Raw genomic sequence first — 144,179 nt, 5'->3', positions numbered from 1 at the left:
ATGGGAAGCTGTGTCCATGCTCTTCACTCTTCTTACTAGAATTCGAAAACCGCTATTTCGCTAACTAGCTCAGCTGTATCGATATTTCTGCAATATTTGTCACCAAGATCTGCTGTACATTTTTCAAAATGAGATATGGAGCGCTCGCCAGAAATAAAATGGTGTGGTATATGTGAGATCTGTTTCCCATCCACATACTATTCCGTCAAATACTCTGAAGCAGTCTGAACCAGTTTCACTCCAGTCCTCAGATGGCAGAAAGGGGCAAGAACCGAAAGCCTTCAGTTAAATAGCGTACTTACTTCACACCCTCTGGCCAGTGTTTGAGATCCTACAATATCATAGCGAAGTAGCAGCAAAAACTCCACTGTGAAGATGTGTAGGCGGCATCTGTGTGAAATAAGCGCACCGCTGACGCCTAAATCAAGTGACACGTGTCGTTATGCTACTTGGACGAAATGACGCTGTGACAGCAGCATGCGTTTACAGTCTCGTGCGTCTTCTCGCTGGCAGAAGATAGGAAGAGGTGAGGCAGGAGAACTCACGTAACCTCTCCCAATTAATTCAGGAACCGTCTTACATACTTGTTTTTTGTCCAGTCAGATTTTGTGCCCCCTCTGTGCCTGCGCCATTGGTGGGGGCCTATCTCAGCATAGCCCATGCGGTGAATCCCAGTCTGGTGATAACTGCCCAATGAAGAGTAAAATGAAAATTCCTGAGGAGTAAAAAGGAAAACCGGTTCGATAACGATTTAGTGACCACTCAATTAAAAAAAAAACACTGTTGTCACTATTATAGTAGACTCTATAATATAACAGACCATCGTAATCAGCCAATTGACATATACTGCTGCATAAATACGTCCTCTAGATATTTCCATCCATTGCTATCTTGTGCGATGCAAATCCCTGTCGCTCCTGGATGTTTTCTAATGTCTTTTGCCTACCTTCCATAGTTTGTCTTATCAGTCCTCCATTATTTCTTGCCATTCAAAAAAAAAAAAGGGTAAAATGGCTCTGAACACTATGGGCCGTAACATCTGAGGTCATCAGTCCCCTAGAACTTATAACAAACTTATCTAAGGACATCACACACATCCATGCCCGAGGCAGTATTCGAACCTGCGATCGTAGCGGTCGCGCAGTTCCGGACTGCAGCGCCTAGAACCGCTCGGCCACTGCGGCGGCACTTGCCATTCATTCTAAAACTTCCTTAGGCTCTCTACTATCGATGTTCTTGGCTACTGTCCAGCTTACCTCCACTTTTTTTCGTCACTGTCGTTTTAAGTCTTCCAGTCTAGTCTGCTGCCTAATCCATTTATCTGGTTTCCTGTCCCTTCCGCTAACTTGCAACATGCATATCTCTATTGGGCGCTGAGCCACCCTCAAATTCTGAATGGCAATCGTGTTAAAAGACCACGTCACACGGTTATAAGTAACAGCTTATCAGGGGGACCGTTTACAAGCGTTCAGTTACAAATACAATAAAGCTTCATTTTGTTAATTTATTTAGTTTATGAAGAGAACTCAAGCTCGCTTTTTCTTTTGTATTTATTTCTTTTGCTGTCCATCACTCATCATCAAATAATAAAGTGTAACAGCAACTATTTTCCTGAGTTCGGAAGCTGACAAGTATCTGGATTACAAGATTAGTTCTTGTGGATGAAGAAATATTTTGAAACAGTGTAATCGGAGTGAGAGAACAATTACTTGAATCTCGTGAGGCAATACACGATAGACAGATTTTCATGAAACAGATGCTGTGTTATTTCATCAAAAGACCGGTGGTTAGTAGGTATCACTGTTGGAATACTCATAAGAATACCAATCCCATTCGGCACAACTTACAGGTGTGAAAGTAGACCTTCGGGTATGATAGCAATGAAAACAAAAATGATGAACTGAATGAACTCAGTATTTGACTTAGACGTGCAGTGACAGACACCAAACCACACATGAGAAAGAATTGTTAGAAATAATTAGATCCAAAAACCCCATTACTGTATTTTTTTTGGTGGAGTGAAAAACATAGAAAAATTATGAGTTTCAGCTGTTTGAACGTTAACTGCTATGAATCATTGGCTACTTCAAAAACAGGAGTGTTAATTTTTTCCAGCCTAGGTACCAAGCTTTCTTCAGGATACAGAATGACGTCTGACCACTTTCAGCGGTCAAAGATCTAGCGCCGCTCGAGGCTTACCGTGAAGTCACGTAAAGTCACGTGTCTTTTATAAAAGCACGAAACTCGACAGCAGCCAACAAATGAAAAACTTTAGACACGCCATATTGGCTTTCGTCATATTTCCTTATTTTTTGTATTATAACTTGCATTGTGTGACACTATGGCATTTCAAATTAACGCCGCGTTTAAGATTTACCTCAAACACGTCGTTATTCGTACGATATAATTATTAAATGTCAGTTAATAATACACTGATGGTAAAAGCCTTCAGGACATCCTAAAATAAAAGACACTGTTGTTGGAAGTTGTATGTGGTCCCCGTTGCGTAGTGGTAAGAGACGACCTGTAGGGGATAGGCAAACCAATGTGAACACCTGTACATACTCGGGAATGGTTTATTAATAAGGAGTTGGACCCCCGTTTGCCCATGATACAGCTGCGGTTCTTCTTGGGGTATAATGATTGTATAATCTCCAGTAGAATGTTATGCCACTCTTCGATCAGAACCTCTTCTTACTCCTGTAGTGGCGAGGGAGGCGGAAATTTGCTCCGGAGTCTCCGCTCCAATACCACCCACAAGGGATCGATCAAGTCAGGGGACTGTGCTGGCCAGGGAAGACGCTGTCGTTCAATTTCATGCTCCTCATACCACGACTGTACCGTCCTGGTTGTCTGAATGAGTGCATCATCGTCCTGAAATATGGGATCATTCTTGGGGAACAACATTTGAGTCATGGGGTGCACCAGATTACCTAAAATATTCACATAATCTTTGGTTGTAACACGGCCTCTGAGAGTAACGATGGTACAAGCGGAATACCATGATATGGCTGCTCACGCCATCACACTTCCACCTCCATGCTTAACCGTTTGAATCAAGCAATCAGGATTGTAGTCTTCTTTTGGCGCTCTCCAGACGTAAACCCGGCCCGATGTTGGAAATAATGAGAACGTCGATTCGTCGGACCGGATGACGTGTTTCACTGATCAGTCGTCCAGGATTTATGCACCTGACACCATGTTCTACGCTTCTTTGCGTTGGTTGTCGTCGCTAATAGTTTCGGTATAGCAGCTCGTCCATAAATATTCGCTTTATGGAGTTCTCAGTGGACAGTGTCGATAGATGTGGGATCTCGAAGATGGCTTTTGTGCTCTGCAGTCACTTTTGCCACCGTAGTTTTGTGCTGTTTCGACGCAATTCGTGTTAGTGTAGGACAATCTCTGTCATTTAGTTTTGATTTGCGCCCACACGATGATATCTTTCCGTGTCTCGTATCCGCTATCATGACTGCTGAAACAGTTGCTGCCGGCCGTTGTGGCCGAGCGGTTCTAGGCGCTTCAGTATGGAACCGCGCGACCGCTACGGTCGCAGGTTCGAATCCTGCCTCGGGCATGGATGTGTGTGATGTCCTTAGGTTAGTTAGGTTTAAGCAGTTCTAAGTTCTAGGGGACTGATGACCTCAGATGGTAGGTCCCATAGTGCTCAGAGCCATTTGAAACAGTTGCTCTTGAAACATTCAATAGGTTGGCTGTCTTTGTTACTAATGCTCCAGTTAATCGGGTCCCCACAATCTGCCCTCTTTGGAACTCTGTTAGGTATTTCATTGCACGTTATGCAAATACGAACTGTGCACTACCCGCAAACAACCTGCACTGATGCCTAGTCCGTACTGAGCACGGCCAGTCCAGCGTGACGCGTGCCTTACCTGCCTTGTTGACCCTCTAACACAACCATCCCACTAATACCACTGTTCACTCCATTAATTAAAACTTCCGGGCTGAATTGGCGTGGTCCATATATAAAACTTCTTCTCCTTCCTGACGTTTCGTTGCCGGCTGCGGGCAACATCTTCCGAGGTGAGAAGCTATAGAGATCTATAAGCACGGAAATAATTTTAATAGAAAAGAAGAAGGATTAAAACTAGACAAGATATGGCGTTCGACTTTGTACCAACGACGTGACAATCGATTACCTGTAATCGAGAGAGATGGCACTAGAGATGGCACTAGCCAGAGATAGTTTTAAAGTCGAAAGCACGTGACGAGTGGTGGCGCCATCTAAGCGCTCTATATTAGTGGGACCACCAGCGCCTAGCAGCCAGTCGCCAACTCACCTCAGAAGATGTTGCCCGCAGCCGGCAACAAAACGTCAGGAAGGAGAAGAAGTTCTATATATGGACCACGGCAATTCAGCCCGGAAGTTTTAATTAATGAAGACGCCGGTCGTGAAAGCTTACATGCTATGACCACTGTTCACATTTTTTGCCTATCCCCTGTATCAAGTCAAAAGAAGTAGGTTCGCGTCGTGTTCTGTTCAAATACTTCTTGTACATCATTGAGTTTGAAGAAGATTTGGGACTTCCTTATTATTAATAATCTTAATTAATAATTTCGTGTGACTCAATGGAGTGATGCAAGTCTATCTATTGGAAGCCACGTAGGCGATTTGCGTGTCCCTGGCCTACCCCAGTTATTCAACGGGGGAAAGGGGACCTGCAGTTTAACGTGGAGTCCGAACCACGTGTCGTTCCTGAGGGCTCCCCGCGTCGTTGAGAGATGAGGGCTAGTTTAAAGCGAAGACTGACGAAGCCGTCGTCCGACCGAGATTCGATAGCGTGACCTCTCGGTTTCCAGGCACACACTTTAATGGTAGACCACCCTATGAATTTAAAAGATGCATGTTCTGCAAAATTTGATGTTATTTACATATAAGAGTGATCTCTCTCTCAGGAGTGAGTTTCGTCTATATTGTGACCTCAGTCCGATTAAAAAACGAAATATTAGATCGCTGCGAGTGAAATGAGCAGCAATGACATTGTATTCGTGCTTAAGACAAATATTTAACTGTTTTTCTCCGAATATATCGAGATTTCCGAGGGTCCATTGACACACGTTACTTCCGTAAAAATCGATGCGGCCAAGACAATCGATAGCAGTTGACAACTGTGCTGGATTAGCACTTCCCATTAAGATTCGAGTGAAACTAGCTTTACCCCTGGCTATTGTGGTGAGTCTGCCATCCCCATCTTAATGTATGCGCAGAATACACAAAGCGCACTAACAAACTGCAGGATACAGGGAAGACTTTTGTCAGTTTACGATGTCCATGAACCATGGACCTTGCCGTTGGTGGGGAGGCTTGCGTGCCTCAGCGATACAGATGGCCGTACCGTAGGTGCAACCACAACGGAGGGGTATCTGTTGAGAGGCCAGACAAACATGTGGTTCCTGAAGAGGGGCAGCAGCCTTTTCAGTAGTTGCAGGGGCAACAGTCTGGTTGATTGACTGATCTGGCCTTGTAACATTAACCAAAACGGCCTTGCTGTGCTGGTACTGCGAACGGCTGAAAGCAAGGGGAAACTACAGCCGTAATTTTTCCCGAGGACATGCAGCTCTACTGTATGATTAAATGATGATGGCGTCCTCTTGGGTAAAATATTCCGGAGGTAAAATAGTCCCCCATTCGGATCTCCGGGCGGGGACTACTCAGGAGGACGTCGTTATCAGGAGAAAGAAAACTGGCGTTCTACGGATCGGAGCGTGGAATGTCAGATCCCTTAATCGGGCAGGTAGGTTAGAAAATTTAAAAAGTGAAATGGATAGGTTAAAGTTAGATATAGTGGGAATTAGTGAAGTTCGGTGGCAGGAGGAACAAGACTTTTGGTCTGGTGACTACAGGGTTATAAATACAAAATCAAATAGGGGTAATGCAAGAGTAGGTTTAATAATGAATAAAAAAATAGGAGTGCGGGTTAGCTACTACAAACAGCATAGTGAACGCATTATTGTGGCCAAGATAGACACAAAGCCCATGCCTACTACAGTAGTACAAGTTTATATGCCAACTAGCTCTGCAGATGATGAAGAAATAGATGAAATGTATGACGAGATAAAAGAAATTATTCAGGTAGTGAAGGGAGACGAAAATTTAATAGTCATGGGTGACTGGAATTCGTCAGTAGGAAAAGGGAGAGAAGGAAACATAGTAGGTGAATATGGATTGGGGGGAAGGAATGAAAGAGGAAGCCGCCTTGTAGAATTTTGCACAGAGCATAACTTAATCATAGCTAACACTTGGTTCAAGAATCATGAAAGGAGGCTGTATACATGGAAGAAGCCTGGAGATACTGACAGGTTTCAGATAGATTATATAATGGTAAGACAGAGATTTAGGAACCAGGTTTTAAATTGTAAGACATTTCCTGGGGCAGATGTGGATTCTGACCACAATCTATTGGTTATGAACTGCAGATTGAAACTGAAGAAACTGCAAAAAGGTGGGAATTTAAGGAGATGGGACCTGGATAAACTGAAAGAACCAGAGGTTGTAGAGAGTTTCAGGAAGAGCATAAGGGAACAATTGACAGGAATGGGGGAAAGAAATACAGTAGAAGAAGAATGGGTAGCTCTGAGGGATGAAGTGGTGAAGGCAGCAGACGATCAAGTAGGTAAAAAGACTAGGGTTAATAGAAATCCTTGGGTAACAGAAGAAATATTGAATTTAATTGATGAAAGGAGAAAATATAAGAATGCAGTAAATGAAGCAGGCAAAAAGGAGTACAAACGTCTCAAAAATGAGATCGACAGGAAGTGCAAAATGGCTAAGCAGGGATGGCTAGAGGACAAATGTAAGGATGTAGAGGCTTATCTCACTAGGGGTAAGATAGATACTGCCTACAGGAAAATTAAAGAGACCTTTGGGGAGAAGAGAACCACTTGTATGAATATCAAGAGCTCAGATGGCAACCCAGTTCTAAGCAAAGAAGGGAAAGCAGAAAGGTGGAAGGAGTATATAGAGGGTTTATACAAGGGCGATGTACTTGAGGACAATATTATGGAAATGGAAGAGGATGTAGATGAAGACGAAATGGGAGATAAGATACTGCGTGAAGAGTTTGACAGAGCACTGAAAGACCTGAGTCAAAACAAGGCCCCGGGAGTAGACAACATTCCATTAGAACTACTGATGGCCTCGGGAGAGCCAGTCATGACAAAACTCTACCATCTGGTGAGCACGATGTATGAGACAGGCGAAATACCCTCAGACTTCCAGAAGAATATAATAATTCCAATCCCAAAGAAAGCAGGTGTTGACAGATGTGAAAATTACCGAACTATCAGTTTAATAAGTCACAGCTGCAAAATACTAACGCGAATTCTTTACAGACGAATGGAAAAACTGGTAGAAGCCGACCTCGGGGAAGATCAGTTTGGATTCCGTAGAAATGTTGGAACACGTGAGGCAATACTAACCTTACGACTTATCTTAGAAGAAAGATTAAGAAAAGGCAAACTTACGTTTCTAGCATTTGTAGACTTAGAGAAAGCTTTTGACAATGTTAACTGGAATACTCTCTTTCAAATTCTAAAGGTGGCAGGGGTAAAATACAGGGAGCGAAAGGCTATTTACAATTTGTACAGAAACCAGATGGCAGTTATAAGAGTCGAGGGGCATGAAAGGGAAGCAGTGGTTGGGAAAGGAGTAAGACAGGGCTGTAGCCTGTCCCCGATGTTATTCAATCTGTATATTGAGCAACCAGTAAAGGAAACAAAAGAAAAATTCGGAGTAGGTATTAAAATTCATGGAGAAGAAGTAAAAACTTTGAGGTTCGCCGATGACATTGTAATTCTGTCAGAGACAGCAAAGGACTTGGAAGAGCAGTTGAACGGAATGGACAGTGTCTTGAAAGGAGGATATAAGATGAACATCAACAAAAGCAAAACGAGGATAATGGAATGTAGTCAAATTAAGTCGGGTGATGCTGAGGGAATTAGATTAGGAAATGAGACACTTAAAGTAGTAAAGGAGTTTTGCTATTTAGGGAGTAAAATAACCGATGATGGTCGAAGTAGAGAGGATGTAAAATGTAGACTGGCAATGGCAAGGAAAGCGTTTCTCAAGAAGAGAAATTTGTTAACATCGAATATAGATTTAGGTGTCAGGAAGTCGTTTCTGAAAGTATTTGTATGGAGTGTAGCCATGTATGGAAGTGAGACATGGACGATAACTAGTTTGGACAAGAAGAGAATAGAAGCTTTTGAAATGTGGTGCTACAGAAGAATGCTGAAGATAAGGTGGGTAGATCACGTAACTAATGAGGAGGTATTGAACAGGGTTGGGGAGAAGAGAAGTTTGTGGCACAACTTGACTAGAAGAAGGGATCGGTTGGTAGGACATGTTTTGAGGCATCAAGGGATCACAAATTTAGCATTGGAGGGCAGCGTGGAGGGTAAAAATCGTAGAGGGAGACCAAGAGATGAATACACTAAGCAGATTCAGAAGGATGTAGGTTGCAGTAGGTACTGGGAGATGAAGAAGCTTGTACAGGATAGAGTAGCATGGAGAGCTGCATCAAACCAGTCTCAGGACTGAAGACCACAACAACAACAACAACAACGATGTCTCACCAGAGAATGACTGTCAGGTGTTTGGTCGAAATATCGTGCAGTGAAGTGAACGACAAGCGCGAAGCTTCTGTGAACAACGTGCAACAGCTTCACAGGCCTCGGCAACATTTGTGCACCGCTATGGCGAGGACCGAACAAATATCCGGATGCAGTAGACGTCGACGAAAGACGTGGTGCAGTGGCGAGGCGCCAGAATCAGAGGGCGGTTCGAATCCCAGTGCGGCCATCCAGATTTAAATTTGCCGTGGTTTTCTTAAATCTCTTTAGGACAATGCTGGGGCGGTTCCACCGACTCACGCGGCCTCCGCGACTTTTACCTGCGCAACACACGGAGCAATGTTAAGTTAAAGAGTCGTACCGTATTTTTGCTACAAAATTTTAAAAAGATAAATTATCTTCTTAAATACCTTAACTGGCGCAAGGATGACGAACAAGTGTTTGAAGGAAAGCAATTGTAAAATAATGAGCTTCAGCTGAAAGAATATTTGCTTAGAAGATAACGTCAAGCTAACGATAACATTTAAGTCTCATGCCAAACACAGTGCATAAAGTGCAATCTTTTCCTTTCACCATTCACTCATTGCACAATTTTGTTCTCAATAAACTTTGTCTTTCACTATCTTTTCTTATCAGTTTTTGGTGTAGAACCAGGGCCGACATCATTTAGCAGAACGTAACAGCCTTCTTTTACTGTTCTCCAGCTATTCCTGCGGATCGCTCCGGAGACATGTGGCTCAGTTCACGCAGTTGCCGTAAATTGCGTGTCGGTGGATTGTCGGCGCGGAGCTAGCGCCCGATGAAGACGCAGGTGCTTTACATCAGATTCAGATCAGCACATTTGGTGCCCAAGACTTCTACGTCAGTTCACTATTGAAACGTTGCCATGTGAGTCGTTCCATTTAACTTCAGCACGACTGTGCCTGCAGAGAGAGTTGGACGAGAGAGTGCGTGATATTACAGCGGCATTTCTCAAAAATGGTTCAAATGACTCTGAGCACTATGGGACTTAACATCTGAGGTCATCAGTCCCCTAGACTTAGAACTACTTAAACCTAAGGACATCACCTATCCATGCCCGAGGCAGGATTCGAACCTGCGACCGTAGCAGAAGTGCAGTTCCGGACTAAAGCGCCTAGAACCGCTCAGACACAGCGGCCGGCGCGGCATTTCTCACTGGCATTTCAACGCCAAAGCAGAATGTCTTTCTCCATTTCAAATTTATAACTATGCTCTGTTATGTATCTGTTTAATCCATTAGCATGCATTTATGTCATGTCTTTCCTGTCCTCACAGTCGTCCGCTAGTATGAAAGTGTGGTTGGTCTGTAGCTGACACTTCGGGTGTTCTTAGTTGCCAGGAGGTCTCCATGAAAGTTAGGGGCAGTTTAGCCAACCTTTGCGTACAGCTTTGAACTCGGCTACGTTGGCTCAGAGAGGCATTAGTGGCCACTGGTCAGCATTCATTGTTAGGTTGGTACAGGTAGAAACCGCTTACGCTCTATCGGCCCTTCCGGGGTGCTGTGTAGACCCCGACGACAGGGCAGGTTAGTTTTACTCTTCCCTAGGACACCGGTGAATGAGCATGCTCTGAATGGTATCTCCAGTTATTAAGTTAAAATGCGTAAGAGTTAGCTTCATTTGAGTTTCCAATAGTCTGTTGTGCGGCACTAACTAATTCAGTCAGGAAACGATAATAATTTCATTAGTATTCAGTTTATTCGATGGTGTCTTTTGTGCAACTGCAACTTGCTTGGACGAGCGGTAGCGCCACGTCATGTACAGTTTTAGTTTCGTTTATTGTGTATGAATGTGTTGTGTGCTTTGTAGAATGCTTGTGTTAAATTTTATTCAGCTTACCGTCCAATTTGTGCTTCTGTCCCACGGACTTAGTAGCTCATACTCTGCTGCACTACGTGCTTTTCTTTGCAAACTATGAGCCTCCAGTTCGACGTAAACACCTCTCGCGTTCGAATTGAATCCTCTGTTTTAGTGCGGAGTAGATTTGCTCACGTTTGGTAAATTTATTTACAAAATTACCGAGTTGTACGCAAATTCGGAAGTGGGCTTTTTTCCCAGAATTGACTGGCTCTGCGTGCGCAGTAACATTGCGAGGTCCCTAAAGGACACATACGTAGACGATTGTAGAATACTCCTAATAATAGCTCCAAAAACGTTGTAATTTGGCTTTTACTGGATAGTTGAAGTCAGTTTCAAGCGTCTGTGAGATCAGTTTTTTGAGCACTTCTGTGAAAAATTTTTGACCATTCGGCTGCCCTTCTTTGTATGCTTCAGTATTTCCCCATACACCTGAAGAATATCCCACGACTTGCCGTAAGAACGTCTTGTGAGTAATCTCAACGAAGACAGAGTAGGCACCAAATAAAGAAGAAGATCTGGAATACGAAGCAGAAACACCTGCAGTTTGTTGGCGATGGAGTACGTAATGGTGTTTATCTCTCCTGCTGCCTTAGTCGGTAGCACACGCGCGGACCTTTACACAGATTCACGGTTACGTCGGCGTGTTACGACACACGCAGGCTTTCGCGCCTGATAAAACGCCTTATCTCAACGCAGTCTGCGGGCACGGTCCGATTTCCGAGCCACAAAACGCAGATTTCAGCCACTTGACTGCGGGCGTGTAAACATAAGACCGGCCTCTGCGACACTGGCCGCACCTGCCGATTTCACCGCAGTCCGGTTTTGCAGTAGCTCCCAGACAGAGAGGCGATACCGCTCCATAGCAAACACGTTGTGGGTTTGTTGTTTCTGGATCGCCTGATCTTCTAATTACGTGAACGGTGTTGTTGTTCCTGAGATACAGCTGGTTCTTTTCGTCAAGCCGTGAACTACTCAAGGAAAATGTGACAAATTCTGTGAATGAAAGAGCGTGTACGCTGTCAGTTCAGAATGTTCTGATACAGGTTTTATTCCTGGCGTATAAGCGACAACAGATCAGTACCTGTAGTGGCAGCTTGAACAAATCATTGTAAACGACACATGTGGATTCTAATGTGATTGTGGGCAGGTGGTCTTAAATAGTGGACGTGCGACTCTAGTGTCTCTAAATCAAGCATTGAAGACATTCTCCAGAATGTCTTGAGAAACAGAAAAGTGTGTGCAAAGTCTGTTCCGCACACACTGACTCCTGAAGGAAAAGAACGACCTGTGGACGCCGGAGGCATGCTTGAAATGCAAAACGTGGATAATTCTTTTCTAGAAAAAATGCTCAAGGTCACGAGACTTGGTGTTGTCTGTGAGCCGTGCGTGGCTCGTGTTCCCGCCATCATGTACGAGGGCAGTTCAATAAGTAATGCAACACATTTTTTTTCTCGGCCAATTTTGGTTCAAAAAACCGGAAATTTCTTGTGGAATATTTTCAAACATTCCCGCTTCGTCTCGTATAGTTTCATTGACTTCCGACAGGTGGCAGCGCTGTACGGAGCTGTTAAAATGGCGTCTGTAACGGATGTGCGTTGCAAACAAGGGGCAGTGATCGAGTTTCTTTTGGCGGAAAACCAGGGCATCTCAGATATTCATAGGCGCTTGCAGAATGTCTACGGTGATCTGGCAGTGGACAAAAGCACGGTGAGTCGTTGGGCAAAGCGTGTGTCATCATCGCCGCAAGGTCAACCAAGACTGTCTGATCTCCCGCGTGCGGGCCGGCCGTGCACAGCTGTGACTCCTGCAATGGCGGAGCGTGGGAACACACTCGTTCGAGATGATCGACGGATCACCATCAAACAACTCAGTGCTCAACTTGACATCTCTGTTGGTAGTGCTGTCACAATTGTTCACCAGTTGGGATATTCAAAGGTTTGTTCCCGCTGGGTCCCTCGTTGTCTAACCGAACACCATAAAGAGCAAAGGAGAACCATCTGTGCGGAATTGCTTGCTCGTCATGTGGCTGAGGGTGACAATTTCTTGTCAAAGATTGTTACAGGCGATGAAACATGGGTTCATCACTTCGAACCTGAAACAAAACGGCAATCAATGGAGTGGCGCCACACCCACTCCCCTACCAAGAAAAAGTTTAAAGCCATACCCTCAGCCGGTAAAGTCATGGTTACAGTCTTCTGGGACGCTGAAGGGGTTATTCTGTTCGATGTCCTTCCCCATGGTCAAACGATCAACTCTGAAGTGTATTGTGCTAATCTTCAGAAATTGAAGAAACGACTTCAGCGTGTTCGTAGGCACAAAAATCAGAACGAACTTCTCCTTCTTCATGACAACGCAAGACCTCACACAAGTCTTCGCACCCGAGAGGAGCTCACAAAACTTCAGTGGACTGTTCTTCCTCATGCACCCTACAGCCCCGATCTCGCACCGTCGGATTTCCATATGTTTGGCCCAATGAAGGACGCAATACGTGGGACACACTACGCGGATGATGAAGAAGTTATTGATGCAGTAAGACGTTGGCTCCGACATCGACCAGTGGAATGGTACCGTGCAGGCATAAAGGCCCTCATTTCAAGGTGGCGTAAGGCCGTAGCATTGAATGGAGATTACGTTGAAAAATAGTGTTGTGTAACTAAAAGATTGGGGAATAACCTGGTGTATTTCAATGCTGAATAAAACAACCCCTGTTTCAGAAAAAAAATGTGTTGCATTACTTATTGAACTGCCCTCGTACTTTACAGCCTGTTTTTAACGTACTTCCACCTCACTACGTTAATTTAAATTACTACTGTCACTGAGTTGCTGCTTTGCCCGACCGTTAGCGGCGTTAGCAGCGCGTATCGATAGATCCCCTCTCGTAGTATCTTTGCTCGACTGCTATTACTGCCCGGTCGTTGTCTGTCGTAAGCGAGTTGGAGTTGCGAGTTCGGGTCGGCCAGTCAGTTGGAACGTGTCTGGAGCGCAGTCCGGACCTGCCAGTCGGGGAGCTGCAGTGCGGCACTAGTGCAGTCGGGTTGGAGCAGAAGTGAGGCCTGCGTCGACATGGCTCGCCCGACCATTGCCGCCACGCGTCACTTGAGCCGGGCCACGGTCTTGGTGGATCGTCGGTCGGTCGGTCGTCCTACCGGACGACGTGTTTTGGCTCGTCGATCGTTCATGAGTCGGCTGTGTGTGCGCGCGCATCGACTCCCGATTTGTCTTCGTGAGTGTTTAGTTACTGTTGCGTATTGTTCAGGTATTCGTGCAAGTGTTTGTCAAGTTGTGTGTGTATTTGGTGTAATTTCCACTGACAACTTGTTTTAAATGTTGTCGGCGTACTGGCAGTGAGTCTGTTGGTTGCTGCGGACGAGGGAAGTTATCTCCGCGCAGTGCAGTCGGCTGGGTCCGCTGGCAGCCCCTGCGCAGTGTCGGAGCGTGTGTGGAGCTGTCCGATCGCTACGAGCTTCGTGGTTCACCGACCCAGGACGTCAAAGTTGAATAGTGGTTTCAACTAGCCAAGCCACGTCCATGTATGTTGTGTGGTTCGTTTCGGTTGTTCGCCGTTGGGCAAGATTTCCTGTGAGCAATACCGAGTGTTTGTATTCCTGAAATTTAGCCGCCATGCGGTGGAATTGGTTGACTACAAATCAAGTGCACCAGCGGAATTTTCTGCCTTATGGCCGTTAGTGTTCTGGTTACCTACCCTGGCCACTAACATAATTTCAGGCAGCGTCCTTTCCTCACCTTTTGTCGCTGTCCAACATGGTGTGTAGTTTTGGCAGCTAATACATACTCCATTGTGGATTATCACGTTCGTAACTTTTTGTGTTTTGAGTTCTCATGTACTGACTGGTGGCAAGCAAGTCGTTCTGTCGGTCGGTCCATGGCTGTCCCCTTGTTGGGTTCCGGTGGATGAAGTGTAGTTGGCTCACCACCTGTCTCACCTAAGTGAACGAGGGCAGACCAACCTCCCTGGAGGCTTCTGAGTGCTGTTTTCTTTATTGTCCTTCTCACCCGTGTTTAACTGTCTGTTTATAATCTGTCATAGCCAATGATTTAAAGATTCTTGTTTTTACTGGACTTTATGTATTTTTGAATTTTGGAAAATCAATTGTTGGCCTTAAGCTGCTTATAACCTTTTTCTTGAAATTACCCTTCAAGCAAAAACATTGCTTCCTTCTGCCTTAAAAGATTATGGTAATATATTTTAAAATTTTAAAATTTAATTTGGCTCTCAGCCACTTGTATTGCACCTTGCATATGTGTTCTATCTACTTTTGCCCTGAGGCTTTCCAACCTATCTGTGATACCATGTATATTTTAATTATATTATTTGCTATTTAAACTGCATTTTTGTTTTGTTGACTTTTAAGCTTTCTTGTTTGGAGACCCTCAGCCGTGAAATAATTGCCTTTTTGAAACTCGTAGTTCTAAAGGTTCGGCTATGTGCCGTTTTGGTTTAAAGATGTTTTTATATTGCAATAAATTACAATTTTGAGTGAACCTGACCGGCACCTTATTTGGCCCTTTCCACAATCCTAATCACCTGTGCTACCCAGCGGGTTTAGCGGGCGTCTGTCAGTAAGAACCTACAACACGAAGGGTCAACCCTTTGACGACATAAGCGACATTCGAGCCAATGTGATGTGCGAATTGAACAACATCCCAAACAAGGACTTTTCTGACAGTTTCACATCGTTGTACGGACTTTCTGTATGTTGTAGTCAAGTAAAGGAAGACTATGCAGAACACTTCAAGCATTAAAACCATCTTAAGGTTTCTCTACTTTCACTAATATAGACTCGAAACTTTTGGACTGATGGTTGTACTTGAAGCATCTGCATTGGTTCTTTTGAGAAGACAAGTAAAGTTTTTTAGGAACAAGTTCCAAGCTCCAGCATTCCTACAGAAAAGTATGGTTCAGAAGTTGATAAAAAATGGCGATTCAATGGCGATGCCTCTAATTCCGTAAGCGTAAGCCTTCTATTCGAATTCAGGATGCGGTTGCAAATATTTTTCAGATAGCTACCGCTAGCCGGAAAAAAAATCCGTCAGGTGGCTTTCTCAATAGACATGTATGTACAGTTTGTCATTCTGTACTTAAGTCTTTACTCCTCATTTCATGTGTTCAGGCATTACTCGCAGCTGATAAACAGAAAAGCTTTAAGCATTGCGAGTAGTTGCTCAAAAATTGTGGATGGCTAACTGGACTAGACACTGTATTTTATGAGTGCAGAATCTCGGTTTCACCTTTCTCGCCATCTGAATAGTCACACTGATCGCTACGAGTCCGCTGAAAAGCCTCAGACTGTGTATCAAATTCCGCTTTGCAATAAAAAAAATCGCGTTTTTTGTGCGCGGTTTCTGGTAGTTCGTTATGTTGTTTCAAACAACTGACGATACGTTTATCTTCAAATTTTCGAGAACTTCTAGTTTCAATTAAACGAACAAGAAAGGGAAAGTCACATGACTATTGTAAATTGTAAGTTGAAACTGTGTTTAACTCAATTTCTCGCTAACAATCTGAAAACTAATGTCTAAATTTCGATTCCAGATTCAGACCTAGAATCGACGTAGCTATCCTAATTTTGAACATGAACTTATTTATCCAAATTATTTTTGTGAATGTGATTTTAATGAATCTAAAATGCATCTGACTCTCTGTAAATTAAACTGAATAAAGGAAGGTTCACAACAATATTCAGAATGACTGTTATGTAATTTAAATGCGTCCTATTACAAAAACGCATCTGAAATTTCACCAACAGAAAAATTTTCCTAAAATTCTGCCAGAACGTTCATTTAGGGGCTACAGCAAGGTCTTACAGTGTGACGGATAATTTGCCCTGACTGCACTGCAAATGAGGATCTAAAATAAGTCACTGCGCGGCAGTTTCCCTTCTTACTATTATTTTTTAAGTTGCTGTTTTAGCAAATTAGTTTTTTTTTCACAGATATTAATTATTGTTCACGTGAAAGTGTAAGCCATGACAATGAAAACATTTCCAAACCTGTTTCTTTGAATAGCTGAACATGATTTGTCAAATATTTATAAATCACAAGAGGAAGTGTTTTGACATTGAGTCCTTTTAATGACACAAAAGGAACTCAACTAATATAAACAACCAGCACTAACTCTCCCCGCAGTGTTATACTCGATAATTTCGGCCTCTACCAAATATTTCTATTATAAAATTTGTTTTCTTGAGTTTCTAAGTTATAATTATCTTATAATATAAGTGGGGGAGGACCAGTTTGAACAATGAACACACGACTAATAGTTCTTCCTGGTTACCGACATCTAGATATTATTGGACACAATGAAATCTTTGCACACCAGTAATTATGGAACTCGCATTTTCAGATAACAATCTCAAAATAATTTACGTTCTTCTGGAGTACTGTCTCTTAATACAGCATCTTAGAAATTGTCCTTCATCTTCAGGCTACACATCATGGACCGCCCCCGTGGCACCTTCGCTATCTAAGCTGCTCATTCCGCCATCAGCCAACACCCTCTCTTCATGACGTCACGCCTTCTACTCATTAATTCTTTTCTCATTAGTGCAACCTCTGGAAAACAGAGACTGTGAATCGCTCATGCGTTCAGCGTTCAAAGATATTTAAATTAATATTTCGAATAAACAGATAATTTTCATTATATTCGCATTCAAAAATGCACAAAGTGGTAATACACAAAACTCTGATTTATTACTATTTCATTTAGTGTATAAACAGTTCAAAGATGATACTTATTTTTCCAGCAAGACAGAGCCGCGTACCCCACCTTTCGACAATTGTCTCGTATTCATGAACCCGCCACAGCGGAACGCACAACAAGCGAACGTTTGTGGCCATCTCATTCACCGGACTTGTCTGATTGTGATTTTTATCTGTGGATGTACTTAAAAGGAAAACTTTTACCTAAGTAACCCTTACACGATAGAGAATATAAACGAAAAATTTGCGATGGAGTATTGACACAAGTGATGTTACGATTCTGCATTAAATTAAGTCTCACTGTGATTCCACGGGCACAAAGAAGTAAGTAAGTGCAAGGCGATTAGTTTCAACAAATGTAATTTTTTAATTATAGTAATATTTAAGTGTTTTTTTTTCATTTGAAATAAAATGGTATTTCACCTTGATTTGATGTACTTAACATTGACGCTGACGAGAAAGCAGGAGCAAATAAATGCTATCTGAAGTTTTCCCGGCGTATTTCGAATTCGAACAGTTCTCGGGTATCCGACCGGGTAGCGTTGTAATTTCTCCAGAATATTTCGGCAGACGTACACGCTGCCATCTTCAGGTGGTTCCTGACGAATGCTGTGGTGTTCCTCTCGGCGCCCAGTATATACTAGCCGTTACCCCCTCCACCGTTCCCCTCCTGATGTCTTCGGTGCGGCCGGCGCAGCGGCTACTGGAGGTGGTGGGGGAAGCGGCGCCTGGGTCTGAACTGGGGTCTGCACTCTCCCTGCTGCCGCCGTCGGGGGCGGTCCTCAATCTCTGGAGCCGCATCTTTCTCTCCAGGTTGAGTGCAGGCTTCCAAGCCTGACTAAGTTGAAGGTCTCTGTCTTTATTAATTAGATCGTCCTGTAGTCGGATTTCGATGGCCTCTTTAGTAACGCAGTCCCAGAAGCAGGCAGATTGACAGAGTATTTTTGTTTTTTCATAATCCATTGTATAAAGACTGGCCATACTATGGATTATGAAATAACAAAAATACTCTGTCAGTCCTCCTACTTCTGGGGCTGCGTTACTAAAGAGGCCATCGAAATCCGACTACAGGACGATCTAATTAATAAAGACAGACCTTCAACTTAGGCTTGGAACCCTGCACTCAGCCTGGAGAGAAAGATGCGGTCCCAGAGATCGAGGACCGCCCCCGACGATGGCAGCAAGGAGAGTGCAGACCCCAGTTCAGACCCAGGCGCCGCTTCCCCCACCACCTCCAGTAGCCACCGCGCCGGCCGCACCGAAGACACCAGGAGAGGAACGGTGGAGGGGTTACGGCTAGTGTATATAGGGCGCCGAGAGGAACAGCACAGCATTCGTCAGGAACCACCTGAAGATGGCAGCGTGTACGTCTGCCGAAATATTGTGGAGAAATTACGACGCTACACGATCGGATACCCGAGAACTGTTCAAAATAGCAAATAAATGTTTTGAGACATCACCTATGAAAACGTGCTATGAATGCGTGCCTATGAATGCGTGCTGTCTCTTCTCTCGGACATGGCCGAAAAGACAGACTCCGCGCGGGATAAACAGCTGTGACACACATTATGTAAATTGAAGGTAGACGGGAGAGAAGGAAAAGGAAAGTGAGGAACTAATGACATCTGCTGCATCAGGGGTATACGCAGAATCAGCGGCGACGAGCGAAAATGTGTCTTGACCGCGACTCGAACCTCGGGTCTCCTGCTTACTGGGCAGTTGCGTTAACCACTGTGTACGCGGGGACAACGTTCGTCGCATACGTGCAGAACATCTCGCCACACTGGCGAGTGTGCTGACCCACATTCCCACCTGGCACCACCGATAGCCAGTCTCGTCCATGTCCTCCACGCTCGCTGATTCTACATTCCTGCTGGAGGTGGAACGTAAATGTGCGTCCGCACTCAAGGTTGTGGGTTCATTGTCCACCGAGGCGATTCAGTTACGTAATTGTGTGGTGTCTGTTGTTTTGGATCCACCACGCCAGGCGCAAGTAGGATAGTAAGGAGAGTTCGGATAGTCGACGCTGCTGATAAGATAAGGACATCCGATGTCAGGTTACACACTTCGGCGACTTATATTCGAGGCTACCCGGACTGCCTCTCATCAAGATCACCTAATGGAATTATACATGGTGATTCAAAAAGAATACCACAACTTTAAAAATGTGTATTTAATGAAAGAAACATAATATAACCTTCTGTTATACATCATTACAAAGAGTATTTAAAAAGGTTTTTTTCACTCAAAAACAAGTTCAGAGATGTTCAATATGGCCCCCTCCAGACACACGAGCAATATCAACCCGATACTCCAACTCGTTCCACACTCTCTGTAGCATATCAGGCGTAACAGTTTGGATAGCTGCTGTTATTTCTCGTTTCAAATCATCAATGGTGGCTGGGAGAGGTGGCCGAAACACCATATCCTTAACATACCCCCATAAGAAAAAATCGCAGGGGGTAAGATCAGGGCTTCTTGGAGGCCAGTGATGAAGTGCTCTGTCACGGGCTGCCTGGCGGCCGATCCATCGCCTCGGGTAGTTGACGTTCAGGTTTCATAACGAACCTTTTTCGTAGGACTCTCCATACAGTTGATTGTGGAATTTGCAGCTCTCTGCTAGCTCTGCGAGTCGATTTTCCTGGGCTGCGAACAAATGCTTGCTGGATGCTTGCTACATTTTCATCACTCGTTCTCGGCCGTCCAGAACTTTTCCCTTTGCACAAACACCCATTCTCTGTAAACTGTTTATACCAACGTTTAATACACCACCTATCAGGAGGTTTAACACCATACTTCGTTCGAAATGCACGCTGAACAACTGTCGTCGATTCACTTCTGCCGTACTCAATAACACAAAAAGCTTTCTGTTGAGCGGTCGCCATCTTAGCATCAACTGACGCTGACGCCTAGTCAACAGCGCCTCAAGCGAACAAAACTAAATGAAACTTTATAGCTCCCTTAATTCGCCGACAGATAGTGCTTAGCTCTGCCTTTTGTCGTTGCAGAGTTTTAAATTCCTAAAGTTATGGTATTCTTTTTGAATCACCCTGTATATTCTAGGTCATGACGTAACTAGATAGTGATCATTCCTAGCCACACTTCTTGTGAAAGTCGTCTCGGTACTGATGACGTGATATAAAACTGGTGGTATCACCCTCTCCTCCCCTTGCACCAATGAGGGTCAAGCATCCCCTCGTCGCCCTCCCCATCATCATCTTTTATAGCTGGACCACTTGGGCGAGTGCAGTTCACTCAGGGGCCCGAGAAAGCCGCGGTCTGAACCTCTCCCTCCAATCAGGTGGCTAACAACTGCTGCTGTATCAGTTCTGCCCGAGGGATCTCCCGCCCGTGGTAACAATGGCAAACAGACCTCAAGACGTCGGTGTAAATACGAGTATCAAAGACTTCTACAAATGCACACCCAGATGACGAGGAGCTGAGACCAGCATTCGCAGATTGAGCAATCCAAGTAAGATGCCGGCAATACAAACCACACCATTTCCTCAGGTATAGTAGAGAGATTCGCACAATGTACGTGTAATCATGCCCAATCTCGTGGCTGGCGCAAAAGACACTGACTCATTCAGGGAGGTGGCCCACCACCTGGGCAAACCACCCGTAACTCCCAGATGCCTACAAACTCACTAGACCAAATCAGTGGACGCCTTTGTAGATAAACGTTGCTGTTAAAGCGACAAGCACTTCCATCCCCTCTACCCTTTCTCTCTGGACGAACCGGGAACATGCTGTTCCGCCTCCCTCAACCATCATGCTTTTAAAGCTAGCATGGCCAACCGGATTTTCAACCGCACTACACTCCCAGGTAGAATGAAGACATATAATTCCAATCACGATAGCAAAAACAAATAAACCCTCCGATGAGATTTGTATATGAAACATTACTTTAAGTCTTTTACGTTAACTACAGCAAAATCCGAGTACTCGTCATAGCTATTAATCTAATTTCGCCTGAATCATAGAATTCCAAAGACACAGGCTGGTCAGCTCGCACACTTCTATGTGGCGATGTGTAAGACTCGTAAACACAATCCTGCATGAACACTGAGTGTGGACGACATCCGCCACGGATTCCAGGCAGGATATGAAGACCCGTAACACTCGCAATATTAGTGTGCGGCGTCACTAGAAGACTAGTAAATAGATGAGGAAACAATTAGAAGTCCTTGCCACACACAAACGAGACTGAGTAAAGGCTACAGTATAACAAAAACTCTACCTACATACCAAGTCATAGACTCACACAGGTCGCGACATCTACCCCGCTATACGATGAAAGATGCGACCTCGGAGATCGAGCACCGTCACAAGAATATTCTCCAAAGACCGACTGACCTACCATGAACGTGATTCAGATTGCGAACAACTCACGCACAATGAATGGTGAAAAAAAAGGACTGCACACATGTGATAACAGTACAGTATCCAGCATATTCACGACGAGATGCTGTCCGTCTCTACCATTTAGAGGGTGGCGACTGGCGACTCTTAACACAGTCAGCTCGTCACCTCGTCCGCTAAACTCGGGCGAGGGGGGGGGGGGGGGGAGGGGGGGGGGGGAAGAGCCGTGTCATTGGCTCGAAGTAGCCGCACGAAAAATCATCCTGTGCAAACAGATAAATGGGGGAGTTGCCGACCTGGGTGTCCATCCAGTTAAGGTGAGAAAACTCCTCACCCTATCCACCCGCTACCAGTGCGTCCGGAAGACTGTGACTGCAATGCCGCCGTTATGAAACGATATCTGCTGAGCAGCGCCCCACACACTAGCAGTGACGCCTGTAATCACCAGAATCTGTTGATAAGGCTATCGTTGTGTCACCTGAAAAACGCGACGCAGCCAGACGAAACAGTATGAATAAAAATCTTCTCGCATTATTTTATAACACGTCTGTGAGCAGTTGGATTCGCCCACACAGTCTTATTATTAACAGAAGTGTATTGCTTAGTAGCAAAAACACGCCCTGCTTGTACTCGTTACAATAATATTTTCAGGTGTAAACTGCTCAATGATGTTATTTCACCACGAATCCACCTATCGTCCGCTTCCCATGCTAGAGGTCCGAAACGTCCCGTCTACGACACTGTCATTGATGTAGAAGCATAAATCAGGTAATTTCAGAGTCAACTACAGAGCCGGATGCTGCCAAGAGAGGAGAAGTCTGTTGGGAGGGTATTACTAAACTTTTTTTCTCGTTCTTTACAAGGTGATAAATGCGACAAATCATTTGGAAAATCCCTTTAATTACTGCATGTGATGTTTTCCCGTTTTAGCACTCTACTGCGTAATTTGTTCAGGGACCATACGTTTAAGATAGGTTATGCGATAGTGATATCCCGCATCTATTAATCCAACCTGGTATGGGTGAGATCGATGAACAAATCCTGTAATGTGGTTTTGTAAGTTGATTAGCACACTTCGTAGCACTGAATCTTCTCTCGCTGTAACACACACTTTGTAGCACTGAATCTTCTGTCGCTGTAACACACCCCTTACTAAGCAGAAGACTTCTCTCAAAATCAATAACCTAGTGCTACACTTGTTACAACATATTCAATCAAATGGCTCTGAGCACTATGGGACTTAACATTTATGGTCATCAGTCCCCTATAACTTAGAACTACTTAAACCTAACTAACCTAAGGACATCACACAACACCCAGTCATCACGAGGCAGAGAAAATCCCTGACCCCGCCGGGAATCGAACCCGGGAACCCGGGCGCGGTATATTCAATCAAGAAGCTTGAAAACACTATTGTGAACTGACATTCGCAGCCAACATAAGATAAGAGAAATTAGAAATATTTCCTCCCTCACTCTCTCGGAGTTATACTAGTAAGCATTTAACTGTGAGTAAAATAGGCTTCTATGTAAGGTGGTTCGCCGGCCGGTGTGGCCGTGCGGTTAAAGGCGCTTCAGTCTGGAACCGCGTGACCGCTACGGTCGCAGGTTCGAATCCTGCCTCGGGCATGGATGTGTGTGATGTCCTTAGGTTAGTTAGGTTTAATTAGTTCTAAGTTCTAGGCGACTGATGACCTCAGAAGTTAAGTCGCATAGTGCTCAGAGCCATTTTGTAAGGTGGTTCTTGCGACAATCATAGCCCACTTCCATTAAACCAATCTGGTAAGACTGTCGATCAAATCTCGTTTTTGTTGTAACACACCACGAAAATTCTAAACATCTTACGTCTGTGATAAAAAATTATTGATTCGAAGACCAATCGTAGGTGTTTATTTACGACACCATACTGACACTAGCACTCCGTAGTGTAGCCATGACACAACCGGTAAGGGAATGATTCCGCCACCTATGGCTGCCAGTGGATAACACACAACCTTGGTTCTGTAGGGGGTAACATGGACAGATGAGGAGATATCAATCTTCAGTCGAAGCAACTCTGAATTGTACCACCAGATTTGACTGGAAAACAGGTGCCAGTGTCGCTGTTTTTCATGTAATCGATTTCCACGTTAAATCTACAGGCATACAGCGAATGGTTTTATAAAACCATTACATGTCCTGTCTTTTTTTTTTTTTTTTTTGCTAAGTATAGTGTCGAGGTATTACATCCTGCCATCACCGAATAAGCAATTAAAAGTACAGTCTACCACAAAATGTACAAATATAACACTCATGTATTGCAATTGTAGGTCTCATGACAGAAATAAGACGTCATGATGAACATCACTTAATATACACTACTGGCCATTAAAATTGCTACACCACGAAGATAACGTGCTACAGACGCGAAATTTAACCGACAGGAAGAAGATGATGTGATATGCAAAAGAGTAGCTTTTCAGAGTACTCACACAAGGTTGGCGCCGGTGGCGGCACCTACAACATGCTGACATGAGGAAAGTTTCCAACCGATTTCTCATACACAAACAGCAGTTGACCGCCGTTGCCTGGTGAAACGTTGTGATGCCTCGTGTGAGGAGGAGAAATGCGTACCATCACCTTTCCGACTTTGATAAAGGTCCGATTGTAGCCTATCGCGATTGCGGTTTATCGTATCGCGACATTGTTGCTCGCGTCGGTCGAGATCCAATGACTGCTAGTAGAATATGGAATCGATGGATTCAGGAGGATAATACGGAACGCCGTGCTGGATCCCAACGGCCTCGTATCACTAGCAGTCGAGATGACAGGCATCTTATCAGCATGGCTGTAACGGATCGTGCAGCCACGTCTCGATCCCTGAATCAACAGATGGGGACGTTTGCAAGACAACAACCATCTGCACGAACAGTTCGACGACGTTTGCAGCAGCATGGACTATCAGCTCGGAGACCATGGCTGCGGTTATCCTTGACGCTGCATCACAGACAGGAGCGCCTGCGACGGTGTACTCAACGACGAACCTGGGTGCACGAATGGCAAAACGTCATTTTTTCGGATGAATCCAGGTTCTGTTTACAGCATCATGATGGTCGCATCCGTCTTTAGCGACAACGCTGTGAACGCACATTGGAAGCGTGTATTCGTCATCGCCATACTGGTGTATCACCCGGCGTGATGGTATGGGGTGCCATCGGTTACACGTCTCGGTCACCTCTTGTTGGCATTGACGGCACTTTGAACAGTGGACGTTACATTTCAGATGTGTTACGACCCGTGGCTCTACCCTTCATTCGATCCCTGCGAAACCCTACATTTCAGCAAGATAATGCACGACCGCATGTTGCAGGTCCTGTACGGGCCTTTCTGGATACAGAAAATGTTCGACTGCTGCCCTGGGCCGGCCGTTGTGGCCGTGCGGTTCTAGTCGCTACAGTCTTGAGCCGAGCGACCGCTACGGTCGCAGGTTCGAATCCTCCCTCGGGTATGAATGTGTGTGATGTCCTTAGGATAGTTAGGTTTAATTAGTTCTAAGTTCTAGGCGACTGATGACGTCAGAAGTCAAGTCGGATAGTGCTCAGAGCCATTTGAACCATTTTGCTGCCCTGGCCAGCACATTCTCCAGATCTCTCACCAACTGAAAACGTCTGGTCAATGGTGGCCGAGCAACTGGCTCGTCACAATACGCCACTCACTACTCTTGATGAACTATGGTATCGTGATGAAGCTGCATGGACAGCTGTACCTGTACACGCCATCCAAGCTCTGTTTGACTCAATGCGCAGGCGTATCAAGGCCGTTATTACGGCCAGAGGTGGTTGTTCTGGGTACTGATTTCTCAGGATCTATGCACCCAAATTGCGAGAAAATGTGATCACATGTCAGTTCTAGTATAATATATTTGTCCAATGAATACCCGTTTATTATCTGCATTTCTTCTTGGTGTAACAATTTTAATGGCCAGTAGTGTAGTATCACTGCACCGGTAGGCCCGTTGCAGAACGATCTAAGGAGTACATTTACGAAAACCTTAAAAGGTAATGATCTAGGCCTGTATAACAAACAATTCCTCCTTTACGTATAAGGAAGGCATAATTTTCTCTGTATGAGCAAGACAGCCAGGACTCAGCTTTGCATTATCAAAATTACTGTCACTAGATTTTTTTATACATCCTTAACACTCTAACAAAAACGTCTGGAGAAGGTTTGACAACCATAGTAACAGCAAATAACGAAGTTGTTTCCGACACCACTAACTCGGCTGAGGGAAGGATCAGATGAATAGACAACCACATCTCTCTGCCATAAGCAAATCATTATAGGTCGCGACTGTCTTTTATTTAAGGAGAGCACTGAGGTAAGGAATCCTGTCATTACTGTATTCTACTAAAATGCAGTCTTCCACAACATGTATACATCCATGTAAAAAACATAACGCTTACGAATTTTAATTTTAGGAGCCATAACCAGAAAATATGTCATGATCAACACCATCTGAACTAGTATTACTTCGCCAGTAGACAAATTGCACAACGATCTTAGGATTACATACACCGATGAGCCAAAACATTACGACCACTGCCCACCACGAGGTTGAACGCCTCCTGGTTGCGTTGCGGGCACGGGACGCAGGAAGGAAAGGATGTAAGCGGAAGGGAGACGAATGGGCAGTCATGCGGAAAGCCATTTATATAAGAGGATTTGACATAGCGCACATTGTTGTGACGCTCCGGCTGGAAACGAGAATATCTGAACAGGCGAAGCTGGTCACCTGTTAGCGTACTACTGTCATGAGCACCTATGTAAAGTGGTTGAAGGTTGGTGAAATAAGGTGTAGGCCGTATGCTATTGGACGACCACATTTCATCACAAAACGTAGAGGTGGAAGGATCCCCCACCAGGACAGGCGGCGATCTGTGGCTGATCTGACGTCAGAGTATAATTCTGGTGCAGGCACAAGTGTTTCAGAAAAAAATGGTTCAAATGGCTCTGAGCACTATGGGCCTTAACATCTGAGGTCATCAGTCCCCTAGAACTTAGAACTACTTAAACCTAACTAACCTAAGGACATCACACACATCCATGCCCGAGGTAGGATTCGAACCTGCGACCGTAGCAGTCGCGCGGTTCCGGACTGAGCGCCTAGAACCGCGAGACCACCGCGGCCGGCCCAAGTGTTTCAGAGCACGCCGTCCACGGTGAATGAGGAGCTCCCCGTCACGCGACCCCTACGTCAGTCACGATTGCAGTGGGCACAGCATCACTGAGTTTTCACTGTGGATCAATAGAAACGTGTACCCTGTTTAATGGATGGCATTTCTTGTCACACCAGGTAGATGGCTGGCTACTGACAAGCCGTCATCCAAGAGAATGGCTGATCGAAACGTGCACCGCGCCACGGATGCTGATCGTCGAGAGCAGAATTATGCTATGGGGTAGAAGAGGCGGGCTTCCAGGGATCTATGGTGGTAATCGAAGGCCATGACTGCAGTGAAGTACGTGAATACTATTGCGGACCGCCTGCATCCCTTCATGGCTGAAGTCTTCTCTGATGGCGATGACATCTAGCAGTAGGTCAGTTCTCCGCGACACGAGGCCAGAATCGTGCTACAGTGCTTTGAGCAACATGACAGTGAACACGAACGATGTCTTGACCAGCGAATGTGCCTGATCTGTGCCCACTGCAACGCATATCGACAGGCCGCGGTGGCCGAGCGGTTCTACGCGCTTCAGTCCGGAACCGCGCTACTGCTACGGTCGCACGTTCGAATCCTGCCCTGATGACCTCAGATGTTAAGTCCCATAGTGCTCAGAGCCATTTGAACCATCTTTGAGCACACATCGGGCGCCAGCTGCGTGGCCATAAACCACCGTCCCGTAATTTGCGCGAATTTCGTGAGCTGCGAGTAGACATGTGGTGCCATATACTTCTGGAAACCTACCAGGGACTTGAAGAATCCATGCCAAGCAAAACTGCTGCTGTACTGTGCTTGAAAAGTGGACCGACACGCGTTAAACAGGTGGTAACAATGTTTTGGCTCATTGGTGTATACGATAATACACTCCTGGAAATTGAAATAAGAACACCGTGAATTCATTGTCCCAGGAAGGGGAAACTTTATTGACACATTCCTGGGGTCAGATACATCACATGATCACACTGACAGAACCACAGGCACATAGACACAGGCAACAGAGCATGCACAATGTCGGCACTAGTACAGTGTATATCCACCTTTCGCAGCAATGCAGGCTGCTATTCTCCCATGGAGACGATCGTAGAGATGCTGGATGTAGTCCTGTGGAACGGCTTGCCATGCCATTTCCACCTGGCGCCTCAGTTGGACCACCGTTCGTGCTGGACGTGCAGACCGCGTGAGACGACGCTTCATCCAGTCCCAAACATGCTCAATGGGGGACAGATCCGGAGATCTTACACCTTCTAGAGCACGTTGGGTGGCACGGGATACATGCGGACGTGCATTGTCCTGTTGGAACAGCAAGTTCCCTTGCCGGTCTAGGAATGATAGAACGATGGGTTCGATGACGGTTTGGATGTACTGTGCACTATTCAGTGTCCCCTCGACGATCACCAGTGGTGTACGGCCAGTGTAGGAGATCGCTCCCCACACCATGATGCCGGGTGTTGGCCCTGTGTGCCTCGGTCGTATGCAGTCCTGATTGTGGCGCTCACCTGCACGGCGCCAAACACGCATACGACCATCATTGGCACCAAGGCAGAAGCGACTCTCATCGCTGAAGACGACACGTCTCCATTCGTCCCTCCATTCACGCCTGTCGCGACACCACTGGAGGCGGGCTGCACGATGTTGGGGCGTGAGCGGAAGACGGCCTAACGGTGTGCGGGACCGTAGCCCAGCTTCATGGAGACGGTTGCGAATGATCCTCGCCGATACCCCAGAAGCAACAGTGTCCCTAATTTGCTGGGAAGTGGCGGTGCGGTCCCCTACGGCACTGCATAGGATCCTACGGTCTTGGCGTGCATCCGTGCGTCGCTGCGGTCCGGTCCCAGGTCGACGGGCACGTGCACCTTCCGCCGACCACTGGCGACAACATCGATGTACTGTGGAGACCTCACGCCCCACGTGTTGAGCAATTCGGCGGTACGTCCACCCGGCCTCCCGCATGCCCACTATACGCCCTCGTTCAAAGTCCGTCAACTGCACATACGGTTCACGTCCACGCTGTCGCGGCATGCTACCAGTGTTAAAGACTGCGATGGAGCTCCGTATGCCACGGCAAACTGGCTGACACTGACGGCGGCGGTGCACAAATGCTGCGCAGCTAGCGCCATTCGACGGCCAACACCGCGGTTCCTGGTGTGTCCGCTGTGCCGTGCGTGTGATCATTGCTTGTACAGCCCTCTCGCAGTGTCCGGAGCAAGTATGGTGGGTCTGACACACCGGTGTCAATGTGTTCTTTTTTCCATTTCCAGGAGTGTATTAGTAGATCTGTTCAAAGCACACTGCCTCCTTTACGTATCAGGAAAGCATAATTTGTTCTATATTTCTGCCAGCAACACAATCAGACCTCTACATCTACATCTACATACATACTCCGCAATCCACCATACGGTGCGTGGCGGAGGGTACCTCCTACCACAACTAGCATCTTCTCTCCCTGTTCCACTCCCAAACAGAACAAGGGAAAAATGACTGCCTATATGCCTCTGTACGACCCCTAATCTCTCTTATTTTATCTTTGTGGTCTCTCCGCGAAATGTAAGTTGGCGGCAGTAAAATTGTACTGCAGTCAGCCTCAAATGCTGGTTGTCTAAATTTCCTCAGCAGCGATTCACGAAAAGAACGCCTCCTTTCCTCCAGAGACTCCCGCCCGAGTTTCTGAAGCATTTCCGTAACACTCGGGTGATGATCAAACCTACCACTAACAAATCTAGCAGCCCGCCTCTGAATTGCTTCTATGTCCTCCCTCAATCCGACCTGATAGGGATCCCAAACGCTCGAGCAGTACTCAAGAATAGGTCCTATTAGTGTTTTATAAGCGGTCTCCTTTACAGATGAACCACATCTTCCCAAAATTCTACCAATGAACCGAAGACGACTATCCGCCTTCCCCACAACTGCCATTACTTGCTTGTTCCACTTCATATCGTTCTGCAATGTTACGCCCAAATATTTAATCGACGTGACTGTGTCAAGCGCTACACTACTAATGGCGTATTCAAACACTACAGTATTCTTTTTCCTATTCATCTGCATTAATTTACATTTATCTATATTTAGAGTTAGCTGCCATTCTTTACGCCTATCACAAATCCTGTCCAAGTCATCTTGTATCCTCCTACAGTCACTCAACGACGACACCTTCCCGTACACCACAGCATCATCAGCAAACAGCCGCACATTGCTATCCACTCTATCCAAAAGATCATTTATGTTGATAGAAAACAACAGTGGACCTACCACACTTCCCTGGGGCACTCCAGATGTTACCCTCACCTCCGACTAACACTCACCATCGAGGACAACGTACTGGGTTCTATTACTTAAGAAGTCTTCGAGCCACTCACATATTTGGGAACCAATCCCATATGCTCGTACCTTAGTTAGGAGTCTGCAGTGGCGCACCGAGTCAAACGCTTTCCGGAAGTCAAGGAATATGGCATCCGTCTGATACCCTTCATCCAGACCCTCTAGGGAGGTATAGTTGCTCTGTGCATTCTATGCACACTCACTAGAATCTTCCCATACTGTTAACACTATAAAAAAATAAATAAATAAAAGGACTGGGAAGGTATTTTATCACATACTGGTTTGCTTATGACCAACAGACAGGCGTCCAACCTAGCATCGCTGATTTGTGGCTCAGTAGCGCCACTATGAGGATCCAGATCCGGCTTGCTTTAAAAACACACTGTAACGGTCATCGGCGTTGCATACCTTTGAGACTGGACGTGGTGAGCTGATGCTATTCAAGAATGCCTTTAAGGCAACAAAGGCGCCATTATCAAAACCTCCCTAAACTTGCACGACAGCCTGTAATAGGGCTACAAGATGCTGGAAGTTCCTTTCGCGATACAGCAGAAACACCTGGCAGGTATGTAGGCACTGTACCTCATTGCTGGCCTCCAGACGGCCACGTGGCACTACCGAGAGTGAAGATATTATATTTGACGTACGGCTCTGGCGCACCGTACTGCCTCTGCAGCAACAACCTGAGCAGCAGTTGCGGCCACAGTGACACGACGAACTGTTACGAATCGGTTACTTCACAGACAGCTGCGAGCCAGACGCCCTGTAGTGTGCATTTCACTGACCCCAAACAACAGCCATTTGCGACTTCAGTGGCGCCAACCGAGACCTCATTGGTAGGCACAGCTCGGCTGTGTTTCCTGATGGAAGCTGGTTCTGCCTCTGTGCCTATGATGGGCGTCTGTTGGTTAGAAGGAGGCCATTTGAGGGCCTGCAACGAGCCTGTCTGCATGCTGGACACACCGGACGTACACCTGGAGTTATGGTCTCACGCACCCAAACTTCAAATTTGTACGTCTGGTGATTCGCTGTGTTGTGCAATGATTCACGAACAGCATTCCAGGAGGTGTTTTTCAACAGATAACGCTCTCACACACACCGCCGTTGAACCCGACACGCTCTACAGAGTGTCGACATGTTGCCTCGACCTGCTTGATCACCAGATCTGTCTCCAGTCGGGCACATACGAGCGATCATCTGACTCACAACTCCAGCGTCATCCACAAAGAGCAGGAACTCTTCTTGTATTGACCGATCAAGCGCAAAAGGCATGGAGCTTCACATCACAAACTGACATCCGACATCTGTACAACACAGTGAATGCACGTTTGCAATGCTTACATTCAACATTCTGGCACCGATTATTAATGTACTGGCATTGCGCAGCTTTCTTGGTCGTTAGTGGTTTGGGGGGACAGTGTTCTGGCTATACCCTATACTTTGAGGGATCGTCTATCCTGCAGGCGACATGCTTTTCGAAGAGGTTCTAGCAGATACTGTTCATCTCCTTAGAGGCGTATTTTGTAGCACTGTGCTACACATAGAGTATCTTTGGTTGGTAGCATGACAATTTTACTGTGACATCATACAATATAGTAATGTAGTGGTTGTTTGGCAGGGGTTTGTCTATCGTGATGTGATGTTTCTGATACATACAATATCTTTGGTTAGAAACCGGTAGTGCTAATAGAATTTGCTGTAACATCATTTACACGATATAAACGTCGTTATTTCTACCGATGTGTTCATTTATAACACGTACACTATGATGCCACAAGTATATTAGTAATGGAGTGGTGGCTTAGCAATTATAAATATATCAGGCCCATGCTCCATTGTGATTGGCTGAGAGCATTATGATGCTGGTGCGACGTCGTTAACAGTGGGGTGAATCTTTCATAACTGGATAATATTCGAGAAATGTGGGAAAATGAGGGTGTTTACATATCTGTCTGGGTGTGGTGTCTGTTGCTGCCTCAAATGACGAAATATTAAATTCTTATTAACAATTAGGCTTTGAGTAACGTGATTTGTTATTGACACATACAGCCTGCAACATTTCCCTAGGGTGCCCACTCAGGTGACGCAATTATAAAAGATGGAGTTGGCAAGGTGCGCTTCATTAGCAGTGATAACTAATTCGGGCACATACTGTATTGTGATTGCCAGTCAGCATCCTGACGTCGACGCAATGTCGTGAACAGTGTGGTGAATCGTGCATAATTCGGTAAAAAACGAAAAATCGTGGAAACCCCGGTAAAAATACAAAAATGGGTAAAAATACGTAAAACTGGGGGAAATACGAAACATATAGAGAAGAGTGTAAAATATGGAATAATGAGAGTACTTACATGTATGCCAGGATGTGGTCTCCGCTGGTGCCTCGAATGTCGAAATATTAAACTTTCATTAACAAACCGACCTCGAGAGACGTGACTTAACCTAATTTGCTATTACCAAATAGACAGTCTGCTCTTTTACCTATGCTGTCCTGCTTCTGACTGATCTAGACCCACCCAAGTATCTCAGTTATAAAAGATAATGAAGCTGAGGGAGAAGTAGGCGGTGCATGATCCTCATTGGTCCAGGGGAAGGAGAGGGGGTATACCCAATTTTGTTTTCATTTTACACACCTAGTTCCGCAGGACCAAATTAAGGAGCAAATCTCCAAGGTCATGGAACGTGTCAATACATGAAATTACAACACGGAGTAACAACCGGTAAAATAAAATGTTTATGACTCCAAAAAAGAGAATCCATAAGTTTATGTAAACGCAATCAATAATATAACATAGGAATCAGGTTAATTTTGTAAAGAACTCCTCGACAGAATAGAAGAAGTGACTCAAGAGGAAACTCTTCAGTTACGATTTGAAAGCGCGTGGATTACTGCTAAGATCTTTGAATTCTTATGGTAGTTTATTGAAAATGGTGCAGCATTATAGTGCACACCTTTCTGCACAAGCGTCAAGGAAGTGAGATACAAAAGCAGCTTGGGTTTCTTTCTAGTATTAACTGAGTGAAAGCTGCTAATTCTTGGGAATAAGCTAATACTATTAACAAGAAACAACAGTAAACAATATACACTCATGCTCATAAATTAAGGATAATTGCAGAATGTGGTGCCATACAACGTGGCACTACACAAAACTGACGCTAATAGCATAGGCACATAGGGAACACACACGACACAGATCTGTAAGTCCACGGTATTGGTGATAAGTTGACAAAACCGTCCCGAAACACATGTGCTACAAAACACTACTGTTTCCTGCGCATCTACCACTACATCAATATGGGATATGATCACCATGCACACGTACACAGGCCGCATACTCTGGATCAGGAGGTCGAGAAGCTGCTGGGGTATAGCCTCCCATTCTTGCACCAGTGCCTGTCGGAGCTCCTGAAGTGTCGTAGGGGGTTGAAGACGTGCAGCGATACGTCCACCGAGAGCATCCCAGACGTGCTCGATGGGTTTAGGTCTGGAGAACAGGCAGGGCACTCCATTCGTCTGATATCTTCTGTTTCAAGGAACTCCTACACGATGGCAACTCGGTGGAGCCGTGTGTTATCACCCATCAGGAGGAAGGTGGGACACACTGCACCCCTGAAAAGGCGGACATACTGGTGTAAAATGACGTCCCGATACACCTGATCTGTTACAGTTCCTCTGTCAAAGACATGCAAGGGTGTACGTGCACCAATCATAATCCCACCCCATACCATCAAATCACGACCTCCATACAGGTTCCTTTCAAGGACATTAAGGGGTTGGTATCTGGTTCCTGGTTCACGTCGGTTGACAACCCGGCGAGAATCACTGTTCAGAATATACCTGGACTCGTCCGTGAACATAACCTGGGACCACTGTTCCAGTGACCGTGTACTGTATTCTTGACACCAGGCTTTACGGGCTCTCCTGTGACCAGGGGTCAGTGGAATGCATCTTGCAGGACTCCGGGCGAATAAACCGTGTCTGTTCAGTCGTCTGTAGACTGTGTGTCTGGAGACAACTGTTCCAGTGGCAGCGGTGAGGTGCCGAGCAAGGCCTCCTGCAGTACTCCGTGTCCGTCTGCGGGCATTGACGGTGAGATATCGATCTTCTTGTGGTATTGTACACTGGGGACGTCCCGTACTGTAGCGCCTGGACACGTTTCCTGTCTGCTGGGATCGTTGCCATAATCTTGAGATCACACTTTGCGGCACACGGATGGCCTGTGCTATGACCTGCTGGGTTTGACCAACCTCCAGTCGCCCTACTATTCTACCCCTCATAACGTCATCAATATTTGTTCTTTGAGCCATTTTCAACACACGGTCACCATTGGCACGTCTGAAAACATCTGTATATTTACTCGCTGCACCGCACTCTGACATGCACCAACACACCACTGCGTATTTGGATTGCTGCCAGCGCCACCGTGCGACGACCGCAGGTCAAATGCACCGCATGGTCATATCCCGAGGTGATTTAAGCCCGCAACGCGTCCACCAGAGCGTTGTTTCACCATGTATCAGCATTATCCTTAATTTATGAGCATGAGTGTATATATTGAAACTCTCGGTTCGGCACACAGTTTTGATCTTCCAGGAAGTTTCATGTCAGCGGACACTCCGCTGCAGAGTGAAAATTTCGTTCTGGAATAGTATACAGGGTGTTACAAAAACGTACGGCCAAACTTTCAGGAAACATTCCTCACACACAAAGAAAGAAAATGTGTTATGTGGACATGTGTCCGGAAACGCTTACTTTCCATGTCAGAGCTCATTTTATTACTTCTCTTCAAATCACATTAATCATGGAATGGAAACACACAGCAACAGAACGTACCAGCGTGACTTCTAACACTTTGTTACAGAAATTGTTCAAAATGTCCTCCGTTAGCGAGGATACATGCATCCACCCTCCGTCGCATGGAATCCCTGATGCGCTGATGCAGCCCTGAAGAATGGCGTATTGTGTCACAGCCGTCCACAATACGAGCACGAAGAGTCTCTACATTTGGTACCGGGGTTGCGTAGACAAGAGCTTTCAAACGCCCCCATAAATGAAAGTCAAGGGGGTTGAGGTCAGGAGAGCGTGGAGGCCATGGAATTGGTCAGCCTCTACCAGTCCATCGGTCACCGAATCTGTTGTTGAGAAGCGTACGAACACTTCGACTGAAATGTGCAGGAGCTCCATCGTGCATGAACCACTCGTTGTGTCGTACTTGTGAAGGCACATGTTTTAGCGGCACAGGTAGAGTATCCCGTATGAAATCATGATAACGTGCTCCATTGAGCGTAGGTGGAAGAACATGGGCCCAATCAAGATATCACCAACAATGCCTGCCCGAACGTTCACAGAAAATCTGTGTTGATGACGTGATTGCACAATTGCGTGCGGATTCTCGTCAGCCCACACATGTTGATTGTGAAAATTTACAATTTGATCACGTTGGAATGAAGCCTCATCCGTAAAGAGAATATTGGCACTGAAATGAGTATTGACACATTGTTGGATGAACCATTCGCAGAAGTGTACCCGTGGAGGCCAACCAGCTGCTGATAGTGCCTGCACACGCTGTACATGGTACGGAAACAACTGGTTCTCCCGTAGCACTCTCCATACACTGACGTGGTCAACGTTACCTTGTACAGCAGCAACTTCTCTGACGCTGACATTAGGGTTATCGTCAATGCACGAAGAATTGCCTCGTCCATTGCAGGTGTCCTCGTCGTTCTAGGTCTTCCCCAGTCGCGAGCCATAGGCTGGAATGTTCCGTGCTCCCTAGGACGCCGATGAATTGCTTCGAACGTCTTCCTGTCGGGACACCTTCGTTCTGGAAATCTGTCTCGATACAAGCGTACCGCGCCACGGCTATTGCCCCGTGCTAATCCATACATCAAATGGGCATCTGCCAACTCCGCATTTGTAAACATTGCACTGACTGCAAAACCACATTCGTGATGAACACTAACCTGTTGATGCTACGTACTGATGTGCTTGATGCTAGTACTGTAGAGCAATGAGTCGCATGTCAACACAAGCACCGAAGTCAGCATTACCTTCCTTCAATTGGGCCAACTGGCGGTGAATCGAGGAAGTACGGTACATACTGACGAAACTAAAATGAGCTCTAACATGGAAATTAAGCGTTTCCGGACACATGTCCACATAACATCTTTTCTTTATTTGTGTGTGGGGAATGTTTCCTGAAAGTTTGGCCGTACCTTTTTGTACACCCTGTATATATTGAGAGGCCAATGTGAGAATACACAGACTAATGAACACGGGTCGACAAGAGGTTCGCGGACATACACTACTTATAGCCCGAACCGCCCGTTTCTGAGGCAAAAACGTCCTTTGAGAATGGGAAGAGTTACCCCAAAATATGATACCATACGTCATAAGCTAATGAAAATAAGCAAATTAGACTACTTTTCGTGTCGAACCATCACTTACTTCAGATACCGTTCCAATAGTAAAAATGGCAACATTAAGTGTTTGAACAAGATCCTGAATGTGGGTTTTCCACTGTTCAGTTTCACTAACACTATGCCCATTCTGTGAAATTAAAACGTCGGGTTTAGTTGAATCCCGTGTTAGAAACTGTAAAAACTGAGTCTTACTATGATTTAGTGTTAGTTTATTTTCTACACGCCATGAACTTATGTCACGAACTGCACTATTTGAAACAGTGCCAAAGTTACACACAACATCCTTTACTACCAAGCTAGTGTTACCAGCAAACAGAAATATTTTAGAATCGCACTAGATGGCATATCATTTATATAAATAAGGAACAATGGTGGCCCGAGCACTGATCCCTAGCGTGTCCCCCATTTCAGTGTGCCCCACTCAGAGCCCACATCATAGCCCTTCTCAACACTGTGGATAATGACCTTTTGCTGCCCGTTGTAAAAGTAACAGGTGAACCAACTGTGAACTACTCCCCGTATTCCACAATAGTTCAACTTCTGGAGGAATATTTTGTGATCAACACAGTCAGACGCCTTAGTTAAATGGAAAAAGATGTCTTGCGTTCGAAATCTTTTGTTTCATCCAGCCAGTATCTCACAGACAAAAGAGAATGTATCATTTCCAGTTGTTAAACCAGTCCTAAAACCAAACGGCACATTTGACAGCAAATTATGTGAAACAAAATGATCAATTATCCTTACATACACAGCCTTCTCAATAACTTTAGCAAACACTAATGGCATAGAAATAGTTCTAAAATTGTCTACATTGTCCCTTTATCCCTTTTTATAAAGCGACTTTACTACTGACAACTTTAATAATTCAGGAAACTGACCATCATTAACGGAAAAATTACAAATGTGGCTAAGTACAGGGCTAACATGTGCAGCACAGTAATTTAATATTCTGCTAGGCACTCCACCATATCCATGAGAGTCCTTAGTCTTCAGCGATTTAGTTATTGACTCAATCTCCCCCTTGTCAGTATCACAGAGGAGTATTTCAGACATCAATCTCGGTAAGGCATTTTCCAAGAGATTTATGAGATTCACTGTAGAAACTAAGTTTTTATTTTATTCACAAGCAATGCTCAGAAAGTGATTGTTAAATACTGTACATTTATCTGACTTATCAGTGACAGAAATATTTCTACTACGAACTGACTTTATACCGCCTTCCTTCTGCTGCTGACCAGGCCCTTCCCTCACGACTAAGCACACCGTTTTAATTTTGTCCTGCGAATTATCTGTTCAACATTGAAGAACCAAAGAAACTGTTACACCTGCCAAATATCGTGTAGGGGTCCCACGAGCACGCAGAAGAGCCGCAACACGACGTGGAATGGACTCGACTACTATCTGAAGTAGTGCTGGAGGGAACTGACACCAGGAATCCTGCAGCGCTGTCCATAAATCCGTAATAGTACGAGGGAGTGGAGATCTCTTCTGAACAGCACGTTGCATGGCATCCCAGATATGTTCTATAATGTTCAATCTCTGGGGAGTCTGACGGCCAGCGGAAGTGTTTAAACTCAAAAGAGTGTTCCTGGAGCCACTCTGTAGCAATTCTTGACGTGTGCGGTGTCGCTTTGTGCTGCTGGAATTGTCCAAGTCTGTCGGAATGCATAATGGACATGAATGGATGCAGGTGATGAGCCGTACGTGTTGTAAGTACGCTGTTTAGGTTTTTATATTGGTAACGCCACGTAGCGCTCTGTATGAAAATCACTGGCTGTGCTGTGTGCAGTCTGTGGCTGGGTGGCATTGTTGTAATATTCGCCACTGTAGTGTTGGGCTGTCGGCTGTTAACAGCGCGTAGCGTTGCGCAGTTGGAGGTGAGCCGCCAGCAGTGGTGGATGTGGGGAGAGAAATGGCGGAGTTTTGAAATTTGTAAGACTGGATGTCATGAACTGCTATGTATATTATGATTTTTCAACACTATTAAGGTAAATACATTGTTTGTTCTCTATTAAAATCTTCCATTTGCTAACTATGCCTATCAGTAGTTAGTGCCTTCCGTAGTTTGAATCTTTTATTTAGCTGGCAGTAGTGGCGCTCGCTGTATTGCAGTAGTTCGAGTAACGATGATTTTTGTGGGGTAAGTGATTTGTGAAAGGTATAGGTTAATGTTAGTCAGGGCCATTCTTTTGTAGGGATTTTAGGGCCATTCTTTTGTAGGGATTTTTGAAAGTCAGATTGCGTTGCGCTATAAATATTGTGTGTCAGTTTAAGCACAGTCATGTTTAATTTTTCAAAGGGGACGTTTCAGTGTCATCTGTCAGCGTCGTATCTAGACGTATCAGGGGTCCCACATCACTGCAATTGCACACGCCCCAAACCATTACAGAGCCTGCACCAGCTTGAACTGTCCCCTGCTGTTTTGCACAGTCCATGGATTCATGAGATTGTCTCCATACCCATACACGTCCATCCGCTCGATACAATTTGAAACGTCACTCGTCCGACCAGGCAATGTTTTTCCAGTCATCAACAGTCCAATGTCGGTTTTAATTGCCCAGGCGAGGCGTAAAGCTTTGTGTCGTGCAGTCAGCAAGGGTACACGATTGGGCCTTCAGCTCCGAAAGACCATATCGATGATGTTTCCTTGAATGGTTCGTACGCTGACCTTTGTTGATGGCCCAGCATTGAAATCTGCAGCAAATTACGGAAGGGTTGCACTTCTGTCGCGATGAACGATTCTCTTCAGTCGTCGTCGGTCGCTTCTTGCATGGTCTTTTTCCGGCCGCAGCGATCTCTGGTGTTTTACCGGATTCCTGATATTCACGGCACGCTCGTGTTACCTCGAAGATGCTGCGTCTCTTCGGTCGTGCGCCGACTATATACCACGTTCAAACTTCTGGTTTGGGAACTTCTGGTCAGGTCTTTCTGAGGTACTGTCATGCCACCATAAACAGCCAGCAACACTGATGAACTCTGTCATAGAGAGGCAACATTGTGGAATGACACACCCGCTAAGCTGGACTCCATCTATGTCCAGCATTGTTAGACTGATTCTTACTGCCAGAGGTGGTACATCCGTGTGGCCCAAAACACCTCTAAATTTAATTTCATCGTGTGTTCTTCGTACTCTACTGCATACACACGATAAGCGAGATTTCCTTATTTCCTATGCTTGCTGATGTCACAGTTTCATTGTCAGCCGTGTGCCAGTATCTCATATTTTCTGTATACTACAGATTTAATTTAAAGTGGCACAGCGTGAAGGCGATGTTTTTGATCACGGTACTTACATGATGTGCAAAGACCAAATATTCTTCACCGACAATGTTTAGCCTAACAAAGTGACGTGGCGAAAATAACTTACAGCACATATAGTAAATTGAGATTACAGCTTACGTCGAAAAGGAACTCCTATGATTCTAGCGCTCTCCTTTGTCACGTTCGTGAAAGAGGGCTGTGATTGGCACTTCGACTATCGAAGATGTCTCAACATACCAGAGAGTAAGGGGGCATTCAGGTCCACTAAATGAAAGAATTCTGTTCGGTGACGAATTTAGCTCAGCTGAAGGGTTGATTTCACAGTAAGCGTTTAGTTGACTAGTGTGAAGAGGCCCTCGTTTCGCAAGGGCGCGTGTTCAGCTGAAGAGGTGAAAGACTTACCCCGGAAAGCATCGCTAAACTGGGCAAAGCTATTTCTCCGAGATATCTTTTCTTCTGGGAGTGCTGGTTCTCCAACGTATTCAAGAGAATACCACTGAGGTTTGTAAGCTAGATCGCGATTCACAGCTCGACAGCTAAGTAGGTAAGAGCACTGTAGGTGGTAGCTGAGGGTATGGTTTCCATTGCTACCGGATACAGAGTTTTAACGTTGCCATAAACGTTTCGCAGCAACACAAACTCCGCTGTACGTAGCAAGGTTACTCTGGGGACGTTCGGTCCGGTTTGCATATAAATTGGTAAGGAGATACACGGCGCATGCCGTTTTTCTGGCTACTATTCGCTGTACGGGGATCTGCAGATGGGATGCGTCATCCGCTGCCCCATTGTCGCAGCATCAAATTATCGTATTACCTCGATTAGAGAACTGAGAGCTTCTGTTAACAGCATAACAAGTAATCATGTTCGACGTAAACAATCCTCTATTCTTACAACATACAGATAACGGATATTATGTGATAAGTATCCGTGTAATCATATAAATATTAATAACGCAATGGAAGATAAGTGCTGCCACTTGATATAAGTGAGGAAGCAACAGATATTTTTTTTTCTGAAGTTGCGACATTCCTGATAATTTCTCTGTGCTCGTTTTACCTCGTGTAAGCATAAACAGTTCAATTCAAAACAGATTATTAAATTTAATTTCTTATGCAGAACACCTAATTGGCTTCTAACAACTGCGTCTTTCTTAATGTACATTTTGACTCACAGTTTCATACTATTAACGAACCCTTTGAATTAATGAATGAATAAACAATGTTTTACGTTAATCAACTGGAGTGGACTGACTTCTCTGGCTAGCAATATTTCGATCCTTCAGTGAGTACTAAAGAAACTTTAAAAGTGGTAAAGTAATACATTACTCACCTGTCCATCGCCATTAGTCCTGCAGTTCTCCGGATTCTATTTATTTATTTATTTATTTATTTATAGTTCCGTGGGACCAAATTAAGGAGAAGTCTACATGGTCATGGAACGAGTCAATACATGAAATTATAACACGATAGTAGAAACAGATAAAACGAAATACAAGAAACGTATTCAGGCGACAATTCGTAAGTTTAAATAAAGAAAATCAACAATGTAACACTGGAATTTGCTTAATTATTCAGCTCTTCCAGAAGCTCCTCGACAGAATAGAAGGAGTGAGCCATGAGGAAACTCTTCAGTTTAGACTTAAAAGCGTTTGGGCTACTGCTAAGATTTTTGAGTTCTCGTGGTAGCTTATTGAAAATGGATGCAGCAGAATAGTGCACTCCTTTCTGCACAAGAATCAAGGAAGTGTATTCCTAGTATTAACTGAGTGAAAGCTGCTAACTCTTGGGAATAAGCTAATATTGCTAACAACAAATGGCATTAAAGAAAATATATACTGTGAGGACAATGTCAGAATTCCCAGACTATTGAATAGGGGTCGACAAGAGGTTCTCGAAATTACACTACATATAGCTAGAACAGCCCGTTTTTGAGCCAAAAATACCCTTTTTGAATCACAAGAATTACCCCAAAAAATAATACCATATGACATAAGCGTATGAAAATATGCGAAGTAGACTACTTTTCGTGTTGAACTTTCACTTATTTCAGATACTGTTCTAATGGTAAACAAAGCAGCATTTAGTTTATGAACAAGATCCTGAACATGGGCTTTCCACAACAGCTAACTATCTATCCGAACGCCTAGGAACCTGAACTGTTCCGTTTCGCTTATAATATGCCCATTCTGTATGATCAAAATATCAGATCTTGTTGAATTGTGAGTTAGAAACTGTAAAAACTGAGTCTTACTGTGATTTAGCATCAAATTATTTTCCACAAGTCACAAACTTATTTCATGAACTACATTATTTGATAATGTTTCAATATTACACACAAGATCCTTCACTAGCAAGCTGGAGCCATCAGCAAACAGAAATATTTTTGAATCACCTGTAATACTAGAAGGCATATCATTCATATAAATAAGAAACAGCAGTGGCCCCAGTACCGACCCTTGGGGAACGCCCCACTTAACAGTGCCCCATTGGTACTGAACATCACTACCACTCTCAATATTGCGTAGAATTACCTTCTGCTTTCTGTTCGTAAAGTAAGAGGCGAACCAATTGAAAGCTACTCCCCTTACTCCATAATGGTCCAACTTCTGCAGTAATATTTTGTGGTCAACACAGTCAAAAGCCTTCGTTAAATCAAATAAAACACCTAGCGTTCGCAACCTTTTATTTAATCCGTCCAAAACCTCACAGGGAAAAGAGAATATAGCATTTTCAGTTGTTAAACCATTTCTAAAACCAAACTGTACATTTGACAGCAAATTATGTGAATTTAAATGCTCCAGTAACCTTGTATATACAACCTTCCCGATAACTTTAGCAAACACCGATGCCATAGAAATAGGTTTATAATTGTCAACATTATCCCTGTCTCTCTTTTTATAAAGTGGCTTCATTACCGAGTACTTTAATCGGTCAGGAAACCGACCACTCCTAAAGGAAAAGTTACAGATATAGCTAAGTACTGGGCTAACATACATAGAACAATACTTCAGTATTCTGCTAGATACCCCGTCATATCCATGACAGTTCTTGGTCTTTAGTGATTTAATTATTAACTCAATCTCCCTCTTGTCAGTATCATGGAGGAGCATTTCAGGTAACAGTCTCGGAACACTTTTTTCTAAAAGCGCTATATAATTCCCTGTTGGGACTAGGTTTCTATTTAGTTCACCTGCTATATTCAGAAATTGATAATTAAATACTGTACATATATGCGATTTATCAGTAACACGGACATTCCCACTACGCACTGATTCTATATCCTCGACCTGTCTCTGCAGACCAACCACTTCCTTTACGACTGACCATATGGTTTTAATTTTATCCTGAGACTTAGCTATTATATCTACATACCACATACTTTTTGCCTTCCTAATAATATTTATAAGCATCTTACAATACTGTTTGTAATGGGCTGCTGCATTTAGATTTTGACTGTTTCTGACGTTTTAATATAATTGCCACTTTGTTCTACAAGATATTCTTATCCCTCTAGTCAGCCACCCAGGCTGGCTGTTTGTGCTAGTAGCCTTCTAACGGAAAGCAACTTTCAAAGAGCACGAGACAAGTCTTGAGGGAAGCATTATATGTATCGTCTACTGTATCAGTACTATAAACATCTTGCCACACTTGTTCCTTGATAAGGTTTACAAAGGTCTCTACAGCAACTGGATCAGCTTTCCTAAAAAGTTGATAACTATATTTAATATGAGTTGCAGCACAAAAATCTTTTAGAGTTAAAACTTGTGCATCACGATCTGAAAGGCCATTCAGTTTTTTGCTAACAGAATGCCCTACTAGTTATGAGGAATGAACAAAAATGTTGTCTATGGTTGTTCTACTGGTCCCTTGCACTCTCGTTGGAAAGAATACGGTTTGCATAAGATTATATGAATTAAGGAGGTCTACCAGCATCCTCTTCCTTGCACAATCACTATTACAAGTAATATTGAAGTCACCACATATAACTAACTTTTTGTATTTCTTATAAAGTGAGCCAAGAACCTCCTCTAGCTTTAGCAAAAATGTTGTGAAATCGGAGTCTGGGGATCTATAAATAACAACAGTTAGAAGTTTAGCTCCATTAAATTCAACCACACCTGCACAACATTCAAACACCTTTTCAGTGCAGTACTTTGAAACATCAATTGACTCAAATGGGATGCCGTTTTTCACATACATGGCTACTCCCCCACACCGCAAAGAGCTCCTCGAAGAGCTGCCAGCCAACCTGTCTCCTGGTAAAGGAAGCCTCTGAATTATCTCCTTATTTAAGAAAGTGTTCAGATATACCAATAGTGTCAGAGTCAACAGCTATAAGCAGTTCACTAACTTTATCTCTAATGCCTTGTATATTTTGATGAAATATATTAATTCTCTCATTACTCGGATACCTAAGCTTTGTCGAAAGTGATTTCTTTGTTAGAGAGACTTCCCCTTAAGCAGGAATACCTATCAGCTGAAATGTTAACTCTGTCACTATGAGAACTATAACCTCCCTGCAACTGTACCACAAGATATTCGTGACGAAAGAGTTTATACTGATTTTCATAACTACATGCGGGAGTAGCATTACCTTCACGCTGCCTCAAAATGTTTATAACACACAAGTCATTGCGAATTTGTGTATGACAAACTTGCGACTTCCCCGTCAAGTTTCGAATGCCGTCGCGGTACCGGTGTTTTGGGCCCATAGTGATCCCTCTGCTACAGATACGAGTGTATCAGTGTCCATACTCCGCGTACCACTGTGAAGTGTGTGGCAGAGAGAACTTCGCATCGTATTAGGTTCAAAAATGGTTCAAATGGCTCTCAGCACTATAGAACTTAACATCTATGGTCATCAGTCCCCTAGAACTTAGAATTACTTGAACCTAACTAACCTAAGGACATCACACAACACCCAGTCATCACGAGGCAGAGAAATCATCGTATTAGGATTGCGGTTCCCGTCCATTCTGTTTGCGTATGGAGCGCGACCACCACTCCCGTCGTCCTTGTCCGTATACGTTTAGGACCCCCCAATGTAAGCCGTGTACACACCAAACCCACCGATCCGCGCAGACCACAAACACGCGGCGCAGAGCGGCTGAGCACAGCGCAGCCTGGTGCGCAGGATTTGTGAACTGCAAATGCTGCGTTCGTAGTTGTTTATCATCAGTAGAAGACAGTAGAAGAGGGGTGGAGAGGGGGGAAAGGGGACACAAGTACTGAAAAGTAGGAAGACATATTGGGGAAAAAAATCTTTTAAGTGATGTACGCATCGGCAGTGATGGAAAGTTTGGGACCCGCCATGTTAGCCGAGAGCACTAACGCGCTGCTTCCTGGACTCGGGTAGGCGCGCCGGCCCCGGGTCGAACCCGCACGGCAGCTTAACGACGGGGGCCGGGGTGCCAGCCAGCCTGGATGTGGTTTTAGGCGGTTTTCCACATTCTACTAGGTGAATACCGGGCTGGCCCCCACGTCCCGCCTCAGTTACACGGCTCGCAGACATCTGAACACATTCGCGCTACTCCATGGATTACACTAGACACAGACAGCTGGGGTGCACTAATTCCATCCTCGGGGGTACAGGTTGGTGGCAGTAAGGGCATCTGGCCACCTCTTCCATTAATCTTGCCAAATCTGATTAACCATGCCGACCCAGCGTCGTTGCGGGAAAAAGGCGAAAGCAAAACAAAGATGTCGCAAGACTTTGAACCTTTGGTCAGTTTGATTGAACCAGAAATAAAGAAACAAGAAAGTAACTGTCCAAGTGCAATCTCTGTATAGAGGGTGGAGAAAAAAATGTCGCACTTGGAGGTCGGCTTCCGGTTCCTCATCCAGATTCGAGACAAAAGTTTGTCTAGCAAAATCAGATTATTTGAAAAAAAATCTGTGTGATGACGAGGCAACAGAATGTACACAGAAATGTACAGAGGAATATGTATCGCCATTGTAGGTCACTGAGTAGCCGGCACGATAGCTCAGCGTGTTCAGTCAGAGGGCTAGCTGCTCTCTCTAATAAAAAAACTGAGTGAACGGATCAACGATGAATCTGAGCAGGTGTCATGGGACATCTGCCCTGGACAAATGCTACGAACAATGACGAACAAAATGAGATTAACAAAAGTAGACTACTGGGACATCGAAACCCACTTCTACTGTGGAGCCGTGGTTCGAATCCCCGTCAGGTTTCTTTTTTTTTTTTTTTTTTTTTTTATATGTCAGTTTGCTAGTGCTCGTCACTTATAAACAGGACATCATTTTGTCACATTACAAAAGCCTATCACAAGTCACTGGGGTCCATTGAACTGATAGCATAAGTCTATTAATCGCGCATCGCACAGTCATAACTGGTCCTGTCAAGTTCGTGGAGGGCGGCTTCCCGATGGAGTATACAAACGTTGAAAACGTCGATATGCTTTTGATGGTGGCTACAGCAAAGCCGCTGCCGCTGCTAGTGCGTATGCTGCACGGCACCCAACAAAAGGTTTTTCGTCGCCTTCGGCAAACCGGTAATGTTCGTTCACAAATAAGGAAGAGAGGTCTTCCAGTGACTAGACGTGCTCCACAAACAGGAGACGCGTCCAGCAGTCACCTCGGCGAAGTACCGTGATACTGGAAGGCAGCTTCAGATAGCTCAAAGACTGGTTATTGAAGTGCTGCACCATGAAGAACTGCATCCATATTATTACACTTTAACTCAACACCAGTGGCCAGAAGTCTTCATATGAAGAGTACAGTTTTGTGAACTGCTTTTGCACCAAGTGGAAGATAACAGTGCAGTCGCAACCAGCCCCAGCCGCTTCCGCGGTAACCACAGCAGCGGCAGCTCGCATTCATACGGAAAATACACTACTGGCCATTCAAATTGCTACACCAAGAAGAAATGCAGATGATAAACGGGTATTCATGGGACAAATATATTATACTAGAACTCACATGTGATTGCATTTTCACGCAATTTGGGTGCATAGATCCTCAGAAATCAGTACCCAGAACAACCACCTCTGGCCGTAATAACGGCCTTGATACGACTGGGCATTGAGTCAAACAGAGCTTGGATGGCGTGTACAGGTTCAGCTGCCCATGCAGCTTTAACACGATACCACAGTTCATCAAGAGTAGTGACTGGCATATTGTGACGAGTCAGTTGCTCGGCCACCATTGACTAGACGTTTTCAATTGGTGAGAGATCTGGAGAATGTGCTGGCCAGGGCAGCAGTCGAACATTTTCTGTATCCAGAAAGGCCCGTACAGGACCTGCAACATGCGGTCGTGCATTATCCTCCTGGAAGGTAGGGCTTCGCAGGGATCGAACTAAGGGTAGAGTCACGTGTCGTAACACATCTGAAATGTAACGTCCACTGTTCAAAGTGCCGTCAATGCGAATAAGAGGTGACCGAGACGTGTAACCGATGGCACCCCATACCATCACGCCAGGTGATATGCCAGTATGGCAATGACGAATATACGCTTCCAATGTGCGTTCACCGCGATGTCGCCAAACAATGATGCGACCATCATGATGCTGTAAACAGAACCTGGATTCATCCGAAAAAATGACGTTTTGCCATTCGTGCACCCAGGTTCGTCGTTGAGTACACCATCGCAGGCGCTCCTGTCTGTGATGCAGCGTCAAGGGTAACCGCAGCCATGGTCTCCGAGCTGATATTCCATGCTGCTGCAAACGTCGTCGAACTGTTCGTGCAGATGGTTGTTGTCTTGCAAACGTCCCCATCTGTTGACTCAGGGATCGATACGTGGCTGCATCCATGCGGATAAGATGCTGTCATTTCGACTGCTAGTGGTACGAGGCCGTTGGGATCCAGCACGGCGTTCCGTATTACACTTCTGAACAGACCGATTCCATATTCTGCTAACAGTCATTGGATCTGGACCAACGCGAGCAGCAATGTCGCGATACGATAAACAGCAATCGCGATAGGCTACAATCCGACCTTTATGAAAGCCGGAAACGTGATGGTACGCATTTATCCTTCTTACACGTGGCATGCCACGCCACAGCTGACTCACCGCCGGCCTGTGAACTCCAGCGCACTGCAACAGTTAATAGCGCACGCCCCGCCACGGATGGCAGCGCAAGTCCGTTTGCAGTCTCACACAGTGTTTGGACTCTCCGTTTCTAACTACGGATATATACAGACCTGAAGTAACAGTGTTGTACGTTTGTGGTCAGGACTCAGTATACAATACCGTCTGACACTATTTGTATTCAGATATTGTGTAAATTTCAGTTGAAAGACTAAACTTGATTTTCCACTCGCGCCTCCAATCTTTGTTGTTCCGCACTTCCCGGACAGTACAAATTAGTGGCGTCAGAGGCTGGCTGTTGGTTTTGGTTTTGGTTTCGTCGGTCCTCCCTTGCTTCTGGTCAGGTATCTCATCGCCTCCGACGAAGGGTTCATTGTGCTTATCTGTCTTCTCTTCTTTTGTGCGAACGGCCTTTGTGAATATCCATTCGTTCCTTTGCTTTTGTCTTCCTTGTTTCTTCTCTCGTTTTCGCCACGGCAGCTGTCCAACCTGAGGAACCTGTGTCGCTCGAAGACCTTTTTAAGTACCAATCGATGCATTTGTCTAAACTGATGGCGAAGCTGACACTGTTGCTGAACGACCGGCAGTTACTGCAGCCAGCCCTGCATCAGCGCCTCGCCCGGGCTGACCAGAGCCACAGCCGACACCGATGTGTCCCAACGTTCTACAGTCGAAGAATGGGACGAATACAAGCGGCAACTGTTTCAGCACTTTGCGGGCTGCAACGTTTCAGGTCATGTTCAGCGCTCTTATTTAATCTCTTGGGTTGGTGCTGCGCATCTCCATTAAGTTGTTTCCTCTTACTGAGCCGGAACCAGTTCCTTTCTCCGACGTCATTGATGCTCTTGGTAAATATTTAGACTCTCAGGTGTCGGTCACCTCTGCTCGTTATAAGCTTTTTCGCAAAAACGCCAACATACCCAGTCATATCGGCAATGGCTCATGGAGTTACGTGGTATGACCTGCTGGTGGAAATTTGTGTCTCCTTGTGGTAAGTCATATCCTGATGCTATGTTGCGGAACGCTATTGTTCAAAATGTTACTGATTTCCAACTTCCCGTGGAGATTCTCAAGCTCTCACGCCCTTCCCTTGAGGATGCCATTCGTATAAACGAGGCACAAGAATTATTCTTCGACATTACTGAGTTGGAGATGTTGCACCCTCCCCCCCCCCCCTCCCCCAGTGGTTGCCGCCTTTAACACTCCTAAGTCCTCTCCACACAGGCCTTCTGTTTCCACTAGGCACTGTAAACAATCTACATCACGTCCGTGGCAGCTCCGTCCCACTGGCAAATTCCAATCCTGCCCTCAGCGCTACATTTCTCATCACAAGGATACCTGCTGTTTTCGCCGGGCTAAATGTTTGTTTTGCAAGAAGGCTGGCCACACTCTAGAAGTTTGCTCCAAGAAATTGCGTTGCCATTCTGTCCACTTACGGCTCGGAGGCAATGGATGTCAATCATGTCGATGGCGACGATGCTGTGTTCCTGCAGCAGTCAGTTTCTGACAAATTTTCTCCGGTTCAAGCTTGTTATAGTGTTTTCACTGCACCAGGTCAGCTCCAGTTTTCACTCATCCCCAGCGTCCCTTCTTGCTTATGTGGAAACCGAAAAAGAAAAGGAGGGGGGGGGGGGGGGGAGGGAGCATACGGCGCGGAGTAGCCGTGCGGTCTAGGGCGCCTTGCCACAGTTCGCGCGGCTCCCGCCGTCGGAGGTTCAAGTCCTCCCTTGGGCATGGGTGTGTGTGTTGTTCTCTGCGTAAGTTACTTTAAGTTAGCTTAAGTAGTGTGTAAGCCTAGGGACCGATGACCTCAGCTGTTTGGTCCCATAACAACTTACCACAAATTTCCAAAATTTCCAATAAATCTGCTCACCCAGTAGCGCATCTGAACAAGGTAGTACAATGCCAGCTGGTTACTAGGGCTTCAGGGTCTTTGATTAATAATGTATGAGAAGCCCGGTTCTCCATGGCTCGATGCTCAAACCCAGGCTCTCACTGCATACGATGGAGATTGCATTGCCATCCTGGGCACCTGTTCTGCCTTTTCCGATGCAATACCAATCTACCTCTAAGATAAGTTTAACCAGATAAATGCTCAGCCTGTTGAGAATGGTCTTTCTGATCATGGTGCACAGCTAGTTACAATATATGACATAGCTCCATTCAGCAATACTAAACAGTCCTCCAAAGTAGTACGTTCAGTCAACGATTTAACAATTGCAAATTTCAGGGAAAGCCTACAGCAGTTAGACTGGGATGAGGTGTACCATGAACCTGATGCCAATTTAAAATATAATTTATCTCATGACATTTTTGTAAATGCATTTGAAAACTGCTTCCCCAAGAAAATAGTTAATTATACTCATAAGAAACCTTGTAACAAACCATGGCTTACTAAGGGTATAAAAATATCTTGTAACCGGAAAAGGGAAATGTATCTGACAGCAAGAAAGAGTAGTGACCCAGAAACTATCAAACATTATAAAAACTACTGTGTTATATTAAGAAAAGTTATTAAAAAATCCAGAAGTATGTGTATCATGTCTGAAATCAGCAACTCTGATAATAAAATTAAAACAATTTGGAATATTATTAAAAGCGAAACAGGTCAACCAAGAGCACAGGAAGACAGTATTACCATCAAATTGAATGAAAACTTTACGAACAAAAAGTCAGAAGTTGAAAATATTTTTAATAATCATTTTCTAAATGTTGTGGATATAGTAGGATCCAGGTGTTCATTATAAGATGCTAGTCTGTTAATGAAAGAGGCCATACCTATGCAATTTGATACAATTGAAATCTCACCCACTTCTCCCTCTGAAATTAGGAAAATAATAAACTTGCTTAAAAGCAAAAACTCACATGGAATTGATGGCATTTCCAGCAAAATACTAAAAGCATGTTCTCAACAGATAAGTACGATTCTCAGCTACCTGTCTAATAGCTCTCTGGAACAGGGCATTTTCCCTGATAGACTGAAATACGCTATTGTTATACCTTTGCATAAAAAGGGGGATAGATCTGATGTCAACAATTACCATCCAATCTCCCTTCTAACAGCTTTATCCAAAATCTTTGAGAAAGTAATGTATTCAAGAATAGCTTCACATATCTGTAAAAATGAAGTACTAACAAAATGTCAGTTTGGTTTCCAGAAAGGTTTTTCAACAGAAAATGCCATATATGCTTTCATCAATCAAATTTTGAATGATCTGAATAACCGAACACCACCCATTGGGATTTTTGTGATCTTTCAAAGGCTTTTGATTGTGTAAATCATGAAATTCTGCTAGACAATCTCAAGTATTGTGGCATGAGTGGGACAGTGCACAAATGATTTAATTCGTACCTAACTGGGAGAGTGCAGAAAGTTGAAATAAGCAGCACATTCCTCAAACTGGGGAACTATCAAGAATGGTGTTCCACAAGGGTCAGTCTTGGGTCCTTTGTTGTTCTTAATATATATTAATAACTTGCCATTCTATATTCATGAAGAGGCAAAGTTAGTTCTCTTTGCTGATGATACAAGTATAGTAATCACACCTGACAAACAAGAATTAACTGATGAAATTGTCAATACTGTCTTTCAGAAAATTACTAAGTGGTTCCTTGTAAACGGACTCTCACTGAATTTTGATAAGACACAGTACATACAGTTCCGTACAGTGAATGGTATGACGCCATTAATAAATATAGACCTTAATCAGAAGCATATAGCTAAGGTAGAATATTCCAAATTTTTAGGTGTGTCCATTGATGAGAGATTAAATTGGAAGAAACACATTGATGACCTGCTGAAACGTTTGAGTTCAGCCACTTATGCAATAAGGGTCATTGCAAATTTTGGTGATAAACATCTTACTAAATTAGCTTACTAGGCCTATTTTCACTCATTCCTTTCATATGGCATCATATTTTGGGGTAATTCATCACTGAGGGGTAAAGTATTTATTGCACAAAAGCGTGTAATCAGAATAATAGCTGGAGTCCACCCAAGATCATCCTGCACACATTTATTTAAGGATCTAGGGATATTCACAGTACCTTCTCAGTATATATACTCTCTTATGAAATTTGTTATTAACAACCAAAGCCGATTCAAAAGTAATAGTAGTGTGCATAACTACAATACTAGGAGAAAGGATGATCTTCACTATTCAAGATTAAATCTAACTTTGGCACAGAAAGGGGTGAATTATAGTGCCACTAAAGTCTTTGGTCACTTACCAAATAGTATCAAAAGTCTGACAGATAACCAACAAGTATTTAAGAAGAAATTAAAAGAATTTCTGAATGACAACTCCTTCTACTCCATAGAGGAATTTTTGGATATAAAATAAAAAAAATTAAAAAAAATAAAAAATAAAAAAATAAAATAAAAAAATAAAAAACACAAAAAAATAAAAAAGTTGTTATATTAACTTAAGCATGTTGTTAAATTAACTTAATTATGTCATGTATTGGAAAATTTGACTCGTTCCACATCATTATGAAATATCGTATTCATGATCCATGGAACTAGTATTAATCTAATCTAATCTAGTTCCAGTCATGAAGCTCCACTCCTATGATTGTCCTAATATTTTTGGCCTTAACGCTCTTGACATTGTCGTTTTTCAGACCTCAGATAATGTGGCGCTGATTAGCTCTTACGACAGAATCACAAAGCTCTGTGACGAACTCCAACAGCTTTTCGAAGACTCTCTGGGTAGGGCTAAAAGTTTTTTCACTCATATTACCTTGAAGGATGCGGCATAGCCAAGGTTTATCAAATCTCAGGAAGTTCCTCGTGCTATTCCAGGCACTGTTGCAGTGTAATTGCATTTATGAAGATGCTGGAGGTCCTTACACCTGTTTCTGCTAGTCAATGGGCATCCCCCCTCGTCATTGTCAGGAAACCCAACGGCAGTGTTCGCCTGTGTGCAGATTTTAAATCCACCGTTACTGCACTGTCTCCCTCGTCCTGAGCAGTTAATGGACAAATTGCAACGAGGGATGCTCTTTCCCAATACCGATGCTGGATGATGAGACGAAGTCCTTCCTCATCATCAACACTCACATCGCATTGTCCCAATATCAGCATCTCCCCTTTGGCAGCGCTTCTGCCCCAGCCATCTTCCAATAATTTATGTGCTGTCCCACAAAGTCGGCGCCATGGACCACCCAACTGTCTCTGCATCGAAACTGCTTAACAAAGCTCAGGTCAACTACAGCCAGCTGGAGAAGAAGGCCTTGGCAATCGTCTATGGCGTTTCCAAATTCCATCAGTATCTGTATGGATGGAAATTCTGTTTGCTGACAGATCCCTAGCCCCTCAATAGTTTGTTCCACCAACCTAGTCTGTACCTGTCTGGACGCCACAAAAACTTCAGCATTGGGTGCTTATCCTTGTGAACTATGATTAGTGGCCAAGCGGTTCTAGGCGCTTCAGTCCGGAACCGCGCGACCACTACGGTCGCAGGTTCGAATCCTGCCTCGGGCATGGATGTGTGTGATGTCCTTAGGTTAGTTAGGTTTAAGTAGTTCTAAGTTCTAGGGGACTGATGAAAAAAATGGTTCAAATGGCTCTGAGCACTATGGGACTCAACTGCTGAGGTCATTAGTCCCCTAGAACTTAGAACTAGTTAAACCTAACTAGCCTAAGGACATCACAAACATCCATGCCCGAGGCAGGATTCGAACCTGCGACCGTAGCGGTCATGCGGTTCCAGACTGCAGCGCCTTTAACCGCACGGCCACTTCGGCCGGCGGGACTGATGACCTCCGATGTTAAGTCCCATAGTGCTCAGAGCCATTTGAACCATTTGAACTATGATTACAAGATTCCCTATCGCTCCAATGCCTGCCATGCCAATGCAGATACCTTGTCTCGTCTCCCTGAAAGTTCCAATACGAAATTTGATTCTTCTGAGTAGGCGTGTTTTCACTCTAATCAGATTGAGGAAACTGCAGTGGCTTCGTTTCTGATTGACCACCATCAACTTTCCACAGCCACAGGACGAGATGCTACCATCTGGCTCCTCGGCCAGTTTTTCCAATCCAGCTAGCCAGTGACTAAGGCATCCCTTCTTACAGAGTCGCTTTGGCGTTGTTTTTACCAGTATGACATCCAACAAGTCGTTTTCCTTTTACACAGACTAAATTAGCTGGGGCATCGTCAACACAAGGCAGTTGGCCAGGCATCACTGTACATGGTTAGCTATGGACAAGCATATTGTACATATGATCACGAGTTGCAAGGATTGTGCTGAAAATTGCCTGCTCCCCCCCATAAGTTTCTCGACGGGCCCCAACCAGATGGCACCTGGCACCAGATTCACATCGATTTCGCTGGACAATTTTGTAGTTCATCGTGGCTTATCACAATGGATGCACTTCCAAATTTCCTTTCGTGAGTGCTCTGACTTCCACAATGTCGGCCAGCATGGTCCAGGCCTTGGTGAGTATTTTCTGCCAAGAAGGATTGCCTGTCACCCTTGTATTGGATAACAGCCCACAGTTCACCTCTGCTGAATCTGCATCTTTTTGCATGGCTAATGGCATCACTCATATCCGCTCAGCACCTTTTTCACCACAGCCCGAAGGAGAACCAGAGAGGTTTGTGTGAACTTTAAAGTCCCTAATGACAAAGCTATGGTCATCCCACTCCAACTCTCATCCCACCATACAACAACTCAGAGAGATACGTCTCCTGCTGAACTTCTCCATGGCAGACCTCATTGGGCCACTCTGAATCACTTCCATCCTCCACACTACCACAACTCCTCCTCTTCATTCCTAATTTCAGAATCAATGACAAGATGTAATTTCGGGTTTTTCACAGGGGTTATTCATGAGTGCTTGGGATTGTCATCCACTCTGCAGGTAGGGCTACATACATTATTCAGGATGGAATGGGGCACCATCAACACAGGCACCAAAATCAGCTGCACCCTGATGCTACTCCCAACCCTTCTGCTGACTCCTTGGTTACAGAGTAAGCATAACAGGCGCCACCACTTCTGACAGTTCCCCACAGTGGGTGTCATGCCACTGGCCCGGCAGTCCCTGGAGGTCTTCAGCATTGGCCCACTGGTGTCGCTGCCATCACTACCTTGCAGGTTTGAACTGTCTCCATTGCGGGCTCTGCTCCTTCCACCACTGTCATTGCCACCCCTGCCACTTCAGCCCTCAGCAGTGCCTCTTCTGACGTCACTGTCGGTGGTACCGCTGCCAGTTCAGTTGCTGGCACTGCCTTCATATACACTGCCTACTTCGTCATCTCCACAGACGCCCCTGGACCTAGACTCCCCTCTGCCACAATGGGAGCCCCCTCAACTGGGTGGGCATCTGGTACATGCTGTTTGCGGGTTTTCTTTAAAGCTCCGTGGGAGTGGGCCAGCAGAACCCACACCAGGCCTGCCTGAAGCATCCTGCCTCCAGCCCAGACCTTCCCCCCATCGTTGCCGTGACCATGAACACAACACTAACTCAATGTGGTATTGGGGAGGGGGGCGGGGAGAGAGAATAGTGCAGTATCATCAATGACCACACTGTGGCACACAGTGTTTCGTGGCCAGGAACCAGACAGCATTCAGCTCACGGCCAATCGGTAGTGGCACTACTGCCACTTAACAGTGCAGGTGTAACATCCCCTAAGCTGCTAGTACATTATAATAAGAAGAATTCATGATCAAATCTGTGTATGATGTTGTGCAAGAACTAAATAACACATTTCCTGGAAGATACTTGGGACGCCTTGTTCCTTATGAATAACCCACTCAGTTTCCCGATTTAATACCAGTGGATTTCTTTTTGTGGGAATATCTAACGAATCATGTTCATGTCAGCAAACCCATAATAGAGTTCCTACTGCGCATATAGGAATCAACATTACATCTCGTCTGGTGAGTCAAGTATTCAGGAAAATAGTCCACACCACAGGTGCCACACTGCACTGAGCCTCCTTCCTTGGTTTTGTATGGCACAGTCGACGTGGTGCAGCTTTAGTCCTATTTGGCCAGGTCTCGCAAACTTCAGCGAAATTCTAGGACATATTGCATGAGGGTTTTCTTTTTTTTTTTTTTAATTTTTTGTAAAAACTGTCCTTCATAGACTGAATTTTCCCAGAATTCTACCAATGAAATGAAGTTTGCCTCCTGCTTTATCAACGATTCTGCCTATGTGATAATTCTATTCAAATCTCAACAAATTGCTACAGCCAGGAAATAGCATGAGTTGAGTGATTCCAGTTGTAACGCATTTACATTGAAGTCATTGGATATTACATTTCTACATGCTGCAGAGCCTTCATTTTTGACTTTCTGAATATTTAAAGCCATTTGTCAATATTTACAGCATTTTTTAAAATTACATTTTTATATCGTTATTGTTTCACCTCAGTTGCTCATGTTCTTATTTAAATTTTAATTTTAAATATCAACACAGTTGCTGAATTCTCTCCACTATGACAGCATAAGTGATTTTGAATCTTATCAAGATCTGACTGAATGTTTGTGCACAGTCTGCACAATAGATAATGGCACCACCTCCAAAAAAGATTAGTAGGCAGGTAGTGGGTGCTCAGGCATGCTTTGTATTCTTGCCACATTCCCCCCACTCCACCCCACCCCACCCCAATGATGTCATCGATGATGTCACACGCTGTTGCAAGATTTCTGATGAAGCACAGTTGTCCTATGTATAAAATGGTGGAAAATTCAAAAGTTGGCAGCAAATTCAAAAAATGGTGGGATTTTCCCCAACTCCTAAGATGTAGGACTACTGGCCTAACTATAAACTGGTGGGAAATTCAAAAATCCAAGATGGGACATTGTCTTGCTGGAATCCAAGGTGTCTGACCTGGAACACTGGCACTATGTTGTTAGATTTTCCCCATGAGACAAAGGATATTTATTTTCCCAGCAGGTCCACGATGGGTGCCAGTCTACTGACCTATTTATCCTGTTTTCTCCAAGCTATTATTCACTCAGACAAGGACGGACCCACAGTCATGGTTGTCAGATCACTTGTTCTAGGTATAGAATTCAAGGTGGTCACTGGTTTCTCCCTTATCGTTACTGACCCGTCTGCCCCAAGTTATAGTCCAGCTGTCCAAAGTTTAAACAATTTCCTCTCCCCTCTGACATACTTTAAAGAGTTAAGCTGCTACCGTCTCACACCATCAACTGGGAGATGCACCACCATCAGCCAATGACGACCAGCTATGTTTGCAGTGACTCGTGCAGGGCCAGTAGCTCCAATTCTCATCCACCTAGAGTTGCACAATAGTCAACCTAAGAGAGTTCCATGCAGAAAGACATCACCTGCATACCACCATTTCAATGCTAGTATACTGTTGTGGTGACACTGTAACCACAGCCCGTATGACCCCATGTTAGGATGACAGGAAACACTAAAAATTTGTCGGGGATTCAAAATTCTCGTAAGTTGAAAAATTACCTACTGAAAAATTGAAAAGTCGAGAGATGCACATTTGTCCTCTTGATGCTGGACAATTGAATGGGTGAGTTGAACAGAACAGAACCTTGCCTCCAGCAACAGCGATTTAATGGAAACGACTGCAGAAAGTGCTAAATGTTCACTTGGTGTGGGTATGGTTCATGTGCCATCACCATTGTAGCACCTTGCTGACGGCTCACCAAGCAAAAACCGTTCATGCCAGTACACATTGGAGGAGTATACTGACTCCATCCACAAGTTGCTGCTATGCTGTTATTAGCCAGGTGCGATTTGTGAAATATTTTCGTGACTGTGACCGATTGACAGTGGGTGATAAATGAAACTATAGAAGTTTCTCATCAATTTTGCGTTGAAACAGAGAATATGGTACCAAAATCAAGTGAATTTGTACCTAAAGAAGTGTAAAGTTCCTCTCCAGGTTCAGTCTTACGCTTGTTACAACGACTACTGCATCGACAACATCGAATCTTGCGTTGAAATCGGCGAATATTCTACAAAATAGTGAATTTTCTACGTAAAACAGTGAATTTCCGCTGCAGTTCTATGTCCGCTACCGCTGGACATATACATCCAAGAATCAAATGTAGTTATCCACTCAGAAAATGACACAGACAGCAACCACGTAACAGAATTTCACATCTAAGGGTTTCCATCCCAGCATTGCACACTGCACACATAACATGGCATTTCTAAATAGAAACAGCTGACATACATACAGAAAATCATTGAATCTACGTCGAAATTAGTCAACTTTGTGCTAAAATTGTTGACTATTTTGCCTAAAGAACAGAACTTGGTGTTAAATCACTACAAGTTCGTCAGAACTATACATAACTGTTACAATCCTAGCGGAGTGTTGCTCGATATCTGTTATCATGCGCTCTAGAACTGACTGTACTAGCCTTGACTTTACAGCACATATCATTATCCAATAACTCTTCCAGCAAATCTAAGTCTTCCATCCACCTCCCCACTTCAAAGTCCAGCCTTACAGTCAAAGTTGTTTTGTAATATGTGTAGTAAGATGGGAAAGTTTTTTTATAGATATTTAAAATATAGGGGACGTCAGCAGAATGCAACATCCATCGACGTGCAGACGACAGACTGCCTAATCATGTGCCAAAGACTTGCAGCCATAGCAGAGCTGATCTAGTGTTGAAGATATAATGATGTTTTGTGTGTAACATGACGACAGAATCAGAGATTGATTGAATTATCTTATAGTAACAAGTCACTAAATACCTGACATTCCTTGGACATATAGCAGCAGATTAATTTATTTGAGATTGGTGGGAAGCAACATTATCATTTCCGCGAGTTTACATGAGACACTAAGGGAAGAAAACATTTACTGACTTTAAAAGAAATCAACACTACACAATTGAAAAGGATTGTTTCAGAAATGATAGGAAAACGTGAGAAGTGGCATGAGCCCCCTCTCATATTTCTGTCTTACGATTTTCCTCTCTAATTGCATGTGGTGAAAAGTTGCTATTCCTTCACACACAGACTTCCCACGCAGCGTCTCTCGTCACCCAGGTGGTCCGGTGACAGGCGGGCTCTGCTGATCTTGAAAGGGTAAGCCGACAGGTGTGAGGGAGTCGAGTGAATGCTTTCCAGACGCCGACATTGTCAAAAGACACGCCCGGAGGGGCCTGAAGTAGCGGCTCGGCTAGAGGTTCCGTTACTTCGCAGAAACTTAGCGAAAACACTTTCTGGCGGGCTACCAGCGAGGTGTGGGAATGACTTGTGTTCCCAAGCAGCCTTGGGGCGCAAATTCCCGCGTTTTCTGCCGTATAGTAACGGTGATTGGCTTGCTCAGGGCATAGCTCCGTGACATAGCAAAATCGCCGCAGAAATTGGCGCCAAGAATCTCCATTGGTGGAATGGTAGTGCTCCGGCAATAGAGTGGAAATTTCCGCCGGTTTTTGAGTTGCTGATTGGAACGGTTAACCACGGCCACTGTCGTGGGGGCGGGAATGTTCTGTGTTCGGTTTGTACGGGTGCTCTTATGGGGAGTCGGCTCTTGCCTTTCAGTCGGAGTAGGTTACAACACTGAGCTCTCGCTGCTCGGGACAGCCTGCCTTCCGTTGGCTAATATACTTTTATTTGATTGTAACTGTTTAACGTAGTTGCTGAAGTTTCGACTTCAACGTAACTTTCCGAGTACAGTTGGCAATTGAGCATTCTGCGTACAAGCGGCCTATGTTGTCTGTCTTGGGCAGTTTTGGCTAAAGTTGACTGTATCGGAGTTACTGTGTGACTTCGCTTGTGAAAATCAATCACTGTACCATCAGTGATAGTGTGGCGAGCCTTCTTCGTCTCCCTCAGAGGCGCGTTTGTATTGATAGGAAGTCTTTAGTCTGGAACAACCAGACCAGGACAATTTGTTTCGGGCTATACTCGCAACATTATTGTCACCACGACGGGACGTCGAAGCAACCAGCCATCGCTTCCAGTACGCCAGATCGTGTCCTTGCAGCTAAGAAGACAGCTTGGTAATCTACGTCCGCAGCACTGGCAAAGCAGGCATTTTTGCTAGGCGATAATCAGAGCTCAGCAGAGCGCGCCTGTTCGTCTTTTCTAACTTTGTTCTATCTTGGGTGTTCATTGTCTGAGTTCTCACTAATGTAGCAGCAATTAATGTTGGGTTAGCTGCGTGTCTCTCTTAAGATTTGAGTTGCAAGGAATTGGCTCCACATACCACTTCGTCATAAACGTCACAATCTAGTTTAGGGACAACTTCACCTTCACAGCGTTTGTTTGAGTATCCAATTTGAGCCAATTTGATGTATTGTAAATGTTTCATGTGTTTTTGTTTATTTTTTTGTGTTTAGTCTTAATAAATCATATTGTTATTTTGGACAGAACTTTCATTCTGTTAATCGGTAGAGCAACCCTATAATTTCTCACTACGTTAACGAAACCTTCCTTTATTTAACTTATTTATCAAATTAAATTATTGCAGGTGCCAAACTCTTTTCTACTCCACTTGCAGGGTTGATTATAGTCAGTTCGCGTATCTTTTTAATCCATGTGCAACAGCAAAAGTCGGAGTTAGAATAGGGGGGGCTCAGAGCATCATTTACATATGTAGATTCTAGAAGAATTTAATGTTAAATACACTGCTAGCCCCGGCACCTCGCATAAAATGGCGACCCTTAGCCTCGGATCTTTCCTGTGAATCACTGATAAGCTAACAGTGTTCTTAGTAGGAACATTCAAATTTTTTTCTCTACTTTTTTTTAATTAGTACCGTAGTTCTTTTTCTTGTAGTTCCGTGATTAGTTTTAAGTAGCGGCGCATGATTACAGTTTTTGTTTTCAGTGAATATATTTTTTTGTTCATTGTTTTTGTGTTCCTCTGATGGTGTGTCTGTACCACATCACACTTTGTCGGGTTTGTGTGCGGTTTCTGTAGCACATCAAATTGTGCGTATAATTAAAGCGTTGGAGCGGCGTTGTTGAAATTTTATGTCTATGTGTAAAAATATATGGAGTAGATTAATTTTATTGTGCATTTTAGATAAATTTGTTTTTCATGAATGATAACGAGAAGTAAGGCACGACTATTATCGAGCGAAGCTAAAACAAAAGAGGATAGCATAATGGATAAGGGGCAGTTTACTGACGGGGATAGGTTCGGAGATGAGATGGGCACATTTTTAGCAGCACAGGACGACAGGGTCATTGATCAGGAAGGTGATTTGGACGCGATCTTAGAGCAACGTCGCGACCGTGATTATGATAGTGAAGTGGAGGATGGAACAGAGACAGGCACACAGGTCGAGACGGTAGCAGAAGTTTATAGTCAAACGAACGAGTGCAGACAGAGGCCAGCTCGGTCACGTCAGAGCTCTAGCGCCCAGGTGTCCAAAGTTACATCACCCATGTGTGACGAGGATCAAAATGATGACATTAACCCAATAGTAAGCTTCCTACGATCAATGAAAGAAGAAGCTAACGAACAACGTAAGAAGGAGAAGGAAGAAGATGAGAAACAACGTAAGAAGGAGAAGGAAGAAGCTGACGAACAGCGTAACAAGGAGAAGGAAGAAGCTGAGAAACAGCGTAAGAAGGAGAAGGAAGAAGCTGACGAACAGCGTAAGAAGGAGAAGGAAGAAGCTGAGAAACAGCGTAAGAAGGAGAAGGAAGAAGCTGACGAACAGCGTAAGAAGGACACTCAGGCAATAATTTCGCATATAGGAGAAATTCGAGGGGAATTACTAACAATAAAGAAAGAATGTGGAGAAGTAAAACAAATGTCAATGGCTGCACAAAAAGTAGCAGGCCTGGGCAAAACGGCGGCAATAGGGGCAATGAAAGTCGCGGAAACAACTTCTAAACTCGCAGGGCGCTTGCGACGTACAACACAATCCCACTCAAAATCCCTAGCGTTCTTAAAAACTCAGGGTAATATCGCGGTTGCGAACAACACGAAACAAATGGAAGAAGTAGAGAGTCGGATAGCAAAACTAGAGCAAAACGGGCACACGAGCACTGCGCGTTCGGATACCAATAATGGAGTACACAGAATTGTGTCTCCGAGGAAAAGCCCGCCGTGCTCTAGCCCAATGACCGAGTGCGGAACTAACAATGCACACGCAGAAACAGCGAGTAATAGCTCCAATAATTGTAGCCCACTTAGGAGAGTGAATTCCGAGTGCCACTTCCACTGTGATACAGAGGTAGCACATCACAGTTATCAGCAAGATAGATCAGGACACTCAGCAGACGTGCAAGTATCGGAAACGAGTGACAACACCAGTGCGAGGATCAGACAGGATTTTGATCACAATCACTTCCTGTCGATACTAAAATTCCAGAAGTTCAAAGAAAATGGAGGGTCGATGCATCCGAAGAGCTGAGTGATGCAGTTTACAAATTCATTACCGGCATCATGGCCAACCCAGGCAAAATTAGAATTCATGTGTGGACACATCGAAGGCCAAGCCGCGGAAAAGATGCGAGGTGTGGCAGCGACGTGTCGGACTTATCAGGAATTTGTTGGTGCATTCCTGCGGGCCTACTGGTCAAAGGAAACGCAAGACAGGATTAAAGAGGAAATAATATTTTGTCCTGAACTGGAAGTGTCCGGGCATAGGAGCGCAACCAAATTTCTTGATGATTTACTCAAGAAGAATCAGTTTTTAGATAGTCCATATAGCAACGGAGACATCATTAAATTTTGCTTTTCCAAATTGCCAGTTAAGTACCAACAGACACTTGTCGGGAAGTGTGGATCTGACATAGAAGCATTCAAGAGTCTATTGCGCGAACTCGAAGTTGTCTTTGATAAACAAGACGCAAAGGACAGGAAAAAGGGGCAAAGTAACAAATACCATGGGCCAGGAAGGGAAGACGACAACAGATCGCATAATCGCACTGGTCAGTTAGGAAACCAGGGTTACGGAAGCCAAGGTTACGCTATTCAAGGTTATGGAAACCAAAGACACGGAAACCAGAACGTCAGGGAGCAGGGTCAATCTAGACAAGGAATCTGGGATAGGAGGAATAACGAACGGCAAAGCGACCGTAATTGGAGAGAGCGAAACCAAGGACAACAGTGGAGCCAGGAGATTGAAACTAGACCCGCAAATCCTAATGCACGTGAGAGGAGGGGGAGCTTAACAAGGGATTGACGCCAGACTAGTGCGAACACAGGCCGCCGGAATTTCGCACGTAATCTCGGACCTGGCCAACTACGGATGATAAATTACGAAGATTTATCAGAAATCCTGCTCGAAGAACATAAAACAACTCCTCGACAGGATCGGCAGCCTCTTATCTCAGTAGCAATAGCTGAAAAGAGTACGAATGCGATAATACACTCCTGGAAATTGAAATAAGAACACCGTGAATTCATTGTCCCAGGAAGGGGAAACTTTATTGACACATTCCTGGGGTCAGATACATCACATGATCACACTGACAGAACCACAGGCACATAGACACAGGCAACAGAGCATGCACAATGTCGGCACTAGTACAGTGTATATCCACCTTTCGCAGCAATGCAGGCTGCTATTCTCCCATGGAGACGATCGTAGAGATGCTGGATGTAGTCCTGTGGAACGGCTTGCCATGCCATTTCCACCTGGCGCCTCAGTTGGACCAGCGGTCGTGCTGGACGTGCAGACCGCGTGAGACGACGCTTCATCCAGTCCCAAACACGCTCAATGGGGGACAGATCCGGAGATCTTGCTGGCCAGGGTAGTTGACTTACACCTTCTAGAGCACGTTGGGTGGCACGGGATACATTCGGACGTGCATTGTCCTGTTGGAACAGCAAGTTCCCTTGCCGATCTAGGAATGGTAGAACGATGGGTTCGATGACCGTTTGGATGTACCGTGCACTATTCAGTGTCCCCTCGACGATCACCAGTGGTGTACGGCCAGTGTAGGAGATCGCTCCCCACACCATGATGCCGGGTGTTGGCCCTGTGTGCCTCGGTCGTATGCAGGCTTGATTGTGGCGCTCACCTGCACGGCGCCAAACACGCATACGACCATCATTGGCACCAAGGCAGAAGCGACTCTCATCGCTGAAGACGACACGTCTCCATTCGTCCCTCCATTCACGCCTGTCGCGACACCACTGGAGGCGGGCTGCACGATGTTGGGGCGTGAGCGGAAGACGGCCTAACGGTGTGCGGGACCGTAGCCCAGCTTCATGGAGACGGTTGCGAATGGTCCTCGCCGATACCCCAGGAGCAACAGTGTCCCTAATTTGCTGGGAAGTGGCGGTGCGGTCCCCTACGGCACTGCGTAGGATCCAACGGTCTTGGCGTGCATCCGTGCGTCGCTGCGGTCCGGTCCCAGGTCGACGGGCACGTGCACCTTCCGCCGACCACTGGCGACAACATCGATGTACTGTGGAGACCTCACGCCTCACGTGTTGAGCAATTCGGCGGTACGTCCACCCGGCCTCCCGCATGCCCACTATACGCCCTCGCTCAAAGTCCGTCAACTGCACATACGGTTCACGTCCACGCTGTCGCGGCATGCTAGCAGTGTTAAAGACTGCGATGGAGCTCCGTATGCCACGGCAAACTGGCTGACACTGACGGCGGCGGTGCACAAATGCTGCGCAGCTAGCGCCATTCGACGGCCAACACCGCGGTTCCTGGTGTGTCCGCTGTGCCGTGCGTGTGATCATTGCTTGTACAGCCCTCTCGCAGTGTCCGGAGCAAGTATGGTGGGTCTGACACACCGGTGTCAATGTGTTCTTTTTTCCATTTCCAGGAGTGTAGATAGTGGAAGCTACATAACAGCAATATCTGAGGCAGTATACAAGAGGTGCTCTCAGGAGGTGGACTGGCCTGTCCTATCGGTTAAGAAAACCAAAATAAAAGGGGCATTAGCGGGTAAATGTACGGAGGTCACCCAACAAACAAGACTGGAATTCTCCTGCCAAGGACACAAAATAGAGTCTAACTTCTGGATCGTGCCAAATCTGGCGATCGACATGATAATAGGAACGGACTTCCTAAATGAGCATGAAGCGATAGTTGATCTAGGACGAGGTGAAGTGGTTCTGAGGAAAGGGAATCCCGTCCACATTAAGTTCGACGACCAGCTGATCCCAGCTCAACTACCGTCTAACTGTGTTCGGATAAACTATGCGTGTCAGAAAGACAGAAAGGAAGAACAGATCTACGTTGCGGGTAGGGGAGAGGACACGGATGAGAATGAAGTCGTAGTAATGGGAGAAATAAAGGAGAAAATAGGAGAAAAAGTGGAAGCAATAAGGAATTAAGGTGCGATCACCGCAAAGAACTTCATAAGTTACTAGTAGAACATGCGGAGGTTTTCATTCCCAAGACAGGATCAATAAAGAACTTCCAATATGAATTCCGTGTACGTCTGCACAATCAGTTTCGTGTGCCACCCTACCCAATCCCTTTGGTATATCGACAGAAAGTAGCAGCTGAAATTACGCGAATGCTGAGTGAAGGAATAATAGAACCTACGGCTTCAGCCTATAATAACCCGTTAAGAGTAGTCGAGAAGGCAGATGGTAGTATTCGGTTAGTCTTGGACTCGCGACAGATTAATACCATAATAGAACCCGAAACAGACAGACCGGAACGATTAGAGGAACTCTTACAAAACTTCCATGGAATATCAATCTTCTCATCAGTTGATCTAAAATCGAGTTTCTGGCAGATCGAGCTCCATCGAAATTGCAGACAGTATACAGCCTTTTTAGCATTTGGAAGATGTTACCGGTTTCGTTGTCTACCATTTGGTTTGAACATTTCGTTTGCCGCATTCATTCGGGGGCTGGACGGCATACTAAGAGATAATTTGAAACGTCATGTCACCAGCTATGTGGACGATTTGCTGATCGCGGAGAAATCTTGGGGAGAGCACAACTCCTTGCGACATTCAAGGAATACGGAGTGACTATCAATATCGAAAAATCGAATTTTGGGATGTCCTCTGTCAAATTTCTAGGACATATCATCACGGATGAGGGCATTGCCCCAAATCCCGAAAAGATCGAAGCAATTGAAAAGTTTCCCATTCCTACGACAAAGAAGCAGTTAAGGGGGTTCTTGTGGATCATAAATTTTTAAACTGCTTTATACATGTCAAAACTCAGAGCAGTCCTAGGTTGCATCAACTTACAGGAAAGAAGATTCCTTGGGAATGGGATGAGGCGGCCGAATCCGAATGGAAAGCATTAAAATTCGCATTATTACAAGCACCCATCCTCTCACACCCTAATTTAGCAGAAGAGCTTTGCATAGTCACGGACAGTTCATACCCAGGTCTGGGTGTCATGGTGTTCCAAGACTATGTACATGAAGGAAACAGGGTGTGGAAGACAATCGCGTTTGGTAGCAGAGTACTAACCAAGAGTGAGAGGAATTACTCAGTAACCGAGTTAGAGGCGCTGGCTATTGTATGGGCGTTTGAAAAATTCAGATACCTTCTGTTTGGTCGCAAGACGAGGGTCTACACTGACCACAAGGCACTCGAGTTCCTGATGACTGCAAAGCTTAATCACAGGCGGCTCATTAGGTGGGCATCATATCTGCAGCAATACAATTTTTCGATAGAATATATCCCCGGCAGTCAGAACATTATTGCAGATGCCTTATCACGGTCACCGATCGGATTTGAGCACAACATGGAAGAAGATCTGGAGGAAAATCACTACTGCCTTTTCTATATGTAGAAAGTAGCCTTTGAAAATTTTATTACCTGCAGTATTCAGGACATCACGAAGGAGCAAGACAAGGACCCTGCCCTAGTGTTATTGAAACAGAAATGGATAGACAGAAGACACGCCACCGTCAGGCAGTTCTACCTCTTGCGGAAAGGCATAATTTTCCACCGAAATTATGCCAATGACACTGAATGGGGGGTATGCATCCCTGAACACCTAATAAACAAGATTATATGGCATACTCACCTCAGCTATGGACACTTCGGACCACGCAAGTGCAATCTCAAGCTAAGGACCATGTGTTACTTTCGAAACATGGAGCGTCGAATTCGGAGGGTCCTGTCGGTGTGTAAAGACTGCCAAAAGGCTAAGCACACCAATGTGAGCATGCAGGCATCATTATACCCAATCGTACCGACCAAATTAAGACAATTAGCAGCAACAGATTTGATGGGACCTTTGCCAAGAACAAGAAGAGGATATACTTACGTATTAGTGTTTGTTGAACTAACGTCCAAATACGTTACCTTTACGGCACTGAAGAGGGCAACAGGACGAACTGTATCACGAGCCCTAATCCGGGATTTCCTACCACAGGTTGGTCATGTGAGTAGAATTATTTCTGATAACGGGCCACAGTTTAAGTCAAAAACATGGAAGGAAACGTTGCGTCGGTGTAAAATTGATCCCATTTTTATATCTTCACACCATCCGAGCTCGAATGCTGCAGAACGGGTTATTAAGGAACTCGGAAACTTGTGCCGGTTGTACTGTAACAAACAGCACACGACATGGGACGTTTTCCTTAAAGACTTCCAGGAGGTGATCAATGAGGCACCCCATGGGATAACAAAATTGGCACCCATTACAGTACTGAAAAACCGGATTCCTAAGGACTTGATAACCGAAGTCGTAAACTTCCCACCAAGGGCGCGAACGCAGCACCGAGCCATAGTGGATTTGGCTCTCAAGAGGATACGGGCTGCAGCAGAGGTCGGGAAGAGACGTGCCGACAGGGGAGCTCGTCTACGACACTTCCAAATTGGACAAAGGGTGCTCGTGAAGTCTTTCCGACTCTCTAACAAACAAAAAATGAAATGCCAAAAATTCTATTCTGTTTACAACGGCCCGTACCGTATAAGGAGAGCAGCTCACCACAATGCTTATGAATTGGAGACGCTGAAAGGAAAGAAGTCCATAGGACTCCACCACATCTCTCACATAAAGAAGTTCGTGGAATAGTAGTAGTGTAAGTGGTGTACATAGTAGAATGGGCAAATACATGAACCTTGCTATAATATTAGTGTAAGTGACGTGCATAGTAGAATAGTCAAATATATGAACCTTTCTTCGGGGAACAATAATCGTTGCATTAATAGATTAAGATTGCTAAAGAATTAACACGCTGCGTTGTCTCGCATAAGAATTTACTGCTGCTATCCTCTTTTTGTTTGTGTTCGCGACTTCCAATGTCGATGGAGTAGGAGACACTACCTTTTCATGAGCAATGTTTTTGTCCTTTCCTGTCTGGTGTCCATGTTGAGGGATAATGATGAGTGAGGAGATGTCGCACAAACGGGCACATACAAGAACGTGCTTTTAGAAGCGTTCTGAGAAGTCGTGATACGCTCTATAGCGGCCACAACCAGTTCGTGAGACGTTATTACCAATGCTTGCAGGCACGAAACAGTGCACTGCAAGATTGTGGTATATTGCGTGATTTCGAGGATGAATATGGGCAGTATAGTTTTTACAGTGATGCGCCAGCATCGTTGTCTTGCAAGTCGGGGTGAACCTGTGAGCGTTTGACTCCAATGGTGCCCTAGACGGTAGAAATGCGGGCATAAAGCCTACCATGCCAATGAGCTGGTTGGGGATTTAGCATGCTGCTTGCGACTGTCACAGATGAATAACCAGGGACTTATACTTGGATATTCGTGACATACTGTGTAGCTGGCGTGTGGTGGGCGACTGAATCCTCAACAGGAACCAGTCTTGGCTTGGTCATATTACATTCCCTCTGGAAAGGTGCGCTTTCATTGCTAAAACTGCATCACATACAAAATTAAGTTCAACTATAAATTTATTGTCTTGTATAGCCATGGCTAACCCAGTCTCCGGAGTTTCAGTGAGGCATAATGAAAACTCGGAGGTCATGTCGTACGGCGCGCACATCACTGTCGTCAATAGTGGCGAGCAGCGAGACATCTCAACGTAACAGGAATTATGTAAGACTATTCTATAAGGTAAACAAAAAAAATAAATAAATAAATAAAAATAGAAAAAAAGGAGAGTACTATGTACTAGGATAAACTTTAGGATTTAACAACAGCTAGATCCTTAATATTGTGGGGGTTTTCTACCATAAGTGTTTGGCGCGCGACTGTTGCGATGCTATTTTTCAGGTCACCAAACCACAGACCCCAAGTGGAGGGACGACGGGCGAGCGAATGTAGAATAGTTGCATGTTCTTTACATCTCAGTAAAACTTCCACCTGCATAATCACCTAATTTATTCAAATGACATACAATGTAGATCGTTGGCAGTTGGTAGTTAACTCTTGAGCATGTCTACTGTTGGTCTATATAAGTAATAGTAATATAAGTGCGGGCCCGCACATTTTGTTGTTCATATACATAGCATCAGTTGTCACACATCATGTACAGTATGGAGATCGTGCTTTACACAAATACACAGATGAATTATTTCCATGTCTAGTTTAGATACACCAAGATTTTGTTATAATGATAGCCGTAGATCGATAACTATAAAATTAAAATAAAAGTGTCTGAAATGACAGACCATCAATGTATCGTTATGTAAATTTATTATAACATAGAAGGTCATGGGACAAAGTTAGGCATAAGATTTTTGTCAGAACTGTGCAGATGACGGGAATCGTGGCAATGCAGAGGCCAGGCGGAGCAAAAACAAGAGGTCGTCGGCTACCTGCAAGAAGGGGAGCGTCAGCGCGCCACCTGACGAGAAGGGCGTGGGGGCATCCGGTCCTACAAGCTGACAGTCACCGGGCCATATACCTGAGGGATTAGGCGGCAGACAGCCCTCGCCGGGCCACAAGCCAAAGTGTGGCTGGCCGTTGACACTGACATGCGACCAGCACGCAACAGCCAGCTAGCTCTCCGGACGCGGCAGACCACATTGTCGTGAGTACACGAAGATCACGTAAGGTGTCAGAACCTGCGCCTCATGTGCCTCAGGACAGAAAGGGACGCTATATACTCACCTGTTTGGGTTTTTACAACTCACTAGTATTGGCCGATCTGCATACACAAATCAGTATCGTGCCACAAACTCTAACAAATGAATTGTCTCATTTTTAACTTCTCCTCTCACTTAGAGAGCAGTTGTAGGAATCGTCACTCCTAGTTCGATCCTGTCTGGATCACCTCACACACTTGTGGAGTCACTCCACGTGCCATCATCACTCGTCGAACTGCAATATTGGGAAACTTAAAGTACTGTCCAGGGAGAGAAGAGACCTGGACTAGTGATGCATCCCAACTAGTAGTCCTCAGAGACATTTAATCGACATGAGGAGAGCCTATGTCTTCCTACCGTACTGCCGTGATCATATGCGTGGGTCTTGCTGCAATCTCAACAGCGTACTGCAGATGCTCCAGCACACCCTATTGCTGTTGCAACAACGTAGCAACAACACCCGACGTTTAGCCCTATGTGATGTCAGTACTGTGGCCCCATCCCAAAAGCCCCCCTCCGATGCTCAAGACATGGAACCACCTGCATCAATGCATATGACTCAACATACCAACCCCCTCAGAGAAACTAACGAATTTGTGAAGTGCTTCGAATATTTCCAGCAATGTGATTTAGTGCCTCGTTCTCAGCACAGTCGTGAACATTGTGCAATGTGCAAGCGCAACTTGACGCCCCATGAACCTTGTTTTTTTTCTTAAATTTCTTGTTTGTTGTTTTTGTTTTTGTAATGTATGTTATACCTTGTATGTGTTTGTGTTTTACACTGTAATTCTTATGTAAGTGATAGAGTAGGGCGCACAAATTACAAATTTCTGTATTGTTCTCCACACCATGTTTTTTGTTTGTATTTATTGTTCTGTCTCTCGTCACCCAGGTGGTCCGGTGACAGGCAGGCTCTGCTGATCTTGAAAGGGTAAGCCGACAGGTGTGAGGGAGTCGAGTGAATGCTTTCCAGACGCCGACATTGTCAAAAGACACGCCCGGAGGGGCCTGAAGTAGCGGCTGGGCTAGAGGTTCCGTTACTTCGCAGAAACTTAGCGAAAACACTTTCTGGCGGGCTACCAGCGAGGCGTGGGAATGACTTGTGTTCCCAAGCAGCCTTGGCGCGCAAATTCCCGCGTTTTCTGCCGTATAGTAACTGTGATTGGCTTGCTCAGGGCATAGCTCCGTGACGTAGCAAAATCGCCGCAGAAATTGGCGCCAAGAATCTCCATTGGTGGAATGGTAGTGCTCCAGCAATAGAGTGGAAATTTCCGCCGGTTTTTGAGTTACTGATTGGAACGGTTTACCACGGCCACTGTCGTGGGGGCGGGAATGTTCTGTGTTCGGTTTGTACAGGTGCTCTTGTGGGGAGTCGGCTCTTGCCTTTCAGTCGGAGTAGGTTACAACACTGAGCTCTCGCTGCTCGGGACAGCCTGCCTTCCGTTGGCTAATATACTTTTATTTGATTGTAACTGTTTAACGAAGTTGCTGAAGTTTCGACTTCAACGTAACTTTCCGAGTACAGTTGGCAATTGAGCATTCTGCGTACAAGCGGCCTATGTTGTCTGTCTTGGGCAGTTTTGGCTAAAGTTGACTGTATCGGAGTTACTGTGTGACTTCGCTTGTGAAAATCGATCACTGTACTGTCAGTGATTGTGTGGCGAGCCTTCTTCGTCTCCCTCAGAGGCGCGTTTGTATTGATAGGAAGTCTTTAGTCTGGAACAACCAGACCAGGACAATTTGTTTCGGGCTATACTCGCAACATTATCGTCACCACGACGGGACGTCGAAGCAACCAGCCATCGCTTCCAGTACGCCAGATCGTGTCCTTGCAGCTAAGAAGACAGCTTGGTAATGTACGTCCGCAGCACCGGCAAAGCAGGCATTTTTGCTAGGCGATAATCAGAGCTCAGCAGAGCGCGCCTGTTCGTCTTTTCTAACTTTGTTCTATCTTGGGTGTTCATTGTCTGAGTTCTCACTAATGTAGCAGCAATTAATGTTGGGTTAGCTGCGTGTCTCTCTTAAGATTTGAGTTGCAAGGAATTGGCTCCACATACCACTTCGTCATAAACGTCACAATCTAGTTTAGGGACAACTTCACCTTCACAGCGTTTGTTTGAGTATCCAATTTGAGCCAATTTGATGTATTGTAAATGTTTCATGTGTTTTTGTTTATTTTTTTGTGTTTAGTCTCAATAAATCATATTGTTATTTTGGACAGAACTTTCATTCTGTTAATCGGTAGAGCAACCCTATCATTTCTCGCTACGTTAATGAAACCTTGCTTTATTTAACTTATTTATCAAATTAAATTATTGCAGGTGCCAAACTCTTTTCTACTCCACTTGCAGGGTTGATTATAGTCAGTTCGCGTATCTTTTTAATCCATGTGCAACAGCAAAAGTCGGAGTTAGAATAGGGGGGGATTCAGAGCATCATTTACATATGTAGATTCTAGAAGAATTTAGTATTAAATACACTGCTAGCCCCGGCACCTCGCAAACGATAATGTTTCTCCTGCCTCAATGCTGCGTTCGGTCCATCATCGTGATCGTAATTAATGGACATAAACTTATACAAAATGATTAACATTCAAGTAATGAGGAGATGGAAATACTTAAGGGTAATTTGTCTAAATAAGCACACTGCATATACAGGGTGGTCCATAGATCGTGACCGGGCCAAATATCTCATGAAATAAGCGTCAAACGAAGAAACTACAAAGAACGAAACTTGTCTAGCTTGAAGAGGGAAACCAGATGGCGCTATGGTTGGCCCACTAGATGGCGCTGCCATAGGTCATACGGATATCAACTGCGCTTTTTTAAAAATAGTAGCCCCCATTTTTATTACATATTCGTGTAGTACGTAAATAAATATGAATGTTTTAGTTGGATCACTTTTTTTCGCTTTGTGAAAGATGGCGCTGTAATAGTCACAAACGTACAAGTACGTGGTATCACGTAACATTCCGCCAGTGCGGACGGTGTTTGCTTCGTGATACATTACCCGTGTTAAAATGGAAAGTTTATCAATTGCGAAAAAGGTCGATATCGTGTTGATGTATGGCTATTGTGATCAAAATGCCCAACGGGCGTGTGCTATGCATGCTGCTCGGTATCCTGGACGACATCAGCCAAGTGTCCAGACCGTTCGCCGGATAGTTGCGTTATTTAAGGAAAAAAGGAAGTGTTCAGCCACATGTGAAACGTCAACCATGACCTGCAACAAATGATGATGCCCAAGTAGGTGTTTTAGCTGCTGTCGCGGCTAATCCGCACATCAGTAGCGGACAAATTGCGCGAGAATTGGGAATCTCAAAAACGTCGGAGCTGAGAATGCTACATCAACATCGTTTGCACCCATACCATATTTCTATGCACCAGGAATTGCATGGCGACGACTTTGAACGTCGTGTACAGTTCTGCCAATGGGCACAAGAGAAATTACGGAACGATGACTTTTTTTTTTGTTCACGTTGTATTTAGCGACGAAGCGTCATTCACCAACAGAGGTAACGTAAACCAGCATAATATGCACTATTGGGCAACGGAAAGTCCACGATGGCTGCGACAAGTAGAACATCAGCGATCTTGGCGGGTTAATGTATGGTGCGGCATTATTGGAGGAAGGATAATTGGCCCCCATTTTATCGATGGCAATCTAAATGACGCACTGTATGTTGATTTCATACGTAATGTTCTACCGATGTTACTACAAGATGTTTCACTGCATGACAGAATGGCGATGTACTTTCAACATGATGGATGTCCGGCACATAGATGGCGTGCGGTTGAAGCGGTACTGAATAGCGTATTTCATGACAGGTGGATTGGTCGTCGAAGCACCATACTATGGCCCGCACGTTCACCGGATGTGACGTCCCCGAATTTCTTTCTGTGGGGAAAGTTGAAGGATATTTGCTATCGTGATTCACCGACAACGCCTGACAACATGCGTCAGCGCATTGTCAATGCATGTGCGAACACTACGGAAGGCGAGCTATTCGCTGTTGAGAGGAATGTCGTTACACGTATTGCCAAATGCATTGAGGTTGACGGACATCATTTTGAGCATTTATTGCATTAATGTGGTATTTACAGGTAATCACGCTGTAACAGCATGCGTTCTCAGAAATGATAAGTTCACAAAAGTACATGTAACACATTGGAACAACCGAAATAAAATGTTCAAACGTACCTACGTTCTGTTTTTTTAATTTAAAAAACCTACCTGTTACCTACTGTTCGTCTAAAATTGTGAGCCATATGTTTGTGACTATTACAGCGCCATCTGTCACAAAGCGAAAAAAGTCGTCCAACTAAAACATTCATATTTCTTTACATACTACACGAGCTGGCCGGAGTAGCCGAGCGATTATAGGCGCTTCAGTCCGGAGACGCGCGACTGCTACGGTCGCAGGTTCGAATCCTGCCTCAGTCATGGATGTGTGTGATGTCCTTAGGTTAGTTAGGTTTAAGTAGTTCTAAGTTCTAGGGGACTGATGACCTAAGATGTTAAGTCCCATATTGCTCAGAGCCATTTGAACCATTTTGAGCGCCTAGAACCGCTAGACCACCGCGGCCGGCGGCTGTAATAGCAGATTCGTAACCAAGGATCGCTGCCAGTTGTACTGCAGCGGCCCCAAACGCTGCAGGTATACCTTGATGTGATGAAAATTTCATATCGATGTAGATGTGATGTTAAACTCCTGCAGGGCTGTCCATAAATATGTAAGAGTACGAAGGATTGGAAATGTCTACTGAACAAGGCATCCCGCATATGCTCAATAATGTTCATGTGTGGGGAGTTTGGTGGCCAGTGGAAGTGTTTAAACTCATAATAGTGTTCCTGGAGCCACTACGTAGCAATTCTGGACGTATGGGGTGTCGTATTGTTTTGCTGGAATTGCCCAAGTCCGTCGGAATATACAATTGACTTGAATGGATGCGGGTGATCAGACAGGATGCTTACATACGCGTCACCTGTCAAAGTCGTATCTAGACTAATTAGAGGTCCCATATCACTCCAAATGCACACACCCCACACCATTACAGAGCCTCCACCAGCGTGAACTCTCCCCTGCTGACATGCAAGATCCATGGATTCATGGGGTTGTCTCCATACCCGTACACATCCGTCCACTCGATACAATTTGAAACGAGACTCATCTGACCAGGCAAACGTGTCCAGTCATCAACAGTCCAATGTCAGTGTTGACAGGCTCAGGTGAGGCATAAAGCTTTCTGTCGTTCAATCAAGGGTACACAAGTGGGCAATCGGCTCTGAAGGCTATATCAATGATGTTTTGTTGAATAGTTCGCACGCTGACACTGTTTGATGATGCACCATTGAAGTTTGCGGAAGGGTTGCAGTTCTGTCACACTGAACGGTTCTCTTCAGTCGTCGTTGGTCCCATTCTTGCAGGATCTTTCTCCAGCAGTGGTGATGGAGATTTGATGTTTTACCGGATTCCTGATATTCACTGTACACTCGTGAAATGGTCGTACGGGAAACACCCCACTTCATTGCTACCTGGGAGATGCTGTGTCCCACCACACATGCGCCGACTATAACACCACGTTCAAACCCACTTAAATCTAGATAACCTCCCATTGCAGCAGCAGTAACCGATCAAACAACTGCGCCAGACACGTGTTGTCTTACACAGGTGTAGCCGACCGCAGCGCCGTATTCTACCTGTTTACACATCTCTGAATTTGAATATGCATGCCTATATCAGTTTCTTTGGCGCTCCAGTGTATAGTCAACTGTTATAACACAATGTATTCTTAGTTAAATGTCCCACGCCTAAAAACTCAAAAGCGTTTCGAATAGGATGGTTCAGGATGCCTCAAGCTCCTCCCATGCTCTGCACGAAAGGATTTCGATGACAACCGTTCTCACGTTTGTAATGTTGGTAAATCTTGCATCTCTGTTCATCTAGTATGCAGCAAGGCATGTGTTTAGCCAATAAAAAGGGCTGTTCTGTCACGTTTACAGCTATTTGCAACACGTAAGTATGAGTGTTGCACGCTTCTTTTGCTAACCTATAAATGGGGACCTTAGAAAAATGAGTATATTGACTGTGATTGTACCTCGCCTAAAACAAATAGCTGGTAAACTTTTTCCTTGTCAACACAAAATTGAAAAATCAAATTACACTCCTTATTGAAGCTACAGTCTAACAATCGAGGAAATGAAGGTGGGTGTGTGCACTTTAGCGTTTCTCTACATCTTATTCTTGCACAGCACTGAGCGATTTCTCTGAATCCACATGCAAGACTGTTTCACATTATATCTCCTAACACTCATACCACTGCAATTACAAATCAAATTTCGTAAAATATATTTCCCTCTGTACAACAGCATTGTAAATGAACAATCTTTTAGTGCTGCTGATAAATCTGCTAAATTGTTTATGTATATTGAGAGGTGCGACATTCACCATCCAGTATAGTGCACTGTATTTCTATTGTTTCTATTGATTAAATATTCCTGGTTGGTTGGTTGGTTGGTTTGTTGGGGGAAGGAGACCAGACAGCGAGGTCATCGGTCTCATCAGATTAGGGAAGGATGGGGAAAGAAGTCGGCCGTGCCCTTTGAAAGGAACCATCCCGGCATTTGCCTGGAGCGATTTAGGGAAATCACGGAAAACCTAAATCAGGATGGCCGGACGCGGGATTGAGCCGTCGTCCTCCCGAATGCGAGTCCAGTGTCTAACCACTGCGCCACCTCGCTCGGTCTAAATATTCCTGGACTACAGGCGCAAGATTTTTTAGAATGTCTCAAACTCCTTCCATGTGCTGCACACCAAATCTAACTTTTACCCAGCGATATTCTGTTTTACTGACATGTATGACAAGGGCTCTTAGTGTTAACAGCAGGAAGCATTCCAAACTTGAAGGTAGGTCAGATGTTCATGGTATAGAAGGTCTGTGCACTATAAACAGTGATAGAGGTGTATTCCTGAAAATAGCTTCCCACACAAGTTATATTGTATTCCTTCCAGCACACGAGACAGCTATGTAGTTCTGCGACCTCGGTTCATCCTAGGCGACCTCTGTTTATAGATGAATTTACAAAGCAACATGACTCCAGGATCATATTACTAAGCTGTTTTTTTGCAACTCCACGGTGGTGCTAGGTATGTTTCACGCTAAGAACCGGTATTGCAGTGCATCCTATGCCATAATCTCCTGTGTGACATACACTGTGTAACAATGTTCTGTGACACGTTTGGGGGCTCATAAGAAGACCACAATAGGCATCTAGAAGTTGGAAAGTAGTTTGAAGAGTTTTGAAACCGGCGGAGTAACTGCATTTCGTTTGCTATATTGGTTAACTTGCATGTAGACTACCTGGAACTCGACTACACATAGTCCGACACTATTTATGACAGTATAGACATATCACTGAATTTACAAAGTGCCTGCATAAAACTAAGGACACGAGGTACTGGCGCAAGCAAATCTGTGAGGACGGGTCTTCAGCCGTGCTTGGGTAGCTCAGTCGGTAGGGCACTTGCCACCGAAGTTTGAGTCTTGGTCTGGATGACAGCTTTAATCTACCAGGAAGTTTCATATCAGTCCACTGCAGAGTAAAAATTTCGTTCTCCTTGATTGAAGATAGAGGTGACATTAGAGTATGATTTATAGCCTCTGTGTTTGCCTCTACACAAACATTAATAGACTCTTAAGAAATGGTAAGTGATAGATACAAATCCTACGACTTACAATACATCACGTACCGATACTTTCCGATAAATAGAGTGGTACTTCCACCATAACGGTCTGATAGAGTGACTTGGGTTTACTAATAGCACCGTACACTATGAGATCAAAAGTATCCAGACACCTCCAAACACATACGTTTTTCACATTAGCTGCATTGTACTGCCACCTGCTGCCAGGTACTCCAAATCAGCGACATCAGTAGTCATTAGACATTGTGAGAGCAGAATGCGGCGCTCTGCGGAACTCACAGACTTCGAACGTGGTCACGTCATTGGGTGTCACTTATGTCATACGTCTGTATATGTGATTTCCACACTCCTAAGCATCCCTAGGTCCACTGTTTCCAATGTGATAGTGAAGTGGAAACGTGAAGGGACACATACAGCACAAAAGCGTACAGGCCAACCTCGTCTGTTGACTGACAGCGACTGCCGACAGTTGAAGAGGGTCGTAATGTGATGTGTAATAGGCAGACATCTATCCAGACCATCACACAGGAATTCCAAACTGCACCAGGATCCACTACAAGTACTATGACAGTTAGGCGGGAGGTGAGAAAACTTGAATTTGACGGTCGAGCGGCTGCTCATAAGCCGCACATCACGCGTCACTTTGTGTAAGGAGCGTAAACATTGGACGATTGAACAGCGGAGAAACGTTGCGTGGAGTGACGAATCACGGTACACAATATGGCGATCCGATGGCAGGGTGTGGTTATGGCAAATGCCTGGTGAACCTCATCTGCCAGCGTGTGTAGTGCCAACTGTAAAATTCGGAGGCAGTGGTGCTATAGTGTGGTCGTGTTTTTCATGAAGGGGGCTTGCACCCCTTGTTGTTTTGCGTGGCACTATCACAGCACAGGCCTAGATTGATGTTTTAAGCACCTTTCTTCCCACTGTTGAAGAGCAATTCGGGGATGGCGATTGCATATTTCAACAGATCGAGCACCTGTTCATAATGTACGGCCTGTGGCAGAGTGGTTACACGACAGTAACATCCCTGTAACGGACTGGCCTGCGCAGAGTCCTAACTTGAACACCTTTGGGATGTTTTGGAATGCCGACTTTGTGCCAGGCCTCAGTGCACCACTCCGTGAACAATGGGCTGCCATTCCTCAGCAAACCTTCCAGCACCTGATTGAACATAGCCTGCCAGAGTGGAAGCTGCATGAAGGCTAAGGGTGGGCTAACACCGTACTGAATTCCAGCATTACCGATGGAGGGCAGCACGAGCTTTTAAGCCATTTTCAACCAGGTGTCCTGATACTTTTGATCACATAGTATATCTGTGTGATCAGCATGTCAGTGCCGCAGGTCTACCATGATGCAACAGTGGTCTGCTTGCACGTAATACCCTACTGTGATAAGCTGTATCAAATAACTACACATAAGGATAGAGTGGAGTTTTTGCATCCTGCAGACCAATGCAGTATTGCTCTGATGATTTTACTTCAAGATAAGGATGCAACAACTGTTGGATGGCATTAAATCATCAATATGGTCACACTCAGAAGACAGTAAGATAAATCAGCTGCATATGTACAACATAAAACACACAAATTTGTACAAATGCATGCTTTGGCAACAATATCCATTAATAAAATATCCTCAGGTTTCAAACCGCTTCAAGTGTTCAACTGCTCACGAGCTATCGGCAGAAATCTCCTCTGCCATTTTCATGTGGTTGTCTGTCATGCAAATGCTACTGCCATGCTTATATAGCCACGCCCCCTCCAGTGACATCACTGGTGCCCAGTCCCGCACCGTATATGACAATGCTACAGTGGCACGGCCACTGTGCCCGCATTGCCTTGGACACAGCTCCTGCAAAGTATTGGTGTTTTTATTGCAACATCAGTGACACCTCCGTCATATGGCCTCATGAACATGAAGAACTGTTAACAGTTCCTGGAACACTTCAACAGCATCCACGACCACAAAAATTTTATGATGTAAGTAGAGGGGGGGACAGTTCCTTGCCATTCCTGGACGTCCTTGTCTGCTATAAATCCAATGAGTGTCTCCGTCACAGCGTTTAACGCATGCCCACCTACACAGATCGATACCTACACGCCGCTAGCTACCACCACCCAGCACAAAGACGATCTTTTCTGAGCACCTTCGTACATCGAGCCGAAACCATCTCTGATGCCATAAATCTGCCAAGGGAACTGAGCCACTTGCGCAAAGTTTTAAAGGAATATGGTAGCAAAAACAGACAAATTTTGCATTCAATTTAATCTAATCTGTTAAATCAGAAGGCCTCCAAAGAATACAAAGATTGTGTTTATACTGTTTTGTGACACAATAACAAGGAAGATTAGCGTGTTCCTGAAGTAACCTAAAATCGACAGTCTTCAGGTCTCCAGCAAAGATCCAGCAAGTAATGAATCCTGCGAAAGGCGATATAGGCTTCAGAACTCTTGGAATATACAAAATACAATGTGGGTGTGGTAGTTTGTCAGCCAGACTGTCCCCAACACTGAACAGTGCTGCACAGAACATGAAAGGTGTTTCCGACTACGTTATTCCGAAAAAGTCTGCTGTAGCAGAGCATGAACTGGAAAACGGACACAGAATTGCATTCAATGATACCTGTTTTATTATACAGGCCAATAGCTTCTGGGACAGCGTAATAAATGAAGGAACAGAGATCAAAACATCGGACAACACCTTTAATACAGACGGTGGATTGCAGCTGAATATGTGCTGGGATACTGTGATCGGGGAGTTGAAGCGGGTGTGGTGGCCATGTCACCAAAACATTGTTGTATATTGTGCAGGATGAGGCACCAGTTATGTCACTAGCGGCAGCGCATGAAAGTGGTATTCACATGACAGTCAACCACTTCACAATGGCAGAGATCTCTGTAGAAAGTTCATGGACAGGTAACTAGTTGGCACGGCTTGAAAACCGATAGCCGGCCGGAGTGGCCGAGCGGTTAAAGGCGCTACAGTCTGTACCGCGCGACCGCTACGGTCGCAGGTTCGAATCCTGCCTCGGGCATGGATGTGTGTGATGTCCTTAGGTTAGTTAGGTTTAAGTAGTTCTAAGTTCTAGGGGACTGATGACCACAGCAGTTAAGTCCCATAGTGCTCAGAGCCATTTGAACCATTTTTTTGAAAACCGATACTTTCTTATCAACTCATTTTTGGTGAGGTTCTGCCAGCTCTATGCATACGTTTCTCAAGGCAATTATTGGGTGTGAGGGAGAGAATGGTGATCTACTGTTGGGTTTAGTCGTGTTGTGCTGTTATGTTCTGTTCTGTTCTTCTCATTGTTACTGCAGGATACTGTACGTTCAGATGTCAAATGCTGCTGTACTGTATATGACTGTTTCTGTCGAGGAGTTCACCTACAGCTTTTGCAGAATGATAGCCACGACTTTCTTCATTCATTTGATTGTGTGGAAGCATGCAACGTCCGCCCATGTCGCGTGCACCAACATAGGAAGCATGGCCAGCAACATCGGTCACTCCAAGCTATCACACAAAAATGATGAAATAGTTTCGGTTACGATGCTGGGTTTTGTGGCAGTCGGGTTGTAAGATGTAATGACCTTCACATGCCTTTTTCTATCCTACACGATTAGAGTTGTTACCGGTAGCTTCGAAGAACATGTAAGTGGTATGGAGATGCTTTGGGAACTCAAATCGGAATCCCTGGATGGAAGGCGATGTTCTTATCGAGGATACTATTGAGAAAATTTAGAGAATCAGCATTTGCAGCTGACTGTAGAAAGGTTCTGCTGCCGCCAACATACATTTCGCATAATAGCCATTAAGTTACGAGAAATCGGGGCTCATATGGTGTCAAACAGTCGTTTTACCCTTGCTCTGTTTGCTAGCAGTATAGAAAAGGAAATGACTAGTAGTGGCACAGGATACCCTCCACCGCAAGCAGTACATTGGCTTACAGAGTACGTATGTAAACGTATGACACATTGACCAATGAGTCTTAGGTCTCATGCCTCCTCCCAGTACACTCCGTGTCTAACATTGTTACATGACACTTTACATAGAAACATATCAAACCATAAACTAACAGCACTTTAGCCATGGCAAAACAGTTCTATGCCTTTGCACGAGTCACGATTTCTCTATCTTCGAGGTTCTTATGCGAGATGTTTGTTCTGATGCCTGTCTAACTTTTCCAGCCATACTGTGTAGAACTTGCTAGCTGAATGTATATCAGGTGGTGGAAATATATTTCCTACATTGGAACATTAATTGCGCTGCATTCTAGACGACTAGAGTATGACATCAGTTCACCTTAGGGGAGGATGCCTAAAGGAGAGGTGGATGAAAGACAGATTCCTTGGAAATATTAACACGCTGTTATATCACCAGCACCACCATTCACCAAAAATGTGTGTTGATCTCTCAGTTTTGTCGTCATCGTCGTCGTTGGATCTATAGCAAAAATGAGAATAGTGGGCAAATCTTAAACTACCGTTCAATATTGCAATCAGTGTGTGTCAGAACTTACGATCAGTGTTAAATATAGTTCCAAGATGTCACCTGGAAATGAGGGTTAATGCTTCTTTAGGTGGAAATTTCAATATGTTATTGTTGATTTCAGCATAAAAGTGAAATGAAAATTCAACGTTTTGTTGTGTATATATCTACCATGTCGTCATTTTGAAAAGACTGCAGTAGTATCCCTGGTCTCAGATCCTTACAAGATCAAGCTGCACCAGTATGCACTGGTCAGTCAATTCAAATACAATTTTTGTGGCAGGTTGCTCAGTCAGGCAATGATAGTCATGCGCATTTCTCACTGTATGAGGTGCTGCCTGCTGCTCTATTCTTATTGTTAACACAGCAGCCCTGCGACTCACAGCACACAGTGTGATGTGTGACGATCGTGGAGTGGTGGTGGCGGCGGCAGTGTGCAGAGATCAGGTAGGCTAGTCCAGCTATGGAATATCAGAACCATTCCATTGCCTTCCTCTAACACAACACGATGCACTACTATTCTAAAATTAGACTACGATTAAGTGAAAAATCTTGTCTTAGGAATACATCAGAAGGCATGCGGACTGTGGTGTGGATGCACTGCCTTAGAGAACAAGGTGCTGACCAGATCACATAAGTATGTACTGTAAGTGAAAACAGCCTCTATGTAGCAGTAAACTTGAGAGCCATGTGACGACATGCTGTGAGCTCCAAGCAATACTGGTAGTGAGTTAAGACGTGGTGTGTCAACCTGAGAAGATGCCTCCAATGTGGCACGTAACCTGTCCCGCCACGGCACGGCACGGCTCGGTGAGCTGCAGCAGAGAGGACGTGAACCAGCGTCCACAAGTTGACCAACAGTCAGTGCAATATAAAAACAGTGTTCAAATGAAGATGCATGTGAATACCTCTCTTACTGCTTTCTCCTCCCTCCCCCAGCTACATATATCAGTGACAAGTGTTTGACAACCATACAGGCTGCATCGATGGGCTATATAGTTTTTAGGTTAAGATGAATGCATTATAGTTTGACAGCCAGCAGACGTCCCATAACTTGAAACTTTTGGTAAGTGGATTTTTAATTTTGACTCACTGTCATTTGGGTTAAAGTACATTTTTCATGTTTCCCAAGACGTTCACTCCAGTCATGCAGGCAGTAATTGCAGTGCTATCACAGCAGCATACTAGCACTTGGAATCTGAACTTCTGCACTCCATTCAGCATTAAGTTATCGAATCTGTAGTACGCGCATGGTGTGCGTCTGAACTGAGCTGTCCCCCGGTGCACGGTGGCATGACTCCAGGGCGACTTGGCTGGGCACGGACTTCACGATCAGTCTATATGTCTATCCTCCTGATTTATAGTTTGTGGCACTTTGACCATTCAGTTATGTAGTAAAATGAAACACTTTTACTGTTGTTTTGATGTTATACTGCAATGAGTTTTGATGACTCAGTACACCATCTTCAGGCCTTAGCTGAAGCTGATGGGGTGAACTCTTATTCATTATTCCATCAGTGGCTTAGAAGATTCTGATGTCGTAGAGGCAGGCTCTGTATTCCAGCTCTGGGACAGTATGTCCGAATTCCACACTGTTATAAATAGCCCAACAGGTCTGAGTTGGATCATGGTGTCTTAGAGCTGCACTAGAATGTCTCAACTGCCATGTGCAATAGCCGTCTTGTACTCCAGGTCAGCCATCTTGAATCCTCATGTCATAGGCTGATGCTCACATTTCATGTCGCTGATTGTGACATCACAGAGCCTGCACCCAGCATTCTCAGTCTGCCAGCATGACAATGTGTTGTCTTTAATTTTCCACTAATTTATACTTTTGAACGAGTCTTTCTTCCTTAGGAAACACACCAGATCAATTGGGCTATTTTTTTAATTTCCTTTTAATTTTGAATTTCCCACCAAAACCTGAATTCTCTCCCTTTTATACATAGGGCAAATGACCTTCGTCAGAGGGAAAGCAGTGGGGTAGGAAAATCCCATGAATCGTTGGTGCCATTTGTCCATGAATTGGCATACTATAATACTTTTGTTTTGACTGCACCGACTCAGAAGCCTAAATTTTTTATGATACAAAAGACCCTAGACCTTGCTAATTGACATAAATTTGAACTTGATATATGTACTCATTCCTGAGAAAGAGTGGTTTTGACAGATGGACAGACAGACAAGGTGGTCCTAAAAGCGTTCCATATTTACCGACAGATACAGAAGCCTAAAAAATAAAAACGTGAAATATATAAATTCCCTGACAGGTGCTAGAACAGATTACAGAACACTTCATTGTTTTTCCTGCAATTGACCACCATAAATTAACATTGCTGTGATTATGGAGGGCACTGAGGATGTTATTTTACCCATATGCTCATGAAACCAATCTAGTTGCCACTTGTGGATTCATTTCCAATAACTGTCTATCTTAATTCTCAAGCTATCTGTACTACTGAAGTATATTTGCATTCACACACTTCACAGCAAATTTTACATGACTGCGAACAATAACTGACATGGCCATACTGAAAACAAAATTAAGAGATTGGACTTGTGCTAAACATCTTGCAAAATCGTGTCCTATAAAATGGGAACGCTGCCAGCTCAAAGGCTCTACAGATAGTTTACACTACTGGTCAAAAGTTTTTGATCATCTATCAGAACTATGGATTTGTGGTTAAAGAAGGATTTCATTTTGAATATTCTATCATATTCTGACAACCATGTAAAAACTAAGCACCTCTGTTATACCTGACTGTTTGGCTAAAGAAGCACTGAGAAGTATCTACAACACCACTGATGTGCCTTTACCTAAGATGGTTTCATTCAAACAGATCTCATTCCTTCTACTGTCTGTGTGGCAATCAGTTTGCATCTTGCAGTGTGCTTTTACACCTGATCAAGGTCATACCATTATCTCCTAAAGGGACGTAAGTAGGAGACTGGAATTTAAAAAACATGCTGCAACTTTAGTTCTGCATAAGGAAGGCTAGTCTTGTAAGACAATAGCAACAAAAGTTGGTGCAGCCCAATCTACAGTAGAGTATACATTGCCACAGTTCAAGTAAATGGATGTAAATGCAAGTGTGTTGCAAACTAGAAGACACCAGATAGCATCCTGCAGTGAAGATCAATTCATATGTGTACCATGTAAATGGTAGAGGGCTCTTACAGTACCTGAAATTCACAAGGAAATAAATTGTATGCAAACAGCTCCAATCTCCACTCAAAAGCACAATGCCATCTCTGTCAACAACATTTAAGGGGCTTACAATGGGCCCAGCAACATAAAAACTAGAGTTTACAGCAGTGGCCAAAGAGTTATTCACAGACAAATCTAAGTCTGAAGTTTCTGGAAGCCATCATTGAATGTCTGTTCATCACCTTTGTGAAGAACATATAAAGAATCAGTGTGTGATGCCACGATGAAGCATAATGGAGGGTTGGTCGTGGTGTTGGGATGTTTTGCAGGTTGAAGTCAAAAGCCTAGTTGGGAAGCATAGTGAAGGAAGAATATCAGAATCAACAATGCAGTTCCACCTGGCAAAAAAATTCTGCAGCAGAACAATGGACCCAAACATGCTTCTATATTGTGCAGGAGGTATGTCAGTATAAAAGAGAAATGTGGGGAACTGAAGAATATGCTAAATTCCATTCATTTCTTATGGGATGAACTTGACAGCGAGGTCAGAAAACTGAGGTCATTTAACATTGAAAGGTCTGCGTAAAATTTAAGCCATATTGTGTTTTACTTAGGGATAGAGGGAGAAAATATGTAGTTTTTATGGTGTGTATATTGAAATTAAGTATATCATGTATGACTGAAAATTTCTGACCAGCAATGTAAGAAAATGTATACCTCAAAGATCTAGCCGATATTAAGCCCAATATTTACTGCTGTATAAAACTAGGATGAAGAACATGTACCGGAAACTTTTACTGTCCAAATGCCTGTGAACTTAGAGGAATACGAAATGTAAAGATCACAAGGACATAGTTGTAGGTGGTAGACTTTGGTTGAGTAAGTAAACACAATGAAGTCCACACAAAAGGTTGCTTGCAAGACACCCATGTGACCCTTTCTAGAATAATGCACAAGCATGTGGATCCCACACCAAAGAGTACTGAATGTGGATATTGACTGCATACAATGAAGAGCAGTATAAATGGTCACAGGTTTGTTTCACCCCTGGAAAAGTGTCACAGAGATGATAAAAAGATTAAATGGCAGATGATTCAAGAGAGAAGCAAACAATCCTGTAAAACCTTACTTGTAAACTTTCAAATATCTGTTTTACATGCCAATCTACACTTGCCCTATGTATCCCTACTGCAGGGAACATGAAGACAAGATTAGAATTTGTTAAAGCATGCACAGAGTCATTTAAGCAGTCTTTCTTCTAGTGCTCCATACATGACTGGAACGAGAAGCAGCTCTAGTAACTAGTAAAATGTTACGTACACTCTCTCATACACTGCACAGAGGTTTGCAGAATATGGATGTAGAACAAGAGTTTTCCATCAGTGTGCTCTTCGTGTTTTAACTTACGACTGTGGAACCAGGAGGTTAAGAGAATTCACAAAAGCGAAATTTAGAAAGCACAGGGGTGAAAAGATCAATACTAGGACTACGCTGAAGAGATTGCAAAAGTGACTATATTCATGTCAGTGGTGTAACACAGCGGGTTGAAACACTTTAGTGGAAATGGTAGGGCATGTTGCAATACGAAATCGTGGAAGGACGACGAAAGCAAACCTCCAGTTGAGCCCAAGAAAAAAAAATCACCAGACAGCTGGCATAAAGGACTGCAGAAGAGCCTTGAGTGTGAACCAGCAGCAGACAATTCGAGAATGACAGTGGCGTCAGTTTTCAAAAAATTGCTGCTCGACTTGCTTTCACACTGGCGACTTCGTCGTGGCGATTCAGCTGCACTGTTCAATCGTTGCAACACCCGACTACAGCGCGCTTGAATTGCCGTACACACGATAACCGTGAGGCTGAAGCTCTGGTGAGAGCTGTCGGGGCACTTGGGCGAGCCTGGTACGAAAGGTAATCTAAAGAGGAAGCGTTGCTCTTTGTTTTGTTATTTAGAAGAAAATACGTCGACGAAAGTGTTGGATTTTCGAAGTCCGGAACAAAGTCTTTTTACACGTCTCCTCCAAAGCATTACTTTTTCTGATCTTACTGCTGTAATCATTTTCCAAGTTCCAAACAGCAGGACGACGTTCATTTCAACGACGATGAAAAGTTCCACGTCGAAAGCCGTTTTTGTAGCAGGAAAGTGCACAAAATTCTTTAAAACGACAAAGGAAGTCACGTGATTCGACAACCGCAGCAAAGACTGGCAAGACGTGCGGGGCGGCAAATGTTTTAAATTTAAATATCGTGCTGGAGCAGCTTTCGATTTTTTTTCTGGTGGATTATCATCACACATATGTCCCATGTAACAGTTCTGTAAGCTCAAATTTTTAAACAATTAGTACAAACGCAACCGTGTTTCTAGTCATTAAGTACGATCCAAATCGGAGATTAAAACATCGAGGGGGGGGGGGGGGGACACGTTTGGTGCTGGTCAAAGGTATATGAAGTAATTAACGCCGTTAAGTACATCAGAAGAAAGGGTGGAGTACACTTTATTTGAATTAACTTTGAGAGCAACCGTCTTTTGTGTATTATAGCTCCTCTAACCATGCTTGCAAAGTAATGTATTACACGCGAGCTGGCGGTTGAAACCTAGAGTTTCCGTGATAAAATACGCTTGTAACTGAGACACAAAAGTATTTCAACACGCCTACTAGAATTCTAAAATGACAGTGTCAGAAAACCATGATAAGCGATATACAGTACTATATAACTCACACTACCGGTATAACTGGCAACTTTATACAGACAATAATAAAAACACTGGAGATTACGCATTCAGTGCTGAGACGTGAACGACTTTAAAAAAGCAAACTGCCACGCGTACGGAGGAAATTCCTTCCAGTTTAACTTCGAGAATGTCTGCATCACGTGGGCTGCATTTGCTGAAAGTTGACGAAAAGCAAACGCGTAAAAGACTTTTCCCCATGAGTTCTATTTTACAAACACAACTGACTTTGCGCATTAATTTTCACTATGGTTAATACCTGGCACGCCAACCTCCAACCTGATGAAGGCGTCTTACGATAAGATGTTCGTTTTTTCCGTCTTCCGGAGGTCTGACATGAGGGCTATTATTCATCACTGGGGCTCTTTTAGTAGAACTGCCAACGAAACTGATAGCCAGGCCGTGGAGAAGCGCCACTTGGAAAGGCTCGCTTCTGGCTGGAGGCCCCCACTACAATTCATTTACTTCACCACTACAGAAGCCGACTGCTGTGGCAGAAAAAGAGGATAGAATCTGATGTAATGTTCGTGACCAGCGTTTTCCTTGGATGCAACAGAAATACCTATTGATTATCTAACTATAAAACTCTTTGTACTTACTGGACGCAAAATTACATGCAAAGATACTGTAAGTACATTGGAAGAGTTACTCACCTTTCCCCAATATAATGTACTTGCAATAGAGGTTCTTTGGACACAGGAAAGCTGTGGGATTTAAGTAGAAATTGTTGGATTATCCACCCTATTCGACAGATCTGGCACTTCTGGGTTCCAGCTTATACCACATTAAAGAAATCTGAGGCTGTAAAAAAAGGCCAAAAAATGAGGTTGTGGCAGTCACAGATGAATCCCACTTCAAGGACAGGGACAAGGATTTAATAATTATATCTTTCACCAGCATGCAGCAGAGCAGCCCTTTTCACTTGTACCCTGTACATTTACAGAACAGTTTTGTGTTTACACATTTTACTGTTTTATACCATAAACTGCTCTGCATATAAACTATGTAACAAGTAAGTCATCGCTACTGGCCTACCATTGAAAGGTGTGTGTGGGGGGGTGGGGGGGGGGGGGTAGCATACTCTCGCTTCATCCATGCAAGTACACAGAAGAAAATTTAATGACTACACTCCCTCTAACTGTAAATTTCATTTTAGCATACTATTTACGGTGATGAAGCTAACCAATGCTACATTTACACTACCAAACTTTTGCTACAGCCATTATACAATAATTCAGAAATGATTTTGGAGGTTCTATGAATGTATTGATAAATACTACATTTCTGGATGTCCAGCCAAATCTAAATTGCCAAACTACCTGAACAACTAATTTAGTACAGATTTTTATAAGTTTTAACATCTTTCATTAAACTACGTTTGTGCCACTGTATTTAACTTATGTTGTCATTAACAAAATAATAATAATGCCAAAAAAGAGTATTCACTTATCCTATATAATTTCCATTTTCTTTAATATTTTAGATTATATGCAATGAAGGTGTGTGTTAATTATGAATTTTGTAATCTGTGCTTTCATTTCCAATGAAACTTCATTGTTTACTTTTCCAAGAATGACAGACTTGGATATGTTACTATTCAGTAGAGTCATTTACTGCAACTAGAACTCTCTAGAGTTATGTAATTTTGTACAATATTTGATCACCAACCACTTTTCAAGCCTAAACATAATACGTAAAAGGCAAAACTAGGCAAGGAACTTACAGGTAGCAGCTAACAGTCCCACCCTACAACAATAACATTGCAGTACACACTTCATTTAACATGTCCCCTCAGATAAAAAACCTGATGGTAATGACAGTAAATGAAATTAATCATTTACTATCTGAAATGTCATGTACACCTTATCTGATTCTACTGGTGCATTTTGACTTTTATGATCATCACTATCAACAAAAATGACTCACTGACTTAGCATATGACAGCAGCTGCCATGCCAATTTTGAATCTAGCTATTTTAATGACATTTTTAACATTACATTTCCACCTGGCACAACTATGTTTCACATGCAGCTTAACAGCATGCCAGTGTCACTGTTTTAATTTTTTCCCTAGCTGCTTCTTACACTAAGCTGGAAAAAGTTATGGTATAGTAATGCAGTATGGTTCAGGACCATTAACACTCAGGGCCATGGCAGGTGCAAGGAGTCTAAGAAAAGTGACTATTCAACACAACTTTCATCATCAACTTGATATTGGTAGGAAATAGCTCTGCAAACACCTTTGTAAACAATTTGATGCAGCCTGACACCAAGTAACACTACTTGTAAGCAGCGTAACAAACTGCACCGATGATGCAAGCACTACGAAAGTACTACTAGACACCTTTCCCTTGATATGTTACTCTATAAAGATTCATTGTATCTGTAAAAAGAATATAGTAAAACTATAATACAATAGCACAAACTAAGAAAAATCAGCAGCTTCATAACTGTCACCTCTAAATGTGACCAACAGTATATTACAACTCTTGGCCAGGTTAAGAGTGTCAGCAGGTAAATTCTCAGTTTGAAGGAGAATAGGCACAATAGCAAGCAGCACACAATCTATAGATGCAATTTTATAACAAGTTTACAAAAGTCAACATCTGGCTTGCTGCTGCTGTACCTACTCAAAAAACAAATGTGTAGCAGCACTTTCTTACAGCAAAGAGCACTAGCTTATTTTGATAAACTGCCTCCACCTATTACAAATTCATTACAGCCATAAATATTTATGTATGTGAACTATCCCTACAACACATGAAAAACTTCATAGTATATGCTCACTAGACAGAGAGCTATGCCCAAACAAAGTAATGCAGTTAAAAATAGGACACAAATTCTAGTTTTTATGTAGAGAACTCCATCGCAAGGTGGGTTAATATGATTACTTCCACAATGTACGGCACTAGAACAAAGTGTTGCACTGCCTTTCCAATGCTTGTATTATTTAATATCAGACACTGTACCATCATAACTTTTTTCTTCCTTGATTGCAACTTGTTCTCTGTCACAACTATCAAGTTGTCTATATTCTGTTACAAAATCTTCAAAGGCAGACCTCCCGAGTAAGATTTATGGACAGTATATGAAACCAACCAATTATGCTTTTACATTTGATACTGTTGCAGCAGCCACACAAACGAGTTCATATGATTAAAAACAAAATTTCACATTTTCCAAAATTCATCTGCAAGAGATTCATGGGACTAGCCAATCACCAAAAACTAAAAGCAAGTAGATTTCAGATTCAATACATGCTGAAAATCTATGACAAAATATCACAACTAACCCAATAATATATAGCAATGCATGTTTATGTGTCTTGTTGATTAACTGCAATAACTGTGTGACATAGTGGACACTAGGTTGCCAGATGTGCAGAATGTAAACAATTTGGCACAATTATCAGCTCTGGGCACTATGGGATTTAACTACTGTGGTCATCAGTCCCGTAGAACTTAGAACTACTTAAACCTAACTAACCTAAGGACATCACACACATCCATGCCCGAGGCAGGATTCGAACCTGTGACCGTAGCAGTCGCGCGGTTTCAGACTGCGCGCCTAGAACCGCTAGACCACCGCGGCCGGCAGCACAATTATCGTCTGAGTTAATTGTAGTGTAGTTACTACCATCGCCATGCAAATATTTAAGAAGTTTCAGCATGCTGAACAGAAGTAAATTTTAAAACACCAATTCTATAAAACATCTGACTTTTACAGAAAAATGAAGACTACTGGTCACTACCAGACATCTTTCACATTTCACTACAGTTACAAGTTTTGATCTTATAGAGGAGCATACTATTCTATTGTTGGTTGGTTGTTTAGATTGTCCTCAGTAGTACAAGTTGGGAAGATGGATGTGGAAATGCAACAAAATTAAGTAATGTTAACTGTTATTTAATTTGAGTTTCAGTTTCTCACACATCTTACAGATGACAAATACAGTGTACAGAAATGCACAGCTATCAATTCTGTAAAACAAAAACAATTTCTGAGTGTCACCAGCACTCAAACATTCAAACAAATTTCTTATAAAAGATAAACAATACAACAAAAAACATTTGTATAAAATAGAACTCACAGGAATTTCTGATTTTATTACACAACTCCCTGAACTTCAGCAGGTAAGGAATGTTTGGCAGAAACTATACAGCAGTTGTAGAAGACAACTGGTATGACAGTGTCCATATTCAACCAGAATTATTCAATTCTGTTTTTCCACACTTCAATAATACATTAAACACATAGTCCTTCAATAAATAAGCAACAATAAAGCACACAGCACACTATGTTCCAAGAAAGGCAAGGTAAATATAACGAGCTTAGTTACCGGAGGAATGAAAATGTTTCATATAAATGCAAATGGGTCCCATAACTATGCCAGTATCTTCAATAGGCCCAAAATTTCTAAGCTGCATTCATAACAGCCATATTTCCTCAGTACATACTATTGTGAACAACTAGACTAATTTATATTCCTCTGGCAATTTAGACGTGTTTACATTTGCCTTTCCTTTATGAAACAATGCCTTTAAATTTGAAAAGCACAGAATTTGTGTGTAGCAAACTACACAGCCATTTATTTTTAAGAACACATCTGTCACTCGACATTTATAAGCCAAAGAGCAAACATGTCAAAGCAAGACATTACACATTACTGTACCTTGGCTTTGCTTCCTATATACTTTGCAGAAGCTATGCCATTTGTTGTTGTAACCTTTGACTTATGCCCACCATCAATGTATGTCTTGTAGAAAAACCTTGCAAACAAAACGAAATAACTGAAGTACATCGCTATAGAAAGCTTTATATTTGTGCGTGAAATGTGACACTCTTGCTGCCCTGCCTCAAGGATCTGGTGTGCCCAAATATTTACCGCACAGCCAATTATCATTTGAGTTAACTGTAGTGTAGTTACCACCATCGCCAATTGACGTGGAGGTCTGTAACCCATAGCTCGCAGTGCATAATAGGAGTACATTACCGAATGCACAAAGTAGTTCATCACAATAAACCATCTTGCTGAGGCAGTGTACTCGGTGTAACTGTACCAAGAATACAGCAAAACTGTAATATGATGGTACCAATGAAGAAAAATCAGAGGCTGCTTTCGTAACACAATGAACACTGTGTCTCCAAGCTCTGGTAGTTTTGATAGCACAAACATCCACGTCCAGAAGCCAGACACTCTGTCCTGCTCAATGAAGCTGTTGCAAAGAGAAAAGGAAAAAAGTACTGTAAATGAAATCTGACGATACAATTTCATAACAATTACAAAACACTGATTGGACAGAAATTACAGAATAAAGAGGGCACTGTGTTAAGGAAAATTGTGCTAAATATCATTCTGGCTAAAAAGATCCAAATGTAGCAATCGTCATGTTACAGCAAATAATGCAGATTTAACTCACACTGATTTCCCTTCCCCCCCCCCCCCCCCCCCCCCCCGAGTGCAACACTTTCGACAGTTTGATGACGCATGACTGTTCCATTCCATTGCGAAGAAAATCACACTGAACAGGCGTTTTCATAACTATGTACCCAGGGTGAATGTGATTAAGAAACTTCACATCAAATAAAAACCCACTTTATTTTACGTGAGACTCAACTGTCTACCGTATGAAACAAACGCTTACAGCGATTTTATTTTGACAGTAACTTTGGAAGATTGTTTCCCAGTATATAAAGATGTCTTTAAGCATCAGTACTATTGTGTTCATGGCGCCTTTTTTCCTTACTGTCGGAATGAATCCAGTGTACGGCACTTTACGCATCAAGTCTTGGTAAAATTCACACTAGTACCACGACCACCCTCCAACATGATTATTTCCAAAACATATGACGAAAATGTAGAGCACAGAAAAGTGTGACACTATATACAGCTATCAAACAGCTGTAAAATTTTGTTTCAATCACTGAACAATCCCTCCCCCTCAACTGGCATATCGCTTTGATACGTAAAACTCATTCCAAAACACTTCGCACAATACTTCAAATTAGTTCTTTCGTACAAATTATGTATACGCAAGTCTTCCTTGGCAGTGCACGTTACTGCAATTATCAGAAATAGAGCTGTTCTACATGAGACACACGAAAGAGCATTACGCTTATTGCGATCGCATTAAGCATCGCCCGACACACATACTGTACAGTAGGGAGAACCGGTCATTGAGGTAGCTGGTTTCACACACAAAAATCTCAAGGATGGTAGTTTCGCCCCACTTCCGCTTGTTCTACTCTTACCATAAAAAGCAGTTTTCAGTTTGATCGACAAAGTAAACGTAGATGTACAAATGTCTATCGCTTAGTTTATTAATGAATAGCAAAGTAAATCGGAAACAGTTTCGTACTCACCTTGGAATACACACGGAGTGATATAGACCGTAATTCTTTAGCACATGAAAAAATTCTGGGGCTGTTCGGCATGCGCCGATTATGCTAAAAGCTGCGAGCATTGTATTCCACAAAGATAGAATCCCACGAAGCTCGAATCGTGGGCGGCTCTGCATATAATGCTGACCAACGAAAATGAATATCATATAAATCCCACAGTAATAAAACCCATTGGTCCAGTTTTTTGTCATCCATACTCTAGTGTCCTGGTGCTCAAATTCTTCCTCGAAGTTAAACACGTATGAGTAATTTGGCAAAGTTATTTCCATGTAGCTGTTCATCGTAGATGGCTAAGATCTTGAACCGGCAAGAAAATTTTTCTTTGGTCGCTAATTTCCGCAACGTGCACGATGCCGATAAATAAGAGTATAACATCAAACCACTGCAGGCAGTAGGAGATAATCACAACACTTCAACCTTACCGGCACGTAATGAAGATACACACTTTCTATTTTACTAAGTCGAACTGATATTTCCCGGCAGGTGAGCCGCGTTCAAAGACTCTGTAGCGAGTCGCTACGTTCTTCTAACGCCGCTCTCCTCCTTCCCTACTACCTCCAGCGTTGCGCCTTCACTGACTCAACAACCGTCATCCGTTCCATTCAGTATTCACAGATTTCGCCGTCTGCCACCAGATGGCGGTAAAAACCAATCAATGTTTGTCACTTTCAAAGAACATCCTAGCAAAATTCATGCTCCGTATCAGTGACAATACTTTCACATTTTTCTAAAGAAAATGTGTTGAATACAAGAAAGATTGGCGGGAAACCTCATTGATATATCACCCAACTAGATAGTCTCGGTAATTGCTTGCGAGTAAGAAATTAGCAATGAAAATCTGCCATGAGTAAAATATGCTATATGTTATCTCTGTATATCGCTGTCTGACATCTTTGATCGTGTTTGGCGCAGGTGACTGTGTAGTGTGTACTGTGTGTATATGTTCTTAGTTGTGATGTTTATATGTGATTTGGCATAATATTTATTATTTTGTAAACATGCCACCAAATATAAACACATACATTCGGTTAAAGGAATCTATAATATCAAAGTCTAACTATGTTAGTCCACCAGAACTCAATAATTTTGTGTTAGAATACGCGCAGATAATAAACTCAAAAAGACGTTGTAGCTCGATAAAAAATTTGGAAGAACTGATTTGTTTGTTAGAAAAACGAGATTATATAAGCCCAGACAACGTGAAACCTCTGCTATGTATTAGGGACAGAATCCGCGATCCACAACGCTTGCATTCGTTCAGTAATAATGGAGATTCAATATCAAATGGAATCGACGACGATTTTTATGGTATGTGATAACATGAAACGTTTCTAAAATTATTGACTGAAGTAAACCGTCTTCATAATATGGTGTTTTGCTCTGCATCTAGGAAGACAGATGTCGAACAGTGCTGAGAGTCAGAATGACGTCTTCAGAACGCGAACTCTTCCGCCTAGAGGTTCGTAATTGTTGTTGCCTCACTAAAGATAAGGTAGTATAGGTGATCCACCTGTTATTCAATAAATTATATTTTTATGATGCACACACTGCCCTAGCTCTGCACATTGTTCCTGACTGAACTTTGTAATTTTAAATTTAGTTTTTTGTAAAGGAAGTAAGAAAATTTAAGTATATTGTGATTAACACTGAAGTCACATAGCCATAAATTTCTTTACGGTGCGGTGCTGTCTATATACAGAAAAGAATATCAAAAAATGCCCTGCATGTAGACAAGTACTGCTCATAAATTTCCTTGTTCGTTTATTGCCAGGTTTGGGTAAGCAGTCTACTGTGTATCTTTGCACATTACAGTTTTGATTCAAGATGGATTTACATGTTCATTTATTGTTAGATTTTAAGTAAGTTCTCTGTTAAAATCAGAGTGGGGAAGTAGAGCACAGGAAAATAAAAATGTGCCATTTATATTAGTAGAGTGATCCAAACCTTGTTATTTGTGTTTTACGAGTTCCACAAAAACTTTTCACTTTACAAAATTTATAAGGCTTTCGTGCCCACTTGTTGACAAACTGCCTGTCGGCTTCTGTCTTGGGTTTTTCGGCTGACACTCGTCTCATGATTTTCTAACATTTCGCCATCATGAGTGCAAGCTTCTTCATTTCCATATAATTACTGCAGCCTACATCCTTCTGAATCCTCGTACTGCATTCATCACTTGGTCCCCATCTATAATTTTTACCCTCCACACTTCCCACCAGTACTAAATTGGTGATCGCTTGATTTCTCAGAATGTGTTTTGTCAACCAATCCCTTGTTTTAGTCCAGTTGTGCCACAAATTTTCTTGTCTCTCCAGTTCTATTCAGTAACTCCGTAATACTTACATGATCCACCCATCTAATTTTCAGCATTCTTCTGTAGCACCACATTTGATAGCTTATATTCTCTTCTTGTCTAAACTGCTTATCGCCCGTGTTTCACTTCCATACATGGCTACACTCCAGACAAATAGTTTCAAAAAAGACTTCCTAACACTTTTCTTACCATTACCAGTCTACATTTTGTATACTGTCTACTTCGGCCATCATCATTTATTTTACTGCCCAAATAGCAAAATTCATCTATTGGTTTAAGTGTCTTGTTTCCTAATCTTAATTCCGTCAGCATCACCTGAATTAATTCAGCAGCATCCCTCATTTTTGCTTTTGTTGATGTTCATTTCTCGTATATCTTCCTTTCGAGGCACTGTCCATCACATTCAACTACTCTTCCAAGTTGTCTGCTGTCTCTGACAGGATTACAATGTCATCAGCAAGCATCAAATTTTTTATTTCTTCTTCCTAAGCTTTACTTCCTACACCAAATTTTCCTTGGTTTCCTTTACTGCTTGCTCAGTATCCACATTGAATAACATTAGGATAGTTTACAAACTTGTATCACTCCCTTGCCAACCAATGGTTCCCTTTAATACCCTGTGACTCTTATAATTACCATCTGGTTTCTGTCCGAGTTGTAAATAGCCATATGCTCCCTGTAATTTACCCCACTACCTTCAGAATTTCACAGAGAGTATTCCAGTCAACATTGCCAGAATCTTTCTCCAAGTCTACAGACACTATAAACCTAGATTTGCCTTTCCTTAATCTATATTCTAAGATAAGTTGTAGGGTCAGCATTGCCTCGTGTGTTCCTACTTTTCTCCAGAATCCAAACTGATCATCCATGGAGTCGGGTTCTACCTATTTTTCCATTTTTATGTAAAGAATTTGTGTTTTTCATATTAAACTCATAGTTCACTAATATTCACACCTGTCAGCACCTGCTTACTTTGGAATTGGAATTGTTACTTTCTTCTTGAAGTCTGATGGTATTTTGCCTGTCTTGTACATCTTGCACACAAGGTTGAAGAGTTTTGTTATGATTAGCTCTCCCAATGCTATCACTATGGAACATTGTCTACTCTCGGGGACTTGTTTGGACTTAGATCTTTAAGTGCTCTGTCAAGTTGTTCTCACCTTATCATGTCTCTCATCTCACCTATGTGCTCTTCCCTTGCCATTATGTTGCCTTCAAGTTCATCTCCCTTGTATAGTCCCTCCATATACTCCTTCCACCTCTGAGCTTTTCTTTCTGTGCTTAGCACTAGTCATTCATCTGAGCTTTTGATATCCATACAGCTACTTCTCTATTCTCCAAACGCTTCTTTAATTTTCAGGTTAGCAGTATCTGTATTACCCCTAATGAATATGCTTCTAATCCTTACATCCATCCTGTAGCCATTCTGCTTAGTCACTTTGCACTTCCTACCAGTCTCATTTATTAAACATTTGTATTCCATGTTGCCTGCTTCGTTTGCTGCAGTTTTATATTGTCTGCATTCATTATTTAAATTCAGTATCTCCTGTGATATCCAGTGATTTCTGCTAGTCTGTTTACCTACATGATCTTCTGCCAACCGTGCTATTTCATCTCTCAAGACTACCCATTCATTTCTCCTGTATTCCTTTCCACCGTTCTAGTCAATCATTGCGTAATGCTCCCTCCGAAACTCTGAAAAGCCTCTTAGTCTTATCCAAGTACTATTGCCTTAATTTCCCACATTTTGCAGATTCTTTAGTTTTAATCTGCAGTTCACAGCCAATAAATTGTGGTCAGGTGTCACATCTACTCCTGGAAATGTCTTACAATTTAAAATCTGGCTCGAAAGTCTCTGTCTTACCATTATATAATTACCTTCCAGTGCCCCAGGTCTCTTCCACACACACAACCTTCTTTCATGATTACTAAACCAAGTGTTAGCAATGATTAAATTGTGCTATATACAGAATTCTACTAGGTGGCTTCCTGTTTCATGCTTTTCCCCCCTGTCCATATTCATAACAATTGTTTATAAAACCTGTTCAACCTAAAAGTTGAAGCTCTCCTTTTGAGGGAATATAGAACAATATATTGTACTATTCAACAGAAAAAAATCAAACTTTATGGATGGGCATTTTTGGAAAAAAAAAAAAAAAGTCATAAATTATAAAAAAGTTCTGAATGCTATAGTAAAAGAACTTTGACAGATAAGTCCAAATAGAGGATTTCTTTGTAATCATAAAGCAATTATCTACCAAATAAAAAAAAACAAAATATCTAGAACTGTTCCAAAGATACAGCATTTTAAAAATTTTTCTAAAATTCGCATCTGCAAAATGGTATGCACAGTATCCTCTTTGGAGGGCTGTATCTCGGAGCAGAAATTTTTTTGGAGAAAACAAAAAAATATGTGTTCCTTACTAAGCTGTTCATTTTCACATCTGCTAAATTCAATAAGATCCGTGACTATGAAGGTAAAATTTTTTTCCTAGCCTGCCTGAATTGATATGGACTGTGGCCCTACTATTTTTCTTCTCTACCTTTTTCAGTTATCGAATTCTAGTCCCCAATCATAATTAAATTTCCATCTCCCTTAACTGTTTGAATAATTTCTTGTATCTCACCATACATTTCTTTAATATCTTCATCACCCATTGAGCTCGTTGGCATATAAACTTGTTGTGGTGCGTGTGGTCTTAGTATTTATCTAGGCTACAATAATGCGTTCACTATGCTGTTCATTATAGCTTACCCACAACCAACTCATGCATTGGTGCTTTTAACTTTGCATTTATAACCCTGTATTAACTTGAGCAGAAGTCTTGTCCCTCTTGCCACTGAACTTCACTATTTCCCACTATATCTGACTTCAACCTACCCATTTTCCTTTTTAAATTTTCTAACCTTCCTGCCCAATTAAGGACTCTAACATTACACGCTCTGACCTGTAGGATGCCAGTTTATCTCTCTCTCTCTCTCTCTCTTTTGAAGACAGCATCCTCCTCAGTAGTTCCACCCAGAGATCCTAATGGAGGACAATTTTACCCAAGAGAATACCATAATCATTTAACCATACAGTAGAGCTACGTGTCCTCAGGAAAAATTACGGCTACAGTTTCCCCTAGCTTTCAGCCATTCACAATACCAGCACATCTAGACCATTTTTGTTGATGTTACAAGGGCAGATCAGTCACTTATCCAGACTGTTGCCCCTACAATTACTGAAAAGGTTGCTGCCCCTCTTCAGGAACCACACGTTTGTCTGGCCACTCAACAGATACCCTCCGTTGTGGTTACACCTACGTATCTCTGAGGCACACAAGCCACCCCACCAATGGCAAGATCCATGATTCATGTTGGGTGTCTTGTAATTAGATCGCAATAATTACATATGCTTTTGACTCTCACCATTCATATCTCTTACACCCTCCTTTCTCTTGTGTAATTCAGTTATGTTTTAGGAGATTTGCCCCTATTTATCGTCTTCTAGTGATGGACATCAGTAGGCTCAATTGTTAAATTTTTTTGTGATTGGCAGTACTTTTGGTCTGTGCTTCTTCTTGCAAGATCTGAGCCCTCCTGCTTCAGCCTACCTACCAGCATTGTTGCATGCATTCTGTTCTGTTGTTGACAGGATTTATGTGTAGACAACTCTTAATATTGCATCTTTTGCTCTAACTTACAAGAGACTTGTTTCTTCTGTTTGTCTTGAATGATCACTGTGTAGTTCTCCTACATTACAGAGTGATTTTATGCCTGTCACATTTTCGACCATCTAATTGTTGCTTATGTTGCATATTTCAATGAAAGTTGCTTAGTGTAACCCACCCTCAGTCCCTCTCTCCCCATGCCTCCCTTGCATTGTTCATTGTTGATAGCTGATTTATGTACATACTAATCACCAAGTTATTCATTGGAGATTTGTCTCTGTTATGTATCACAGTGAGCGTGCCTGCAATTTCAGTTATTCATAAAAAAATGTGCATTAAATATAGAGCAAATGTTAACTATGGTGGAATAATAACGAAATTAGAAATGGTGGAACCAACCATAAAGCACTCCAACCCATATTGTCCATCCAACTGACTTGTGGAGGGCTCTACACTGAAGAAATTTTTACAGAGGCATAGGCATAATTTAGATGAGCAGATGCAGATGCTTACATTAATTGGACTTTTTTAGGCTACATTAGTCTCTTACAGTAACTTTTCATCATCAAGGAGATTGTACGTGTTGTATGGATATATACTTGGCAATTACATGACTCTGAGCTGCAGCAGTGCTGTTTCCAGATTTCGATTTCTATGCTGTTGCCTTCTCTTTTTTAGTTATAATATGGATCTGTTGATAAAAATTCTTATGCTACTGACTCTGTAACAGAGCAAGAAGACTCAAAATGATCTGGAGAGTAAGGCATGTGAGTACCAGTTAACGAAGTGTGTGGCTTCCATGGTGTGGCTCACATGCCTTAGTGATACAGATGTCCATACTGTAGGAGCAATCACATTGAAGAGGCCAGGCAAATATATGGTTCATGAAGAGGGGCCTTTTCAGAAGTCTGGATGGTTGCCCTCTCTGGCCTTGTAGCTTTAGTCAACATGGTTTTGCTATTTTAGTACTGTGAATGGCTGCAAGGAAAGGAAAACTACACCCATAATATTTCCCAGGATAGGCAGCTCTACTCTGTGTCGAAATGGTGATGGCATCCTATTGGGTAAAATAGCCCTCATTTGAATCTCTGGATAAGGATTACTCGGAAGTATGTTGTCATGTGATTAAGCTTCTATGAACAGCATAGAGACTGCATTATAGTAACCAAAATAAACAGCAAAGCCAATGCTCACTGCAGCAGTGCAAGTTTATATAACAACTAGCCTAACAGATGAGAAAGAGATCCAAAGACTGTATGATGAGATAAGAGAAATTATTCAGTTTATTAAGGGAGAAGAATATTAGATTGTGAGGGGGGCGAGGGGAGCTGAAATTCATTAGTAGGAATAAGAAGCAAAAGAGTAATAGCAGGAGCACATGGTCTGAGGGAAAGGATTGTAAAGGGGAAGCCATCTGATACAATCCTACATATACCGAGCAAGGTGGCGCAGTGGCTAGCACACAGGACTCGCATTCGGGGGGACGACGGTTCAATCCCGTGTCTGGCCATCCTGATTTAGGTTTTCTGTGATTTCCCTAAATCGCTCCAGGCAAATGCCGGGATGGTTGCCTTGAAAGGGAACAGCCGACTTCCTTCCCCACCCTTCCCTAATGCGATGAGACCGATGATTTCACTTTTTGGTCTCTTGCCCCCAAAACAACCAACCAATCATACAAATTCAACCATTGCTAATACTTTTGTAAGGTTGTAAGTGTGGAAATGACAAGGTGATACTAGAAGGTTCCATAGAGTGTACATAACAGTAAGACATAGAATCGAAACAAGATTTTTAAGTGTGAAGCATTCCAACGGTAGATGAGGACTCTCTTGCCACAATTTATTGCAGATGGAAATTGCAGAAAGGTGGGAAATTAAAGAGATAGGATCTGGATAATAAATTGAAGGAATCACAGGTTTTTGAGAGTTACAAAGGGAGAATTTGGCAATAATTGACAGAAACAAGGGAAAAGAGAGAGAAATTGAATGGATAGCTTTGCGGGATGAAATAGTGAAGGCAAAATGAGAAGACCCAGTGGAAACTTTTGGGTAACTCACTATATCTCAGATTCAGTTGATGAAAGGAAAAAATATAAAAATGCTGCAACTGATGTGGTCTAAAGGGAATAGAGACTGCTAAAAAATGAGATTCACAGAAATAGCAAAACGGGAATGGCTAGAGAAGAAATGCAAAGACGGAGAAGATAGATGCTGCTGTTTGAAAAGTAAAGAGATCTTTGGAGGAAAGGGAAGCATCTGTATGAATGTCAAGAGCTCAGACACCTAGCCAATACTGAGCAAAGAAGGGAAGACTATGGTGGAAAGAATATTTAGGACTGTACAAGGGAAATGAAACTGAAGGCAGTAATTTAGAAAGGGATTAGGATTCACATGAATATAGAAAATGTATTGTGAGAAAAATTAGACAGAGCACTGAAAGAATTAGGATGAATCAAAGATGTTGGAGTAGCTAATATTCCCCCAGAATTATTTAAGTGCTTGGAACAACCAGCCAAAATAAACTGTTCTACTTGCTGTGCAAAATATATGAGACAGGCAAAATAGACTCAGATTTAAAGGAGAATTTAATAATTCAAATTCCAAATAAGGAAGGTGCTGATGAGTGTCAGTATTATCTGACCCTCAGTTTAATAAAACAGCGAAAAATCTTGGGTGGAATAATGACTTATTATCGAAAGGATAGTTGCTACTCACCATACAATGGAGGAGCTGAGTCACATGTTTGAAAAGGATAGTTGCTACTCATCATACAGTGGATACACAAAACAAAAAGACTGTGAAATATGTGAGCTTTGAGCCCAAAAGGCCTTTATCAGAAGTAGGCAAAAAACACACACACACAAGACACTGTCTCTGGCTGCTGAGGCCAGATTGCGAGCAGCATGCATGATGGATGATGAGAGAAGCAATCTGGGTGGTGGGGGTAAGGAGGAGGCTGGGGCACGGAGGCAGACAGTAAAGTGCTGCTTATGTGAGCACACAAGGACAAGGTGGGGAGAGGTTAGGGTTAGGTGGAGGGGCAGGGGGCACTGGAAAAGGAGAGAAGCAAACGGACTGTGAGTGGGTTGATAGAAAAGAAGAGTTCTGTGGTGCTGGAATGGGAACAGGCAGGGGGATTGGTGGGTAAAGGAAAATGACTGATGAAGATTGAGAACAGGAGGGTTACAGGAACGTAAAATATAGTTCAGGGAGAGTTCCCACCAGCACAATTCAGAAACGTGGTGTTGGTGGGAAGGATCCAGATGGCACAGGCTGTGAGCAATCATTGAAATGAACATCATGTCAGACAATGTGATCAGCAACTGAATGATCCAGCTGTTTTTTGGCCACAGTTTGTTGGTATTCATTCATGCAGACAGAGAGCTTGCTGGTTATCGTGCCCACATAGAATGCAGCACAGTGGTTGCAGAACTTAGCTTGTAGATCACGTGACTGGTTTCACAGGGAGCCTTGCCTTTGATGGAATAGGCAGACTGGAGTAGGCGGTGGAGAGAGCATGTATGGGACAAGACTTGCATCTAGAATTATTACAGGGATATGAGCAATTTGGCAAGGGGCTGGGAGCATGGTTTATGTAGGGATGGGTTATGTAGGAAAATTCAGAGGACAGTGGAATACCACTGTGGAAGTGATGGGAAGGATCATGAGTAGAACATTCCTAATTTCAGGGCACGACAAGAGGTAGTCGAAACTCTGACGGAGAATGTGATTCAGTTGCTCCAGTCCTAGGTGGTACTGAGTCACGAGGGGAATGCTCCTCTGGCTGGACGATGGGACTTTTGGGAGATGGTAGGTATGTGACTGGAGAGATAAGGCATGGTAGATCAGTTTTTGTACAAGGTTGGGAGGGTAATTACGGTCTGTGAAGGCCTCAGTGAGACCCTAGGTATATTTTGAGAGGACTGCTCATCACTACAAATGTGATGGCTATGGGTGGCCAGGCTGTGTGGAAAGGACTTCTTGGTACATAATGGGTGGCAGCTGTCAAAATGGAGGTATTGCTGGTGGTTGGTAGGTTTGATATGGACAGAGGTACTGATGTTGCCATCTTCGACGTGGAGGGCAACGTCAAGGAAGGTGCCTCGTTTGGCTGAGTAGGACCAGATAAAGCAAATGGGGAAGAAGGTGTTGAGGTTCTGGAGGAATGTGTATAGGTTGTTCTCCCCCTCAGTCCAGATCACGAAAATGAAATCGATGAATCTGACCCAAGTGAGGGGTTTGGGATTTTGAGTAATTAGGAAGGATTCCTCTAGGTGGCCCGTGAACAGGTTGGCATAGAATGGTGCCAAGCAGGTGACCATAGCCATACTCCAGATTTGTTTGTAGATAATGCGTTCAAAGGAGAAGTAATTGTGGGTGAGGACATAGTTGCTCACAGTGACTAGGAAGGAGATTGTTGCTCTGAAATCCTTCAAGCTTTGGCAAAATGTTCAGTAGCGGTAAGCCCATGGGCATTAGGGATGTTAGTGTAAAGGGAGGAGGCATCAATAGTGACGAGCAGGGCACTGGGTAATAAAGGAACAGGAACTGTGGAGAATCAGTGGAGGAAATGATTGGTATCTTTTATATGGGAGGATAGGTTGCGGATAATAGGCTGTAGGTGTTGGCCTATGAGTCAGTGAGGCAGCAGTAGCCGACCGAGACAGATGCAGCAACAGGGAAGCAACCGCTTTTGTGTCATTTACGAGTTCCTAACCAGGAGCAAATTTTATTGTATCAACTGTGTGCTTTAATAGTTTAGTTTCTTGAGTTTCTGCATGTAAATTTAATATCTAATAGCCACAGTTGTCGCGTTTTTGTTTGCATTGGAAAGTAAACCAATTTTGTGACATATTACAAGTTCCTAATCAGGGGCAAATTGTTTAGTTTCACCTGAGTGATTCGGCAGCTCTTAAAAGCTGATATTGAAAGTACTGAAAGCACATTTGGCTTGAAGAGAAATCTCCAAAAGAGTGGAAAAATGGTTTGGTGGTAAAGCTCCCAAAAAAGGGAAATTTGCCAGACTGTAACAACTTGCGTGGTATTACATTGTTGTCAGTGCCCAGTAAGATCCTCACCAGAATTATTTTAAACAGAATTAAAGAATCCCTTGAAAAGCGACTGCGTAAAGAACAGGCCAGTTTTAGGGCACAACGCAGTTGTGTCTTATTAACACTCATAGGATCATTTTAGAGCAAAGCAAAGAATTCCAAGCAACCATGTACCTGGCATTCATTGATTTGCAAAAGGCCTTCGATTCCGTGAAACATAAAGTGCTCTGGCAGGTGTTGCGGAAGTATGGCATACCACAGAAGATCTATGATGGCTACAAATGCTGCGTACTCCGCAAGGGAAATATGACAGAGCCCATAAAAGTAACAACTGGAGTCCATCAGGGTTGCATTTTGTCACCAACACTTTTTCTACTCGTTCTAGACTCTGTTATGAGAAGATTCACAGCAGGCAGGAGATGAGAAATCCAGTGGGGGATCCACAAACGTCTGGAGGATTTGGATTTTGCAGGCGACATAGTTTTACTAGCTCCGAGGCTGACTGATATGCAAGCTAAATTAAACTTGCTGAAAGAAGAAGCAGAGACTGCTGGCCTCAAGATAAATATTGGCAAAACGAAGGAAATGAGAGTAAATTCAGGGAACATGGAGGTGCCATAGTTAATAGGTGAGCAGCGGGTGGAGACTGTCAACTCATTCCTGTATCTGGGTAGTGTAGTGGCGGAAGATGGTGGAGCTGGAGATGACGTGAAAAACCGCATTAAAAAGGCAAATGCTGCCTTCATACAATCGTATCCAATATGGAAAAATAGAAATATCACGTACAAAACAAAAATCCGTATTTTTAATACAAATGTGAAGGCTGGAAAATGGATAAAAAGATAGCATCCCAGTTACAAAGTTTCATAGATAGATGCCTTCGACACATCATGAATATCTGATGGCCAGAAAAAATATGTAATGAGGAGCTCTGGCGAATAACAAACCAGATACCTATAGAAGACCAGATACGAGAGAGAAAGTGGGGCTGGTTGGGGCACACCTTAAGAAAACCAAATGGAGCCATCGAGAAAAAAGCATTGGAATCGAATCCCCAGGGAACAAGGAAGAGAGGAAGACCAAGGGGCACGTGGAAGAGGACAGTGGAAGGGGAAGCAAAAAGAGTTGGCAAGACCTGGGCAGAATTGAGGCAAATGCCCAAAGACAGAGACGGATGGCGAGTTCTCCTGGATGCCCTATGCCCCCATAGGGGCCAAAGGAATTAAGTCAAAAGTAAGTAAGTATTACTAGACACAGTTCGTGCAATTTCGTCAGGGTCTACAGTAGAGATGCGCAGCACGTGCTGATAGTCTGTTTATCTGCATTGTTTAGTTTCCCATGGTCTTTAGTATGAACAGGGACTGCGATTGTTGTGTGCGGATGCGAGCCGAGTTGGTGAGACTTCACTCTCAGCTTCAGGCTGTGATGACTTCGGTTACACAGCTTGAGGCTGCAGTGGATGAGCACCACTGTTGTGGGCCGGCCGTGGGGATTGAATGGACATCCAGCATGTCCAAGTCCTCCGATTGGTCCTCACCGGTGGCCAACCCAGTTACTGTTTGCACTGAGGCTGACCCCTCACCTGTGGTCGAGTAGGAGGTCGCCCTGGTGCGAAGTAGGCGGCGAAAGACTTCCTAGGGAGCCGCACATAAGACCTCCCCGGTTTGTCTGAGAACAGGTTCCAGGTGCTGTCTGTGGCTGACACTGCCGCTGAGATAGATGCTGTCGCCTGTCCTGTTTCAGAGGAAACCACTCAGCCTGCAAGATCCAGGCAATCACAGAGGGTGGGATTATTGATAGTTGGGAGCTCCAATGTTAGGTGCATTATGGGGTCCCTTAGGGACTTGGCTGACAAGAAGGGTAAAAAAACCAATGTGCACTCCCTGTGCGCACTGGGTGGAGTCATTCCAGATGTGGAAAGGGTCCTCTCGGATGCCATGAAGAACACAGGGTGCAGCCAACTGCAGTTGGTTGCTCACATCGGTACCAATGATGTGTGTCACTTTGGATCAGAAGATATTCTCTCTGGTTTCGAGCGGCTAACAGGAGTGGTAAAGGCTGCCAGTCTTGCTTGCAAGTTGAAAGCAGAGCTGACCATTTGCAGTATAGTCGATACCACTGATTGCAAATCTCTGGTACAGAGCCGAGTGGAGGGTCTGAATCAGAGGCTCAGGCAGTTCTGCGACCATGTAGGCTGCAGATTCCTTGACTTGCGGCAAAGGGTGGTTGGGTTTCAGGTTCCACTGAATAGATCAGGTGTCCACTACCACTATACGCAGGAGGCGGCTACACTGCTAGCTGGGGCTGTGTGGCGTGGACTGGGTGGTTTTTTAGGTTAGAGGGTCTCGGGAAAACACAAGAAGGGCTTCAGTCACAAAGGGTGCAGGCTGAACACAGGAAGGACGTAGATACAGGAACCATTGATATCGTTATAGGCACTGAAAGCTGGCTAAAGCCAGATATAAGCTCAGCCAAAATTTTTGCGAAGAACCTAACGGTGTTCCGAAAGGATAGGCTAAACACGGTTGGCGGTGGCGTGTTTGTTGCTGTCAGAAGTAGTTTAACTTGTCACGAAATTGAAGTAGATACTTCCTGTGAGTTAGTATGGACAGAGGTCATTGTTGGCAACGGGAATAATATAATAATAGGATCCATTTACTGACCTCCCAGTTCAGATGAAAGGTTCAAAGAAAACTTGAGTTTGATTTCAAACCCGTACCCGACTCATACGATAATAGTAGGTGGTGACTTTAATTTACCCTTGATATGTTGGCGAAAATACATGTTCAGTTCCGGAGGATGCATAAAATATCATCCGAAATTGTGCTAAATGCATTCTCTGAAAATTATTTTGAGCAGTTAGTTCATGAGGCCATATGAATAGTAAACAGCTGTGAAAACACACTTGACCTCTTAGCAACAAATAATCCTGAGTTAATAACAAGTATTAAAACCGATTCAGGGGTTAGTGAACACAGGGTTGTCGTAGCGAGATTGAATATTGTAATCCCCAAATCCTCGAAAAATAAGTGAAAAATATACCTATTCAAAAAAGTAGATAAAAATTCAATTGACACCTTTCTGAAAGACAATCTCCACTCATTCCAAATTAATAATTTAAGTGTAGACCAGATGTGGCTTAAATTCAAAGAAATAGTATCGGCAGTAGTTGAGAGATTTATACCAAATAAATTAACAAACGACGGAGTTGATCCTCCTTGGTACACAAAATGGGTTAGAACACTGTTGCAGAAACATGCCAAATTTAAACAGACGCAAAATCCCCAAGTTTGGCGATCTTTTACAGAAGCTCGAAGTTTAACGTGGACCTCAATGTGAGATGCTTATAACAGTTTCCACAATGAAACTTTGTCTCGAAACCTGGCAGAAAATCCAAAGAGATTCTGGTCGTATGTTAGCGGCAAGAAACAATCAATGCCTTCTCTGTGCAATAGCAATGGAGATACTATCGAAGACAGTGCTGCCAAAGCAAAGTTACTAAACACAGCCTTCCGAAATGCCTTCACAAAAGAAGACGAAGTAAATATTCCAGAATTCGAATCGAGAACAGCTACCAACATGAGTAACGTAGAAGTAAACATCCTCTGAGTAATGAAACAACTTAAATCACTTAATAAAAACAAGTCTTCTGGTACAGACTATATACCAGTTAGGTTCCTTTCGGAGTATGCTGATGCATTAGCTCCATACTTAACAATCATATACAACCGTTCGCTCAACGAAAGATCCGTGCCCAAAGACTGGAAAGTTGCACAGGTCACACCAGTATTCAGGAAAGGTAGTAGGAGTAATCCACTAAATTACAGGCCCATATCGTTAACGTCGATATGCAGCAGGATTTTAGAACATATATTGTGTTCAAACATTATGAATTACCTTGAAGAAAATGGTCTATTGACACACAGTTAACATGGGTTTAGAAAACATTGTTCTGTGAAACACAACTAGCTCTTTTTTCACATCATTTGTTGAGTGCTTTTGGCAAGGGTTCCATATTTCTGGATTTCTGGAAGGCGTTTGACACTGTATCACACAAGCGGCTAGTAGTGAAATTGCGTGCTTATGGAATATCATCTCAGTTATGTGACTGGATTTGTGATTTCCTGTCAGCGAGGTCACAGTTCGTAGTAATTGACAGAAAGTCATCGAATAAAACAGAAGTGCTTTCTGGCATTCCCCAAGGTAGTGTTATAAGCCCTTTTCTGTTCCTTATCTATGGAAATGATTTGGGAGACAATCTGAGCAGCCGTCTTCGGTTTTTTGCAGATGACGCTGTCGTTTATCGACTAATAAAGTCATCATAAGATCGAAACAAACTGCAAAATGATTTAGAAGAAATATTGGAATGGTGCAAAAATTGGCAGTTGACCCCAAATAATGAAAAGTGTGAGGTCATCCACATGAGTGCTAAAAGGAACTTGTTAAACTTTGGTTACACGATAAATCAGTGTAATCTAAAAGCCGTAAATTCAACTAAATACCTAGCTATTACAATCACAAACAACTTAAATTGGAAGAAACACATAGAAAATGTTGTGGGGAAGGCTAACCAAAGACTGCGTTTTATTGGCAGGACACTTAGAAAATGCAACAGACCTACTAAGAAGACTGCCTACACTACGCTTGTCCGCCCTCTTTTAGAATACTGCTGCGCAGTGTGGGATCCTTACCAGATAGGACTGGCGGAGTACATCGAAAAAGTCCAAAGAAAGGTAGCATGTTTTGTATTATTGCGAAATATGGGAGAGAGTGTCACAGAAATGATACAGGATTTGGGCTGGAAATCATTAAAAGAATTGTGTTTTTCACTGGGACGGAATCTTCTCACAAAATTCCAATCACCAACTTTCTCCTCCAAATGCGAAAATATTTTGTTGACTCCGACCTACATAGGGAGGAATGATCACCAGGATAAAATAAAGGAAATCAAAGCTCGTATGGAAAGATATAGATGTTAATTCTCTCCGCGCACTATACAAGATTGGAATAATAGAGAATTGTGGAGGTGGTTCGATGAACCCTCTGCCAGGCATTTAAATGTGATTTGCAGAGTATCCATGTAGATATAGATGTAGATATGAGAGCAGAGATTATGTCAGTGCAAGCACAGTAACCGCCACAATGGGGTGTCCTGGGTGGTTGGGATTATGGACTTCAGGAAGCATGTAGAACGTAGGAGTACAGGGAGTGGTGGGGATAAGGAGGAAATGGACTGTGGGGAGAGGTTCTGGGAGAGAAATGGACGCTGGGGAGAGGTTCTGGGAGAGAAATGGACTCTGAGGAGAGGTTCTGGGATGGGCCTAAGGATTTGAGGAGAGACTGGAGATCCAGCTGGATTTCTGGAATGGAGTCACTGTGACAGGGTCTGTAGGTGGATGAATCTGAAAGCTGGTAGAGTCCTTCTGCCAGATAATCCTTGTGGTTCAAAACAACAGTGCTGGAGCCTTTGTTCAGCAGGTAGGATCAGTTTTTAGGTGGCAGATTGCAGGTCTTTCTGCAGATATAGGGTTAATTTGCATGTTGAGGGATTTGGGGAATGATGTTGAGGCAAGGTTCAAGGTTAAGAAATTCTTGAAAGTTAACAGGGGGTGATTTGGGGGCAGTGTGGATGGATCATGGTTGGATGGATTCTGAGAACTGAGGCAGGCAGAGTTCAACTTTGGTCTTAGGTTGAATCTGATTGATAGGTTTGGTGGCAAAAAAGTGTTTCCATTGTTGGGACCGGGAGAAGGATAGAAGGTTATTAACAAGTCCTGCAGAATTGAAATTGGCAGTGGGGCGAAATGTGAGGCCTATGGAAATGTCTGATACTTCTTTGGGGGTAAGGCTTTTGTAGGAAAGGTTCATGACTGTGTTTTGGGTCTGTTTAGGCTCTGGATTCTGTGCGGTGGTGGTGGAAGGGAGTTTTTGAGGGTGAAGTAAATGTAGTAGCTTTGAGAGCCAGGATTTGTCAGTTATGAGGGGACTTAATGGAGGTTCAAAGGTTGTTGTAGAGGATGTGGATAGTGATAATCCAACGTGGGAGTGCATATCTGTGGCTCAGCATCTCCAATGTATGGTAAGTAGCTATTATCCTTTTCGTAAGTCATCAGTTTATTATTTACAGAAGACTGGAAAAACTTTCAGAAGCTGACCTCAGAGAATATTAATTGGCATTCCAGAAAAATGTAAGAACATATGAGATAATACTTGTGACTTACCTTAGAGGATATGTTGAAGAAAGGAAAACCACAGGATTTGTAGATATTTACAGGTTGCACAGAAACCAGACTGCTGTTACATGAGCTGAAGGACATAAAAGGGAAACCGTAGCTGACAAAGGACTGAGACAGGGTTGTAGACTACCTCTGATGTTCTTAAATCTGTATGCTGAGCAAGCAGTAAAGGAACCAGGGAAAACACTGGAAAGGGAATTTTAGCTCAAGGGAAAGAAAAACTTGGTTGTTTGTCATTGGCATTGTAATTTTGTCATAGATTTCGAAGAACTTGGAAGATCAGTTGAATATAATGGGCAGTGTTTTGAAAAGAGAGTGAACAGGCCAGGTGTTTCAATAATTAATTGATGATTTGCTTCCCCTACATGTGCGTGGTATAACATGTCAAAATATAAATAATTTTTTTCTGTAAAACGTGCCTGTGATCCAATTTGTATTATCAAGAATTTGTTCAGAATACTAGTTACAAATAAATGTGAACACACCATAATTAGATTTTCACTGTTAATTGTAAAATAATAGTTTAACTGATTAACAATTAAATTAACTTGTGAAAATTTTATATTCCTAATGGGTAAACAATGCTTCACATGAAAACATAAATTACTTTAATACTACACAGATTCAGACATTACTAGAATGTTGTTAGCAATATTATGTTAAATATTTTAAATATAATTGCTGCTTTTCTGCCTAAAATTTCGAGAAGTCAGAATGTTTGGTTCTGTTTACATTCCAATTACAATTCTTACCTTTAATGAATAGAATACATTGAAATTACAATGTAAATCGGGTAACTATTCTGCATAATCTGATTTTGTGCAGAGACATTGATATGTAAAACATACAATTGACTATAATAAACATACAGATTGGGTATCGTAATTTACTGTTGGCACAGTATTGATGTATTCTAAATATGTTGTCCTATTCTGTCACATTACAAGCGTATTATATAAAAAAAAACAGCAATAATGGAATGTAATCTAATTAAATCAAGTGGACGAATGCTTAAGTAGGCATATTGACTTGTAGTACTATGGTGGTTGTTGGCGTTGTATCTATCTTGGCTACGGTAATGTGGTCACTATGCTGTTCACAGTAGCTTACCCACATTCCTTCTTTTTTATTCATTATTAGACCTACCTCAATGTAGAGGCCTGGGGCGGGTCCCTCTGCAGTGGCATGGTTCAGCTGAGGCTGTAGTTTGTCATCCCGCAGTAGCGACACCCCTTTGGAGTGTGACGACAGTGGCAAAGTTGGCAGGGCTGATGCCACTGATAACCGGCCAACAGCTGGACCGGAGTGCTGACACGTAACATCTGCAGCAACACTCGCACCACCTTGGCGCAACTCAGGGCAGTTGTGAAAACCCACGGTGATTCTTGCATAAGAAGGCAGCCCCCGACAATGGTGTGCAGCACTAGGAGCAGAGGCATACAGTGTAAATTTGCCTGCACAAGTAGGGGCAGATGGGTGGCTGCACTGCCCTTGTTTCAAATGGCTATCCTCTGAGGCAAAACCCCAGCTGCAGCTAAAGTTAGCCAGAAGATGACGCACCAGCTGGAAGCACCAAGTCGACAGGAGTGGGCTTAGAACCAAACGTCGGCTTTTTGGTGATGCTTGCAAAACTGTGTCGCTCCATCACCTGCTATGAACCATTTCTCGTAGCAGGTGCTGCCAAACGTTGATGCATTTGGCTAAAAATGATGGGTATTTATACAGTGTCAGTGCTCACTTGTTGTACCAAGGCACCACTTCTGATGGTACACCAAAACGAGGCTGTGACCAGAACATATGGCAAATGCCATGCTGTATCTATGGTCAGCCTGCATTTCTGCTGTGTCATCAGTACTGCCAGTTCTGGCCCCTGTTGGTATTGCTGTATCTGATGCTACGGTGTTTTGGTCCGCTGTGCACTTATTGGCATCCACAGCCAGTTTGCAACAGCTGTGGCGTTGTTGCTGTTTTACTCTGTAGTGCTGAAAAATGGTGGTGGTGCTACATTACCTCATCCCTCTGGTGGTTTCGGAGCCTGAAACTTAGCTCATTGTCATTCTGCAAAACACAGCACACATTTCCACACTGGTAATGGTGTACAATACATTTTCTTAAGTGCAGTCAGTCTTAACCACAAGATACGTCAGCTGCATACTTTAGCCCACTGGCTTTCATTTACAAATGCTCTGAACCCATTAAGTGACTACTTATTGACTAACAATGTAATGTTATCAAACTCTTCCCTTCTGTTGGATATCCCTTAATTGTAAATTGGCTTAATAGGTTCCTACACAAAATAGAATACAACTGTTACACTGACTCCTACTTATTCACACACCACTAGCAACTTGTCAACATGCCATAAACTGATTTCATCCCGTATAAATTATTACACAAAACTCGTTTAGAGCACTATGTCAGTAATCCCATCAGCATACTTTAGTACAAGAAAAGAATCTGCAATGTCTTCTGTAACGTATCCTTAATAATAATTACACGTATTCCTACCATTGATCACGATGTATATAGAACAGGCTGACATAAAACTGGAAAAGCCTTCCCATCTTTACAAACCCTTGAAGCACATTGTCCCTGACAAATCACTGTTAACAGTAAATGGTCCAACTCCGCTGATTTCTTATGTTCAGAATTTGTATTCATCTGTCTGATGATGTCTGTACTCGCCACTTTGGTGCACCATTCATAAATTTGCATCTACGGCCACAGTTTCCTTTATGTCTTCCCATAAAAATCCCCCTAATATCATGGTCACACATAAACTACATACAGAACTACCATACATCATATGTTGACTAGTAGTTTCATGTATTTCCCTCTCTGTAGTGGTAATAACAAACTGAATTCTCCTTGTGGTGCTAGGCTTTCTTCTTCCGTGTCTCACCCAAAGCCACTTACTGGTGCCTTGCAGCACTGTTGTTGTTGTTGTTGTGGTCTTCAGTCCTGAGACTGGTTTGATGCAGCTCTCCATGCTACTCTATCCTGTGCGCAAGCTTCTTCATCTCCCAGTACCTACTGCAACCTACATCCTTCTGAATCTGCTTAGTGTATTCATCTCTTGGTCTCCCTCTACGATTTTTACCCTCCACGCTGCCCTCCAATGCTAAATTTGTGATCCCTTGATGCCTCAAAACATGTCCTACCAACCGATCCCTTCTTCTAGTCAAGTTGTGCCACAAACTTCTCTTCTCCCCAATCCTATTCAATACCTCCTCATTAGTTACGTGATCTACCCACCTTATCTTCAGCATTCTTCTGTAGCACCACATTTCGAAAGCTTCTATTCTCTTCTTGTCCAAACTAGTTATCGTCCATGTTTCACTTCCATATACTTGCAGCACTATACTGTACAAATTAAGCCCTAGTGATGTTCCCAATATTTTAGCTCTTATTCCCTTAAGATAGACAAACCTTGTGACAGTATCTCAATGGTGACAGTTTGCCCTAGCTGGAAAATGTTCTCTCAGATTCCACTGTGCATCACACAAGGTTAATTTTGGTGTGATGCATGAACTGAAAGCCCCAAACTTGTGCAGTACTCTTCACCTATATTATACTTGCTGTGCACAATGAACCATGGCTGCATTTGTGCAGTATTCTTCACCTATATTAATATTCACTGTGCACAATGAACCAAGGCTGCGTTGCAAACAGCTCACCGTCTGCATTGGAAATAAATGTCTCTGTACCATTTCATTACTCATAACATCTGCAACACTATCAACTTCATCAATAACTTCTTGTGCACCCTCTGCAGTATCTACAGCAACATTACTGTCTGCAGTTCCACTGTGCACAACACAAAAATCATTGGAAAATATGCTGCCCTGTACCTACTTCACATGGTACTGCAGCTATTCCAGGTTCCACATTTTCAGAAGATCTCAGAGCAGCCCTATATTACACCCCTTAATTTCCACAACATTACTACTGTGCGCATCGACTAAACTTGAACTGCTAACTTCTTTCTCCTTACCCTCTGCTTCCTTCTTCATCTATAATTCCTCCAAAATCCTTATATTTCCGACCCCCAGTAAAACACTTGTTTTCAGCCAACCACCCATAAAATATTTTCTTCCTTTTTTTCTTTTCTTCTATACACCAAATTGTACTGTTGTTCGGCCTTTATTTCCTTAAACATGCATGCATTGTTTGCCTGCAACTGAGCTTCCTCGGAGGCTAAATTCCGTAATGTTTCATTCAGGGCAGCACCCGTTGGTATTGCAAAGGATATGGGTAATCCTTCACCAATCAAACAACAACAGAAAAGAGTAAAGCAGAATGACAACAAAGAGACTTAGGCCTAAACAAACTACTATGCTGTTACTTATTGCTATTTTATGTGCTTACATAATGAGCCATATTCCTTGCTCAAAACCAAATATCTTGCCTGTTCTAAGTGGCCCAAACAACCACACGTTTCCTAAAATTCTCAGTCTCTGATATCATGGGAACACTATTCAATAAATACAGCAAAATAAAATAAAATGATGTGATGGACACTTAATTGTAACACTATCATAATACTTCTAGATAAAAGTTAGCTTGCCATATGTGTTTAACAATCTAAACACTTCTATACCATGAGCCACACCCCTTGCTTGTGATAGGCAGTATTTAGTATCTGCAGTAAGTGTGACAGCACCGCTACTCGACATGGTTGGTGTGGATACTACACAGATTTATGGTGACTCGGTAAGAACTGGGGAACAGAACCCTATGAGTGGAACAAACGCACCTGCTTGTTGAATTATGGGAAGGGGAGTATCCAAACCCAAACAGATTGTGCACAACAATATTCTCGGCCCACGGCTGGTGCTGCTGGCTAGCCGCTGAGCACACGACAACTCTTGACACAAGCGAAAGGCTAGGTCTGCGGCAATTGAACTCTGCAGAAACACTGGTCTGCTACAATTATGCTGCTCACAAGTAAACATTTCCATCAGTGGGTCTGCCTGTATGAGGCAATGTGCGTGCCCTCCATGGTATGTTTCTGAACTACTCTGCTGTTCTGCCCATTCCAGTACATCTGCCTCCATCGGGATGTCCACTAACAGGAATCCCAAAGCACATAGTAATCAATGAAAGTTAACATTATATTTATACATCCACATAACACTGTCTGATTTTACATGCACATACTTAACGTGCAAATAGTCTACAATTTAACCTCTGGCAAAAGACCAACTGACTTACCACAATAGGTGCAGTAAAAATATAAAGTATACTTCACTCACCATACATGGCCGATAATGACATCGCTTAAAACATCCAGGCTAATAAGCCAAGGTCAATGTATAAAACATTCTCGTAACGTTTCCTCTCCAACTCCGGGAGACGTCTACACAGATAAAGTAGCAAACTGGCAGTTCGCCACTTTACCTCTGAAGATGTCTCCCGCAGTTGGAGAGGAAGTGTTAGGAGAAAGTTTTATACATCAATCATAGCCTATTAACCAAGAAGTTGTAAGTGATGACTGAATCGCCTCCTGCTCAGAAACATCCTGCATCCCATTGTGGAACCTTTGCTCCGAGTACACAACCAAGCATTATAAAACAACACCACCAGGAAGATACCCAAAAACAATCATAGAATACTAGCTTACATGTTACGTCTTAAGCCTGCCTAGCTGTATGGCCATAACAATAGCATGAAAAGCACTGTGTTTCAATTGGTAAAAGTGTTTCTCATGAAGTATAACAACGCAAATTAGAATCCTGGTGGTATAATCAATTTGCCATAGCCCTGTGCTGACCACATGCCGCTCCATATCCGCATCCAGTGACGCCTGTGGGCTGAGTATGACATGGCAGCCAGTTGGTACTATTGGGCCTTCATGGCCTGTTCAGATGGAATTCAGTTTTTTTATAACAGTAAACTGAAAGAGTCTTTCTTTAAGGAAAGTTAGAATTTAACATATCCTTTCAACAGAATGGTCTTTGGTCATGGCACACTAAGTGTGTTAGATTGGGTAGTGACAGTGTTAGGAATTTCTAATTGCTGCATTGAAAAACACCCAAAATAAGTCTTGACCAGATGGTGGCATGAGTCCTGCTTCACCAAGACAAAAGCCTAATGTCAGGAGCACTTTGCACCTTGGTGCTTTGGTTCATATAAATCTGAATGTCATTGTAAAGAACAAAGTTCGAATGCCTAGTGTGTGTTACTCTTGCCCCGTGTAGCATGCAAAAAATTCTTTATTGAGTGTGAAAAGTGCAACAGAAGAGTGGAAAAACTGGTTGAATCTGACGGTGGGGGAGATCAGGCCAGGTTCTGGAGAAATGTAGGAATAAGCAAGACAGTACTAACCCCAAGACTTCTCTTAGAAAACAGGTTAAGGAAAGACAAAGTTACATTTATAGTATTTGTAGACTTAGAGACTGCTTTTGACAATGTTGACTTGAACACTCTCTTTGAAATTGCTTCATTTGACCTTGGTGCACTCAGCGACATCTGTCATTTGAATAAAGGTAAAAACGTAATTCACCAGACCACATTACGTTCCGCCAGTCAGCTGCTTTCCACTCTCTGTGGTTTTTAGGACATTGAAGTCACACAGCTTTATGTGCCAATGTGAGCAATGGCCTCTCGTGAGTTCACCGACTCCAGATGTTGATTGCGTGCAGTTCCCATCACAATGTTATTTTGGTTGCAGGTTGGGATCAACCTTCATTCACTGCCTGAAGCAATATCTGTCAGGTTTGGAAGCAGTTTGATTCACAAGCTGTGAAACATGTCTCCAGTCTTTTTCCAGCCACTGTTCTGACATCCTGTATTGTGGCCATGTGTATTGAACCACTGCTTGTAGATACATTGAACAGTTGACCATGAAAACCTACAAATACAGCAACTTCCCACACCGTATGGCCATAGGCGTGACCAAACATGATTGCCCTTTTTTGGCACTTTGTCACATCCTTATATTTAGCCACATTTTCGTACAGTGTCTGCTTGAAACATAAATGTCTCATTGATTGCTACTTCCTTATGCTAACAAAGAGACAGTGTGCGTGCGGTTGAGCACATGATTCTGTCGCTGCACCATCTGTAAAAGTTAATGATTTATCTGTGTGTTCAAATTGGGGTGCCCAATTTTTTGCCTGGTGAGCTTAAACTGTAGACTGGCAATTGAAAGAAAAACATTTCTGTAGAAGAGAAGTTTGTTAACATTAAATACAACTTTAAGCATAAGGAATTATTTTATGAGGGTATTTGCGTGTAGTGTAGCCTTGCATGGAAGTGAAATGTGGGCAATAAGCAGTTCAGACGTGAAGAGAACATAAACTTTTGAAATGTGGTCCTCCAGAAGAATGCTGAAGATTAGGTGGGTAGATCATGGAACTGATGAGGAGGTAGTGAATAAAGTAGGGGAGAAAGAAATTTGGGGCACAACTTGACGAAAAGAAGGTATCGGTTTGTAATCTTACCCTCCCACACATCACCAGTAAATTTTCAGTCTCTTCATTAGTTTGAAAAGCTTCGAGAAGTGTAAGATGTACAAAAAAAAAAATTTACTTATCTTCATTTTCTCATTCTTGGCTGCAGTACATCTGGGGGTAGATTCTTGAAGCTACAGTTTTGACTTTGTGGGTTCCAGTTGACATAGTAATTGATGAAGTACTTTCTGTTTCTATGACTTTTTTTTTAATTGTATCCCATTCTTCTATATCACACTGACTTCGCAATCTCTATTTTCATAAAACCAAAATTACATTATTATTGCCAAAATTAAAAACACGTCTGTTTCCATCAGAGGCATGCCCACTACTACTAACGCATTCTGCAGTACTAAGACATTCTAAAGAGTTTACAAAACGAAAAGAGTTTACAAACTTTCTTGACAAAAGAAGAATCTTCACCAAGTTATATCATTAATTTGGAAATGAATCCAGAAGTAAATTTAATAATTAGCAACAGATTGTATGATTAATAATCATACGCATTTGCCACCGAATCACATTGTGCACGGATCCACCAGGGAAGCTTGAAGAGTCACAGCTGAGATAATGTTCACCTACACAAGATTCAAAAATATTCCTGGTATCGGCTGTTTCTATAAAGAAAGGTAATGTTAGAGGAGTGTGTCCCATTACATGTTGAAAGGACGCATTCTGAGACATTAAGCAATCACCAGTTTAGTATTGGGGAGAAGTGTGGGAGGTAAAAATTGTAGAGGGAGATCAGGAGGTGAAGACAGAGGTGAAGACAGCAAGCAGGTTCAAATGGAAGTAGGTTGCAGTAGCTGTTCAGAAGAGGCTTGCATGGGGTAGAGTAGCGTGGAGAACTGCATCAGACCAGTCTTCAGACTGAAGACCACAACAGCAATTGTGCTGGACATTGGTTTTCACTAAAACCAGTCATGCATTAAAGAGTAAATTAGACAGTAGCTTCATTTCTAAAGCTACCATTTCAGTTAAAACTCCAGGGCTGAGAGGACATGGTCGATATATATAGCTAATCACTGATGTTTCATCTGCATATGTCAGAGTTTTATACATTGACCACCCCTAAGTTTTAACCCCAGGAGTGAGAACTACTTAGTATTGGTAATGTTATTATTGTGACCAGTATTTAAAAACAAATTTCATAAACAAGCAAATGCCTTGTGAGACTGTCGTTAGTGTGTTTAGTGCTTTAAAGAATTGACTGCACGAATATTACGGTATATTGATAATTTTTACTTATGGACCGTCTGACAGCAACCGAATAAAACACAATTTTAGTGCCATACGCGTTTTGCCTTTATTTTCTGCAAGGCATCATCAGTGGCAGGTTGTGTGGACAATTTCTTACATATTACGCTCCTGTTGCATTTTTGGTGTTGTTCTCCTTCTTATGAACGCCAATTTGTGGTTTTTTCCACATTCCACAGCACTATGCACTGATGTGAGAATGAAATATAATATACAATTTAAGTGCAAGCTCTTATCAATATGCATGACCAGGAATTCTTAACATTCAGTTGTACTTATTTCCTTTCATATGCTCTGTTGTTTATGATACTGTATGTTGCCTTGTGCACAATTGAATGAATTTTGGTTTTATATATATTACAACCAACATTGTAACTATTCTCTGTTTTTTTATTAATCAAGTTTAAAATTTTTTAGAATGACAGGTTAGGCCATTTGTGGAAAACTATTTTGTCAGAAAATTTGAAAAATCATTACTTAAATTGCATCTGTACTGCACTTGACAGGCAGAACTCTTTCTGGTTTATCAGTATAAGTTGGGATGTCATCTACATACAGCAGGAATAGGAATAGACCCAATTTTGAGCCATGTGAAACACCGTTATTGATCTGTACTCAGTCAGAAAATGATTTCACTTGAATACTACCTTGGCTGTTATGCGTAACTCTCTGCTTCCTACCAGTGAAAAATGATTGAGCTAGTTACTCGTACCCTGGAAGCTATAAAATTGATGTTCGTCCAGAAGGATGTTTTAATTCTCAAAAATGACTATATAATTTTAGATTATAAAAAAAAATCTGTGCGTGAAATTTCCTCATTTAAACATTTTGATACATGCTCAGTGAAATTATGGATGGCAGTGTTGTAAGTGAGTGTCTGGAATTCATATTTTGATAGACTTAAAAACTTAATATTTGTAATTATTCTCTACTACTAAAAAGTACATTACTTTTTGAAAGGAAATTTCAATATTCTTGATTTCTGTTCTAATATTCTTTTTAAAAAGGGCCAAACAAAGAAATGCTTCAATCTTTCTGGAAAAATACCATGTGAAAGTGGTGATGATTTGCACAATAGCTGTATCAGGAGAAAATGCTTGTAACATTTTTGTTGAAATGTTATCAACTTGTTAAGACAGATTTATTTTCATGATTTTCCTGGAAGAGGCCATTTAATAATTGCTTGGTTTTCTTTTTATTACTTTCCTGAAGACACTTCTATCTCTATGTACATATGTTGTACCTGTTTGATATGGGTGTACAAAAAGGTGTTCAAAAATGTTTAAATTATTTAATCTGCCTTCAGTGGGGTTTACATGTATAACAATACATATATTAACTTAGTAAAAAGAGCTTCATTTGAAAAAAAAATTGTTTTTTAAAAGAAACCAGGTGCCTTGTTTATGAAGCTCTGGTTTGATTCATGTTCTCCCATACCGAGTGTCAATTAATCTGTGGGCAATGATCAGTTTCCCACTTAATTCTTTTGAAATCCCACTTGCTCCAGCCCCTCCCCCCTCCCCCTCCCTCCCTCCTTGAAAAAGGAAGTGCACATTCTGAAAGGTAGCCAAGCTCTGTACCTTTCGTTTGTGTACCTATCAGTGACGCAGCACTTCTGCCTTTTGGCCAGTTATCTCCTTTATTCCTAAATAATTCAATTTTATACATCCTATATTTTGATGACAAAGACATATTTACACCACTCTTCTACGATTACAACTTCTTCTTCTTCTACTAATACTAATACTAATTGTTGTGTCTAGGAATCCTGCTTACTCGGTTCACTAGACAAACAATCAAGCAACTCGTATTAATGAGTTTTATTACAAACAAGACAATTACAATACTTAACTTTGATATGTGTTGCAAGCAAAGGGCGACATACAAAATAATCAGTCTTCTTCAGAATAGACAACCACAAGTCTGTGCTACATAGAGAGTGCTAACTAAGTCACTAACATTGACACTACTATCGAAGTCTCTAATCTTGAAGCTGCTATTGAAGTGGGCTGTCACCAGTTGGGTGTGGTGCTAATGTCCTTCACATATGGGCCACTGCTGTCGCTTTGTCATCTTGAAGGGAGGTCGGTTGGTAGGTCGGTGTGCAATTGGCTGAACTCTTCTCAAAGCCTTCTCTTCCCTGTCATTCCCGACTGGTGTGCCGGCACTGACTTCATGCCATAACACTAATACTAATACATGAAATGTTTTCATTTACAGTGTTGGAGTTAGTGAGTGAAGAAATTGGAAGAAAGTGGAAAGATCTAGCCCGCCACTTGGGCCTGAGAGAAGGCAAAATGAACGAGATTGAAGCAAGATACCCCAATAATCTTAAGGAAAGGGTGTATGCCGTATGTTGTTCTTGGTTCTCTCTTTTTTTTCTGTAGCTGTAACGAGCTTCAGGTAGCAAAACCAATTATATAACTTAGTTTTCTTTATTCTAGTGTTTGGCCATGTTCCAAGAAAATAATCCTGATGGCATGGAGAAAAAATTACTGAAAGCATTAGAGAAAGCCCGCAGAAAAGATCTAAGGGACCAGGTTGAGGCAATACTGAGGCCATACTGAGGTATGAAACATTATTTTTCTTTTTTTCACTCACACATTAATATCAGTTTGCTTTGGATTTAATTTTCAAGACTGTGATTTTATCTTATCCTATTTCATGATGTACAATGTCTATTTCTATATAAAGTAAACAAATCAAGTATCATTATAGCACCCATTAATATGATGACCACCAGTTTTCATTGTATACTTCAGAGTGAAGAAAGCAAATTTAATATAATTATAGCATTAAAGTAAACATATCCCTGCTGTAGATGTGAAACCTAATTTGACACTGTAGGAAAAGATAAATTGCTACTTTTCATAAAGGAGTACATGAAGTTGCAGGCAGGTACAATTAAAAGCTTTTGGCCACAGCCTTCATCAGCAAAACAGAAACATAAGCAAACACACCTCATGCATAAGACTGCCAACTCCAGCAGCCTGGGTCAGAATACAACTATCACATGGGATGGAAGCAGCAGTCTTTAGGTGGCAGGGAAGGGGGTAGAGAGGAACACTGTCTGGGGAGTAGAATGCCAACAGGCACAGTGTCAGGAGGTACTGGGGCAGGAAGTTGGGGAAAAAAAGAGTGAAAAAGAAGAGGAGCGGGAAAAGATGGTCAGATGTGTTAAGCAAACAAAAAGGATGGGAGACGAGATTGGGGACGAGATGATAGAGCAGAAGGGGTGTAAACTGTTTGATGGATGGTGGGGGTCAGTATGTTGGTGTAGGTTCAGGCCAGGATAATTACGGGAGCAGAGACTGTGTTGTAAGGATGACTCCCATCAGCGCAGTCCGGAGAAGCTGATGGTGGAGGGGAGGATCCAGATGGCTCAGGTAGTGAAGCAGCCATTGAAGTCGAGCATGTTATGTTCAACTACATGTTTTGCCACAGCGTGGTCAACTTTGCTCTTGGCTACAGCTTGGCAGTGACCGTTCATCCCGATGGACAGATGGTTGGTAGTCATACCAGTATAAAAAGCTGTACAATGATTGCAGCAGTACTGATAAATGACATAGTTGCTTTCACAGATGGCCCAGCCCCTGATGAGGTAGGATAAACCTATGGCAGGACTGGAATAAGTAGTGCTGGGTCGGTGGATTGGGCAGGTCTTGCACCTCGGTTTTCCACAGGGATATGATCCTTGTGGCAAGGCGTTGGGTTTGGGAGTGGCATAGGGATGGGCTATGATGTTGTTGGGTGGGCAATGAAAAACCACTGTAGGATAGATGGGAAGGACCTAGGGTAGGATGTTCCTCATTTCAGGGCACAATGATAGATAATCAGAATACTGACGAAGGTTGTGTTTCAGTTGTTCCACTGAGGTGGTACTGGGTGATGAACGGGGCACTCCTCTGTGACTGGTTCTTGGGGGTGGTGGAGGAAGGATTGGAGGTATGAGAGGAAATTGCATAGGAAATCTGTTTGTGAGCTAGGCCTGGGGGATAGTGCCTGTCTGTGAAGGCCTTTTTTGACCATCAGCATGCTGGGCATCCTTTTCACTCCTGTTCTAAGTCTTGGGTTTCTACAATTTCCTCCCTTTTATGGTTTTCCTGAAAAGGCCTACAATTCATTTGTGAGTATTTGCTTGACTCTCACGGAGCCTCAGTCTTTGCAAGCATACTTCCCTCTGTGTGCTGCAAGCCTATGCTTCCACTATCCATTTCCCTGTGTGCCTTTCCGTCAGAAGTTTTCTTGATGCAGACCCGTCTTGGACCTGGAACGTGAGTGAGGAACCTAGTTTTCCATTTCACTTCCAGCACACTCTACACCTTTTCATTGTTGGGTCTGACCTGCCACCACTCTTCCAAGTAATTTTTCAGTAGTGCAGGTTGTGCAGGGAAGGTCAGCCAGTGTAGGGGAGGGGGGTAATGAAGTACATGCACAGTGATAGCTCCATGGAGCATGTGCCTGTCATGACTGGGGCATGGGGACTTCGAGCAACGGATTACTGGCCAGGTAGCTGTTGCTGAGGCTGAGTGACACCCACAGGGACAGAACCTGTTTGTAGTGAGTGGCACCATGACAAATGACTTGTATATGAAGCAGATAAAGCTTTCTCCCAGTGGTGGTCATATGGTGCCAGCAGTCTCTTCAGAAGGAAAGAAGTCATTCAACACATAGAGAAATGACCCCAGAATGTTTTCTTCCCTGGCTATGCTGGAAGACGACTAGAGGTCCAAGTGACAAACAGAGAAATATTCCCACCAGTACCTGGTTTGTACAAGGACAGATGAGGATTGCCCCTCCCCCCACAAGGCCTTTGTTCTTTGTAGTGAATATAGAGGAAAAGTTGGTGGAAATTACAGCCATACCCAAACTGAAGAGTGGCTCAATTTTTATTAAAGTAGCATCCCGTGCCCAATCGTGAGCATTGCTCGCTTGTGACAAATTGGGTGACATTCCAGTGACTATCACTTCCTCCAGTAGTCTAAATATGATTCAAGACATCATTTTCCATCGTGACCTCTTCTTGCAGTCTGATGATGAGCTACATGCTAACTTGGAGTAATGGGGTGTACACTTTGTCCATTGTGTTCGTAGGGGACAAAAGGAGGATAGGATCGCTTCTGGGGCCTTCATCGTGGCCTTTGAAGGCGATTTGTTGCTGGGAAAGGTCAAGGTGATAATATTCCAATGTGATGAGAAACCAAACATTTCCTTCCTCCTGCCTCCACCCCCTCTCACCCCTCGTGCTGTGCAATGTATGAAATTTGGGCACATGTCTTCACGTTGCGATACCAGCCCAGTCTGTAGGGACTGTGGATGACTGTTGCAGGTGAATGTTCCTTGTGCCCCTCCCCTCGTCTGCGACAACAGTGGATCACAGTTCTGACCCACAGAAGACTATGGCCATTGAAATCACCCAAAATTAGGAAAGGAGGGGGAGGGGCAACCAATGCAGACAATATGTTCTGAGACACTCCACCTTCGGGAGGGAGATAAACATTACGGATAGTAAAATCCTAAAATACCCTTACCCATAGTTGCCTGAAGGGGAGTGCAGAAAGCAGAGGAACAGCTTAAGAGATGTTGTAGCTCAGCCAGGTGGTGGAAAAAGCCACTGCAATTCCATTGGAGAAGCATGCAGTCGGTATACTGTGAGGATGTGAAGGGACCAAGGAGTCAGTTTATGCCCTATGGTCACCTGCTGCCACAAATTGAGTGGTTATGGTACCAACCCATGTAAGTTCTGAGATACATTGTGTGGTGTGATCTGGAGTCTCAGGTGCCATTGGGATTGCAGCGTGAGCCGAGGCAGCCTCAGCCATATAAGTGGAACATATGGGACTTCCTGGCAGATTAAAACTGTGTGCCCGACCGCTGCACCAGCTCAGCAGACCCATTAGTGTGAACATCTTATACTCCTTTTCCTCGCCATCCCTAGCTCGATACCTGGTGCTGGAACTGCCTTACCTTCCTCCAGGGTCAAACCATTCCATTCGGTAAGGGAAAGGAAAGTGTCCAGCTCTCAGTGATGCGTAGTGATGCATCAGGTTAGAGAACTGTTTTTTCTTCTTCTAATCTCAGATACTCCCCCTTTCCCTTCGGTGGAAGTTGCCAATGGAAGAGATAGTGGATCTATGACACCTCAAAAAGGGTGGACACTACTGATGTGAACAGTCTTGATATGATTTAGAAGCTGTAGCTTTACATCTACTGGTAACAGCATCTCGATAACCAAAAAATTTAATGGCCTCTGATAACACAACACAGATTTCGTTATCTTCCCTTTAGGTACATAAGGGTTGGTTAATATGACCCATTGATATTTTGGTAATACTGCTTTTTTGTTATGAGCCCTCTCCCACTGCTCTAAAGTTTTTGTGTTCATTTGCGTACCTATCACCAAAACATTTGAAAAGGTTTTGAAAAATCTTTTACTTGCGAAACATGCTCCATTGGGGCAGCTTGATAAAGTCAATGAGCGAAAGCATCTTTCGACCAAAAATAACATTGTAAGGGGATAGCCCAATGCTCTGATGGACTTCTGAATCGTTCACTCCCGTTACAAAAGGAAGTGGACAGTGTGCTGTGAATTAACATACTAACTTAACATTTTACTTATAGTTCTGTGAACCTTCTCAGTGCAGTCATTCTCCTGTTGGTGCAATGCACTGGTCTGTAACTTCTTAATATGCAGTAAATGGCACAAATGTTTCATTAGATCGGCGATTTAATTTGTCCCTTCATCAGTTATTATTGTTTCAAGTGTGCCATACTTCAACGACCATTGATTCGCCAATGTGTGAGGCATGGTTTCTGCCTGTTGATTAGGCACGGATATTGTAGTTATAAAACATGACAAATGATTGATAATTTGAGCACATTCCTGTTTCCCAATGATGTCCAGGCAGATGGCTTGCACACATCAGTCCCAAGCATTTGAAAAGGTATTTCGCCTTCAGGTAGTCATAATGCAATCTTTCAGTGGCTTTGATCTGCTCTTTGGGTGTATGGAATGCAGTTATTGACATGACACTCAGTATCTTGTTTCTGCGTCACATCAGTAGGCCTGCGCTACTTTTCATTCAATTGCCCTACGTCCCAAGTGACCGGACAGACTTGAGTCGTGGTCTCGCCTCAGTACTTCAATTAACAACTCAGCTGGTACTACCACTTAACCCACATCTTGTTTGCATGTAAAGGAGACTGTTTTCTGTGCCTAACTGAAGCTGCCTTGTGAATCGTTGACAATCTGGGTCATGACTGTGTTTGCCTCCAAATGTCAACATCAACAACTGCGCATTCACAACACAAATTTTGCGAGTCAGCAAGTTCGAATTTGTGCATTATCAGCCCGGATGATGTATCATTTCATAATAAAATTTGCTGAGTTGTAAAGCCCACCTTGTAGCCATTGAAGTGCTGTACAATCAGTGACCTATAACCATCTTGAAATGTCTGCCACACAAGTAACGTCTGAAATATTTTATACCGATTGTGAGTGTGAGCATTTCCTTCTCCATTGTTGAATAGTTTTTCTCAGCTGAATTTAATTGCCTAGATGTATATGCTGTGGAATGCTGGTGACCGTCAATTTCCTGTCTCATAATGCAGCCAGGAGCAAAATTGCTTGAATCACAGGATAATGTGAACTGTTTTTGAAAATCAGGGAAAACAAGAACCAGACTTGAAGTGAATAAGTATTTTAAGTTTTGAAAAGCCGCTTCACAGTTTTCAGACCATTGAAATTTAACCTCCTTTTGCAATAATTGTGTTAGTAGTCTTGCAGCTTCAGTTAAGTGCAGAACGAATTTTGGTAGGCGTTCACCAAGTGGAGATACGACTAATTCTTTAAGTGAAGTAGGTGTTAGAAAATTTTTCATACCTTCCACCAGACAACCTTCAGTGCAAACGCCATTGTGTCAAGTGATGTGCACTAAATAATGAACTTCAGACCAAATGAAATGGCATTTCTCTAAACTAAGTGTTGTGAATTGGCAGGAGGCCAATTCACGGAGTTTGGAGGAAGCCGAAAGGCACGCGTTTAAGCTCACGCAGGCTGGCGTGAGGTCTGGAACAGGTAAAGTAATTATACTATCAAGAAAAGTACGTAGCTGCTGGAATACTTAACTTTAATCCATAATTGGTGAACATCGGTCTGACTGTACATGCATCCCAAGACAAATAACAAATGATAATGGCGCCTTGCTAGGTCGTAGCAAATGACGTAGCTCAAGGCTATGCTAACTATCGTCTCGGCAAATGAGAGCGTAATTTGTCAGTGAACCATTGCTAGCAAAGTCGGCTGTACAACTGGGGCGAGTGCTAGGACGTCTCTCTAGACCTGCCGTGTGGCGGCGCTCGGTCTGCAATCACTGACAGTGGACACGTGGGTCCGACGTATACTAACGGACTGCGGCCGATTTAAAGGCTACCACCTAGCAAGTGTGGTGTCTGGCGGTGACACCACACTAAGTGGTTGAAAGATGTTCCGTAATGTCTTTAGCAAATACAGTTACATCATCCGAATATATGAGACATTATTTTGGTTTTAAACCTTGCAGTACTCCATCCAAAAGCCTCTGAAAAGTCTCTGGCGCATTCTTTAGTCTGAAAGGCATGCACTGATTCTAATAAAGTTCAGATAGTTGGGGGGGGGGGGGGGGCAGTTTTTGGACAATCTTCAGGTGCCGCCTCTAATTGATGATATCCGGACTGTGGCTGCCTTGCAAATCAGTGATAGTCTGAGCCATGACTCTGTGCTTGCCTCTAAATGTCAGTATCAACACCACCTCATTCCACAGAGCGAATTTTGTGACTACTCAGGCTGTACACATTCACATGTTACTGGCCCACAGTTGTGAAGTACTGACGTTGTCCCAGATAATCTAGGGTATGTAAATCCTGGATTTTCCATTGTTTGATAATCTAGGGTATCATTTATGTCAGACATAGGATACATATCTGAAGTTGTTTTCTCATTCAAGAAATGGTAGTTGCAACAGAATCTATATCCTTTCCTACAATCTGGTGACTTTTTTGGTACAATGACCACAGATGCCAGTCACGGAATAATACTAGGTTCTATGATGCCATCCCTCAGCTGTTGATTAATGAATTATGTCATAACAGGCTACATCATGTGGAACCTGGTATGGTTTCCTATAGGTATGTCCTTTGTTCCCTCGTGGAATATGGTGCTGCCAAATTGGTGTGGCAGGCGAAGGTCCAGAAGAGTTAAATATATCTATGTATTCCTGTAACAGCTTTTCCATGCTCTCCCTCTCTTTTCGTGTAAATGTGCTATTTTTCTCTTCAGTGCATTCAAATTGTCAGAGTGACTGGTGCTGCACAGTGGGGTGTGAATTCCCTTTCAAATTCATCCTCATCCACTATTTCTAAGTATGGAAGTTTTGTGACCTCAGGGCTGAAATTATCAGTACTTATTGGTACTACTTTATGTCCTTTAATTTCTTGAATGTGGGACAAGCTACATCGTGCAAAACTTAAATTTTATCCATTTCCTCATTTTCTGACAATGGATCAACAGTATGCAATGAATTTAGTGGCATATGAGCTTCCACATCAGTCCAGATCAAAGTCTAGTCATATCACAAATTGACTCTAAGGGAACTTGTACACAGTTTATGCAGCTTCTGAGTCAACTTTTGCATGATACGCAGCTAGGAAATCCAACCTGAGTATAACATCGTAGCCACTGGAGACCCTAGAAAGAACATCAACATCCATCCGGAAGTTACAACCCCACTCAGAAACTCATTACCATTGACCTGAGAGAATCCGCATGATCGCCATCTAACCACCTATATTGCATAAAGCCCAGTGTGGTGGACTTAATACAAATTATCCAAGTACCCATACGTGCAAAAGACACCTGAGATGCTCTATCCAACAGAACTTTACCTAACTTATTACTTAAGCACTGAGTCAAAGTGCCTCTTTCTAACCATTACTGGGAGCATTGCTCAGTGGTCACAGCTCCTTCTGTTTTGTTTAACAGTGGGTTATGCTGTCTCTTTTGAGGCTGCATCCCATTGTTGTTGTTGTTGTTGTCTTCAGTCCTGAGACTGGTTTGATGCAGCACTCCATACTACTCTATCCTGTGCAAGCTTCTTCATCTCCCAGTACTTACTGCAACCTACATCCTTCTGAATCTGCTTAGTGTATTCATCTCTTGGTCTCCCTCTACAATTTTTACCCTCCATGCTGCCCTCCAATGCTAAATTTGTGATCCCTTGATGCCTCAGAACATGTCCTACCAACCGGTCCCTTCTTCTCGTCAAGTTGTGCCACAAACTCCTCTTCTCCCTAATTCTATTCAATACCTCCTCATTAGTTATGTGATTACCCATCTAATCTTCAGCATTCTTCTGTAGCACCACATTTCAAAAGCTTCTATTCTCTTCTTGTCCAAACTATTTATCGTCTAATGTTTCACTTCCATACATGGCTACACTCCATATAAATACTTTCAGAAACGACTTCCTGACACTTAAATCTATACTCGATGTTAACAAATTTCTCTTCTTCAGAAACGCTTTCCTTGCCATTGCCAGTCTACATTTTATATCCTCTCTACGTTGACCATCATCAGTTATTTTGCTCCCCAAATAGCAAAACTCATTTACTACTTTAAGTGTCTCATTCCCTAATCTCATTCCCTCAGCATCACCCAACTTAATTCAACTACATTCCATTATCCTCGTTTTGCTTTTGTTGATGTTCATCTTATATCTTCCTTTCAAGACACTGTCCATTCCGTTCAACTGCTCTTCCAAGTCCTTTGCTGTCTCTGACAGAATTACAATGTCATCGGCGAACCTCAAAGTTTTTATTTCTTCTCCCTGGATTTTAATACCTACTCCGAATTTTTCTTTCGTTTCCTTTACTGCTTGCTCAATATACAGATTGAATAACATCGGGGAGAGGCTACAACCCTGTCTCACTCCCTTTCCAACCACTGCTTCACTTTCGCGCTCCTCGACTCTTATAACTGCCATCTGGTTTCTGTACAAATTGTAAATAGCCTTTCGCTCCCTGTATTTTACCCCTGCCACCTTTAGAATTTGAAAGAGAGAATTCCAGTCAACATTGTCAAAAGATTTCTCTAAGTCTACAAATGCTAGGAACGTAGGTTTGCCTTTCCTTAATCTTTCTTCTAAGATAAGTCATAAGGTCAGTATTGCCTCACGTGTTCCAACATTTCTATGGAATTCAAACTGATCTTCCCCAAGGTTGGCTTCTACCAGTTTTTCCATTCGTCTGTAAAGAATTCACATTAGTATTTTGCAGCTGTGACTTATGAAACTGATAGTTCGATAATTTTCACATCTGTCAACACCTGCTTTCTTTGGGATTGGAATTATTATATTCTTCTAGAAGTCTGAGGGTATTTCGCATGTCACATACATCTTGCTCACCAGATGGTAGAGTTTTGTCAGGACTGGCTCTCCCAAGGCTGTCAGTAGTTCTAATGGAATGTTGTCTACTCCCGGGGCCTTGTTTCGACTCAGGTCTTTCAGTGCTCTGTCAAACTCTTCACGCAGTATCTTATCTCCCATTTCGTCTTCATCTACATCCATTTCCATAATATTGTCCTCAAGTACATCGCCCTTGTATAAACCCTCTATATACTGCTTCCACCTTTCTGCCTTCCCTTCTTTGCTTAGAACTGGGTATCCATCTGAGTTCTTGATATTCATACAAGTGGTTCTCTTCTCTGCAAAGGTCTCTTTAATTTTCCTGTAAGCAGTATCTATCTTACCCCTAGTGATATAAGCCTCTACATCCTTACATTTGTCCTCTAGCCATCCCAGCTTAGCCATTTTGCACTTCCTGTCGATCTCATTTTTGAGACATTTGCATTCCTTTTTGCCTGCTTCATTTACTGCATTTTTATATTTTCTCCTTTCATCAATTAAATTCAATATTTCTTCTGTTACCCAAGGATTTCTACTAGCCCTTGTCCTTTTACCTACTTGATCCTCTGCTGCCTTTACTTCATCCCTCAGAGCTACCCATTCTTCTTCTACTGTATTTCTTTCCCCCATTCCTGTCAATTGTTCACTTATGCTCTCCCTGAAACTCTGTACAACCTCTGGTTTAGTCAGTTTATCCAGGTCCCATTTCCTTAAATTCCCACCTTTTTGCAGTTTCTTCAGTTTTAATCTACAGTTCATAACCAATAGATTGTGGTCAGAGTCCACATCTGCCCCTGGAAATCTTCAACAATTTAAGACCTGGTTCCTAAATCTCTGTCTTACCATTATATAATCTATCTGATACCTTCTAGTATCTCCAGGATTCTTCCATGTATACAACCTTCTTTTATGATTCTTGAACCAAGTGTTGGCTATCATTAAGTTATGCTCTGTGCAAAATTCTACCAGGCAGCTTCCTCTTTCATTTCTTACTCCCAATCCATATTCACCTACTATGTTTCCTTCTCTCCCTTTTCCTACTCTCGAATTCCAGTCACCCATGACTATTAAATTTTCGTCTCCCTTCACTACCTGAATAATTTCTTTTATCTCATCATACATTTCATCAATTTCTTCATCATCTGCAGAGCTAGTTGGCATATAAACTTGCACTACTGTAGTAGGCGTGGGCTTCGTGTCTATCTTGGCCACAATAATACGTTCACTATGCTGTTTGTAGTAGCTTACCCGTTCTCCTATTTTTTTTATTCATTATTAAACCTACTCCTGTATTACCCCTATTTGATTTTGTATTTATAACCCTGTATTCACCTGAGCAAAAGTCTTGTTCCTCCTGCCACCGAACTTCACTAATTCCCACTATATCTAACTTTAACATATCCATTTCCCTTTTTAAATTTTCTAACCTACCTGCCCGATTAAGGGATCTGACATTCCACGCTCCGATCTGTAGAACGCCAGTTTACTTTCTCCTGATAACGACGTCCTCTTGTGTGGTCCTCGCCCGGAGATCCGAATGGGAGACTATTTTACCTCCGGAATATTTTACCCAAGAGGACACCATCATCATTTATCCATACAGTAAAGCTGCATGCCCTCGGGAAAAATTACGGCTGTAGTTTCCTCTTGCTTTCAGCCGTTCACAGTACCAGCACAGCAAGGCCGTTTTGGTTAGTGTTACAAGGCCAGATCAGTCAATCATCCAGACTGTTGCCCCTGCAACTACTGAAAAGGCTGCTGCCCCTCTTCAGGAACCACAAGATTGTCTGGCCTTTCAACAGATACCCCTCCGTTGTGGTTGCACTTACGGTACAGCCGTCTGTATCGCAGAAGCTCGCAAGCCTCCCCACCAACGGCAAGATCCATGGTTCATCCCATTCTCTTGTGAATTCTGGGTCCTAAAGTTCCTTTCATATGACATGTGCGACCACCCTGAAACACTTAATGTCCGTGTTAAATACAACCTTCCTTTCTTTTGCTCGCAGTTTCATCTATTTCTGAAAATACTGCTGCAATCTTCACTATTTCATTCAATGTTTTTGGCAACTCCATTTTCATATCTTCCATGAAATATCAACATATAACCCCTCAAGAATGCTGCTTCAGCATCAACATCTACATGATTAGTCAGCAATTCACAATTAAGTGCCTGCAGACGCTTCATCAAACCACCTCTATGCTACTTATCTACCGTTCCAGTCTCGAATAGATTGTGTTAAAAAGTAAACACTTAAATCTTTCTGTGTGAGCTCTGATTTCTCTTATTTTACTGTGATGATCATTTCTCCTTATGTAGGTGGGTGCCAACAAAATATTTTCTCACTCTGAGGAGAAAGTTGGTGATTGAAATTTCACGAGAAGGTCCTGCCACAGCGAAAAAGTCTTTGTTTTAATGATGGCCACCCCAATTTGTGTATCGTATATGTGATGCTCTCCCCCTTATTTCTTATAGAACAGCATTGTTTGTTTTATTATTGTTTGTAAGTTCATACATATTAACATTGATTTTACAAAGGCGATCAGCAAACTTTTTCTGACATAATTCGTTGAGTTGTTCATGGTAATACCTGGCCATACTCTTCCTCCTATACCTATCAGTTAGCCCATCCAGAGTGTGTCAAAAGATTAAACCTTCCATAATTGCTCATGGCATATCAAATAAAGTCTAGCGTCATCTGTTAGTTTAAGCTTGGCCACGCTTAATAATTTATCTTCACTCCAATCCTCTAAGGAGGCAGCCATATGCAGATTATCCAAGAATACCAATATATTCTTCCCACAGGTAAAGTAGGAAGTTGCCTTTCCCATTTCTCCTACCTTAATTGACTCTGCTCCATTTGTAAGTGTGCTATGGTCAGTTTGGTGCTGTATTGGGTTTTGCACTGAAACTTCCTTCACCGCCCTTTCCGTATCCATAATGCTTATTAACCACTAGTTCACATATACACCCAAAACGATGCAAGGTAACAAAGGATAGGTGATAATGAAATACACTCCTGGAAATGGAAAAAAGAACACATTGACAGCGATGTGTCAGACCCACCATACTTGCTCCGGACACTGCGAGAGGGCTGTACAAGCAATGATCACACGCACGGCACAGCGGACACACCAGGAACCGCGGTGTTGGCCGTCGAATGGCGCTAGCTGCGCAGCATTTGTGCACCGCCGCCGTCAGTGTCAGCCAGTTTGCCGTGGCATACGGAGCTCCATCGCAGTCTTTAACACTGGTAGCATGCCGCGACAGCGTGGACGTGAACCGTATGTGCAGTTGACGGACTTTGAGCGAGGGCGTATAGTGGGCATGCGGGAGGCCGGGTGGACGTACCGCCGAATTGCTCAACACGTGGGGCGTGAGGTCTCCACAGTACATCGATGTTGTCGCCAGTGGTCGGCGGAAGGTGCACGTGCCCGTCGACCTGGGACTGGACCGCAGCGACGCACGGATGCACGCCAAGACCATAGGATCCTACGCAGTGCCGTAGGTGACCACACCGCCACTTCCCAGCAAATTAGGGACACTGTTGCTCCTGGGGTATCGGCGAGGACCATTCGCAACCGTCTCCATGAAGCTGGGCTACGGTCCCGCACACCGTTAGGCCGTCTTCCGCTCACGCAACATCGTGCAGCCTGCCTCCAGTGGTGTCGCGACAGGCGTGAATGGAGGGACGAATGGAGACGTGTCGTCTTCAGCGATGAGAGTCGCTTCTGCCTTGGTGCCAATGATGGTCGTATGCGTGTTTGGCGCCGTGCAGGTGAGCGCCACAATCAGGACTGCATACGACCGAGGCACACAGGGCCAACACCCGGCATCATGGTGTGGGGAGCGATCTCCTACACTGGCCGTACACCACTGGTGATCGTCGAGGGGACACTGAATAGTGCACGGTACATCCAAACCGTCATAGAACCCATCGTTCTACCATTCCTAGACCGGCAAGGGAACTTGCTGTTCCAACAGGACAACGCACGTCCGCATGTATCCCGTGCCACCCAACGTGCTCTAGAAGGTGTAAGTCAACTACCCTGGCCAGCAAGATCTCCGGATCTGTCCCCCATTGAGCATGTTTGGGACTGGATGAAGCGTCGTCTCACGCGGTCTGCACGTCCAGCACGAACGCTGGTCCAACTGAGGCGCCAGGTGGAAATGGCATGGCAAGCCGTTCCACAGGACTACATCCAGCATCTCTACGATCGTCTCCATGGGAAAATAGCAGCCTGCATTGCTGCGAAAGGTGGATATACACTGTACTAGTGCCGACATTGTGCATGCTCTGTTGCCTGTGTCTATGTGCCTGTGGTTCTGTCAGTGTGATCATGTGATGTATCTGACCCCAGGAATGTGTCAATAAAGTTTCCCCTTCCTGGGACAATGAATTCACGGTGTTCTTATTTCAATTTCCAGGAGTGTAGATCCCAGAAGAATTCTTCAAACTTGGCACTTATTGGCAATGGAGCACAAGATCACCTGTCGCCGAACCTCAGACTTCTTCCATCTTCAATCTCGGCAGTGTACTGACACCAGTTGTATGAAGCACAGGGTCACTGGTGGTGGACTGCTATTTGCTGCTGGTGAAGCAGTAGGTCCAACAATTGATGATGGCATTGATGATCTGCAGTGCTACTTAATTATTAATGTATACAATGGATAGCCATCAATTCCACCAGGCCAAATGGCATCGGCACCCGGCTGCTGAGCAGGCGCTCATGCTGGCTGCTTAAACTGTGTCACAGGAAGGCCCATAATGCTGGTTCACAGCATGGCAAGAAGCGGTGATGGCCGCGTCACCCTCGAGTCCCAGAGCCCAGGATACCCAAATTATAGCCCCGGTGGTTGGATCAGGCTGGAATGTGACGTCCCCTGCCAGTTGTGCGATGTTGGCATCGTTAGTGTATCACACTGGAGTCTCTCATTACGACCGTATTTGGTAAGGTATCGGTGTCTTCCCGAAGGTGACTGGGTGTCATAACTGGCAGTAAGTCACTTACGATAACCGTTCCGGGTATGCGGTCTGATATAACAGCTTACCCTGCAAGGGGACAGGTGGCGTGAAGTGTCTCCATTTCCACATTCCACACTTGGTGTTTTCCTCTGCTCCGACCTCTGCACTGAGTTCTCGGTTTCTATGATATTGCTGCTACCTGCTTCCACTGAGTTTCATGATGTTCCGTAGCAGTGAGTGTACAGCTGTTGTCACTTTTCCAGTCTTTTGTAAAGTGTTTATGGCTTTTTTTCCCAGTCCCAAATGATTTTTCCTGTTGATAGATGTTGAAAAATATACTCAAGTGTATTTTCTTTGCCAGTTGTGTAACTGAGGATTTGAATAAGATTTAGTTAACCCTCTAACCAGAGAGAAGACTGTTGTGACCTTAGCAAGTAGGATCATAAAATTTTTTTAAATATAATGTGTTTTAAAAATCCATCAAATTTCACAAGATTATGTCTTCTACAGAATGAAGATAAAAATTTGGTATTGCACATAAGACTACACAAAATTTTTAATTTCAAAGAATTGTCAAATTTTCTGAAGGTACCTGTTTTATGTGCATGCAGATATGACCTCAGGGAACTTTTGACAATTACAGTCAGGACCAGAGTTTTCATTTATCTTTCACACAGGTTCAGTGTGCCCTCCACTGGACTTACAAAAAATATCCAGATGACAGTCGAACTTGTCCCATACTTTTGCGAGCGTGTCTGGAGTTCCTGCTATTGATGTGTTGTGTCACACTTTACTGAAAGTTGTTCAAAGATGTGCACCAAGACAGTCTTTCAGAAAGCCGCACAAAAATAAATCGCATACCATTAGATCCGGCAAACCTGGTGGCCAATGCTGCAATGTGCCCCTTATGCCGTAGGAGGAGCAATGCCAGTGAAAATTGTGATGCTCATTTATAACTTAATTACACCTGTTGGAACGGAGAATATAATATGCCTTGTGTTTCTGTGTTATTGCCATCTCAACTTTGGCTTATGAATGATTGAGGCACTTTCTTGACAAATTAAAAATCTGCATCGTATCCTTCCTCTCAGAGGTGCTGCTCCAGCAGAGTAAGAAAGAAGGCACCATGCCCAAGAGACATCGTGACAGATTGGAGCTTTTAGTAAGGCTCTGAAATGCACTTGAATAGGTCAGCCTGTGAAAGCATTGTCCATGTAGCACAAGGGTGCAAGTTCAAAGTCAGTTCCAGTACAAGCACTTATATATAAAGAGGGGTTATAATTAAACTTTCGCCACTGCAGAGGTCCCCCAAAAAAACGAGTAATTGTAGGACAATGAAACTTTGTGGAAACATTTGTAAGAACATTTAGAAGACAAACAACGAATACACCATTGAAAGAAACATTTTAATTTCCACATGAGAATATAACATTTGTTAATTGTGTACCCTATTTACGTTTCAGGTTACAAATGTTGCTCAGTGTAATGACCATCTGCATCCATGACAGCCTGAAACCACACTAGAGATTGCTCTACTGCTGCCCGAAATATCTCGGGTGTGATGTTGGCTACCTCTCTCATTATGCTTATCTTCAATCTTTTAATGTACATCTACATCTACATTGTTACTCTGGAAGCCACCATAAGGTGCGTGGTGGAGGGTACCGTGTACCACTACTTGTCATTTCCCCTCTTGTTCCACTCACAAGTAGAGTGAGGGAAAAACGACTGGTCCTTACTCACGATGTATGTTGGCAGCAGTAGAGTTGCTCGGCAGTCAGCTTCAAGTGCCAGTTCTCTAAATTTTCTCAATAGTGTTTCTCAAAAAGAACCTCACCTTCCCTCTAGGGATTCCCATTTAAGTTCCCAAAGCATCTCTGTAACACTTACGCATTGTTTGAACTTATGAGTAACAAATCTAGCAGTCTGCTCTGAATTGCTTCGATGTCTTCCTGCAATCCAAGCTGGTATGGATCCCAAACACTCAAGCAGTACTCAAGAATAGGTTGCACCAGCATCCTATATGCGGTCGCCTTTACATGTGAACAACTGTTTCCTGAAATTCTCCCAAAAAACCGAAGTCCATAATTTACCTTCCCTGCCACAGTTTCCACAAGCATGTTCCACTTCATATCACTTCACAGTGCTATGCCCAGATATTTAAACGACATGGCTAGTGTCAAGCAGGACACTAGCAATACTGTATCCAAACATTACACGTTTCTTCTTCCTACTCACCTGCATTTACTTACATTTTCCCACATTTAGGGCTATCTGCTATTCATCATACCAACTGGAAATTTTGTCTAAGTCCTCTGGTATCTTCCTACAATCACTCAACTTTGACACCTTACCGTACACCATGGCATCATCAGCAAACAGCCGCAGATTGCTGCCCACCATGTCCACCAAATCGTTTGTATATAGAGGACAACAGTGGTCCTGTCACACTTCCCTGGGACACTCTGATGAACACTCGCCATCAAGGACAACATACTGGGTTCTATTATTTAAGATGTTTTCGAGCCACTCACGTATATGAGAACTTATTCCGTGTGCTCGTACTTTTTTGAACACCCTGCAATGGGTCACCATGTCAAATGCTTTCCGGAAATCTAAAAATATGGAATCTGCCTGGTGTCCTTCATCCATAGTTCTCAGTATATTACGTGAGAAAAGGGCAAGCTGCATTTCGCACGAGCAGTGCTTTCTAAAACTGTGCTGATTTGTAGACATAAGCTTCTTAACTTCAAAAAGTTTATTATATTCAAACTGAGAATATGTCCCAATGATAAACTCTGTCCTTAAGGTAATCCCCCAGCCAGAAATCACACCGGTTCAAATCTGATGATCTTGATTGCCACACAGTTTGGAATGATCAGCAAGTGATTTAGTTTTCTCCAAATGTGTTACAGTGTAATCCAGTTACCTCCCAAGCTCTGATAGGAGGAGTTCCATCATCCATAAAAACAGTTGGGTCCAAAACACCTCTCTGCTCAAGAGCAGGGATTACATGTTGGTGAAGGAGATCACAGTAACGTGTGCCGTTCACTTGGCGTATCCTTGATCCTTGGGTTCAGAGTTCCCCCTATCTCACTGTGCCAGTAGCATTGCTTAGCAGCAAGTCATGACACCTACACTATTAACAACACACATCCTGCAGTGCACAGTCTGAATATTATTCCTGTGAGGTTAGGTATCTGTATGATAAATAGTTTGCCTCTACACCAGTTCAAGTAGGGAAAGTGTAGTTATAACCACCCTGCAGTTTCTTTACTGTGTGTTCTTCATTTGAAAGTGACAAATTCATTCTGGAAACAGCTTTTATCTATTAGTAGCATACTGAAGACCCCATCCCTTTCCGTGCCCATTTCCCATCTGCAGCTGCTGCTGTTGTTCGAATGTTACTTTCATTCTGGCAATTTGTATTTTAAGTTGAGTTGTGTTTTCTTCAATAAAACTTTCGTAGGTTGTTGACCGCACTGTCATTTTAGCCACTATTGTAAATGGTCAAAACATTGAACTATACATAACATGATTATGTGGTCACATCTCTGGAACAATTTTACTGAAGATGACAATGACCATGGAAGTCTACATATGCAAAGGCATCAACACATCATGAAACAAATAAAATTCGTATTTCTCATTTGATAATCTCATAAATAAAAGATCAAAAAAGTTTACAACTAGCATACTCTTCAAAATAAAAATGTTTTCCTACTTGTTTTTCTCAAAACCAATTATCTTCATCTTAATATGAACTCTCCAAAGGAAGTACAGTAGATTGAAATCCACCTTTCATATTCGTGAAGGGATCTAACATTATCTACTTTCTCATCTCTTTTCGAATTTTGTGAGTTCAGATGAATGTTGTTTTATCTTTTGTGCTAGCATGGAAAGAAATTATTGAAGGCCTTAATATCACGTAATAGTCCGTCAAATTCATATTTTCCATAAAAGTAAGCATGCAGCAATTTTTCCAACGTAGAAATTCCATTTTCCACTTTGTGCCCCCCTTTTGCATATAAAGGGAAATCTGTGCACACCATCCTTTCACATATCTGTTTATATTTTGCTCCTTTCTACATATTTATATTGTAGTAATTTATACATCTATTATTTCTTCTCTGTCTAAGAGGCAAGCCATATTTTTAATATTTATGACATGTGACTGTTTCAGATAAATCATAGCCTACAGTATGGGTCTCCATCAGATCAGCGATCTGCTTATTTAAAAATATTCCAAGTTGTAGAAATGTTGTGACATTCATAGGCTTCATTTCTTGAGTCCATGAATGTGATAATATTGTGATATGAGTGCCTAAGCTAAATTGTATGTTGTAAATGAAATCTTATTTTTGTAAATAAAGTGAATAATTAATCTGAAGTAACTTTAATATTGTGGTACATTTTAGAATCAATACAGAGTTCTCTTGCATTTTGATTAAAGGTTAAGACTATGTATGTCATTTGAGACTACTATTATTCACATTGATAACCTTTAATTTTACTCTGAATTATAATCTGCTGCAACCAGTTACATATAAAGAGTTATGAAATCTCGTGCTACTTCTTATTGTATACATTCATTGTTCATTATTTCACAAACAAAAGGTTAATTACATCCACAGACATGTAGAACACAGTCCAGGATGGATATATTGATTTTGCGTAACTGACTTACACAACTATACGCTAAGAGCAAAAGTAACAAGGAAAAATGTTAATTCATATAGGGATCTTTTTGAACTTAAGAGAAATATATTGTAGGACAATAAAAAATATGTTAAAAAAATTTTCTTTCACGGGACAATGAAGCACTCTAGTGACTTGTAATTGGCAACACTGTATCTGTCAGTCTCTTGAGTAATCACATCATTGGGTGTTTTTTAATTGAGAGAAAGCTAACTCTGTGCATGGTGATTTTTTGCAGTGGCCACTGACAGAAGCAAGAGAGCAATGTGAATTTTTGCATGAAAGCGAGGAAAACCTTAATGGAAACATTTGAACTTTTAAAGGAACTCATGTAGTCTCAACTGAAAAAAAAAAGGACCACTGTAGACGAAATGGCAGAGAAATCGGATCATGTGGCAATAGCATCATAAAAACCACAGCAGGATGTGATGTCAGAGAGACTAAGTGGGCCATTGATTCACTAAATGTGAGATATCAATGCTCACTCCGTATTTACCTAAGCCCCACATGCTAAGGATTGCTTGCTTTACAACACATATTATGGACCTAATTGACTACTCAAATTGCAGTGACAGCATATGTATGCCAATAAATATGCGGCACAGGGGTTATAAATCGTCTAATAATGTGCTTATAAGGGCTCACTATCTACCATTCAGTCTAACTAAAAATGGAAGACTAATTTTGCCAACAAGTTTTTTTTTTTTTTTTTTTTTTTCCCCTAAAGCCACTCAGGTTGATCTTTTGAAACTTGAAATTATAACTTTGTATGTTTTGGAACAAAAATTAAAACCACAAAATTATCTTCTGTGAGCATATGGAATCACATTCAAAGAGACTACTCTCACATCTGTTGCTCATGACGTAATGCATAGAAGAGTGTTAAGCTCAAGATGCAGCATTCAAAGCTGTGCATTTCCCCTTTTTTTCTATGTACAAATTTACTAGGAAGAAAAAGACGGCAATATTTCAATGTTTTCCCAAATTATGAAACTGAGTGAGAGAGAAATGAAATAGCTGCCTTTGCTGCATATCAACTTCACTATAATTCCATAGCTGTCAACTATTATGGATTGTCGATAATTATTACGGATTTATCACATTCATTACATAGTTACAGAGAGGTACTGAAAAATTATGGAAATGGACATTATCGAATTCATGTTTTTAAAAAAATTGCAAAAGATACTGTTTGTTTTCCGCCAGTCATATGCTACTAAAATGCTTTATAGGTTGTAATGTTTTCTTTGCAGTGTACATAGTAAACATGTCTACGAATGATTTTGACGTACAAGGCTAGAGTGACAGCCATCTAGCGGTGGAACTAAGAAAATTGGTAGACACATCATCCGCCCCCGGAAGTTGTAACCATCTGTGATTCTTTGCATGTGTACTTGGCAATGATAATGTGCGCATGCATCCAGTACATAATTCCGTAAAAGAACAGAAATTATTAACAAAAAATTATGTAAAAACAATTAATAAATAGGAACCCTGAGCTCTCTTACATTTTTAATTTGAATGGGTAACTATAAAAAATCCGACAGCCCCTTTCGAATTTTATGTAGTAGTTCCAGTGATCAGGGTATTTCTGTCTAGTGTGCAGGCACAGAAACGCATCAGGACTGTACTGCGTGAATTGTGTATGAACTGTGTATAGCCCGCTGATATTTTCGGTAATTGTTACAGTGTGTTCAGTGCTAATATTCATCCATTTAGAATTCAAAAACACTGTGTTTGCTGCTAAGGAAAGTTTTAGTTGTTTTTAAAAATTCAAGGAATTAGACTTCTTTTTCCTTCAGCAACTGTTAACAATGTCTTTAAGGAAAAGCATGACAAAAATGATAATGAACAATTAAACAGTGTGAAAAAATTTTGGAAATAGTATAGTAAAGAATGGCCAGATTTGGCTAAACCAAATAAATCAGGCCAAAATGTGTTTTATGCAGTGTGTTCACGAAACGTTTCTATAAAGTATGTTGGTCTTGATGATTGCTGCTGTCGTCATGTTCTGCCTAAATAAAACACATGTAGACCTAACAGATCTGAAGACTTCATATTTATCGTCATCATTTGAAATAAAACCTTATGGGGAAGACTGTCACCAATGCACAAATGGTTTTTAGTTCATTTATTGTTGAACATGACCTGCCATTTTGTGTGCAATCATGCTTCACAGCTGTTCAAAAAATGTTTCCTGATTTTCAGATTGCTAAAAAATACAGTTGTGGAAGAACTAAAACAACTGCAGTTCTACAGTCTTTATCATCTAGAACACAGAATGATGTACTAGAAAACTTAAAAGAATCACCTTTTCTCTCGCAGCTTATGATAGCACAGACATTAAAGATGTGAAACTATATCCAATTGTTGTTACATACTTTGATGTTAAACAGGGAAAGATGTGCACCACAATACTAACCTTGCTGGAATCAAGTTTAAATGATGGTGAAGGAATTTTTAATCTCTTGAGTGTGGACTGTTAAGAAAAGGAATTCCCTGGAAAAATTGCATTTCATTTGCATGTGTAATGCAAATAAAGTGGTGGGACATATAAAAGGAGTTGTTGCTTTTTTGAAGAAAGGTCAACCACACATAGTAATTCAATCTTGTTCCTGACACTTGCTTCATTTAGCTGCACAAAAGGGTGTAAAAACGTACAGTATTTTGACACTGAAGAATTAGTAATGGACATTTTCTACTTTCTCCTACAGAGTTCAAAAAGACAATCTACTTAGTCAAAATATATATGGGACTAAAACCCATAAAATACCAAAGTATGCTTGTACAACTCCAATCAGTAGGAAGAATAATTGAACAGTGGGAACCTCTTGTAAAGTTTTACAATGAGGAAGCTCCAAAAAATTTAAACAACTCTCACTTATCTAGAGTGTGCCCTATTCTAAATGATCCAGTAACTAAGATATATCTTCTTTTCTTGCATAACACCATTTTGTTATTTATCAGAGCAAATGTATTCCTTCCGA

General features: G+C 43.0%; 2 protein-coding genes across 2 annotated transcripts; one reads left to right on the top strand and one right to left on the bottom strand.

Moving 5' to 3' along the window:
- Positions 1-91,619: 91,619 nt before the first annotated feature.
- LOC126203665 (elongation of very long chain fatty acids protein 6) lies at positions 91,620-94,751 on the bottom strand. Its single transcript, XM_049938031.1, has 2 exons — positions 94,093-94,751; positions 91,620-92,945 (listed from the first exon to the last, which is right to left on the bottom strand). The coding sequence occupies exons 1-2, from the start codon at positions 94,410-94,412 to the stop codon at positions 92,393-92,395; spliced, it is 873 nt and encodes a 290-aa protein (XP_049793988.1). The 5' UTR covers positions 94,413-94,751; the 3' UTR covers positions 91,620-92,392.
- A 285-nt stretch (positions 94,752-95,036) lies between these two features.
- Positions 95,037-140,888, top strand: LOC126203823 (fas-associated death domain protein). The gene is made up of 5 exons (XM_049938189.1): positions 95,037-95,439; positions 95,522-95,590; positions 122,313-122,443; positions 122,537-122,660; positions 140,678-140,888. Exons 1-4 carry the CDS (start codon positions 95,130-95,132, stop codon positions 122,657-122,659), a joined length of 633 nt encoding a protein of 210 aa, XP_049794146.1. The 5' UTR covers positions 95,037-95,129; the 3' UTR covers position 122,660; positions 140,678-140,888.
- The last annotated feature ends 3,291 nt before the right edge of the window (positions 140,889-144,179 follow it).

This window comes from Schistocerca nitens, chromosome 9 (assembly GCF_023898315.1).
Source record: "Schistocerca nitens isolate TAMUIC-IGC-003100 chromosome 9, iqSchNite1.1, whole genome shotgun sequence".
NCBI lineage: Eukaryota > Metazoa > Arthropoda > Insecta > Orthoptera > Acrididae > Schistocerca > Schistocerca nitens.
The sequence above is the reverse complement of the archived record's forward strand: the minus strand, read 5'-3'. Positions and strand labels throughout refer to the sequence as shown.

What these genes read in the sequence shown, in the direction of transcription:
- LOC126203665 (XM_049938031.1), bottom strand. Translation starts at nt 94,412, where the DNA reads ATGAACAGCTACATGGAAATAACTTTGCCAAATTACTCATACGTGTTT. An exon ending in CACTCCGTGTGTATTCCAAG is followed by an intron (nt 92,946 to 94,092) that starts GTGAGTACGAAA and finishes TCTTTGCAACAG; the next exon opens with CTTCATTGAGCAGGACAGAG.
- LOC126203823 (XM_049938189.1), top strand. Translation starts at nt 95,130, where the DNA reads ATGCCACCAAATATAAACACATACATTCGGTTAAAGGAATCTATAATA. An exon ending in AATCGACGACGATTTTTATG is followed by an intron (nt 95,440 to 95,521) that starts GTATGTGATAAC and finishes CTCTGCATCTAG; the next exon opens with GAAGACAGATGTCGAACAGT. An exon ending in TTAAGGAAAGGGTGTATGCC is followed by an intron (nt 122,444 to 122,536) that starts GTATGTTGTTCT and finishes TCTTTATTCTAG; the next exon opens with TGTTTGGCCATGTTCCAAGA.